The sequence below is a fragment of the Mytilus galloprovincialis genome, chromosome 6 (genome assembly GCF_965363235.1).
Source record: "Mytilus galloprovincialis chromosome 6, xbMytGall1.hap1.1, whole genome shotgun sequence".
NCBI lineage: Eukaryota > Metazoa > Mollusca > Bivalvia > Mytilida > Mytilidae > Mytilus > Mytilus galloprovincialis.
The window spans coordinates 8,058,447-8,202,625 of record NC_134843.1 but is presented as its reverse complement, the minus strand read 5'-3'; the positions used below and the strand labels follow the sequence as shown (position 1 = coordinate 8,202,625).

At 31.9% G+C, this 144,179-nt stretch overlaps 7 protein-coding genes across 13 annotated transcripts; 3 read left to right on the top strand and 4 right to left on the bottom strand.

Annotated features, from left to right (window-relative positions):
- Positions 1 to 7,873: 7,873 nt before the first annotated feature.
- On the bottom strand, positions 7,874 to 11,485 carry LOC143078854 (uncharacterized). Its single transcript, XM_076253860.1, has 4 exons — positions 11,223 to 11,485; positions 10,437 to 10,580; positions 10,057 to 10,238; positions 7,874 to 9,367 (listed from the first exon to the last, which is right to left on the bottom strand). The coding sequence occupies exons 1-3, from the start codon at positions 11,451 to 11,453 to the stop codon at positions 10,068 to 10,070; spliced, it is 546 nt and encodes a 181-aa protein (XP_076109975.1). The 5' UTR covers positions 11,454 to 11,485; the 3' UTR covers positions 7,874 to 9,367; positions 10,057 to 10,067.
- Positions 11,486 to 12,783: 1,298 nt separating this feature from the next.
- On the bottom strand, positions 12,784 to 15,984 carry LOC143078853 (uncharacterized). Of its 2 annotated transcripts, none has more exons than XM_076253857.1 (4): positions 15,027 to 15,984; positions 14,756 to 14,845; positions 14,488 to 14,560; positions 12,784 to 14,182 (listed from the first exon to the last, which is right to left on the bottom strand). In XM_076253857.1, the coding sequence occupies exons 1-4, from the start codon at positions 15,348 to 15,350 to the stop codon at positions 14,010 to 14,012; spliced, it is 660 nt and encodes a 219-aa protein (XP_076109972.1). In that variant the 5' UTR covers positions 15,351 to 15,984; the 3' UTR covers positions 12,784 to 14,009. The 2 variants fall into 2 exon arrangements, with proteins under 2 accessions (XP_076109972.1, XP_076109974.1); XM_076253859.1 differs by having other exon boundaries at positions 12,784 to 13,968.
- Positions 15,985 to 38,882: 22,898 nt separating this feature from the next.
- Positions 38,883 to 54,038, bottom strand: LOC143078851 (intraflagellar transport protein 46 homolog). Of its 6 annotated transcripts, none has more exons than XM_076253851.1 (14): positions 53,919 to 54,038; positions 51,541 to 51,646; positions 51,012 to 51,044; positions 50,305 to 50,328; positions 45,459 to 45,556; positions 44,768 to 44,997; positions 44,362 to 44,436; positions 43,612 to 43,705; positions 42,487 to 42,621; positions 41,596 to 41,708; positions 40,592 to 40,658; positions 39,984 to 40,044; positions 39,593 to 39,696; positions 38,883 to 39,071 (listed from the first exon to the last, which is right to left on the bottom strand). In XM_076253851.1, exons 1-14 carry the CDS (start codon positions 53,949 to 53,951, stop codon positions 38,970 to 38,972), a joined length of 1,275 nt encoding a protein of 424 aa, XP_076109966.1. In that variant the 5' UTR covers positions 53,952 to 54,038; the 3' UTR covers positions 38,883 to 38,969. The 6 variants fall into 6 exon arrangements, with proteins under 6 accessions (XP_076109966.1, XP_076109969.1, XP_076109967.1 ...); XM_076253854.1 differs by having other exon boundaries at positions 53,888 to 53,974; XM_076253852.1 differs by lacking the exon at positions 51,012 to 51,044.
- Positions 54,039 to 61,121: 7,083 nt separating this feature from the next.
- LOC143078850 (uncharacterized protein YfbL-like) lies at positions 61,122 to 73,880 on the bottom strand. Its single transcript, XM_076253850.1, has 8 exons — positions 73,744 to 73,880; positions 71,441 to 71,624; positions 66,228 to 66,336; positions 65,586 to 65,714; positions 64,873 to 65,045; positions 63,610 to 63,892; positions 62,218 to 62,364; positions 61,122 to 61,420 (listed from the first exon to the last, which is right to left on the bottom strand). The coding sequence occupies exons 3-8, from the start codon at positions 66,310 to 66,312 to the stop codon at positions 61,332 to 61,334; spliced, it is 906 nt and encodes a 301-aa protein (XP_076109965.1). The 5' UTR covers positions 66,313 to 66,336; positions 71,441 to 71,624; positions 73,744 to 73,880; the 3' UTR covers positions 61,122 to 61,331.
- Positions 73,881 to 76,685: 2,805 nt separating this feature from the next.
- Positions 76,686 to 96,198, top strand: LOC143078849 (uncharacterized protein YfbL-like). The gene is made up of 8 exons (XM_076253849.1): positions 76,686 to 76,809; positions 77,547 to 77,740; positions 80,387 to 80,492; positions 85,979 to 86,110; positions 87,151 to 87,356; positions 89,177 to 89,474; positions 91,308 to 91,457; positions 93,921 to 96,198. The coding sequence occupies exons 1-8, from the start codon at positions 76,701 to 76,703 to the stop codon at positions 94,007 to 94,009; spliced, it is 1,284 nt and encodes a 427-aa protein (XP_076109964.1). The 5' UTR covers positions 76,686 to 76,700; the 3' UTR covers positions 94,010 to 96,198.
- Positions 96,199 to 98,906: 2,708 nt separating this feature from the next.
- Positions 98,907 to 114,831, top strand: LOC143078847 (uncharacterized protein YfbL-like). The gene is made up of 8 exons (XM_076253847.1): positions 98,907 to 99,022; positions 103,855 to 104,048; positions 105,413 to 105,521; positions 107,342 to 107,473; positions 107,922 to 108,124; positions 108,659 to 108,953; positions 112,843 to 112,992; positions 113,720 to 114,831. The coding sequence occupies exons 1-8, from the start codon at positions 98,974 to 98,976 to the stop codon at positions 113,869 to 113,871; spliced, it is 1,284 nt and encodes a 427-aa protein (XP_076109962.1). The 5' UTR covers positions 98,907 to 98,973; the 3' UTR covers positions 113,872 to 114,831.
- Positions 114,832 to 124,006: 9,175 nt separating this feature from the next.
- LOC143078848 (uncharacterized protein YfbL-like) lies at positions 124,007 to 139,244 on the top strand. Its single transcript, XM_076253848.1, has 8 exons — positions 124,007 to 124,143; positions 125,663 to 125,856; positions 127,140 to 127,248; positions 128,396 to 128,527; positions 130,004 to 130,212; positions 135,510 to 135,822; positions 136,117 to 136,266; positions 138,479 to 139,244. The coding sequence occupies exons 1-8, from the start codon at positions 124,095 to 124,097 to the stop codon at positions 138,661 to 138,663; spliced, it is 1,341 nt and encodes a 446-aa protein (XP_076109963.1). The 5' UTR covers positions 124,007 to 124,094; the 3' UTR covers positions 138,664 to 139,244.
- Positions 139,245 to 144,179: the final 4,935 nt, after the last annotated feature.

Here is a 144,179-nt window from a genome sequence, read left to right as displayed (position 1 = left end):
ATTGAATTCTTTATTACTGACATGCAAGGGAGTCATGCATCATTTTTAAAAAATCCAGTGTCGATTACACTGCACTTCAGGTCGTATCCATACTTTGCATGATAATCATGGAATTGAACAATTCTCAATATGTGCTAGACCCTAGGACATGGATAATGTACTATGAAAATCTAGCGAATGACAAACATCACAATTCATATCTTAATAATTCATACAGAAGAACTATCCAGAGTGGTGGTTCCCTCACTAATTCAGCAGCTAGCTTCATGGAACCAATCACATTACCACAAAGTAAACCACATGCGCAATCACCCATTAAACTTGTAACACATGCACAGCAGCAGGTGGAAAATGCTAAGTCGGAAATTAGTCGAGCTGTGAAAAAGATAAAACGCAAACGTGGGAAGTTACAAAACAGTAATAGAAAAAGCCATAGAGGGGAGCAGAAGAAAACGAAAAAGACAAAGAAAGGAGGAAGGAAAAATAAAACAAACAGTAAGAAAGGAAGTGTACAGAGTGTGAAAAAAAGATTAAAGAATCAGCTAATTGAAAAGGATATTTTCCAGTAAAATTCAAAATGGCTAAAATAAATCCTGAAACATTTCATGAGCTGCAACCAAGTCAGTTGTCTTTATTCAATCTACCAGGTCATCAAACTGCAGTCACAAGAATCACATATGAACATATTCGACCAGCTGCAACTTTTACAAAGACATCGCCAATAGAGTTTCACATATCTGGTGGAACAGAGTATCTAGACTTAAGTAAATCAACAATGCATGTACGTCTAAGACTTAAAAGAGGAGATGGAACCATAGCAGATAGCAGTGACGTTAATTGCGGGCCTGTGAACTATGTTTTGCATGCATTATTTAATCAAATAGATGTTTTAATTCAAAATAAAATTGTCACATCTTCAACAGGATTTTACCCTTACAAAGCTTATATGCAAACTTTATTGAAATATGGGAAAGAAGCTAAAGAATCGCAGCTCTCAAGTCAATTATGGATAGACGATCATCAAGGAACATTGGATGATGCAGATTGTAACACAGGATCAAATCTTGGACTCTACAGAAGAACAGCATACATAAAAAATGGTAAAACTGTTGATCTTGAAGGAAACATTTTCCATCCCCTGTTTTCAATGAATCGTTACATATTAAATCAAGTAGGAGTTACTGTGAAATTCTACAGATCGAGACCAGAATTTTATCTAATGTCGGTTGATGAAGATGCTGATTATTACCTTGAGATTGAAGATATGTATCTATCAATAGCAAAGATCCACGTTCACCCCGGCATTGTATATGGCCACGATTCTATACTCAGGACAGTAAACGCTAAATATCCCATTGTGCAAAATGATGTTCGCACAATTTCACTTCCAGCTGGTCAAATAAGTTTTAACTTCAACAACATATTCCAGAATAATAGACCCAATAAGGTATTGATAGCCTTTACGGGGAGTCAAAACATAGCAGGTGACTACTCACTATGTCCGTGGACATTCAAACATTGCCACCTAAGTGAAATAAATCTTAAAGTTGAGGGAGTGCCAGTTTCCGGGAATCCTGTCAGAGTAAAATTTGACTCGTCAAGTGGAGAATCATCCATTGTTGCATTTCGCAATCTATTTGAGGTTGCTGGGAAAACTCTGCAAGACTGTGGTAATGGATTAAACAGAGACAGTTTTTCTGAAGGATATGCCTTGTATGCCTTTCAACTGGAACCAATTTTTGAAGGTTTAGATTATTTAACATTGAAAAGGAATGAACGTGTCAATTTGGAATGCACATTTGATTCTCCCCTCACTGAACCAACAACTATAATCATTTATAGTGAATTTAGTGGATATTTTGAAATAACTCAAACTCGAGACATCATAATTCAAGAATGAACACTATGCAATTGGAGTGTATGATTAATTGTGATGAACTAATGAAGGATAAAATTGTTGGTATATTTGCAGCAGATCAGATACCTAAGATAGTGAGAAATCGACCCATGGGATTTATTTGTAACACTGAAAATCATTTTGAGAATGGTGCACACTGGATCGCCTTTTTCATAAATGAGGAACGAAGAGGGATATTTTTCGACAGCTTCGCACACTCTCCCGATTATTATTCACGTCACTTCTTAAAATTCTTTGAACACAATGCGATATCTCTGGAAATAAATCAAAAACGATTACAGAGTGAGAATTCATCAGTATGCGGTCAATATTGCATTTTCATCTTATCACTCTTATGTAGAGAGTATGATCTAACTAACATTCACGATTTTTTCAGTGATAATCATCAAGCAAACGACATCTTTGTTTTCAATGTGATTGGTAAAACCTATTCACACTGCATATGAAAAAGTGTTTAAAATGATGAGACACATGGTAACAATCATCATTCGAGCAAGAGGTGATCATCATGAGTTTGGTGAAATTTCAAACACCCATGACTTCAATATGTGTCGGTCCAACGGGTTCAGGAAAAACTACATACATTAAAAGATTATTAGAGAACGCTCAGGAAATGTTTACAATACCACCTCAGAAGATATACTACTGTTACAGCATATGGCAAGATGTCTTCGATGAATTGAAAAAAACTGTCTCCAACATTTCATTTCAACTGGAACTGCCTGATGAAAGTGATTTTCTTGTTGATAAGGATATACACACATTATGGATCATTGATGATAAAATGGATGAAGTAGTGGACTGTAAACTGATGCAGAAGATTTATTGCGTTTTAAGTCATCACACCTTAACATCAATTATTTTTATACTACAAAATTTATATCAGAAGGGGAAGGTTATGCGATCAATCAGTTTGAATTCTCACGTCTTTTTTCTTTTCAAAAATGGTAGAGATTCACTGCAAATACAATCTTTAGCTCGACAAATGTTTCCAGGTCAAGTTCGCTTTTTCATGGACGTTTACCAACGTGCAATTAGCAGACCATACAATTGCTTGATAGTGGATATAGCACCAGGTTCAAACCCTGAATATCAGTTGCGCGCAAATCCTTTTCCGGGGGAGGACACGATTGTTTATCAACCAAAATGATTTTAAAAGAATCAAGTAGAAGCTTCCTTAAATTATTGGCGAACACTACACCTGAACAATCTGCTCAAATCATAAAAAGCACGGACCACAGACAATTACAACTATTAGTAGAAATAGTATTCAACTGTCTAAAAAGCGTCATACCATTGTCTGAGAGGGTTAAAAGGAATCTTTCAACTTTTGCAAAGTTCATTCGTGCTGTGGTAGTTAATAATATAACACCTCAGTTGAGGAGAAAACGTTTACTGAAGATAATTGTTATTATTCCAACATTGATATCATCTTTTTTCAAATACTATGACTCGGGAGTTAATACTATTACCCAAGGAGAAATATGAAAGATTGATGAATATGTCCAACCAATGTGAAATTGTTAATGTGAAAGAAAAAGAAAAGGAATATGATGGTAAAGATAGTGACAGTATAAAAACAGAAATAAACCTAGAAGAAGATGTAACCAAACAACATGGTAGTGGTCAGGTTTTGCAAAAAACAGAATTGAAAAATTTAAAAGAAACTGTAGATCGATCAAAATCAGACAATCAAGAGGAAAATAGGATGGATGTTGATGAATATGATGGTGCAGCAGAGGGTAAAGCTATCAAGATGTCTCCTGAAAAATTCTTAAGAAATGTGGAAAAATCGCAAAATCGCAAAAGATTAAAGAGTAAATGGTTATCATTTCATTTGTAATGAAGAAGTGGATTATTTAAAACTATTGGAGACTTCAATCAATCACTTGTATTTTTCTTTAAATTTGTCTATATTTATATATGTATATAATATATTGTCTATTTGTATATTTACACTGTGTACCTTTAAATTTAATTAATAAAATAAATATTTAGATAACATATGTTCGCCTATTAGTTCTAGTCCACGATCGCGTAGTATATATAAAACGTTGAAAGTGCTATTGATATCACAATTGTCATGGCTGATGATCATTTCTGCGAGGATTTATTGCGTCTTTATCCTGACAGTAACCCTCAATATCAACAGCAGTTGCGAGAGTTAAATGATCGATTGAGTGTTGATAATGACAACAGATCAAATCTTACGGTTAAGGTCTATTCATGTTATTATTGTAAACTTCTGTTTGATCACCCTTCCAAACTGAAGAGACACCAGAGAAACAGTTGTACATTTCCATGTCGACAATGTGATAGACATTTTGATTCAGCGGAAAATTTGTTTAAACATAGCAACATCGATCATACAACTTATCAGACTGGTTCAGGAAACACTGATTCAAATTCACATACTACAATCAAACATAAAAGTGTGGATAAGTCTGCTCTCTTGGGAATAGCACGAGCTCGTTTCATTTATCCGAATGAGGATAATGGGGAAAAGTATGATCTTCTAGCATTTTTATCTGGAATTAAGCATGAGGTAAAAACTCATTTACAAGAGATGTGTGATGAACTCGGTCATATTAAGTGGTATATGAATTGTCTTGTGCAAATGATCAAGCCGAATGGAGGTGAAGGTGGTAATGATTTAAAGAATAATGCACATTTTATCTCGAAGACATCGAATCTAGTTGATAGAGCAAATATAGATGATGAACATGATATTAATGTGACATATCAAAAAATATTCAAAAGTTTTGATGAGTATATACGAAATGGGAGCGGTTGGTCATTAGATCATATTAAACACATTGAGATTAATACAGCTAAATATAAACCTTTAGGCGGTGGATCGTATATACCCCTACCAAGAACTCTTGCTGCAACCAGAGCGTTACTCAACATAAGAAACTTAGATGAAAAATGTTTTGTATATGCTATTATAGCATCCATACATCCTACGTGTTCAGGTGACCCTTCTAAAGTGCATCACTACATCCCATATGAACATGAATTGAACATGGAAGGTATACAATTGCCCGTTGCACCATCATTTGTGAGTAAATTTGAAAGGCAGAATAACATTTCAGTAATGGTGTTAGGATTTGAAGAGGGTGAATTTTTCCCCCTCCATGTAACAGGTCTAAGAGAAGCTCATCATGAAGTTGACTTATTGTATTTGAAAAGTGGGAATAAAAGTCACTGGTGTTTGATTACAGATCTCAATAGACTTTTATATCGAACAAAATGCTTGGGACGCAGTCATAAGTATTGCAGATTCTGTTTATCAGGTTTCACCAGTGAACATACTTTAGAGAAACATATAAAATACTGCTCAAAATTTGAAGCTCAACATGTGACATATCCCACCAAGGGGGTAGACGATATACTAACATTTCAAGATCACGCCAAACAGTTACAAACATCATTTGTTATTTATGCTGACATGGAAACATTTTGCGAACCTATGGTTACTGAAGAGCCAGAAGATAATCGAACCAGCACAACGAAATTAACAAAGTTGATACCATGCGGGTACGGTTATCAAGTTGTTTGCATCGATGACAGATACACTCAACCACCTAAAATATATAGAGGTGAAAATGTTAGTGAACACTTCCTTCATAGTCTTCTTGACGAAAATAAACGTATAAAGGCTATTTTGAACAATCCTGAACCCTTGTGCATGACTGTTGAAGATGAGGAAGATTTTCAATCAAGTACACATTGCCACATTTGCATGGAAGAATTTACAGATTCCACTATCCGCGTTCGAGACCATGCACATGTTTCAGGTAAATTTCGTGGCGCTTCATGCAGAGATTGCAATCTTAATTTTAAAGAACACACATTCGTGCCAGTTATATTTCATAACCTGAAACAGTTTGATGCACATTTAATCTGTTCCTCGATAGGTATTTTCAAGAGTGAAGAAATTGGCTGCATAGCCACGAATGCAGAAAAGTACATCAGTTTCAACCTATCCAATCTGCGCTTTATCGATTCATACCAGTTTTTGAATTGTTCACTAGAGGAATTGGTATCGTCAATGTCTAAGGAGAATCCGAAAGAAACATTTAAACATTTTACAAAAGAATTTGATGATGATAAGCGGATTGCTCTTTTGTTGAAAAAAGGAACATATCCTTACGAATACATTGACAATGCAGCAAGGTTCAATGAAACTGAATTACCCTCTATAGACAAATTCTACAGCAATTTATCAGAGAAAACAATTAGTCAAACCGAGTATGAACATGCGCAACGGGTATGGAATCAAATGAATATTAAGAATATAGGCGAATATCACGATCTTTATCTAAAAACTGACGTTCTATTATTAGCTGATGTATTTGAAACTTTCAGGAAGAAGTGGATAACGAACTATTCCCTCGACCCTGCAAATTATTACACTCTTCCAGGGCTTTCCTGGCAATCTGCATTGAAAATGACTGGTGTGAGACTTGAGCTATTGACAGATCCTACAATGTGGCTCTTCTTTGAGCAGAGTATACGAGGAGGTTTAACAATGGTGAGCTGCAGACATGCAAAAGCAAACAATCCCTACTTGAGCAATTATGATCCAGCTTTACCAACTTCATACTTGATGTATGTAGATGCGAACAATTTATACGGTTTAAGCATGAGCATGCCATTAGCTGTGGGGAAATTCCAGTGGTTGTCAGAAGAGGAAATAAACGATTTCAATGTCTTAAATGTATCCAATAACGCTGACATCGGATATGTCATTGAATGCGATTTGGATTACCCAGATAACTTACACGATCTTCACAATGATTTTCCTCTTGCAGTTGAAAAAGGAGTGATAACAAATGAAATGCTTTCACCTCATTCACGTCATCTGTATGAGCAAGCAAATGATGATGGGAAAGAATACCAACCGAGCACCAAATTGCTAGCTACTTTGAAAGATAAAAAGCATTACATCTTGCACTATGTGAATCTAAAGTTATACCTCAAACTAGGTTTGGTTTTGAAGAAGATTCACAATATAGTTTCATTTGAACAGCGTCCATGGTTGAAACAGTATATTGACTTCAATACCGAAATGAGGAAAAAGGCTACTAGCAATTTCGAGCAAAAACTTTTTAAAAATGGCAACAATGCTATTTTCGGTAAATCAATGGAATCGTTGCGGAAACATATCAACTTCTCTCTCTGTCATAGGTGGGATAAGTTTCAAAAACTTACTGCAAAATCATCATTTAAAAGCTTTAAGATATTCAACGACCACTTGTGCGGCGTGCTACAAACCAAAACAAAAATTTTCTTCAACAAACCAATTTACCTAGGACAAATGATTCTCGATCTGTCAAAGGCGCACATGGTTGATTACTACTACAACCACATGAAAAAACTATACAAGGAGAATGTAACATTATGTTACACAGATACTGACAGTTTCATTATGCATGTGAGAACTGATGACATATATAGAGACATGTCGTTAAACAGTGAGCTATATGACTTTTCAAATTATCCAGCTGATCACCCTCTTTACACCAAAGACAGGAAATCGATTATTGGTTTATTCAAAGATGAATGCAAGTCCATTCAAATGGTGGAATATATCGGACTAAGAGCAAAAATGTATAGTTTTATCACCGCAGACGACAAGGAAACTGTAGTAGCAAAGGGTATTAAAACCCGAAATGTTAGATTCGAACAATATAAAAACACCTTGTTCAATTGTTCTCCACTACTCTCGCATATGTACACTTTGAGAAGTTTCAACCATCAGATTCACATGGTGAAGGTTGTGAAAAGTGGACTATCACCATATGATGACAAGAGACACTTGCTGGATGATAATGTGCATTCGCTAGCATATTTTCATAGAAAATTAAAAGAAAAACATTAATACAATTGTAAATTGAAAAAAAAATCCATATCCGTAATAAATTCAAGAAAAAGAAAACACACTGTACAATAATTATATAATATTTTATTTCATGTAAATAAATATATGATTTTATAATAAAATATATCAACATATTTAAGTTTTATCCGTTTGCTATCAACCTGGGGAAGTGAAATACATAGGGCAATGGGGAGTAGCATGGTAAAATGGCGACTTTAACTTAAAAACCCCAATGAAAATACATAACTTTAAAACCCAAATGGACCTTCAAACAAACTTCAAACATAATGACAATAGGACAATGGGGAATAACACCTTCAAACATTAAGGCAATAGGACAATGGGGAATAACACCTTCAAACATAGGACAATGTGAAATAACACCTTCGAACATTAGAACAATGGGGAATAGCACCTTCAAACATTAGAACAATGGGGAATAACACCTTCAAACATTATGTCAATGGGGAATAACACCTTCAAATGGGGAATAACACCTTCAAACACACCAGTGAAATACATTGGACAATGGGGAATAACACCTTCAAACACGATGAAAATATTACAAATAAATTTTAGATTAAAATATAAGAGACATATTCTTTGGTAAATTAAACACAATTATGAAAATGGGGAATTACACCTTCAAACGCACCAGTGAAATACATTGTGCAATGGGGAAAAAGACCTTCAAACACGATGAAAATATTACAAATAAATTTCTTAAATTTTAGATTAAAATATATGAGACATATTCTTTGGTAAATTAAACACGTGAAAATCGCATGTTTAATATTTTCCTTAGGGAATAACACCTTCAAATGGGGAATAACACCTTCAAACACACCAGTGAAATACATTGGACAATGGGGAATAACACCTTCAAACACGATGAAAATATTACAAATAAATTTTAGATTAAAATATAAGAGACATATTCTTTGGTAAATTAAACACAATTATGAAAATGGGGAATTACACCTTCAAACGCACCAGTGAAATACATTGTGCAATGGGGAAAAAGACCTTCAAACACGATGAAAATATTACAAATAAATTTCTTAAATTTTAGATTAAAATATATGAGACATATTCTTTGGTAAATTAAACACGTGAAAATCGCATGTTTAATATTTTCCTTAAAATATCGGAAAAGTTCTCCCTATTGAACGAAAGTCCGAGTGAATTTAAAACAGACCCTGGGACGTTCTTTAAATGAATGAATATCTCTTCAGATGTGAAATGGCTGCATTCCCTTATCATTTTATTTAATTGATATCTTTGATCAAAAATTTCCTCGGCAGCATTAAACACATCTAATTCGGCAAATCCAGGATTTAAAACAAATTGAAAGTCTGCATAATCCATAAAAATAATTAAAATTGGTGAGGGAATTTTACAAAAAAAATCTCTCATTTGAATATCACATTTTGTTGTTAATTTATTATAAATACATGCAACAGATAAAGTTCTTAATGAAGGTGGAGCTGACCGCTTTCGTTTTTCACTCAGTGTCTTTTTTTCTACTTCTTCTCCCATTGTCCTTTTTCTGTTCTGATTGGCTAAAAGAAATAAATAAGATACATAAACTCTAGTAAAATAGTTTTCACATCATAAATCTACAGATACATGCATGAAAACAAATGAACAAAGTGCGACACCTGTATTAAGAAATTGGATTTCATAATGGAGATTTCTAAAATAAATGAAAAGGATGAATTGAGTAGTGCAAATGTGGAAGAATATTCACTTAAAATGACAGATGAGCATGATTACAATTTTATCAATATGGATACAGCTGAAATCAGTGACCAGTTTCCACAACTGCACTGGCTTGGTGCAAAGATGAAAATTGTCGGATTGTTATTCTGTTCGATAACTCTAGCAGTTATATTAATAAATGGGCCATTAAACAGTGAAAATGATCCTCCATTCATATCTGATGATGTTAAACGAAACAGTAGCGGAAACGATTTATTTTGTAATAAAATGGACACTTTTGCTTTATCTGAAGATATTTTTGTAAATACATGTATATTGAATAGTGAACTGTTTGTATTATTGAGAAATGATCCTCTTAGAAATGAGATCGCTTTAAATCAAAGGCAATGGTTTTATCTTAAAGCGAGTATTTCACATATTGATAAATCAATCTTTGATTGGAAAAATGTTGCTAAGTTATAAATGATTTCTATCCTAACTATTGTATATAAGAACATATTAGAAACAGAATAAAAATTTGATCACTTACTGGTGTTATCTTCACTCGCCATCTTCAACTGCTTCAGAAAGTATGAATCCAGCTCCAGCTGTTTTCTTTTTCTTCTTTAGCCCCTTGAACGGGCCAGATTCTGCTGCAACAATCACCTTTCTGACGTCCGACTCTGACACTCCCGCCTCCTCATCGCTATCGCTGATAGCAATCACCTTTCTCTAAAATAAGAATATCATAATATAGAAAATCATCTTAAAATTTTAAAGTTATTTCAATGTTTTCAATTTTTTTTTTTTTTTTTTTTTTTTTTCTTTTTATGGTACATTTAATTGGATAATTACTTTAAATTCATAAACTTGAAAATTATAACTACTTATTTTGATTTACATAGAAAAAAAAAACAAAAGTTGTTTTACCTTTCTTTTCAAAGTAACTTTTTTTACTTCTTCTTCTTCTACTTCTTCTTCTTCTTCTTCTTCTTCTTCTTCTTCTTCTTCTTCTTCTTCTTCTTCTTCCTCTTCAACAACTATAACCTTCTTTTTCCTGCTAGGTTTTTGCAGCTAAAAAAATTAATATATAATAAAAACAATTGAACGTGTAAGAAATCATATAAATCAACGTTTGCTGTGGGAAAGAAATTCGTATTTATTAGCGGTTGAGAAATTTACCTAGAAACAAAAATGTTGAAATATCTGCAACTGAACGTTTATCAAAACATTTTTTACTTGCTATCAATAACTTTGAAAATTAATACTAACAGTGGTGAAATCAACCCAGAAACAAGTGAAATATCTGCAGCTGAACGCAAGCCGCTTGTAAATACTCTCTATCAATAACTTACTTTTAACTAAAACGTTTGTTGTATATTAAACCTATAAAGTATATATTTATGTTCAATTATTTGCTGTTGAAGGATAATTAGAACGTTTATCATATAGTTTTTACTCGCTTTCAATAACTTTGAAAATTATGTGTACTTACTAGCAGTAGTGAAATTTACGAAAAAACATATAAGGTGAAACATCTGCAGCTGGTGCTTTTATTAAACACTCGCAATATCTTACTTTAAAATAATTTTGTAGATCGCTCCTATTTCTTAGAGAATAAAATATATATCACGCTCAACTATTTGCTGCTGAACGATAATAATTTAGCTATATGTTCATGTAAATATTTACTGCTAAATATTAGAAATCACTAACCTGTTTTTTTATTTCTGCCTCAGCTTTTAAAAGAACTGGCTTCAGATTGCATAGCTCTTTAAACTCATCAGTCCCAAGAGTTATGCTTCTGCTACTTGTTAAACTGCCTATGTGGATATAAACATATCCCTTGTACGGTGTAACCGCAATGTTCTTCTTTCTTCCAAAATTCAACTCAGCCCGCTCTACTTCTCCACCAAATCCCCTCATGTACTCAACCTGGTTCATCATTTTTATCGCTTTATGATAGAATTGAGTGTACCGCGTTAATAAAGGAATAAAGCTTCCGTTTCATTAAATTATGAATAATAGTTTCCAACACTTATTTACTCCTAAAGGCTCACCAACCTTCCATTATCCATGTTACACCATTTTATTAATTCATATGTAATTTCAGTGTAGATCTGTCCCGATCGCGATTTTTCATGTCAGATTGATCTCCAATATTGCGGCAGTATTTGGATAATACACCTTCTGTTTACATTAAATCTTAGTTCATCAGTTTAAATATAAAGTGTTTATCACCTTTCAAATTTGAAAAGTGATCATTACTCAATAAATTTTGATTGTTTTTATTTAAGATCAATTATATATTATAGATTTGTTCGAACCGGATTTTGATGGTTATTTTTTACATCTCATTACTATTTTTTCTCTCTATATATAATTTTTCCTTCATTAAAACAAAACCTATTTTCTTTTCTTTTCTTTGGATCATATTTTCAATGGTAAATCGAGTTGGATTTTGACGATTATTTTTACATCTCATTACTATCTCCTTTTTTTTTTCTCTCTCTCTCTCGCTCTAATTTTTTTCATCGTTAAAACACCTTTTTTCTTTTCTTTGGATCATAGTTTCAATGGTGAATCCTATCTCCTTTTTCTCTCTCTCTATTTTTTCCTTCGTTAGAACATAAGCGACTTTTTTCTTTTCTTTGGATCATCTTTTCTTTGGATCATATTTTCAATGGTGGATCATATCTCCTTTTTCTCTCTCTCTCTATTTTTCCCCCTACATGCTACTTTTTTCTTTTCTTTTCTTTGGATCGTAGTTAATTGTTTTGCTCATGACTTTTTTGCAGCTAGCTAATTTTTCCCATGTGTAAATATTTCATTTGATAAGATTTGAGATTGAAGCTTGTGGATTACCATCTTTTATAATTAATAGTTGATAAAAATGTTTTAAGCAAAGTTTTTGTTTTGCAAATTTCTAGATATGCTCTTTTCTTTTCTTTGGATCATTGTAAATGGTGAATCTTGTTTTGTTCATGACTTTTTTTTCAGCTAGCTTCTTTTTTCCTGTGTAAATATTTCATTTTCTTGACAAGATTTGAGATTGAAGCTTGTGGTTTGACCTCTTTGAAGAGTTGTCTCATCAGCAATTAAACCATATTTCTTTTATAATTAATAAATTTAAAGTAGATAAAAATTAATTAAGCAAAGTTTTTGTTTGCAAATTTCTAGATGATATACAAATGGTGTCAACTGGTAATCATCCACATTGATTGGGGTAGCAATGCAGTGGGAAAAGTTTAAGAAAAGTCTAATTTATTAACACATATCAAATACAAATACTTTATTCCATGAAACAACATAGTAAGTTTCAAAACAAATCAAGTTTTCTGCACTATTTATATAACAATTGTAAATAATATAAACAAGAGAACTATCAAATGAAATTTGGTTATAAAAAACTTACATCATTTGTAATGCACCATTTTTTTCACATAAAACATGTTATAGAAAGCACCATGACAGCGGTTACAAATCAAGAATTTTTATATATTTATCTCTAGGTTTAACTTAATCATATAGCACTATAAAAAGTAATAAAAACAAAAGAAAAAAAGTTTAAGCAAACACAATATGATAAAATATGCGATAATATGTTGTAATTAAATTTGGATGCTGTAAATTCTCATATGAAAAAATTCCAAAGATGAAAATGATGATAAAGTAAACATAAAAACAAAAAGTTCTCCAAACATTATATACATATATATATTATTTACATATATACAATAATACCAATCATATTTGTTTTTTAATTTAATTTATTTCTATTACAAAACTAAACATATGTAAATGGAAAACTAAAAAGAATAATTTAATGAAAGGAATAGATTAATAATGAACTTTAATACCAGAGAAAGTAGATTATTTAATGAAAAGAATAGATTTATAATGAAATTTATGGTTTGAATGAGCATGAAACATATAAACTAAGGTGAATTTATAAAAACAAACTACATGTATACTACTATTTACAATATAATAAAATGAGAGTAGAGAAATGCGAGTATAATCAAAATCTTTTCTTTAATTAAAATAAAGTGTAACTAATCCAAATAAATCAAATGAAAGAAAATTGAAAAGTTTTGGTGATATAATTTTTCATAATATAAGTAGATTTGTAGAATACATCCTCATCAGTGATTATTAAAATTTAGATAACAGTGTATAAATAAGTTTATAAAATTTAGAAAAAAGATTATAAAATTTAGAAAAAAAAAATAAAAAAAATATAAAATTTAGAAAAAAAATTTAAAAAATTTCATAAAATTTAAAAGTTTAGAAAATTAATCATAGGTTAGTCTCTGTGGCCGAATAGATATCCTGTTTGATCTTCTCAATATTCTTGGTGGTTGTTGTTGTGCTGGGGCTACTCGTCTGTTATTTTCACGTGGTGGAAAAAAATAATTTATAATTTCTTGAAGCCTTTCATAAATTGCGATGAGGATATATTCTACAAATTAAAAAGTAGTAAATACAGAGATAGATATTAACTTAAACAGTTTTTTTTGGTGTATTAACAAAATCTGCAATTTCTATTTCGGATAGTGAATCTGCATCGACATTGAAGGAGAATTGGTGTTGGCGGAAATTGGTTTTTGCAGTTCTCTTCTTTTTGCAGATGCAAAATAACATCAGCGACAAGAGCATAACACATGCTAGAGATGCTGTAAAGATAAATTTGAATATGTCACTTACTTTAAAAATTATAAAATATATTGATATATATAAATAGATTAGACCATTGGTTTTTCTGTTTGAATTGTCTTTATAGCTTACTGTTTGGTGTGAGCTTTTGCTCTGTGTTGAAGGTCATACTTTGATCTATAATACATTGGCACTCATACCGCATCTTTTTCTTATTTATAAATAAGTGTTTTTATTAGAACATGTATATATTTTTATTTTATTTATTTATTTTATTTTTATATTGTTTGTCAATCAAATAAATAAATTAAATTTAGATACTTACCAAAAATCATTATAAGAATGATCTTAATATTATCTAGACCCTTGTCTTCCTCCTGTGCATGTGGTGTTGACTTCTGAAATAAAGAAATAAAATCATGTATTTCATGAAAATGTTGATATTAAAAAATCTTATCCTTCACATTTTAATTTGTTTTTAAGCACTATACTATAGAGAATACAAATTGACTCGTTCATGTACATGTATTTCCTAATAAAAATAGAAAACAAAACGGACGTTTTAATTAAAAAAATATCAGATAAATGCTTACCAGTTGTTTATCAGTGGTGCCGATTGACAATGTGGATCCTGGTGTTACTCTTGTTGCTGCTGTTGTTGTTGTAGAAGCTATGACTCCATTCTGTAAAAAAAAATATACATAATGTAAGAAATGTTTTACACAATAAAATTAATAAATAATATATAAGATCTGCTCATAGTTTAGGTTGTTTCTAGTCACTTTACATATAGAGACAATACTACGTGATTACTTTAAAGCTCTTATTATTCTGTTATTCTTTTCTAATTTCCTATATACTTACATCACAATGTATACCATTAACAATTGTTATTGTTTCTGGTGCTGCTAAAACATTGCTGCATTTAGAATTTCCTTGTTTGATCTCAATTGAATGCAGGTCTCTATTATTTGCAAGGTCCAATTGTCCGGCAACAAAAAATCTTTCGAATACGACTTTCTTTACATCTAGTCGGATTCTGGTGTTGTAGAGCCCTGCTCCAGTCCATCTGCAATGGAGAGTATCCCCCTCCACTGTGCATACATCTCTCAATTCATGCGAGCATGAAACAGCTGACATTGTGAAACAAATGATGATGAATATAAACATGGTGTTGATGGGTGACATTATGCAAATATTTTGAGGAATTAAATACCCGGATGAGAAATAAAAACAATAGTCTAATTAGGGAATAAATTAGGGGTAATTAATTCCGTGATATATGGTTGGGATAAGAGTGGTAGATGGATAAGGTTTAATTAATGTTTGAGTATGGATTGTTTTAATAAATAATAATAATAGTTTTTACAATATACGCTAGGGTTAGGGTTAATTAATATATTTTCAATTCTTATTCATTTTTTGTTACAAATGAAACTTAAAAGTTTTATAAAATTTCTTCTCTCAACGCGAAGTCATTTAATCTTCTATTTTTTCAGTTTTACTTTTAACTTCTTTATCCAAAATATTAACAATTTAAATTGTCTATATGTTAAATGCGATGGAAAATAAATCAAAACATTCTTTTATAAGTGAAAAAACAAAATTTTCATTTAATATTATACAACAGTTATATTATGTAATTTTCTTGACGTCTGCAAAATGCAACGTGTGAAAAAATCAAAACAGTCTTTTATATTTCTACAAATTTTAAAATCCAATATTTTGATATTATTCAACAAATATATTATACAATTTTGCTAGCGGGAACAAATTTTTGTCAACGTGGCAAAAATATTTGCTGCTGCCACACAATATATACTACTCCTATACCTCTAGCCAATGCAGAAAAAGTAAACGCATAACAATACGCACATTAAAATTCAGTTCAAGAGAAGTCCGAGTCTGATGTCAGAAGATTTAACCAAAGAAAATAAACAAAATGACAATAATACATAAATAACAACAGACTACTAGCAGTTAACTGACATGCCAGCTCCGGACCTCACTTAAACTGATCGAAAAATTATGTCTTCATTATGAATATCAGGCACAATCCTCCCCGTGATGGGTTTAGTATCATACCATCATAACATATATGAGAAGAACATAACCCGTGTCATGCCAACAACTGGTTTATCAAGAATAAATGTGTTTAGTTCCGATGCAAAGACTCTATAAGTGAATCAATATTAACGCCAAAATATGCAATCTTTATTGACCTGACAACAGTATCGTAACTATATCCCTTCTTAATAAGTCTATTTAAAGGTTTTGTTAGCTTCTGAGGTGAATACTGACATTTTTGTGCTTTATAAAGAATATTTCCATAAAATATTGGATGTGAAATACCTGAACGTATAAGAAGTCTGCATGTTGAGCTATATTTACGAATGATGTCCTTATACCGATGATAAAATTTAGTAAATGTTTTGACTAGTTTGTGATATCGAAAACCCTGGTGTAATAATTTTTCAGTAATACATACATTTCTCTCGTTAAAATCTAAAACATTGTTACATACACGAACGAATCGTACAAGTTGAGATATATAAACTCCGTAAGATGGTGACAAGGGAACGTCACCATCTAAAAATGGATAATTAACGATAGGAAATGAGAGATCATCTCTTTTATCATAAATTTTAGTATTAAGCTTTCCGTTTATGATATATATATCAAGATCGAGGAAAGGGCAGTGGTCATTGTTAGTATTAGCTTTATTTAAAGTAAGTTCAACAGGATAAATTTCTTTAGTATACATACTGAAGTCGTCATTATTGAGAGCTAAAATATCATCCAAATATCTAAAAGTATTATTAAATTTGTGTATCGGATGTTGTTTCGATGGGTCTTTGCTGATTTTTGTCATAAATTGTAACTCATAGCAATACAAAAATAGGTCCGCAATAAGTAGTGCACAGTTAGTCCCCATTGGAATTCCGATAACCTGACGATATACGGAATCTCCAAAGCGAACAAAAATGTTATCTAGTAAAAATTCAAGAGCAGATATAGTAACAAAGCATGTCCAATTGACATAGTTTTTTTGTTTATTGCTACTAAAAAATGACCTAAAAGAGTTTGAACATATATATTCACATTCTGACTTTTTAAATGCCCATTCAATTAGGTGTGTGAATTTTTTCTTAATGAGAATGTGAGGCAATGTGGTATATAGGGTAGAAAAATCAAAACTTTGAACAGATTCAAAATCACCAATATAAGCATGCAATTTATCCGACAGAGAGGACTTGCTTTGATCATGCATGATTCCACAACATTCATGACAAAATACACACTAGCCTACAACATCGAGAATGAAGTTTGTAAATCCAAATCATTCATTTACTAACCATGTACGACAAAGAGAACTTCTTATCTTTGTCTGATGACATCGACTTTGATGGTTTAGGAAAATGCTACACAGAGTCTGACACTGCTGAGTTTCAGATGCAGAGTTTGAACCTTTACTTGCCAAAAAGTCTATATATATCCAACGCAATCATAGGTTTGAACGTAGTTTTCAATTTAGACTCGCATATATATATCAGTTGTTCGACCTGTTAGTCAAATGCGTTTTGTTTAAATATACTTTTTTTCACTTTTTTGGTCTTTTGTAAAATGTTGTTTGTGCTGTTTTTAGACCCTTCTACAACGAAATTTGTTTTACATGCACACGTATAAAATTGCGGTTTTTATCCAAGGCAATCATAGGTTTGAACGTAGTTTTCAATTTAGAAGCTAGAGTTAGAGGAGGGGATAAGGTATCTGCCCAATGCTAGGCGGTGTTGTCGTAGAAGTTAGAAAATAAAGTACAGGTTCCAGCCCCGGCACCGGGGAGGAAGTTACGAGTCAAATCTACTCTAACATCGTTAGGTTGATTTTCCAGGCACTTTATATATACATGTATATATATATATTAATATGTCTTCTTTTCTCAGAGTGCTTAAAAAACATAATGAGACCAGATGTGGAATTATTGCCCATAAGCTTACTTTTAATTTCTTTCATTTTTTTGATAAGGTTGTTCCAGCTTTTCACTTTTTTCTAATGAAATTGTTGAACAATTGTTTTGGGTATCTTAGTTCCTAATATACTAATTATCCATAAATTTTCCGTTAGTTATACTGTTCCCAGGTTCAATGGTTCTAAATTATGAACCAAACTTCGAAATATGCTTGACAGTTCACAAATTAATACTCAGTATAAACTCTACGTGTTCAACAGGTGTAGAATGCATGTTTAAATGTATAAAAAAAAAATGTTTGTGTCTATTGGGGGACTTAAAGTCATATTATCCTCCAACTTATATTAAAAAAGTATAAAAATGTTTTAATAACAGAATGATTTATTTTTATTATAAAACACGTGCACATATACCGGTACTATCATTTAAAAAGAAAATCCTGTATGGAATAATAATCTTCAGGAAATTAACTATTATTGAATTATATTTTATCCGTTTTCTAATTCGACGACAGCTCCGTATGCATGCAGTGACACGTCATGTCACCCCTCATGATTAGAAAATCGACAAGTACGCAAGACGAAGGGAAATTTAAATCTTAATGGAAGAAAAGTAAACAAACGTAGAAAGAATGTACTTATCGATTCTAAAAAAGAAAAATAATAATACATAAAACCTTTCATCAACAGTTATAACAAAGTTTAATTAACAAATGGGGACGTATGGAGAATGAAAAAAGATTACCAAACAAACAAGCAAATAAACATCGCTGTGTCATCAACATCATGGTTATGTTTTGATTGTTTATCAAGGTCGCGATCGGTATTTTAAAACCATTATACATGTATAGATTGAAAAATTCTGACGGTACCAGTAACTATATATACCAAATCTGTCAGACGACTATACTTGTAAGAGTTATCGCCGATGTTTCAATTTTTTTTCGTGTCAGCCTGATATCTTGAAAAACAGATCGAGAGAAACTTTAAACAGCAAAATTATCATCAGCAATACAAATCTACAAACAAGTTAAAATGGCAGAAATCGTTGATCGACTTTTACCATCAGGCGTCAAATGGTATCCGCTATTGTTTGTGTCAACTTGGTTTAATTTTTATCGTGATTCGTCAAAATAAAATAAGCGTGATTTGTCGTTATAATTAGAAAAAATATACAAGGAGAAACAGTATTTTATATCATTAACCACTGTATTTGTAGTATTTTATAAAATGAATAAGTATTATATGTATTTTGATAGTCTCTCATAATTCTTTTAAGAATGGCACACACATATATCTAATTGTTTTAACTATGTTTACTGTATATTTAATTAAGGTCTTTCTTAAATGTTTTTTAAATGTTTTTCTAATGTTTTTTCTTTCTTTTTTTTCTTCCAAATGTTTTTGAAATGCCCGCCTCTTGTTTCTTTTGAAGTTATGAAGACCAAATATGGACCATCGATAGACCTCATCATGAAGTATTACCAGATAACATTGTTATGGATTTCATCATCCCCTTAAGAAGTTATATCCCTTTTATTGATTTTTTTTCAACATAGCCCCCCCCCCCCCCCCACTCGTTGTTTTTAAAGATATCATGACCTTGTTAGGAACATCGGTAGATCTCAACATGATGTATTACCATATGAGACTGAATAGGATTTCATCATCCCCTATGAGAGTTATATCCCCTTGAAGCAATTTTTTTTACTTGCATTTTCTCTAAAAGTATTAGAGATAGAATGTATTTGAAAACTGCAACATGTAAAGGAACAGATGGCAATGTTAACAAACATATACAATCATTTTGTTATTAACCCCTATAAGGAGTAAATTCCCTTGAAAAAATATACACAATTTTTGAAAAATTGTATTTGGAGAACCGGAAGTCGTAGAGACTTGGGATCTACACCAATAATATGAAGTTCATGTGACCTTCAATTTACATCCAAAGTCAAAGGTAAAAAAAAAATTACGCTGCAATTTCAAGCTTGCATATTAAGAAAACGATAAGAGATTACTGCATACATTCTGGTATAAAATGATGCTCTCGACGAGCTCTACATTTGATACATTAAGCTAAAAAAATGTCCGGCTGTCTGTTCAATAGTTACAACAACATAATTCTTAAAACTATAGTAGCATGTGTATATCTTTTAAAAGGTAACATATATCAACCTACTATAAACTGCAAAGATGATCAGTAATTCAAGACCAGGTCAATGTCAGGCCATGATGAAATTTAACCTTGACCTTTAAAGTGTACTATGACCTTGACCTAATCACATTTGAAAGGTCAAGTAGTCTTGAGTTGAATGGTGGTAGTCCCGTGTCTCTGCCACTTCCGGTTCTCAAGTTTATTATTGCATCTTATATTTGATGATTCATTGTGACCTTGATGAACCTCCAAATTGTCCCAAATGTTTTTCTACAATGTTGTCCAGTAACTGCAGATCATTTATCACTTACAATATTTGAGATATCTGCTGTCGTTTTAGAGATAATGCAGTTTGCAATTTTGCGAGCGGAGGCATGCATTTCTGAATCAACAACAGATTACCATCTAAAATATTTTAGAAATAGAAGAGGGTAACATAGTTATATGTTTGACCAAATCCTGAAAACATTGCTCGAAAAAAAATCCAATAAATCAATTAAAAATTCTCATGTTCTGCATTGACTTTGTAAGTTGTATGCATAAGTTCTATTTATATAATTGATATTGCGTCATTTTTGGCACTTTGCAAAATGGGGTCATAAGATACTTCATTGAAGGTCTTATGAGCTCTACTCAAAAATGATAATTTCAAATCCCTTTTTCATCCCAGTGGGTATGGTGTGGTCATTTAGTGCAAAACTTCAAACTTCTCAGATGGTCAGGTTGTCGCATATCAAATGAAATTCCAAAAAGCGTACATTTCAAATATCAAATTGACGTCCACAAAAAATAGATGGGGTGGGGTCACTGAGTGTAAAACATAAATTTACTTTTAAGATAAGGTTGTTGTATATCAAATTAAATACATTTGAAATATCAAATTCCTGTCCTGCAAAAATTAGTTGGATGGGGTTATTAAGTGCAAAAATCAAACTTTTAGAAAATGGCGTTGTCGCATATCAAATAAACGATAATCTTTAACAAACAATTGAGATACTAGTTTTATAATTGTATCTTGTTTTAAGCATGTTGTATGGTGATACTTTAATACACTATTGAATCCCAATCTACAATATGATACAGGTTATGTTATTCTCGTTTATTGTATGATGGTATGACGGTATGATACTAAACCTATAACAAGAGGGATTGTCATTGATTCTCATATGATGAAGACATAATCTTTCTACCAACTTGATTGAAATCTGGAGCTGGCATATCAGTAACTGTTAGTAGTTCTTTGTTAATTAATGTTAATCATTGTCATTTTGCTTAGTTTCTTCTGTTACCTACTCTTAAATCGGACTTCTTTTAAACTGAGTTTTACTGTGCATAATGCTGTGTGTTTGTTTATTCCACGATGCATTGATACAGGTTTAGGGGGGGGGGGGGGGGGGGGGGCTGAAAGCTCACAAAACATGTTTAACCCATTTATGCGCATTATGTTTTCTGGTCTGTTCATCCGTCAGTCTGTTCGTTCGTTCGTCCGTCTGTTCGTTCGTTTGTCCGTTCGTCCGTCTGCCCCGCTTCAGATTAAAGTTTTTGGTCGAGGTAGTTTTTGAGTAAGTTGAAGTCCAATCTACTTGAAACTTAGTGCACATGTTCCCTATGATATGATCTTTCTAATTTTAATGCCAAATTAGAGATTTTTCCCAATGTTCACAATCCACTGAACATAGAAAATACTATGATAGTGCAGATGGGGCATCCATGTACTGAGGACACATTCATGTTTCAATATAGCTTAAGCAGCTTAGGGACGTCAAGCACCAGCGGAACAAATAAAATGTTATGAAAACGAAGACGTTTAACATGGGAGTAATACAGTGGTTGTCACTATAGGATAAGAACTACTAACATGTACCTATAAGATTACCCACGGTCTTTAGTATGGTTCGTGTTACATTTCTTACTTGTGTTTTTTTTATGGTTTTTTATGCATTTTGGACGTTTTTCTACTGGTCAATGTTGAGTTTCGACTCACTGGTGGTATTTTGATTGCTCTCTTTTTGTCGTTTCTTCTTTTTATTTGTTTTTATATATGTTAGCTGCAATAAGTGAAATTAGGCATAAAGCTTAAATCCTACGCAATAAACTAACGCCTAGGCATTAAGTTACTGCCTGAAATTTTCAGGCATTAAGCTTATTTCCTGAAATCTGATGATGATTATTCATCCTATTGCCGAACATAATTTTAGGCAATAAGTAAAATCTGGAATTTATGCCTATTTGGTGATTTATTCTTGATATAAAGTCGTTTCTTAATTATATTTCTAGTATAACATGTATAATTATACATGTTTCATTTGACAGATCTTAGAAGTTTATTTACTAATTTTAGCAGTTATAAAACAGAATTAACTCATACTTTTTTCATGTTTTTGTGGTATTTAAAAATATTAAAAAGATTTAAAAAATGATTGTATCCAATTAAAAAAGGGGAGATTCTATAGAATAATTTAAATATTTATTTGAAAATTTGAACTCATCACTAGTCGAGCTGGTTTTAACTGGTCAAAAGTACACAAAATTAAGATATGATTTTTTGCTCACACCCTTTTCCATTTTTTTATTGGATGAGTAAATTTTCTTTATTAACAGTTCAATAACTTTTGACAACAAACTAAATTTTAACACAATTTTTCTATCAAGTTTTCATATTTAAAAATTATTATTTGATGCGTTTTAATATAAATAACATATTGTATTAGTGAGTTTATTTCCGGTCTCGTGTGGAGAGTTGTCTCATTGGCAATTAAACCACATCTTTTTTTTATATTTACGACGAAACTTGGCCCTGTAGTTTTGCATTGATAAAATTTGATTATTTTTCTCTTTGTCATTTGCAAACGTATGTTATTTGCAGTAATAAAATAAAATAGTTATGAAGTATTCGGCAGTATTTATATGAAAGATGCACGAGATTTAAAGTATAAAACCGTTACAATTTTATTTCAGCTCTCTCAACACATATAATGATGTTACCGATTACATATTTAACATGTTTTATTTTACCTCTTTACAATTATTTTGTCAATTCTAATATAAAACGTAGTTATAAAATTGAGAATGGAAATGGGGAATGTGCCAAAGAGACAACAACCCGACCATAGAAAAAAAAAACAGCAGAAGGTCACCAACAGGTCTTCGATGTAGCGAGAAATTCCCGCACCCGGAGGCGTCCTTCAGATGGCCCCTAAACAAATATATACTAGTTCAGTGATAATGAACGCCATACTAATTTCCAAATTGTACACGAGAAACTAAAATTAAAATAATACAAGACTAACAAAGGCCAGAGGCTCCTGACTTGGGACAGGCGCAAAAATGCGGCAGGGTTAAACATGTTTGTGAGATCTCAACCCTCCCCCTATACCTCTAGCCAATGTAGAAAAGTAAACGCATAACAATACGCCCATTAAAATTCAGTCCAAGAGATGTCCGAGTCTGATGTCAGAAGATGTAACCAAAGAAAATAAACAAAATGACAATAATACATAAATATCACAGACTACTAGCAGTTAACTGACATGCCAGCTTCAGACTTCAATTAAACTGACTATATTTATTTTTACTTATGTTTTGTTTCAAAGAGTTTAAAATTTATGTAGTACAACAATTAAAATATCAAAATTATTTATTACCTTTAATTTAAAACTAATAATTATTTTCTAATAATTAATCAGTTTTTAAATTAAAGTTGTTGATTAAATTTGAGACACTATTTCAATTTTTTAATTTGCTATTTTCTTTTACGCCAAACAGCTGTCAGGACATCCTAACTAAGAGAAACCTTTAATAGATAGCTTCGATGTGCATGCTGAGACATTTCGTAAGTTTGGACTATACCTTCAGGGCCGTAACTACATTGAGGCAAATGAAGCAAATGCCTCATGTTAGAAATAAAAAAAAAATGAAACAAAAGAGTGTCTTAATATCAAATTGTTTTCACGGAAAGTGTCTAACAAGAAGCAAGTTTTCTTTACTCTCTGGTGTCGCCCCTGCATGTTTTTCGTGATCCATGTTTCTATTTCACTTTTAGTTTTCAGAGTTGATGGTACTATTGTTTGAACTTCTGTGTCCCGGGTTTTTCTTTTGCTCATTTATTGTCCTACTTTATGACTATAGTCTGAGTGTTGATTTTCATTTGTAAACGTGCGGTTTTGCAATGTTGCATGATCACCGATGTCCATATATTGTGCGAGAAAATGTTTTAAGAATATACAAGACACAGAAAAAATGGTTGTTTCTGCATGGAGAATTGAATTTGATATCAAAGAATTCACAACTGGCTTCTTTTGGTTGATAAAACTAGATAGCTGACAATGGTTTAAATCAAAGTAAGGTCACCAATTTTCCGGTATCTAATAATTTGAAAAAAAGCAATAATGTATTGCCATATGACCATTTCCATTGATGGGTTAAACTTGCAGTAAGTCATGTTCAGACCCTTTTACAGAAAATAAAGGAATATGGAGTAAATGTGCACGAAACCTAATCGCACACAAAGTCAATCCATAAAAAACTAATGATCAATCATTTGGTCAACGTTGCTGGAGGGTCTTCAACAAGAAAAGAATCATTAATACCGTAAAACAGGTATAGATGGCCCTAGTGTCGACTTAAGCAGTACTAGTATTTAAAACATAATACTGCACTGTCACTATATTTCAATCTACATGTAGCCATAAAAATATCACCAACGTCTTAAGCACAATACAAGACTAAAACAGACAGACAGATCCGGTATTAATGATTATGAGAATTAAGAGTTTTGCTTTGTCCTACATATCGGTCTTTTAATGTTGTCCATAAAACCTTAAAGTTTTAAATTACAATAAATCTATGTTTTTGCTTTCAGACCAGAATATTGTCGAAAAAAAGCTAACAAATTAATTGCGTTTCAATGTCAGAAAGAGAGCGGGAAACGCTCAGAATGAACGATTTTGCGTTATTTTTCTCAGAGCTTCTGGGGGCCTTGAGCGGCCCCCAGTCCCCTCGCCAAATTTTTTTTGCCTCGCTCCGCTCGGCGATATATTTTGCCTCACTATTTGAAGAGGCTAGTTACGGCCCTGACCTTATCATTATTTCTGTTCTAAGAATATCTTAAAGGACCGATCTTAGAATAGTTTCGATAAACAGGCCTTAGTTCTCATAATGTTATTATGTAACAAATATATTTTTATTTATGTGACTGATAAATGTCTTTTATTTACTCGCATTTATATTTTAGGCATTAAGCTTAAATCCTAGGATTTAAGACTAATGCCTAACATCATTTGGATCCGCCTATGATCAAATTAGTGCATCATATAGTAATTACAATAATATCTCTAATCTATGTTTCATCTTAAAATTGAGAATGTTATGTTCGTTATAAATAAATTATAAAATGATGTTAACAAAACATATTACAAAAACGTGTGAGGATCAACATATTTTAAAGCATAATTAAGAAAAAAAACTGTCTTATCATTTTTCATTTGCAACGGGAAATGTTTTCCCCAGTGTCAGTTTTCCATTTGATTTGATCCTCGGGATACATTTAATTTCTCAATTTGATATTGTTACCCCGGGGTCACATATTGAGGTTGTAATATCACATGTCACTGTTAAAAAGCATTTGCTCCAAATAGATACGAAAAGATGTGGTATGAGTGCCAATGAGACAACTCTCCATTCAAGTCATAATTTGAAAGAGTAAACCATTATAGGTCAAAGTATATAATACAAGTACTTATGTTGTTGACTAGTGCAGGTTGACTTTCTATTCTGTTGTCGGTACCTGGTTCGATCACAGTTCAGGGGAGAAAATTTCAGGGTCTAAATTTTAGACTCTCTGTTGACACCATCTGCGTTTTTATGCATTTGTTCATTTTGTACATTAACATCGCCAACGATCCCCATATATAGTTCAAATCGTTTTTATGCCTACAATAAAGTGTTGATAATATCGTTTCAAACGTTGTGTAAATATCGCGACCTGTATTATCTAAATATTGTTTATATAGTCTTGATTATCCACAACGCAATTTTGATGAACTATATCACTGTATTATTTGAACATAAAAAACATCGTCCAACTTTCATATGCATGCATATATTTTGTCTCTTGTGGAGAGTTGTCTCATTGGCAATTATACCACATCTTCTTTTTTTATATATAGTTGCTTACATTCGCGCATTGAAATGTCTTACATCTTCCTAATTACTCTGCTTGTCTATAGATCAGTTGAACGTAATGTGTCTGTGTGTGGCTTCTTATCGGTTCACGTCGCATTGTTACCATTGTAGCATTGTTAGGATTGCAGAACATTGACACGAGCCATGACGTTGTCAGTTTATTTTCGATTTATGAGTTTGACTGTTTCTCTGGTATCTTTCGCCCCTCTTTTATTGATATCATCATCCCTGATTTAAAAAAAAGATATTTTATGGAGTAGACAAACAAACGTTTTTATACATCTAATTTCTAAAGGAATGGGATTGCCAGTTTAGTGACAATCAGGAATTTGCTTAAATTTTCCGAAATCAAACGTCTTGTTTTTAGACTGGTGGAATTCACAGTTAAAAATTTCCCATGGGTAAGGTTGTCTTGTAAGATAATCTTCTTTCTTGGTGATTTCATCTCGATTGGTGCTGCTGATCTTGTCTTGATCAGTGCTGGTGATTTGGTCTTTATCGGTGCTGGTGATTTGGGATGATTTGGTTTTTATCGGTGCTGGTGATTTGGTCTTTATCGGTGCTAATGATTTGGTCTTGATCAGTGCTGGTGATTTGGGATGATTTGGTTTTTATCGGTCCTGGTGATTTGGTCTTTATCGGTGTTGATGATTTGGTCTTGATCAGTGCTGGTGATTTGATCTTTATCGGTGCTGGTGAGTCTATGGGAATGGGATTGCCAGTTTATTGACAATCATGAATTTGCTTAAATTATCCAAAATCAAACGTTTTGTTTTTAGACTGGTGGAATTCACAGTTAAAAATCTCCCATGGGTAAGGTTGTCTTGTAAGATAATGTTCTTTCTTGGTGATTTCATCTCGATCGGTGCTGCTGATCTTGTCTGGATCAGTGCTGGTGATTTGGTCTTTATCGGTGCTGGTGATTTGGTTTTTATCGGTGCTGGTGATTTGGTTTTTATCGGTGCTGGTGATTTGGTCTTGATCGGTGCTGGTGATTTGGTCTTTATCGGTGCTGGTGATTTGGGATGATTTGGTTTTTATCGGTGCTGGTGATTTGGTCTTTATCGGGGCGGATGATTTGGTCTTGATCGGTGCTGGTGATTTGGTCTTTATCGGTGCTGGTGAGTCTTTATGGGAATGGGATTGCCAGTTTATTGACAATTATGAATTTGCTTAAATTTTTCAAAATCAAACGTCTTGTTTTCAGACTGGTGGTATTCACAGTGAAAAATTTTCAATGGGTAAGTTTGTCTTGTAAGATAACGTTCTTTCTTGGTGATTTCATCTCAATCGGTGCTGCTGATCTTGTCTTGATCAGTGCTGGTGATTTGGTCTTTATCGGTGCTGGTGATTTAGTCTTTATCGGTGGCGGTGATATAGTCTTTATCGGTGCTGATGATTTGGTTTTTATCGGTGCTGGTGATTTGGTTTTTATCGGTGCTGGTGATTTGGTCTTTATCGGTGCTGGTGATTTGGTCTTGATCGGTGCTGGTGATTTGGTTTTTATCGGTGCTGATGATTTGGTTTTTATCGGTGCTGGTGATTTGGTCTTTATCGATGCTGGTGATTTGGGCTTTATTGGTGCTGGTGATTTGGTTTTTATCGGTGCTGATGATTTGGTCTTGATCGGTGCTGGTGATTTGGTCTTGATCGGTGTTGGTGATTTGGTCTGGATCGATCTTTATGATTTGATCTTTATCTGTGCTGGTGATTTGGTTTTTATCGGTGCTGATGATTTGGTTTTTATCGGTGCTGACGATTTCATCTTGATCGGTGCTGGTGATTTGGTCTTGATCGGGGCTGGTGATTTGGTCTAGATCGGTGCTGGTGATTTGGTTTTTATCGGTGCTGGTGAGTCTTTATCGGTGCTGGTAACTTGTTCTTTATCGGTGCTGATGATTTGGGATGATTTGGTTTTTATCGGTGCTGGTGATTTGCTCTTTATCGGTGCTGGTGATTTGCTCTTTATCGGTGCTGATGATTTGGTATTGATCAGTGCTAGTGATTTGGTCTTTATCGGTGCTGGTGAGTCTTTATGGGAATGGGATTGCCAGTTTATTGACAATTATGAATTTGCTTTAATTTTCCAAAATCAAACGTCTTGTTTTCAGACTGGTGGAATTCACAGTTAAAAATTTCCAATGGGTATGTTTGTCTTGTAAGATAACGTTCTTTCTTGGTGATTTCATCTCAATCGGTGCTGCTAATCTTGTCTTGATCAGTGCTGGTGATTTGATCTTTATCGGTGCTGGTGATTTGGTCTTTATCGGTGCCGGTGATTTGGTCTTTATCGGTGCTGATGATTTGGTTTTTATCGGTGCTGGTGATTTGGGATGATTTGGGTTTTATCGGTGCTGGTGATTTGGGATGATTTGGGTTTTATCGGTGCTGGTGATTTGGTCTTTATCGGTGCTGGTGATTTGGTCTTTATTGGTGCTGATGATTTGGTCTTGATCGGTGCTGGTGATTTGGTTTTTATCGGTGCTGGTGATTTGGTCTTTATCGGTGCTGGTGATTTGGTTTTTATTGGTGCTGATGATTGGTCTTGATCGGTGCTGGTGATTTGGTCTTGATCGGTGCTTGTGATTTGGTCTGGATCGGTCTTTATGATTTGGTCTTTATCTGTGCTGGTGATTTGGTTTTTATTGGTGCTGATGATTTCATCTTGATCGGTGCTGGTGATTTGGTCTTGATCGGTGCTGGTGATTTGGTCTTGATCAGTGCTGGTGATTTGGTTTTTATCGGTGCTGATGATTTGGTCTTTATCGGTGCTGATGATTTGGTCTGGATCGGTGCTGGTGATTTGGTCTGGATCGGTCTTTATGATTTGGTCATTATCTGTGCTGGTGATTTGGTCTTGATCGGTGCTGGTGATATGGTTTTGATCGGTCTTTCTGATTTGGTCTTTATCGGTGCTGGTGATTTGGTCTTTATTGGTGCTGGTGATTTGGTCTTGATCGGTGCTGGTGATTTGGTCTTGATCGGTGCTGGTGATTTGGTCTTGATCGGTGCTAGTGATTTGGTCTTGATCGGTGCTGGTGATTTGGTCTGGATCGGTGCTAGTGATGTGGTCTTTATCGGTGCTGGTGATTTGGTCTTTATCGATGCTGATGATTTGGTTTTTATCGGTGCTGGTGATTTGGTCTGGATCGGTGCTGATGATTTGCTCTTGATAGGTGCTGGTGATCTGGTCTTGATCGTTGCTGGTGATATGGTCTGGATCGGTGCTGGTGGTTTTGTCTGAATGGGTGCTGGTGATTTTGTCTGAATCGGTCTTTAAGATTTGTTCTTTATCTGTGCTGGTGATTTGGTCTTGATCGGTGCTAGTGATTTTGTCTGGATCGGTGCTGGTGATTTTGTCTGGGTCAGTCTTTATGATTTGGTCTTTATCTGTGCTGGTGATTTGGTCTGGATCGGTGCTGGTGATTTGGTCTTGATCGGTCTTTATGATTTGATCTTTATCTGTGCTGGTGATTTGGTCTTGATCGGTGCTGGTGATATGGTTTTGATCGGTCTTTCTGATTTGGTCTTTATCGGTGCTGGTGATTTGGTCTTTATTGGTGCTGGTGATTTGGTCTTGATCGGTGCTGGTGATTTGGTCTTGATCGGTGCTGGTGATTTGGTCTTGATCGGTGCTAGTGATTTGGTCTTGATCGGTGCTGGTTATTTGGTCTGGATCGGTGCTAGTGATGTGGTCTTTATCGGTGCTGGTGATTTGGTCTTTATCGATGCTGATGATTTGGTTTTTATCGGTGCTGATGATTTGGTCTGGATCTGTGCTGGTGATTTGGTCTGGATCGGTGCTGGTGATTTGATTTGGATCGGTGCTGGTGATTTTGTCTCCATCGGTGCTGTCTGGTTGAGATGCTGGTGATTTGGTCTGGATCGGTGCTGGTGATTTGGTCTGGATCGGTGCTGATGATTTGCTCTTGATAGGTGCTGGTGATCTGGTCTTGATCGTTGCTGGTGATATGGTCTGGATCGGTGCTGGTGGTTTTGTCTGAATGGGTGCTGGTGATTTTGTCTGAATCGGTCTTTAAGATTTGTTCTTTATCTGTGCTGGTGATTTGGTCTTGATCGGTGCTAGTGATTTTGTCTGGATCGGTGCTGGTGATTTTGTCTGGGTCAGTCTTTATGATTTGGTCTTTATCTGTGCTGGTGATTTGGTCTGGATCGGTGCTGGTGATTTGGTCTTGATCGGTCTTTATGATTTGATCTTTATCTGTGCTGGTGATTTGGTCTGGATCGATGCTAGTGATTTGGTCATTATCGATACTGGAGATGGTTGGTAATTTGTAAACAAAGACAAGACAGATATTGCTTTTACTTTTTTTAATAAAGGAGAAAAAACAAAATTGGCTGAGATGCTTTAATTTTGTTTCTTTTTGGTTCAAAGGCGAGCAACTAAAAGTGCTTTCTAAGTTACTTCAGTATGCGTAACAAAAAAGTGATAATTTTTTTAACAAATTGAAAAGAAGAAAATAAACAAAAATGCTAATATATAACTAAATTCTGGAAAAAAATTAAACATTAAATAACTACAGATGGTATAGGGTGGATACGTGTGTGCTAATGCTGAAACGGCTGCAAAGCACGAAAAGTCAAAAGACAAAGACTGAGGCGGTGGGGCCCATTGATATCCATGGAAATGAGATGTGCCAATGTTATTTCAAAAGCATGCTACAAAAGTATCTTTGACCAACCATTAGCGGTTTGCCTTTTGCTGACCTAATCACACACTGTTATCATTTTTTGATGCCGTTGATGCTTCTTTCGCAAGTGGAACCATTACGCATGCTCACCTTCGTGACTTCGTCGTGTGAGACCAACATTTTTCGCTTACTAGTAAGTCGCCCAAATGATCCAATAGAAACGGGTGTACCGTTTCCGGTAGTGAATGTCAATATCATTCTGTTTTGTCTCGTTTGACCCCAGATTGTTTAATAGAAAAGTCTAATTGAAGCTTTTTCTATAGATCATTTATATTTATATTAACAGACATTTTCCAACACACCATTCCTAAGTAAGTTTTGCTTTGTTGGTTTATTGTGCGTGCAATGAAAGAGGTTGAACTTTCAAATACAAAAAGGCACATTCTTGTTTATACAACTTAAAAAAAAACTATGTGTTGTTGAAAAAAAAACATATCAAGTTGGTATGTACAGTCAAGAAAGCATAACTGCGAACAAGCAGACAAATAATTATACATTTTATTATGACATAATATTATATTACATCAATAATGTCGTGAAAATGTTATCTAATGTACATATAATCAGACACATAGACACTTTCATTACTAGGCAAAACAATGGTATGGGAGATTGATAGATAGATACAAATATCAAACTTACATTGCACTAGTTTATTGACTGATTATCGCCACTGTCAGCACACTTGCTATATCATGGCGTACATTTTTTTTTTCATAAATGAATGCAAACCTGACAAAATCGGAGCAAAACGTTCATTACCGAAGCGCAGATTCCATATTATAATTTATATGATTTGCTACTGACCCCCTACGGGTCCAAAGGCCTGATCTATGGAATTTTTACACACTCTATGACCCGTAGGTGGTACACTGGTGGTAAGTAACGAACCGTTTAACGAATTTATCGCACGAATTTTATGCTGCATTTTGTAGAAAAGTAAACAAATGAAACAACAATATTAAAAGATGCCGTCACCATTTCCAGTAAACGTGACGACATGAGCCCCAGGTATGTTTCTATATAAGGGTCACCACGTGTCGACGATATACCAATCGCGTCATAATTTACCCGCAGTACGATAAAAAAAAATATCTGAAAAAGTCTAATTTTTGGCAATGGGAAAAAAACAAAAAAATGTCTTTAGACCCAGTATTTTTATACCACAAATCGAAGAACACACATTGAGGATCTAGGAACTGTTGTCTGTCATTCAAACAATTGTTAAATGTGGTAACAATGGTTATTTAAAAAATAGTACAAAAAAATTACAGTTCTTTCCTGTTAACAAAGTTAATCAATTTAAAAAGTTTCTAATGGGAATAAGGAATAAGTTTCGGCACAATTTGTGGTTTACTAGTATACTCTGCAATAGTCTATCAAATGCCAATTATTGATTTTAGCATTTGCAATACAATTAAAAGGTTTAGATATAAACTAAAATATAGTTAGATATGTCGGTAACATAAAATAATCTTGAGTAACAGGGCAACGGTAACAGGACAGAGTTGGTAACAGAAAGGATTTTTTTCTCAAAAAAATGCTTTCTTTTATAGTTTAAGAAAAATACATCATTTCAGATTGGTAACAATTGGAAGATAACAGCAAACAATGTCATTTATCCTTTGAAACTGTATTTGCAAAATGAAAAATCTGTCTAGGTAATGGAAAATTATAAAATAAATTTCTTTCTGTTACTTCTTCTTCTCTTCTTTAGTTACAGAAAACCATCAACATTTTAATTTCTGACACATGCCTGATTGAGGTTGCTTTTTAAAGTTAATTTCAATTTTTCTTTATTTTTAAACTTTTTTTTCTTTTTTTTTTTAATTAAGATAAAAACAATAGGTACATTTAGTTTAAGTGAGAAAAGGTTTTAAGGAGTACTTCATGGGTAAGTGCATCCTTAAAGTTGTCTGTAGAAGTTTTGTTTGAATTTCAGGTGGTAATTTATTCCAATCTTTGATTGTTTGGCTGAAGAATGAGAATTTAAAACTGTTTATTGCATTGGAGCTGTCTGAATGTTAATTGATGAATAGATCTTGTTTTGGACTGGCTTTTTATGAGAATATCGGTGGTATTATATATATCTTTATTCTGACAAACCTTCGTCAAAACAACGGTATACAGAAGTTTCATGTAATAAATAGCACAATTATAAATTACAGAAAACATAATATGTACACTATTTACAAATATAAGTTGAACTTAGCCAGGAGAACACACACATGAATTAATATGCCTTATAAATGTACATAGCTTTTTTAAATATGATTGTTTTGGCATATTCATTACGTCCTTGAATTTAATTATATTTGGATAATCAATATACTTTTTACCGATATACTTTTGTCTTTCTATAGCCATGAACTTACACTTCATTACATAGTGGAATTCATCTCCAAGATCTTTTAAGTCACATAGTTCGCATATTCTTTTATCTCTCTGAATTTTTTTCCATCTTCCACTTTCTATAGGTAATCTGTGGTTAATGAGTCTAAATTGACATAAAGTATAAATATCTCGGGGTTCCAAAATGTCTAAATACTTTTCGAATCCGAAAAGTTCCTTAAAAAGGCGATAATTTAATGTTTTCGAGTTCGTTTGAATATCTGAGTATCATGTTTGTTTAATTGATCTTGGAGAGATGTTCTTACAATAGTCTTTAACCAAATTTCATTTATACAAGTTTGAGTTAGCCATACATAAGATAAACCAGTTTCATTAAAAATAGATTCTATACATTTCATCCAATAAAGTTTAACATTATTTCCATGATATAAACTAAACATTAATTTGTATGCAATTGTTGATAATTTACTGGGTTTGCTAAAAATCAGTTTTGCCCAGTATGAAATCAGGCGAACCTTGATATCTAAACTAATAGGATAACATCCTAATTCTCCATATATAACACAATTCGGGGTAGAAGATTTAAGATGGAGTAGAAGTTTACAAAATTTCAAATGAACCCTTTCTAATATATCATTATTTCCAAATCCCCAAATTTCAAAGCCGTAAAGTAAAACAGGTTTAACCAATTTGTCAAATAAATCTAATTGACAGCTTATGGATAACCCATGCTTTCTCCCCCTTTTTGATAACTTCATACATGGCTCTCGTCGCTTTTTCTGCGAGATGCTTCTTGTTTGCTTTAAATGAGCCATTTTTAGAAAAATAAATCCCAAGATAATTAAACTCATTTACAATATCTAAATCAGAACTACCAAAATTAAATTTAAGATTAGCAGGTTGTCTACCACTATGAAAAATCATGATTTTAGTCTTATCTACATTGACTTTCAATTTTTGCAATTTCGTTATTTATTATTTTGTGGAACATTTGTAATCTTGTTTTAAGCCTTCATTCTTGTAGGGTTTGCCAGTGCGGATTTTGAAGCATATTAGATACACTGCTGGTGTTGTGAAATCTGTTGCAAGTATATCGTGCAGCTCTTCTTAGCACTTGTTCCAGTCTGTATATATGTTCTGATGTGTGTGGGTCCCAAACTGTACAGCAGTATTCAAGTTTTGGTCATACTATTGTTTGATATGCTCTTTCCTTCACTAATCTTTAGACTGCGTCTGACGAATGATAAATATAAAGATACTATCTACTATACTAGAATTGCACAATGTTCTCTGCTGTTATCAAAGGCAAAAAGCCTATTTTTTCATTCAATTTATTTGATATGGTGATGATAACTTATATCAAATGAAATGGTTGGCATATAGTAGATTAACTTTTTGATTCATCAGTGAAATTTTCTTGAACATCCTTCCTGTTACTGATTATGGTTATGCTGTTACTTTTTATTAGGTAACATGACAGAACGTAACAGAAAGGAATTATACAGTACTTTTTGTTCATTAACTCGAATTGTGTAGAAGTTTACTTCCATCTAGATATCAATTTGATAAGATACTATAAAAACACATGTACTGTTATAGTGCTGACAATGAAATATTATCAGAAGGTACACAAAAAGGCTGTAACAGGAGAGAACAACAAAATTATTTTTCTGCAAATTCTGACTTTTGGGGAGTTCAGATTTTTCAAACTGACTGATATTCACCTAAACATATGAAGTCATACATTCAGTAAAATAATGCTCTTCACATTGCATTACAAGAAATAAATTTTTGATCTTTCAAACGTGTCCACAGGTGGAAAAAACAGCGGTAACAGGATGGAAATTACCCCTGGGTACAACATTTAAAAGGCCCTTAAAAATGCAAAATTTTCTTACATGCTTTATTATAACAAAATCAGACCAGTAACGGAGAAGTTTTTTATATAATCTATCAGATTTGTGAAAATTGGAAGGCTGTTTACTTAATATAGATATTCTTTGAATGATTTAATTTTCAGAAAATAACAGGGGACAACATGATTTGAGGGGGGGGGGGGGGGGCTTGACCATTTAAATCATAATATTTTATTAGACGAAATATTAAAAAGAATGTTTAATTGGGTGCAGTTGGTGCATTATATACTCTAGTTAATACTGAAACTTAAAATTTTCCAAAGAGATGCCTGAATAAAAAAATAATTGCTGGTGAAAGATGGGACATGGAAATTAGACTTTTTCAGATATTGCCTCATATATATAACATTCTTTTTAATATTTCGTCTAATAAAATATTATAAAGAAAGTAGTGTAAGAAATAGTTAAATTCATGTTTATGATTTGTGTCATTATTGTTTCATTATTGTAACAATTATATAAATCATTGTAATAAATTGCTTTGCTCTTCACGGGCCCTTTAATTGGAATAAAAATATGTTATGTTATCTTATCTTATCTTATATATAATATGTATATGAACATGGCATTAACATGTCCCTCAGTGCCATGAGGACCCTGACAGGATACAAAAATCACAATAACCGTTAACAGCACTCCTCATGTTGCCATTAAAATTTTAAATATACTCTGTTAATGGAGAGAGAAAAAGAGAAAAAAAACTTTAAAAGTATAGCATAGTCCGAATTATATACTTTCTTTTTATATATCTTTACTTAAAAGGATTTAAATTCACAAACTTTATTTTGCACCAAACATTGCTGTGCCATGCCTTTTTAAAATAGGATTGAAAATCGTAAATTTTTAAGTAAAATTCTATTTCGAATAACATGGCTGACCAACATTAATAAAAAAGAATTAAAAAAAATGCAATGAACAGTATACTTTTGACCGATATTTGGTTCTCCTTGAAAAATACTGGGTCATAACATATCTTAATTGCAGTCCCGAGTAATCTGAAGATATTTATTTAGAGTAAAATGATCAGAAATGCACACTTATGTATGTGTATAAATCCATACCGGTATCTTTTAATACGACTGCAAAAAAAAAAAAAAACCAGATGCTCCGCAGGGCACAGCTTTATACGACCGCAGAGGTCGAACCCTAACATTTAAGCTTGATACAGCTCTGAATTTAGATTATGATTAAATAGTTGACACAACATAGGTCTCTGACACAGAATGAATGTGGTCTTAGAACTTAAACTTAAAAAATTTAAATTGGACATTTACCTATTATGGTACAATATCCAAAATCTAAATACATGGTTAGATTCAGCATATCATAGAACCCCTATAATTCAATTTTTGATGAAATCAAATAATGTTCAATTTTAGACCCTTTAGACCTCAATGTGGACCAATATGATAACCTGGTCCAAAATAAAAAAATCTAAATACATGGTTATATTCAGTATATTGAAGAACCCCATATATTCAATTTTTCTTGAAATCAAACAAACTTTAATTTTTGACCCTTTCGACCTTAATTTTAATCACTTGCTTCCAGGAAGCAATTCGCCGACATATTTTCCATATAGAAAGTGACCCTAGCGTCACCCTCCACGTAAAAATCCAGTGATCGCAATACGCATGAATCTGTCAATGAAATAAACTTTTATCTGATTGTAAATATCAAACACAGGCTCAATATCCATGTTTCTTTGTTGATTGTTTACTACAAGGTGACAATCAATAAAACTTTGGCTTTACTAAATGATAAAATCATGCACAGAAGAAAAAGTTAATGATATACATGCATTGGTTCAAGAATTTAATAAACATTATATTTCACCAGTCACTCGTTTCATATGACTTAAATTCAGTTTTTTGGTTTGAACAATTGTTCAAAACACTATCATTAGAAAAACATTTGATATTTTATGATAAAAAGATGAGCAATTTTGCACAATTATTAAGTTTTTAGATCGGATCATGTAATCTTCATCAAAAACACAGCTAGTAAAATCAAGACATTGAAAATTCAGGTCATCTTCCTTGAAACTGTATCAAAGAATCAGTTCAAATATAAACAGGATCCTCATATGAATGTTTTCTATCCCTGCTATAACATGTCTTTCCAAAAATCCTTGTGACCTGTCGTTGTTACTTCTTATGTATAGGTTATCAGAAATGCAAAGAGAATTCCAAACTTTCAAGAACAAAATAAATCAAGTTTTATATGTGAGTTCAGATCTGACATGAAATTACTACTGTAATACAAGCTTTTACTGAATGTTCCAGTCAAGTTTTATATGTGAGTTCAGATCTGACATGACATTACTACTGTAATACAAGCTTTTACTGAATGTTCCAGTCAAGTTTTATATGTGAGTTCAGATCTGACATGACATTACTACTGTAATACAAGCTTTTACTGAATGTTCCAGTCAAGTTTTATATGTGAGTTCAGATCTGACATGACATTACTACTGTAATACAAGCTTTTACTGAATGTTTCAGTCAAGTTTTATATGTGAGTTCAGATCTGACATGACATTACTACTGTAATACAAGCTTTTACTGAATGTTCCAGTCAAGTTTTATATGTGAGTTCAGATCTGACATGACATTACTACTAAAATACAAGCTTTTACTGAATGTTCCAGTCAAGTTTTATATGTGAGTTCAGATCTGACATGACATTACTACTGTAATACAAGCTTTTACTGAATGTTCCAGTCAAGTTTTATATGTGAGTTCAGATCTGACATGACATTACTACTGTAATACAAGCTTTTACTGAATGTTCCAGTCAAGTTTTATATGTGAGTTCAGATCTGACATGACATTACTACTGTAATACAAGCTTTTACTGAATGTTCCAGTCAAGTTGTATATGTGAGTTCAGATCTGACATGACATTACTACTGTAATACAAGCTTTTACTGAATGTTTCAGTCAAGTTTTATATGTGAGTTCAGATCTGACATGACATTACTACTGTAATACAAGCTTTTACTGAATGTTCCAGTCAAGTTTTATATGTGAGTTCAGATCTGACATGACATTACTACTAAAATACAAGCTTTTACTGAATGTTCCAGTCAAGTTTTATATGTGAGTTCAGATCTGACATGACATTACTACTGTAATACAAGCTTTTACTGAATGTTCCAGTCAAGTTTTATATGTGAGTTCAGATCTGACATGACATTACTACTGTAATACAAGCTTTTACTGAATGTTCCAGTCAAGTTGTATATGTGAGTTCAGATCTGACATGACATTACTACTGTAATACAAGCTTTTACTGAATGTTCCAGTCAAGTTTTATATGTGAGTTCAGATCTGACATGACATTACTACTAAAATACAAGCTTTTACTGAATGTTCCAGTCAAGTTTTATATGTGAGTTCAGATCTGACATGAAATTACTACTGTAATACAAGCTTTTACTGAATGTTCCAGTCAAGTTTTATTCGGTACAATAAGATAATAATATACAAAAATAAATTACAAAACAGTTTGTTTATCACAGAATAAGTTGTTCCCCGCCCATGCCACCACCTCCACCATAATCATCATCTTTTAACGCATTATCCAATTTATTCTCATCAGCCAAAGCTCGAAAATGCTGAAAAAGAACAATTTATATATATTAAACTATGAATCTAAGTATTTCAACATTTTTTGTATTTGTCTTCAGCATTACACAATTTGTTTTCATCGGCCAAAATGCTGTAAAACAAGGATTCAATCATTACTATTATTCTGAATTTTCAGTATTTGTATTACAGCCAACAAATTCATGAGCAGGAAAGGCCTTAACTATTAAAATGGCAACTTTGTCCTTAAAATACCATTTTAATTAAGAACTGTAATAATGGCTATGGTCACATATAATAAAACTCACTTATTGACAATATTTTTCGGCATTTTCAGAAACAGCTGAACTAAAACCGTATAATCAAATTTTCTTTTTTTAAGATAAGTTCATATTTGTAAAAATTTACTGTGGACTTCACAGTAATCACTTACATGGATAAAATTACTACCTATTAAAACAAGTATATATCATTTTGCCTTCATATACAATATATAAACATACATTTTTCATTGTATTTACATTTGCGCTATCCTTGTTTTTAAACTTACCTGTGAATTTTTAAATTCAGAATACAGCGTAAATAAAACATGAAGAGCTTGAATCTTTGAATTGTGTTGAGATGAACCTTTGTATATTGGTATATCTAATATTGCTGAAATATGAAGAAAAATGTAACCAGTAATTTCAAACTTAGATCAATTTACAGGAGTTAAATCATATTTTAATAATAATATAATGATTGATAGTAATATCTTTAATCTCAATGCATATTTAATATCTCTTCTTAAGGAAAAAACCTTGCAAGTCAGGAAAATTTATATTAACTTAAAAAAGGCTTGGCTTTAAAAAATTGTATATGTAAGACTTTTAAAAGGTGAAAAGAATCCTTATTACATGATTGATTACAATAATTGTTAAACTCAAAACAATTGTACTCACAACAGACAATTTCCACATATTCTGACAAATCACAGTCTAAATCTGCAGTAGGTAAACCAACCTAAAATAAACAAATATTTATCTCAATTTCTAGTTATAGAAAAGTTGTGTGGATTTTTTTGCCAGACTATTCTATTTAAAACAAGAGTGAGTGTTATCTGTGAATACCCAAGAATACAAGCATAATTTTTATGAAAAATGCGTGTATTTTTTAAAACTGTATTTTAATTTTGTCATAACTGTTAATTTTCCATCCTTTTTATAGGGGACAGGGAACAGCAATAAATTCCAATAAAATATTTAAGCTAACTCTTTTTGGTTATTTAAAAAAAAATGAACTTGCTTGATACTACATATGTTTCATATAAAATTACACTGAATTTGGCATACTTTCATGCCATTAATATTTATCATAGATTAAAAAGATAACAATACATTAAATTCAATAGACCAGGTCTACATTTTTTTTATTATATGAGCAAATGTCTCACTGATGTTTATTCCACATCTTCTTTTATTCAAGTCCCTTCTTTACTTAAAATTCAGTTTAAAGAATCTTTAATTGTTTTCAAAGGGCAGTAACTAAGGAACTAAAAATATACACTCACTTCTTTAAGTAATTCTTCAAACTCAGGAGGCCATTCCTGCATAAGTAGGTCTATGTCAGGCATGTTCCTGGAAAAAAATCATCACATATATCATTTACAATCTATTGTAAGTAAAAATTAAATAACATGGAGCAAATTTACGTAGTTTTAGTTTAAACATATTTATTTATAGTGGATTGGGAAACAAGTTTTGCAACTTATATTAATCCCTTTCCACTTTGCGGGTGCGAGTGCTGCCTTGTAGCGGCATTAGCCTACTCTTTTTCGAAATCTACAACGGTGTCTTTAACGTGCAAGAGATATGGCTCTCTCTTAACACGGGTCAGCCATTTATCGTCCCCTTCCGACGGACTATCATCGTTTCCTCAAGACCATACTCGCAGATGGTGTCAAGGGAGAGCCGAAAATTGAGTTCCTGAAATTTTCATCCCAAACGGGAATCGAACCAGGAACCTTTGTGTTAGTAGTCCGATGCACTAACCACTACACCACTGCTCTCTCTACGTAGTTTTGAATTCAAATTTACTCTTCCTTTGGTTAAAAAAACTCAAAGGGTTTTATATGAACACAATAAGGTAACCTATTAAGCAATATATTTTTTAACATTTTCATCATTTAACATTTAACTTTGGACAAAATAGAGTAAAATTGAATGTTCTATAAATAATTGTATCAAACTAAAATTAAGGTGAAAAGTTCCCAAGAGAATGACAAATTGGGCGAATTATAAAAATATTATCCAATGTCTAACATGAGCTATTTGCATCTGGGTAAAACAAGTATATCTACTGTTTTTCTAGTAAACATTCTGTAAACCTAGAACTTGATGCATGCAATGATTACCAATACTGTTAACAAATCTTTTACCAAGGGGAAATAAGTCAATGTGATTCAGTACATGTATTAGATTATCTATAGATTTAGGTTTTGTTTCCCTATTAAATGCCTAGCTGAACCTTTAAAAACAGTATCGATTAAATCTACATAGACACTGACATACTTACTTTGAATAGTGAACATTAGGTGGTGGTTTTGTTCTATGTAAATCTCTTATACTTTCTATCCAATTGTCTATGGCTTTTGGATTCCTTTCTGCACTCTCAAGACTTTTAACAACCTATGTAAGGTATAAAAATCAACATGATAGACATACTAACATATTGCAGACTTCTCACTCATATCTCAATAGATTATTTTCAAATATGTCAGTTTTTTTAAAAATATACTAGAAATTTATAAATTTTTGCAAGGTTTTATTAGTGTGAATAATGCGACTGGGTGAGTATTGCAATAATAACTTGCATTCTGGCATTTGATAAATATGAAGATGTATGCAAATTTTCCTTAAATTGCATTAATAATTAATCTCACATTTTTGTCCATTCTTCAAAATTGGCAAACAAAAAATGCATGCAATAATTTCTAAATTTACAGCACTTGTATTGAATTTTTGTTTTCTTTGTTTTCAACTGCTGTTATTTCATGAAAACAACATAGAAATAAAGTGTGAAACACATATTTTTAAATTATATATATATACACTGTGTGAATCTATATTGATAAAATGCTAAGATCTGATATAACTAAAATAGAATCATCAATTTTACCCCCCAACAGCAATAGTAAATGCTAGTTTGGAATTTTGTATTGATATAGAAGTGACAACACTTCTCTGTTGCTCATTGAAGGAAATGTAGGACCAATGGAAAGTGTAATAATACCTGCTGCTATATTTACGGCTTTCAGTATCCTTCTTATATGGGACAAAACAAACATTAAAATCAAAACATTTTGAAGTTGGTTGGTTTCAATTGATTTTCATTTAGATAAATCTGTTTACTCTCTGTAAATATTTTTTCATAACAGAATTTGATGAATTGTAAGTAATTACAAACCACTTTTCTATCTGTGCTCTGTTTTGATATAGCTCTTAGTTGTAGATCTAACACTGTTGGGTCGGACTGTTTAGCACAGGGTTCATCTAAAACTGTCAGTCCTAATGTGTCTGGTTTACTGTCTGGACGAATGATCTGTTCAATAAAATGACAAAAACATACAAAAAATGGACACTATTATTACTTCAAAATTTAGCAATTTATACTTTATAAATAATTCATCATATTCATCATTATACATATAAAATATCTTTCATTCTCATTTACGGTAACATCTGGTTTTTAATCTCTCGTCATTTTTTCTCTCTCTAAATGCTTATAAAGCCTAAGCCAGGACCTGTATCTCATACTTGGCAAATAACACAAACTTATTCCAAGTCAATGTTTAAAATAATTTCAAACAGGAATGTAAAATGAATTATTCAGACAAGGAGTGGTGTAATTTAAATCATTGGGTCACAGACGATTGTTAAAAAGTTGGCAAACACAAAAGACTAAAACCTACAGTCACTGAATCTAACCCTTTATGATATATCATACAACCATGGACAGAAAATGTCTGTCTACACTACATTTATCATGAACATCTATACAAGTTACTTTTTCTCAATTTAAATATAAACTGTAGTTTTCTGTGTGATATATTAGACACTAAATGTAATAAATTGGCGTCTGGACCGATGTCAGGGTCTTCAATTCAGATCAGTGAAAGCCATGGCAAACAGTGAAGATACTGTATGAGATAAATCTCACACTAGACAATCATACCGTTATATTGAATTACATAATAATTCATTAGGCTTTTTCTAAGGCCTAAAAAAAAAAATGTGTTTCCGGTAACACCCTTTTCAAAATCAGGGGCGGTAGGTAGTTTTTTTTTTATTTTTACACACTGGAGAGCGATTTTAAAAATACAATAATATGCAATTCAGCAACTGAAAACACTGAAATTCCAGATATTTTCAAAGAATTTCACTGATGCCAAAAAAAATTTAAGAGTCGAGGGGCACAAACTAGGGTCGGTCAGGTTATCAGAAACACATATTTTTTTAAGGCCTAATTTGCTTTAAAATGTTACAGTTTCTTTTTCGTATTTTGTGTTTGAAATGAGCTAACACTACTTACTTTTACAAATGCATCAATATCACCAACTGCAGGTATAAAATCTGGTATAAATGGCTTCAGCTTATTTTCTAATTCAATAGACTGAGGTGTGTACCTGTAAATGATAGAAATATTGTAACTGTTAAATAGATTCAATAAAATAATAGTTCCAACCATTCATAAAACATAAACCAGTGCATTTTTACACAATACAACCTAGGTAATCCCTTGCAGAAAAGTTCAATTATGAATTAATAGTTAGATGTAGTAGAAATAAATCCTTGTTAGATACTCTGTGAAATCAAAGTGATTGTAAGCACTGGAGGGTAAAGATTGCATTACTTTATCAGTGGGAAGTAAAATTAAATATTGCATTGTCAATAAAGCATTGATAGTAGCTGATTCAACTACAATTCTGGATAATGGGAGATAACTCTGATTTTTAACAATGACTTTAACAAAGATTTAGAACAGGTATAACATTCCTGCACTTTGAAAAGTTTTGTAATATTCTGGACAGGTCTAACATGGTTTTGTGATTTTAATATCTGGGCATATCTTTACATTAATAAATATCTGTAAATCTTTATGGATAGGAGGTTAAGAATGTTTATGATCAATACACTATATTTCTCAAAAGAATTGATTAAACTTTGAAGATTTATGAATCAAGTCAGTACCAAAGGGTTTTGATTGCATTTCAAGCAATCTTTACCCAAGAATAAAAGATAATTAAGAGTCTCTTAAGAAATTTGAAGAAAACCAGTTTACCTTGTGATATATTGGAATAATTCTTTGATCTCAGGTGATACAGGTAAATTTTCATAGTCCCCTGGATCATAAGCTCTGAAAACAAAAGTGAGACTTAATAAAATGATAAATGATCTTAAAATGTGGTTTTATAAGCTAACAAAGCAGTCAACAATGTAGCCTTTTTATCAGTACTTTACTGAAACTCTAAAATCTGAGATCACAATTTCTAGTGAAGAAATAGATTGTAGATGAACGACTGAACTAAAAGCTGTACTGAACATTACACAGTTCCTGCTATGATATTGCTTTATAAATAACACAAGAAACATTGTACATTTTATTTTATATCTGAAACTAGTAAATGTTTAATACAAATAATTTACACTGCAGAATAATTATAAATTTTACAACCACTAAATCTCACCCTTCTAATGGTACATGTTCATCATCATCATCCTCATCATCGTCGTCATCATCTTCCTCAGTAGTTTCAGATCCTGTTTCCTCATCCTCTGAATTAAACTGTCCATCAGACTTCACCGGCATCATATTTCCACCCCTGGGAGGTTGGTCCAAAGACTGTAGTTGTTGTTGTTGCATTCTTTGTTGATGCTGCTGTTGGAACTGTTGAGCTTCTTGTTGCATGTGCTGTTGCTATAGAAATGAAGAACAAACAATTATGACAATTAATGAATTGAATTAGTGTCTTAAAAAAAGGATTATAAAATACAGGCTACATGGACATCATAAATGTTTGAATAGTCACAAGAGGTCATAAATTATCACAAATAATCGTAAAAATTAATGTAGTTAAAAAAAGGTATAACCAAATCTCTATGTTACTTACAGTTTTGTACTTTAACACATATTTTACCAAATAAAAATAAATTCAGTAAGGATACCTTTGTAAACAATGCAAGGACGAAGAGGTATAATATATTACAAATATCATTATGTCAATTCCGATAGTGCAAAAACATAACTGACCATTTGAGCTTTGATTACCAAATACTAAAACAGCATTAGCTAGCTTTACAAAGAAAGTTATAAATTACACAATTATTACAAAAAAAAAAATAAAAAAAAAAAAAAAATTACACAATATTCATATTTACCTGTGCTAACTGTTCATCATATTCTTCATCCTCTTCGGAGTTCTCTGCACTTATCATGCCTTCTGGTGGGGTGGATCCAGCACTTTTAATTTTGTCAACTAAATAAAAAAGAGCAAAGATCGACTAAATACATGTACATGTACCATTACACACAACATACCAACTATAAGTTCTATTTATCTCATTTTACAAACCCATTTGGTCCATTACATGATTAATTTTGACAAACTGTGCAAAAAGATGAAAGGTAAAGAGAAACGATGTTTGTAATGAACTAAAATATATATTTCCTGTTGCCAGAATCAGTCAAACAAGGGATAACACAAGTTCTGTTTTATTTCATTCTTACCTACATCAATCGTATGGATCATAATGAAAAACAAAATACAAACAAAATGGGAATTTTTTAATGTCTGATTTTTGTTTCATTAATTTTTTTTCTGTGACTTTGGCGGAACTTAACAAAATGAAAACTTAAGCATCATCAATATTTTTTTTAAATCTATAACCAAGATTCTTAACTTATATAAAGCAACAACAGGTACGCATATAATATGAAATCATTTTCTCAATCAGACATAAAAATGATAAAATACAATTATTTCCTTGCAATATCACAAATTTTGAGTATCATCATTTGTAAGTATCTAAAGACTAATAACCAGACTGGTGAAACTATCAAATATTTTTTAAAATCATCATTCTATTATATTTCAAATTTTGACACATTTAAAAAATATATTAAAATATATAACTAGGTTACTAGTTTCCACAATATATCTATACTAAAAATATACTTTTATATCGCATTAAGAAACAAATATTCATTAAATTGTGAATATACATGTAATGTGTTTAACATTGAAAGGGCTCACACTCCTTAACATAAACATCCCTCTTCAATTGTTCAAGTCAAAATTATATAAACAAAAACTTACTTTGAAGAAAACAAACATTGTATTCTATAAAAAATGTGTTATATTTACATTATAATTCCCTACAATGATGTTGATATTCAATAGGGTGAAAATTACTATTACTTTGTTATATAATTACTGAAGACTAAGGATCTATTTTTGTGGGTACCTATTCACATGGATACTCAATTCCTTGTTTTGGACAAATTCTGTATACAAGCATATAAAAAAATGGTGTTTTGTAACTCGAATAATTCAAGCCCTTTCCATGTCCGATTTTCTCCCACACGAGGGCTTGAACTCCTTATGATCATTGGCCTCGTCGCCTGCTCTCTGTGAGAGAGAGCCAATCAGCAGCGATCAGGATATGAGTCTGCGCAACTCTCTTGAAATTGTCTTACCAAACATCCGATAATAATTAATTAACATCAATTAACATCAGTTTCCATCATTTATCATCAATTAACATCCGGAACTCCTCCTTCTTTGGCTGCCTATTTAAATCAAAATTCCCATATTGCAAAGCGGTGTGAATTTTCCGGTTGACGGTGTTGATCGAGGAAGACGTTCAGGCGTTAATGTAGCCTTCGTAGATCAGCGGAATATAACGACTGAATTATTCGGGTTAGGTGTTTTGATGAACATTTTAATTCATTGTTCACCTAGTATGTGCCTAGTCATTGCACACAAACAAAAGCAATTAAAATAAAGAAGATGAAAATGTTTAATATACCTGAATGACTTCAAAATAAGTGTATATATATGTGAACTTTCTAGCAAAAGCAAATCATTCATATTTTCAAAATCTTCAATAACGATAAAAAATGTACTACTATTCAATTATTGTCTTCCCTTACACTATTTCTCTGATGTTTTTCTGTATACAGTGACCTTAACTATGAGACTTCTCATTAGTAATTTGGCCACCGCACACCACAAGTGCCAGGGGGAAACTGTGATGAAAGTATGTAAAATGTAATCAAAAGTGCATTGAAGGTAAGAAGTTATAAATGATTCTAAAAGAATAAAAGAATAAATTAAATATACCAAATCATTTAAAAATCCTTTAATAACTGTTGAGGAAAAGTTTAGTTAACAAATGGGTAGGAATAAAAAAATGATCATGGTTCTATCAAATCAATTATATTTCACATGCTCTGTGTTGAAATTCAATGATAGGTCAATCTAGGAAACTTCATCAACAAACTTAAAGTTGACTAGCGTGTGATCAACAAGCACTGAATGAAATATTATTTGTCGATAATAAATAATAGATTCCTAATAAATGTAAAAAAACATGCATACAAGTCTTAGTTTAGTTTATAATTATGCATGCAACGGATCTATAATTTCTCAAATGACTTGAAGCTGTTATTTAAGATAAATTATTTCTATTAGCAGCAAGACATAACTGGTTCCTCACAATGGAGAGTCCAGGAATAACAATTGTTAATACTAGTCTGGTTTGTACATGATGTTGTATCAATTTCATGTCATTTATGTTTCCAAAACTCTAATGATACGTATATATAAACTGCAGTCAAATTTCTGAAGGTTCCTATCATATTCTTGCAATTGTAAAACCAGATGCTCCGCAGGGCGCAGCTTTATACGACCGCAGAGGTTGAACCCTGAATGGTTGGGGCAGGTATGGACACAACATTCAAGCTGGATTCAGCTCTAAATTTGGATTGTGATTAAATAGTTGACACAGCATAGGTTTCTGACACATAATGAATGTGGTCTAATGAACTAAAAATTTTTTTTGCCTTTGAGCAATTCACTATGCTGTTGAATATTAATCCTCTCAAAAAAATGTTTGAAGAAATTTTCTTTTTATTTATGAAATCTGAAATGAAAAAAATTGAACCCCCCCTCCCCCCCCCCCCCCCAATTTTTTTTTCACATCCCCCTTTCCCTTATTCCAAAACTGATCTCAATTCAAATTTCTAATGGAGTTTGCAACAATAACTACTCATTTAAATAAATATTAAAATGTAAAAAAAGTGCTTGTTATCACTAAATGGTAAAGATTGTTTTAATTTATCAGTTGGTAGTAAAAGTGAATATACATTGTATATTGTATAAAGCAATGATTTAAGTTGATTCAACTACTATTCTGGACAAAGAAAGATAACTCCAATTGAAAATATGAAAATTTCTTGCTATTGCACAATATTGTGCAATTAGATATTTCTTGCTATTGCACAATACTGTGCAATTGAAAATATTTGCTATTGCACAATACTGTGCAATTGAACATTTCTTGCTATTGCGCAATACTGTGCAATTGAAAATTTCTTGCTATTGCACAATACTGTGCAATTGAAGATTTCTTGCTATTGCTGAATACTGTCCAATTGAAAATTTCTTGCTATTGCACAATACTTAATATAATAATTTTGGATCCTGATTTGGACCAACTTGAAAACTAGGCCCATAATCAAAAATCTAAGTACATGTTTAGATTCAGCATATCAAAGAAGCCCGCCCAAGAATTCAATTTTTGTTAAAATCAAACTTAGTTTAATTTTGGACCCTTTGGACTTTAATGTAGACCAATTTGAAAACGGGACCAAAAATTAAGAATCTACATACACAGTTAGATTTGGCATATCAAGGAACCCCAATTATTCAATTTTTGATGAAATCAAACAAAGTTTAATTTTGGACCCTTTGGGCCCCTTATTCCTAAACTGTTCGGACCAAAACTTCCAAAATTAATCCCAACCTTCCTTTTAGGGTCATAAACCTTGTGTTTAAATTTCATAGATTTCTATTTACTTATACTAAAGTTATTGTGCGAAAACCAAGAAAAATGCTTATTTGGGCCCCTTTTTGGCCCCTAATTCCTAAACTGTTCGGACCTCAACTCCCAAAATCAATCCCAACCTTTCTTTTGTGGTCATAAACCTTGTGTTTAAATTTCACAGATTTCTATTTACTTAAACTAAAGTTATAGTGCGAAAACCAAGAAAATGCTTATTTGGACCCTTTTTGGCCCCTAATTCCTAAAATGTTGGGACCAAAACTTCCAAAATCAATCCCAACCTTCCTTTTGTGGTAATAAACCTTGTGTTAAAATTTCATAGATTTCTATTCACATTTACTAAAGTTAGAGTGCGAAAACTAAAAGTATTCGGACGACGACGACGCAGACGACGACGCCAACATCATACCAATATACGATCAAAAAATTTTCAATTTTTGCGGTCGTATAAAAATTATATACATAAATATCTAGTAATTGGTTGATGTGTGTACATGGGAGAAAACTATCCTCATCTTATCAGTTAGGGCTGCATTTCATTTTTAATCAGCTCGAAACACCATATATGTTTAAAGGGGAATAATCCTTACATAAATTTATTGTCTCCCATATTACTTTCTCTTCCATGCATCCATCTCGTGCATGCAATAACTGTTCATTGTTCTATTGTGATGTATTTTATCTTATTAGTTCATTGTTATAACACAAATCATTGTAATCAATGTATGAAATTTAACCCTGCAAGGGTCCATAATTGGATAATTAAAGTATTCTTATTCTTATACCCTCTTTTGATCTGCTTAAAGAAAAAGGTTGGTTGATACAAAGTAAACTTATGTTTGCATTTTTTTATAAACATGATTTACATGAACTTATTTTGAAGTGAATTTTACATTGAAATTAATATATATTCCTGTGCAGACTTCATTGGTGTACAATATGTGTAAAGGATAAAGACAAAATACAATAACCACATACTTAAAAGAAAACAAACAGACTTATATTATAAAATGGACTCCTGACTTTCATTAATATTTTTTTCACATTTAAACATAAGACACAACAATACATAGTCAAAATACACCATAAGCCACAAGTGAATTACCAGTGAAAAAAATGATACTATATCTAATACTACCTGAGTTAGTAAATATATTACCTGGTCGTCCTAGGCGATCTATACCTGTACAAATGTATGTAGAGGAGTATTTTATATTTGAATTCTTACACATACACATGTACAATAGGATTGTTGCTATCAAATGTCATCTGAACTTTAATGAATAATGACAATCCATTCAAAGCAGTGATCATAATTAAGTTTCCACTGTCAGGAAAAATGCACTTTTAACAAAAATTGAGCTGTTTCAGAATTAGTTGACCTAATATTTGTAATTTATTTTACTATTTTAGTATTTTTTCAATGTCCAAGTTTACAAACTCTAAAGCAGAGAATTCATACTTTTAACTAATTCAATTTTTGTGAGAAAAAAAACCAACATACATGTAAATGTAGTCTGAATTAATTCAATATTTTGTGGATCTTTAAATCCTGTTACTGTCATGACTTTTTAAAATATAACTAAGATTAAGAGGACATAGTTATGTCAACATGGTCCACCACAACATAAAATAAGACAGACATGCTTTCTTGGTTATGGTATTGGGAAATTACACGGTCCCATTTATATTGTTTTTTCTCTCTCAAATGTTTAAGCAACCATATATAAGGGAATGCATATAATACTGGTGTACTGACATCTACTTTATTAATTTGTTTTTGGTAGAAATATTCAATACATATATTATACACTACACAAAATGACAGACACACAACACATGAATCATTGACATATGTGTACATACCAGGCATGCCAGGGATTCCTAGTAGTTTACCTCCTTTGATAGCATTAGAGAGAGAAAGTTCAAAATATTAAAAATATACAATAAGGATCCGATGCCTATGTCGAGGAAGACACTTCTTCTGTGTTAGAGGATAATAAAATGGCCTCCGACAAAGTCACTTCTGCTACAGGATATATTCAATGTATACTGTAAATTCAGAAGTTATCGTGAGGTCTTATTGTTGCGAAAAATGTGACAAAAGTTATAAACGCAATAATTTAAACCTGCATTTTGAACTATTTTATAATATGAATTAAACAGGATTTTTCTCAAAAAATCGTAAAAATTTAAAACGCATTTAAGTCTAAAATGACAAAATTGCAATACTAAATGCATGCAATAATTTCTGAATTTACAGAAGTTGGAAACCTTCAAATATCTAGTAGCAAACATTTGTAAACCTCTATGTGAAAATGATAAGAGAATGGATGTATGCTGTTTCATAGACATTATATGTCATTATCTATTAAATATTTATGAGAGTTCATACCAGAAGGGTGGTGTACTCTTGGAGTTGGTGAGTATGTGCTAGCAACTTCTTCACCGTCAGGAACCTCCAATGCCTCGTCGTATGGCTGATTCTGAAAATGTTTTGCCTGAAAATAAAGATATATAAATTCTAGTTTCGAACATTAAAATATTTGTGACAGCTGTGTGATTGGTCCAAACCGACAATCATTTTAATTTAATAGATTAGAAAACTTAAACATTATGTATGACCAACCAAGAGACATATCAAATAAGGCAGCAACATTACAAACTATTGAAATGTTTAACCAAGTATCCACTGGAACTTCTCTTATGTGTGGCCTGCAAAGTACATTGTAATTGGGTACAATAAAGTACCACCAAGAAGTCTGTCAGAACTCAGTGTCACATTTGTACTTCTTTTCTTGGCCATACTGTTTAAGTATGTAATATACCAAGCTGTGAATATTGTCCTCCTACAGCTGAAGCACTGTTTTACATTTGGATGATACAGGATTACAGGATTTTTAAATACATGTCTACACAATAACTGGATATACCCCCCTTTTTATCTACAATAGTTATTGGTACATGTATTTTAATAATGATAACACAGTGACAAGATGTACATGTATGTTCATTAACCAAGAATATCTGTCTTTTTCATTAGCTAGGGGTTCCAGTACCTACCTGACCTAAGGGTAAGGCTTCAATGTAGGCATGCATAGCATGGAGTACGTAAGTTTTAATTAGAAGTAGCATAGGGTTTGTATAAGGGTTAGCACTAGGTTAGTTTCGAACTTCCGTTTGAGACTTGTTTTTGAACATTAGGCCAAATAAAATAGTATATGTGGTTCCAGTTACATCTCGTCATCTGAAAAAAAGTTGGGGTAGGTAGGTAGGGATTTTTTTTTATTTTATGTTTTTTTTTTTTACATTGAGCCTATGGGAGTATCATTCTGACTTTAACAGTGCTTAATAAAATATGACAATAAAATCTTTAGGGTAGGCTAATTTCAAGACAAAAAAGTAGGGAAGGTAGGGTTACTGGAACCACACATATATTTTTATTTGGCCCTTATAGAAGTTTGTTATACCAAACCTTATGTTCATCCAACATGGTGATGTTGATAATTTCATCCTGATGTTATAGGCTCTAGCATAGTGATCCATCATTGCACTTTTGACATATATATGAAAAAGTCTTGTGTTCTTAAAGACTTTTTGGTAGTATTCTGTTTTTTCGTGAGATTTGCTTTCACCATTTGAATACTTTTACCCATTACTGAAAATGTTTCTTATCAAAATGTTCAAGGTTGTCAGGTAGTGGCGAACAAAACACAAATTTTGCAGTAAATTCCTTCTGGTAAACATGGTAAAGTTGAATAAACAGCCACACATATTTGAAGCATCATTTCTTGTTTAGGAAAAGAAAAGAGACTAGCTAGATTCAAGTTTTTATTTAAAATGCTATACATTTGAGCAATAGGTACAGATGTGAAAATAAAGTTTGCAATATCCTTAGATTTAGCAGGTGTCTCTGACAGCAGTACGTTGCAGAATTAAAAACAAAATAATAAAAAATTTCTTATAGATATAATAGAGTGTGAAAGTATTTTTATTCAAATCAAGCTAACAGAAAAGATCGTTTTGATTATAATAAACCAACAAAGTAATAAAATATAGGGAGAGCTGCCTTTGATTGTCCTAATTAAATCCTTTGATTGTTCTAATTAAATCCTTTGATCCTCTAATAATATCCCCCAGGAAAATGTAATTATGGCGTGTTTTTATTTAACTGAGTGTAGCCACAACATGTCACCAATTAAGAGCTCACTGGATATTCAATATTTAGTAAAGATAACCATAAAACAAGAAATGCTGAAGTGATTGTATGCTTTCTTCTTACAAATTTTTTTTTTTAAGATTTTCAAGCGGGGGAGAGGGGTCCAGAACCACCTAAATCTGTTAGTGAAAAGATATTACAGGGAGAAAAAACCCAGGGGTAACAGACTCTGCTCGAGCAGACACAGGGCGAAATGTATCTCAGAAATCATCATGAATTTGTCAAATGAATGAAAATTGAATGAACATGATGAATGTGAGACCTTGAATATACGAATTGCAATATCAAATATGGGAAAACGAGATGACGCTGTTGGAAATTCATTGAAATAAGTGGATATGGTTCGCTGCTGACAATATCATGATATGAGAATGATATAAATTTGATAAAGCGCAAGATGTTTACATTAGCAACATATGATTTCTTTCAATAAAAACATGTAATTATGTGCTGAAATCTATCAGAAGGTAGAGGAAATGTTATAAACATCTAAAGCATATATATTGCTTTAATATAATCTCACTAATATTTGGAAAATAGCTCAATTATTTTACGTTTTCACGCTCTTCGTCGTAGTCGTCCTCCATCGAGTTTGGAATGCAAGTGCATTATGGGATCGTCTGGTCTGGTCTAGCTAACTACCAAATGAGTAATCTAAATAAAAACCAAAATATGAACCTTTCAGAAAAGTTTCTTTTTAATTAGATTAATTAATTACGACTTGGATATCCTTAGTAGACAATAGACAATACTTTATTAATAAACCTCATAGGTGTATAAGAGGACATCAGATATACACTTATACACATTTTTATACTCAATACATTCACACTAAACATAATAATGCTACATACATGGTAAAATATAGCAAAATGTCAAATTACAAACTACCATAACATTCAACTCAAAAAAGACTAATAGAAATCACAAGTATATCAATCATTAGAGAAACAGATTCCACCACTGTAATTTAATTGTCTCGAGTGAAGAAATATTGTAATACACTTGTTGCAGAACTTTGTGGAATCTATATTTCTAAGACTCTTCCATCTTGCAATAGTATTTAAAAAAAAAAGACTTTTTTCTACAATTTACACAAGTATTCCCCATTCTAAACTAAAAGACAAATCGAAAGAGTTGGTAATATTTTGTTTAAAAAAAAACGGAATGCCATTATGGTCAACGTAGATACAAGTATCTTGTCTTTGTAAAGAATAACTCTGAATCAAATAAAAAATTCTCTGAAATTGATATTATCAAGATGCTTGATTTTTTTTATTACAAATATTTGGGACGTTTGGATCGTGTAGTGGAGTGACCAAGCCAACAATTTTTCAACTTTAATTTGACTACCCTACCTGCAGGCTAAATTGTGACTTTTTGGAAAGAGAAATGTTTATTATTTAATTTTTGCCTGGTCGTAGAGGCATAATCATGGTTTATTCCAACGTGGGAATTTTTTTTTACAGCAACGGAAAAAATACTGTTTTTCATGTCTGTTTAATCTGAGACTACTATAACACATAGCAGTCTCAGGTTTAATAAAATGATAAAAATATCAATAAAATATAAAAATAACATGTTTTATAATAAATAAACCATTATACAATAGAAAATGATTTAAAGAAAGGAAAAAATATATAGATTATTAAAACTGTATATATATAATCATGGTTTAATCGAGCTGGTTTAATCCCACCCATATGGAAAAATACTTCATTTAATATGGAAGGTGGGACTAAACCATGATTATATATAGGATTCATTCTTTAAAAACTGTATATATATAATCATGGTTTAATCCCACCCATATGGAAAAATACTTCATTTAACATAGAAGGTGGGACTAAACCATGATTATATATAGGATTCATTCTTTAAAAACTGTTTATATATAATCATGGTTTAATCCCACCCATACGGAAAAATACTTCATTTAACATAGAAGGTGGGACTAAACCATGATTATATATAGGATAGTTCTTTAAAAACTGTTTATATATAATTATGGTTTAATCCCACCCATACGGAAAAATACTTCATTTACCATAGAAGGTGGGACTAAACCATGATTATATATAGGATAATTCTTTAAAAACTGTTTATATATAATCATGGTTTAATCCCACCCATACGGAAAAATACTTCATTTACCATAGAAGGTGGGACTAAACCATGATTATATATAGGATAGTTCTTTAAAAACTGTTTATATATAATCATGGTTTATAGTCCACTGAATGTTATGTATACTGGATGCGAGGACGAAATATAGCGCATGACTAGAATACAATTTTCCTTTACTTTTTTTCTCTTTTTTTTTCTCTCTCTGTAGTCTTAACTATGTTATATATGTGGGAATAAACCATGATCTATAGTATCCTACTATAGTCCCACCGAATGTTAAGTGTGTAGGAATAAATCATGATCTAAAGTATCTTACTATAGTCCCACCGAATGATATATATGTGGGAATAAACCATGATCTATAATATCCTACTATAGTCCCACCGAATGTTAAGTATATGTGGGAATAAACCATGATCTATAGTATCCTACTATATATATAGTCCCACCGAATGTTAAGTATATGGGAATAAAGTCCAACCAATGTTATATATATGGTAACAGACCATGATCTATAATATCCTACAAAACCATGATCTATATCCTACTATAGTCCCACCATCTGTTATGTATACTGGGTGCGAGGACGGAATAAAGCGCATGACAAGAATACAATTTTCCTTTACTCTGATCATTTTTTTCTGTCTCTGTATACGTAGTCTTAATTATGTTATGGATAATAGTAAATCTGCACCATTTTTGTTCACATTAAAACAATAAGCATAAAGTGCATTTGCTTTATTCCGTCCTCGCATTTGTCCCACTGTATAAACAATACATGATAATAAACTATGATCAATTTTATCCCGCTATCGTCCCATTTTATGTAACATATGTCCCACCGAATGATATATATTTTTGGCAATAAACCATGATCTATAGTATCCTACTATAGTCCCATCGAATGTTAAGTATGTGGGAATAAACCATGATCTATAGTGTCCTACTATAGTCCCACCGAATGTTATGTATGTGGGAATACACCATGATGTATAGTATCCTACTATAGTTCCATCGAATGTTAAGTATGTGGGAATAAACCATGATCTGTAGTGTCCTACTATAGTCCCACCGAATGTTATATATGTGGGAATAAACCATGATTTATAATATTCTACAAAACCATGATCTATAGCATCCTACTATAGTCCCACCATCTGTTATGTATACTGGGTGCGAGGACGGAATAAAGCGCATGACAAGAATACAATTTTCCTTTACTCTGATCATTTTTTCTCTCTCTCTGTATACGTAGTCTTAATTATGTTATGGATAATAGCAAATCTGCACCCTTTTTCAATAAAACCGAAATGCTAGTGAGACCACAATTTTATATGCATGTGTGTTTATCCATCTTTACTATTGATTCTTTGTTTACATTAAAAAAAAAAATAAGCATAAAATGCATATGCTTTATTCCGTCCTTGCATTTATCCCACTGTATAAACAATACATGATAATAAACTATGATCAATTTTATCCGCTATCGTCCCATTTTATGTAATATATGTCCCAACGAATGATATATATATATATATGTGGGAATAATCCATGATCTATAGTATCCTACTATAGTCCCACCGAATGTTAAGTATGTGGGAAAAACCATGATGTATAGTATCTTTCTATAGTCCCACCGAATGATATGTATGTGGGAATAAACCACGATCTATAGTATCCTATCATATTCCCACCGAATTACGATCTATTGCATCCTACTATAGACACAATGAATTTTATGTTTAACGGATGCGAGGACGGAATAAAGCGCGTGACCAGAATACAATTTTCCTTTACTGTCATCATTTTTTTTTCTCTGTACTCAACTTTATTAGTAATAATAAAAATATGCAGCCTTTTTTAGATAAAACATAAACCTAGTGAGAGCACAATTTTATATTCATGTATTTTTATCCATCTCTTCTATTGATTACTTGTTCACATTATTACATGTATATGCTTTATTATGTTCTCGCATTTGTCCCACTTTATAAACAATACATGAGAATAAATTATGATCAATGTTATCCTGCCATCGTCCCATTTTATGTAATGTATACAAGGTATAAAATAATCCACGATTAAAAGGATTCTACTATGGTATGCATTAAGTGAAACATGAAGAAACAACCAGGATCTCACTTTTGTTCAACCAAATAAATCCAACTATAGTCTATGTAATATAAAATGGTACCAAAGATTGCTTATGAAATCGAACAATGTGAATTGATTGTGAAAACCAAAACGGACCTGAAGAAAATTCGATCTTAACTTTCACTACATATGCACCTTGCATTTTCAAGCCTTATTTTGTCTTAAATTAAAAAATCAAGATCATACAATTCAGAATGTAAAATTTTATATCAAGCTCCCCCAAAATCTCTATATAGGTAACATCTGACCTAACATTGACCTATATTGAGTTTTAAAGTCAAGGTCATGTAACTAATAATGTAATATTTTTTATTAAATACCCCTAAAATTTCTATATAGGTCAAACGTCTGACCTGATATTGACCTTGTTTTAAGTAAAAGGTCAAGGTCGTGCATATCAGAGTGTCACATTGATGATTTTATTAACAAAAAGTGAAGCATGACCTATACAGAGGTTACAAGTCAAGGTCATATAATAAAAAAAATAACTTTTATAATTTTTCACCCAAAAAAAAGTCATATGTCACATGTCTGACCCGATATTGACCTTATTTTAGGTAAAAGGTCAAGGTCATACAGTTCAGAGCGTCGCATTCTGAAGCAAACTGAAGCATAACCTATATACAGGTTAAAGGTCAAGGTCATACAATGATAAAATGCAATTTTAATAATTTTCCCCCAAAAAAGTTCCTTGCCCCTTTTTTTTTAATAATACCCCCAAAATAAAAACCCTTTTCAAGGTGTTGGATTGAAGTAAGTGTCATGCATCTGTAAAGTATGAATCCTATATATAATCATGGTTTAGTCCCACCTTCTATGTTAAATGAAGTATTTTTCCGTATGGGTGGGATTAAACCATGATTATATATAAACAGTTTTTAAAGAATGAATCCTATATACAATCATGGTTTAGTCCCACCTTCTATGTTAAATGAAGTATTTTTCCGTATGCAGGGATTAAACCATGATTATATATAAACAGTTTTTAAAGAATGAATCCTACCTGGGACTAAACCATGATTATGCCGTCAATTTATTTAACATGGAGTTCTAAAAAGTCTCCAAAAAATATTTAAACTGTTACTAAACAAGAAATTCATAATGAATTGAACTGTGACACTTCATTTCAGCTTAATATGAAAATAACGAAACGACCAAATGCACATTTTAAAGGGAATTTAGACTAGCAACAAAATAGAAGAACACTCGAATCTCAATTCATTTTTTTTACATCGCATGAACGTCTAAAGATATATTTCTGAATTTTATTGCATTTATAAAAAGAATCGAAGTCAATTTGGATTTTGCTTTGATGTATATTTCCTGCCAGTCACAAATATTTAACAAGGCAATTAGAACAAATGAGTTTATTGACGGAGTAAAGTTACAGCGTACATTCTAGCTCTATGAACTTTTTAGATTTTATGTGCTTTTGCCTTACATAAAGCACACATGAACACCTTAGAAAGAGTGGTTACATGGGTTTTTTTTAACAAAGGGCATGAACACTTTTAAAAACCTGACATCAGTCATCGTTTTCATCGTCGTCTTCTTCCAATATTGCTCGGTGAGTTAAATAATTTCTACAACCATCAGACCCTTCACATGAACAAATATTAGTGTACGCGGATTTCTGTAAGTTTCATACATGGTTGTTATTGCAAGCTGTTTTCCCTTGTCCGTATACGTACAAACAAGGTCTGGAAGGAAATCTACTGACATAGGTCCCTAAAGGAAACCCGAGAGCAAACCTTTTTGACCCTCCTACCAACCAGAGTCTTTGGAAAGTATGATCACTGGTTTAGCAATATGAGAGTTTATCCAAACTTCCGTTTGAAGCATTGCACGTGGGATGTGCTGTAAAAACGGGTTTTCACATTGGGAAATTTTCACAAGACTTGCATCCTTTGTGGCGGTAAACTCCACCCATAGCTTGTTTAGATCATCATGAAGATACCTGAACTTTCCCTTCGGATCATACAATGAGGCGATAAATGCACTTCCAATGTTAACGGCGATTCCTAATGTCCCGCTTGAAAACTTTTCGGATTTGGCACAATTTTTTTGGAATTTTTGTCCTCAATGCTCTTCAACTTTATACTTGTTTGGCTTTCTATCTATTTTGATATGAGCATCACTGATTTGTTCTTTGTAGAAGAAACGCGCGTGTGGCGTATCAAGTTATAAAAGCCACTAGTGTGTACTTTCCGCTATATAGATGATGTTCTCTCACTAAATAGTTCAAAATATGGTGATTATGTTGAACGCATCTATCCTATCGAACAAGAGATAAAAGATACAGCTAAGTCTGCTTCATATCTTGACTTTCCTCTAGAAATTGGTAATGAGGGTCGGTTGAAAACAAAACTTTACGGTAAAAGAGATGATTTTAGCTTCCCAATTGTGAACTTTCCATTTCTATGTAGCAACATTCCAACAGCGCTTGCGTTCGGGATATATATCTCCCAATTGATACGCTATTCCCAGGCTTGTATTTCCTTTCATGATTTCCTTGATAGAGGGTTGCTGCTCATGACAAGGAAGCTATTAAAGCAAGAGTTCCAAATGGTGAAGTTTAAATCATCCCTTCGTAATTTTTACGGACGCCATTACGAGTTGGTTGACCGTTATTGAATTACTGTTTCACAGATGATATCGGATATGTTTCTTATGTCTTTAAAACAACAATCCCCTTCCCTTTTCATGAATGTGGCCTACCAAATTATACTATTTACCTGGTAACACATATCCTGCTCCACATGTGGCACCCTTCGTGTTGCTCATGTTATCTTGTAATATCATGAGCAACACGGAGCTTACCCTTCCGGTGCACCTGAGATCACCCCCAGTTTTTTGTGGGGTTCGTGTTGCTTAGTCTTTAGTTTTATATGTTGTGTTTGATGTACTATCATCTATCTGTCTGTTTGTCTTTGTCTTATTTAGACATGGCGTTGTCAGTTTACTTTCGATCTATAAGTTTGACTGTCCCTCTTGTATCTTTTGCCCCTCTTTTAGACTGGTGTTTTTACATTAAGCTTGTCTTAATACTTGATGATCATTTTTGTTGAACCGAATTTTGTCCGATTATTTCAAATTTTTCAAAATGATAATAAAAAAATAAGTTAAAACTGATTTAGGAGCAATACATCATGTTGGGAGAAGATTGACGATTTCAATACAGAATGGTGTTGAAACGAAGGTTACAACTCCTTCAAGTAAAGTTGCCCTTATTGTTATCTTGGCCGCAAAAGCTTCATTGATTTTAACATATGAGCGCATCGATATATATATCAACATTCTAAAAAATAGTTTCCAAATGGGTTTGTCTCGAGCATACCGAATGTAGATTGCGCTATGAAATTCATATAATACATTGTAGAGATTTGTAACTGTAATGTGTTTTTACATTTGATGATCTTCACTGTTAATAGTAAGGACATATTTAACTGTGTAAATCGGATACAATGAATATACAATTTTGCTGAATTTTATACAGTGATTTTATTTTAAGCTTTTATTAGATTTTATACAGTCACAATGGAGTTATATATTTTTTTAAAATTTGATTTCCAAAACATATTGAAGATAATTTTGAAAGTGTAACGACGAGTTGAAGATAATTTTGAAACTGTTACATATGTCATATCCATTATTTGTCTGTTTCTGCCATATTCCATCTCTCTGCTTTAAAGACACTGTATTATATTCGTATATATCAAATACATGAGTGTGATCAGTAAAGTCTGTTGGTTACATCGACTTGCTTCATTTGTCCCTGAAATAATAGTTACAAAACGTTAAAACGAGGCATTGTACGTACAGAGAGTGCAAAAGAAAAACAAACCTGAGGGTATGGTAGGTGTCCTGTTGCAAGGCAAAATGTCTGTCTCTTTCAAAAATACTCTTATTTTCTAGATGCAATTTAAATTTTATCAAATTTCATGCCATACGGTCTCTATAACTATGATAAATCAATCAATCTACAGGAGAGAATAATGTTCAAACATGTTGCATAGCATGTTTATACAATAATCGCATGCCGCTGAGAATAGTGTGCTAGACACGCTTTTATTGCAATAATCTCCATCAAGTACACGCAAGACCGAACGTTTAGTTTCAACTAAATACCTAAAGAGTACGTATATTTTGAACAGGAACTGCTAACTGTACTTGAGTTCACCCCATGTGCCTTTTGCTCAGTTTTCAGTTTTCTTACATGATTTTTTGAGACGTGTTTATCTTTTCATGGCTTTCGAATTTTGTCTTAGCGTTGTCATTTTCTCTTCATCTTTTTAGATTTGAATTTTCCCTTGGTATCGTCCGCGTATTTAAATATATTTTTACATGCAGCTATGAATGCAAGACAAACATATTTCTTCTACTAACGAATTTGATTATCATTGCGTCAGTTTAAAGTAAAATAACAAAAATAACTCGGAGGTAAACTCTATACGTAAAGAAAGTCCTTACGCAAATGACAAAATCAAAAGCTCAAGCACATTAAATGAATGGATAACATATTCTTGACTTGGTACAAACATTTTCTTACGTTTGTATCATTATTTCACTTACCTTGATAAGGATCTGACAACTGGTTTATTGTCATAGTAAGAACGTCAGCAGTTTTACCAAGGAATTTAAGATTGTCGTCAGAAAGAATCATCGATGCATCGTCGCATGGCCTGTGATAGCACGCTGCCATTACACCTCGGTAATTATCTGAAGTTGACAATCATAGAATTTTCTTATCAACTCGTTCATGTTGATGATATTCACTACATTGATTTTCATGTTTATATCCTCTTAATGTTTTTTAATTGATTTTAGTGTCATACCTGAGCGAAAAAAAATGTGTTTGTAATATTAACGTGTTTACTTTCTCGTTGACGTCTCTAGTAAGTTTGTTAAAGATATTTCCCAGTTGACAAAAAAATTAGAAACTATTTTGTTACTTATTTTTCAGAACTAAATCCACGTATGATAAGCATTTTAGATCAGTTTTTATTCTGTAGTAAGTCACCACTTCGTTGTTGACATGTTTATCAATTATATGGTTAATTCTATAAATTAACTGTTTGCAAAAGTTTAAATACTAAGGATTTTCTTATCCCAGACAGACAAACTCAGACGTATTTGGCACAACTTTTTGAATTTTGGGTCATCAATGCTATTCGTCTTTGTTTGGCTTTCCTCACTATTTTAACCTGAGCGTCACTGATAAGTCTTATGTATACTAAACACGCGTCTGGCGTATTAAATTATGTCGTAATGTTCTATTGTATTGTTTATTTGTGTATTTGTTTGTCCTGACTGGTCTTCAATTTATGTGTATTGTAGTCCTGTCATGTTATATTGTCATTTTAGTGTTATATTTAACATTGTCATAAAATCGGGAGGTTTGGCTAGCCACAATTCTAGGTTCAACCCACTATTTTTCTTTAAATATTCTGTACCAAGTCGGGAGAATGGCAGTTGTTATCTTATAGTTCGTTTCTGTGTGTGTGCATTGTCGGTTTTTTTTGTTGCACTTTATTGTTACTGTTGTTTCTTTGTCTTTCTCTTATACTTGTTGTGTTTCCTTCAGTTTAGGTTTGTGACCCGGATTTGTTATCTCTCAATCGATTAATAACGTTCGAACAGCGGTATACTACTGTTGCTTTTTTTAGTCTTCTATAATATACTTATCTTTAAATATATTGTTATTTCAAACATAGAGTCAATACACCTTATCGCTATTTGTCCGCTATTACTGGACTTCACAAAAGTTCCCGTAAAATGTTGACCGTCATGATAGAAAATATCTGACGTTATAATGGAAAAGTGATTGTTGTATGAGGTCAAAGGTTCAAGCGGAACAGATTTTCCAAATACCGATAAGGTGTATTATATATCAATACCGTCCCCTCCCACAAAAAATCGAATATCCATGAATAAAAAAGCATAGAGTAAAACTAAACAACTTACAAGTATCTGTCAGATATATAGCTGGTACTTCGTAATCCCAGAAACTCGCATGATCACTTTTCATAAAATATCGATAATTCAACTGCTGTTTCTCTGGTAATTCGCTGTATTCCTCAAACGGCAGAGGGAAAGTTTCCAGTTCAAACTGTTCTCTGTTTGCCTCTTTCCACTTTGCTTTAAACATGTTTGCCAGTACCAAATCTGAAGTCGGATTTCTATAAACCATAGCTAAGAAGTCTCCTTTGTAATTGTCTTTCGATATACTGGAAAATGTTTCTGGAAACTAAATGATATAGTTCAAAGTTATAAACATTTCATCAGTGGCATTTTCATGATCTCAAATTCCAAATTAATACAAGACAATTCAAATGAAAAGGAAAAACAAGATTTAAGACACTTGTTCTTGACGGTTTACTTGATGGTATTTGACTACAAAACTCACAACTTACAAGAAGCCTATTAAGACACTTCATAATGTAAATGGATTGAAATGAGATACAAGATTTGAAAATATTTACAAGCATTTGAAGTAACACAATAATTAGATTAGTGTCATTATAAATTTCAAAGATAGCTATGTTTCATTTGCACGAAATACAACGATTCGTTTGATGTGTTTGAGCTCTTGATTTTGCCACTTGATTAGGATTTATATCTAGAAATTGACTATGCGGGTCGGTTGAAAACAAAACTTTACGACAAAAGAGATGATTTCAGCTTCCCAATAGTGAAGCATTGGGAAGCTGAAATCCTCACTTACGGACGCCTTCACGAGTTGGTTCACAGTTGTGGAATATCTGTTATATAGATGATGTCGGATATGTTCCTTATGTCGTAACTACAATCCCTTCCCCTTTCCACGAATGTGACCTACCGAATTATACGTTTTACCTTTATTTATGACATTGTTACCTATTGTGTCTGTTTGTTTTGTTCACGCATCATTATCGATGTTATTAAACTTGATGCGACTGTTGTACAAGTGAGAGGTTTAGCGCTATAAAACCAGGTTCAATCCACCATTTTCTACATTTGACAATGCCTGTACCAAGTCAGGAATATGACAGTTGTTGTCCATTCGTTTGATGTGTTTTGTCATTTGATTTTGTCATGTGATTAGGGACTTTCCGATTGAATTTTCCTCGGAATTCAGTATTTTTGTGATGTTACTTTTTATAACCATACATAATATAATCTTCGAAACTAGATGTGTTTCCAATGGTGTAAGTTAAGTTTGTTTGGTTTGAATTTTAGAATACTTACTAAACTTTTCATATTTGGTAGACTAGTCTGCGATTTGATGGAAACGTTATAATTCATTACTGAGTCCAAAATAAAAACACCATGCGATTCCAGTAATTCAGCTGCTTGTCCATAGTTCTTAAATAACCAAGGTTCTAGCCATGAGTCGAGTAATAATTCACTGCCTTTGCAATCTTAAAGAAAAATGAAGTTTTGAGTTTATGAAAGTTTCAACATTCGTAACTTTTTAGAATGCGATGCTACATAAAAAAAAAGTCTAGAGAAAAAAATATCAATAGATAAAATATTTATCATAAGGGATTTATAATTACGAAAAATATATCAAAGATACCTGGCATAAAATTTTGAACGTCAAACAGGCATTTCATTTACCTATAACTTGTCTGTGTTGATCAAATCAAGATTGTTTATGTAATTAGTAAAGCATGAGATATGTAGTTGATAAACTGGGGGCAAAAATTTTACTGTGGAATAACCAGTTTATAATCTGAAAAAAATAAATAGCTCCTTCGTGCTTTTTTCCAAATCAGGAGAACATCCTTGGTTGAAGTAAAATCCAATTTACAATAGAGTTTACAATTTACAATATAGTTTACAATTTACAATATAGTTTACAATTTACAACAGAGTTTTGCATTAAATTTGTATTATACCATGTATTCAGATATGTTAAATAAGAGAAAACAAGAGTAAACTAATAACATTAGTCATACTTTCTTCTTTCAGGTCAAAAGCAGCAAACATGATTGTATTTTTCCTTTTTGTCCCCTTCCTGTTTATTGTTGTTATTTGCCGGGCAACTTCCAACATGGTAACTACACCTGAGCCGTTGTCATCCACACCTTTCGGTAAAAAGAAGTAAATTTAGAGTCGTATAAGAAATCCTCATTGTTCGTTATTTCCTTAGTTGACAAAATTACAGACAAACACCCGATTGATATGTAGAATTCAAGATATTTTGTAGCAAGTCAGGAATATGGCAGTTGATATCAACTTGCTCGATGTGTTTGAGCCTTTGAATTTGCAAGTTGATTAAGGACATTCGGTTTTGAATTTTCCTCGGAGTTTGATCGTTTTGTTAATTTACATTATTTTCATATTGTAGTAGACGGAATAAGACATTTCTGTATACAATCTTCCATTGGATGATAGAGTTCAATATTTGATTCTGTTTTTGTGGATTTCCCTCCTTTTTGAATTTACCTTGGAGTTATATTGTTTTGTTTGTACCTTTTTAGTGGCACCACCTTTCTTCAGCTATCACTTAAATTCATATTACTTGACTGTCCCTCTGATATTTTACGCCTCTCTTTCACAAAAAGATATAAAAGTGGAAATGATGAAATATGACATACCTTTTGTAGTGTTAACTGTATCATAATGAGCACCAATGGCTATCATCTTGTCATAAGCCGTACCGAAATGGCTACCTTTCAGCATACCAATAACCGTTGTAAAATTTGACTGAAATAATATTTAATATTAGAGTTTTAGCATTCATTCGAAAGAAAAGGTATGGATGGACACATAAAACAAATAAAAAAACTTTAATGAAATATGCGCAAAACATCAAATAAACAGCAGTTAAAACTTTTAAAGTTATCAGGCTAATAATTTGGTACGGTAATCGCGCGTTGTCTTATTAGTTGAAAGGCTAAATGATATTCGAAGCTTAAGAACAATTAACATCAAGAAGGTCTACAACGTTGACCCGAAGTGCTCGAAGGCAAATACAACATTAAGACGCCCCTATCATCACCCTTTATAATTTAGCTATTGCCGATGTATTTCTAATGCAGAATCACACATAAATAATAACAATACCAGGCGAATAAGAGAACACCTGTACCAAGTCAGGAATATGACAGTTGTTATCCATCCGTTTGATATGTTCGAGGTTTTGATTTTTCCATTATGCTTACCCTTCCGAAGCACAGGATATCAACCCCAGTTTTGGTGGGGTTTGTGTTGTTGTTGTGCCCCTATTTTTGACATTTTTATCACACATTGGTATCAATATAATATAATTTAATGCAACTGTCTTACAAGTGGGAGGTTTAGCACTATAGAAACAGGTTAAATCCACCATTTTCTACATTTGAACATGCCTGTTCCAAGTCAGGAATAAGACAGTTGTTGTCCATTCGTTTGATGTGTTTTATCATTTGATAATGTCATTTGATTAGGGACTTTCCGTTTTGAATTTTCCTCGGAGTTCAGTATTTTTACAAAAAAATTTGTGCGAAGTCTTTAAACAACAAATTACCGATTGATATTTAGTTTTAGATACATGTCAAAATGACGCCCTTATTAGCCATACTACAACAATTGTTTTTCTAAATTCTTATTATCGAATTCCTTTCCATCTAGTTGATTAAGTACCGTCTGTCTATTTGTCCATTATATCCATCTTACTCTTTCTTTCCTGTAATTTTTAATTTTTTTCATTTTTACTTCAGTGGTTTTGTTTTACATAAATATATTGATGATAAGAAACAAGCTAAGAAGAATGGGTAAATATGTATCCTATTTTTTATATGACAGAGTAATGATCAACTTATTAACTTTAATGAAAAGGACAACACTCAATAATGAATAAAAGTAGTTGGCGCGTATACGTTAACCAGACAGTAAATGACACAAATAACTATACGACATATCGTCTCCAACCTGTATAAAAGTTGTGACTAAATTTACGATAATAACCAAAACATTAACGCCATTACCTGATAAAGTATTCGTTGCAAACGAAAACAACAATACATTGAATTTGACTTTTCAACACACCGCGTGACCGTTTTGAGGATATCAGTTTCAAATAAGAATATTTACTCAAATCAAAAAGAAGTCCTCAACCAAGGTAATCAGATTTCAGGAACCAAATTGGCGATGCAAAGGAGTATACATTCTATTTCGAACTGTTTAGCCAAACAACACTAAATACAGATATTTGGATTCAATTAAGATTTAAGTCAAATGAAATTTAAAATTTAAAAAAGAATGATGGATTGGTTTTTTATAACTAAACATTAAAGTCAAATGAAATTTCAAATTTAAAAAGAATGATGGATATGTTTTTCATAACTAGGGTTAGTTTCTGTTATAAAACTTATTTTAATTACATATATTTTTTTCAGATAATATTCTTTAACTTGTCATAATTTAGAAAAAAAAACCTTTTTTAAGTTGTTGGCTTCCTCGGACAACAATTCGCCGATATGTTTTCCGTTTGCAGAAACCTCAGCGTGAACTTTTTTGTAAAAATCCGGTGATCGCAATACGCAAGTGCAAAGGGGAAAACAAATGTGGAAGAGAGAGTCAACAAACGTAAACACCGCTCCGTCATCGATATAAACTATTTCTTATTGGACATGCTATATAAAGGCAACAGTAGTATACCGCTGTTCGAAATTCATAAATCGATTGAGAAAAAAAAATCCGGCTTACAAACTAAAACTGAGGGAAACACATCAAATATGAGAGGAGAGCTACGACACAACAGAAACAAAACATTAAATTGTATCACACACAGAAACGAACTATAATATAACAATGACCATTTTCATGACTTGGTACAGGACATTTAAAGAAAAATATGGTAGGTTGAACCTGGTTTTGTGGCATGCCAAACCTCCCGCTTTTATAGCAATGTTAAATATAACATTAAAATGACAACATTACATGACAGGACTACTATACAAATAAATGGGAGAACATATAGGACAGAGAAACAAACGAATAAAAGTTAACAAAAAGTACCAGATTTAAAATTTGATACACCAGACGAGCGTAAGACTAACCAGTGACGCTCAGATAAAAAAAAAGCTCGAAAACCAAAACAAGTACAAAATTGAAGAGCATAGAGGACCAAAAGTTCCAAAAAGTTGCGGCTAGGGTTTTCTGCATAGAATAAGAACATCCTTAATATTTAGAATAATTCATACTTTTGCAAACAGTAAATTTTTATAAAATGACTATATGATAGATATACATGATAAATCCGAAGTGATGACTAACTACGGAAGAAAAACGGATAATAAAACAACCTAAGCTAGCACATAAAAATTCACAGCCGAGTTAGCCAAAGCGATAAACGCACAATGTGATGCCTAAAAATTTCCGAAAAATAGGATAGAATTAAGATAGAATTAAAGATTAGGTTTGTAGTACTGATATAACATTTATTAATAACAATGAAAATTACCATACTAATTGATATCAAGTTGTGGTAGTAATATGATAATTAATTGTTTTATCTAGCTATGTCGGTATATTTTCTAAAACGAACTGTAACCAAATATTTCGTATACATTAAATTGACCCAAACAAAAATCTAATGAATGAACTGGGTGGTTAATTATCTTTACCATAACACACGAATACAACAGAAAAAAATAAGATTTACAACTACAAACGATAAGACATTTGACAAAATCCGATGAGAATAACAAATATAACATCAAAACTAAATACTAGTACATGAATTTTGGATAGAAAAGTACCGTGACACGTCTTATAGCAATGCGAATTCACACTCAGCAAAACAGTCACAATCGGGAATAAGTCACGTTCGGCAATTAAAAGATCAGACGACGTAATGACAAACCACAATCTAACATGTGGAAAAAAATGTCCTTAGTTAGTTTGGACAAAGACACATTGATGGATCAACAAATGCGTGATGGTGTCCGTAAAATTTTCATTTTTAATCTGTCCTCCTTATAACTTTGTTGGAGCAGTTTCTGCGTTTGGAGCACACTCCTGTATATGAAGTCCGTATAGCGTGAACATGCATGAGCATAACGTATAAATTGAGATATGTAAACATCATACGAAGGTACAGAGGAATGAGAAATGGGTAATTAATAATTGGGAAGTTGAAATCATCCCGTTTATCATAGATTTTCGTGTGAAGTCGTCCATCTGTGTCAATATTGAGGAAAAGATTAAGGTATGCAGCAGTCCTTCTAGTATTAGTAGTATCCTTAATTTCAAGTTCACTGGGATATATGAGATGTAAGTTTTGACTGAATTATTGGATATTTAATGATAGGACATCATCAATATATTGGAAAGTAAAATTAAAGAATTTGGCAAAGTGCTTTTTCTTTTTGTCCGTAAGGAGGTTCTGAATGAATTCTGCTTCATACGAGTACAAAAACAAATCGGCCAGTAAGGGTGCACAATTAGTACCCATTGGAATACCGACTGTCTGTTAAAATATAAATCCTCCAAACTCAATAGATATATTGTCGATTAAAAAGTCCAGCATTTTGAAAGTATCATCTTCAGTATATTTTTTGGTAGATTCAATGTGGTTCTTCACAAAATATGAATTGTTGTAACCCAAAACAAGAAATTTGTATCTACGATTCCCATATTTATAGAAAAAAAGCTCTGTTTAATGAGATGTGGAAGTCAATCTTTCTTTTTACCTTAGCCGTATTTGGCACAACTTTTGGGATTTTTTGGGTCCTCAATGCTCTTCAACTTTTTTACTTGTTTGGCTTTTTAACTGTTTTGATATGAGCGTCACTGATGAGTCTTAGAATGACGAAACGCGCGTCTGGCGGATTAGATTATAATACTGGTACCTTTGATAACTATTTTTCAACTTAGCATGGGGAATAGTAGTGTAAAGCGTACAAAAATAAAAAGTCTTTATGTTGCTGCAAAATTGCAAAGACTTTGATCGAAGATTAAGCAGTAGATCATTCGAATTTGTTGAGAATCCACGTCTGGTTAACACCACTGGTAGAATATATCTCATCACAATTTTTTTTAATAATACACGTGCTTACACAATATCCATGCATTTTTGTTGATTGTTTACAAAGTTGACAATCAGAAAACTTCTACAATAAATAAGCTGCCATATTTTCACATCAACACTGACCGAGTGAAAGGTAAACAATTTTACGATTATATGACATGGATGCGTAAAAAATGAAAAATATGTGCACAGAAGTTTATGATATATGCATGCATTGGTTCAAAAATAAGATTAGCATTGGTTTTCACCATTCACACGTTTTATATGACTTTAAACTCGCACAATGAAAGTCTCTAAAAAAAAAACCGACGATGATGTAGTTCATAAGCTAGGATGAACTCAACATAGATACGATGATTAAAAAAGTGTACGTTAGACGCGTAATCTACAAACAACTCATTAGTGACGCTCGTATAAAGAAAAAACGAAGAAAGGTCGAATAATGTACGATAATAAAGAACATGTCCCGAAATTGCGAAAGATTTGACTAAATAAAGGTAAAGTAATCTATTCTTATGAGATAAACACATAGAAACAGGGTATGCGATAGAAGACCTTTCGTGAGGGATGAAAATGTTATGCCCTACGTGACTTTATCCATATAGACATATAATGTTGCAGTACTCCCCTTAGTTTAGAAATAACGACATCTATCTTAAGCATTCACCATATTTTTGTTCGCACTGGATGCTGTATAAATAAAAAATTAAGGCTAACAACAACTTAAAGTCCATTTATTACATTAATTTCTACTATTCATATAAAATAGTTAAATTATTCAACCACACCACTAACCTTTGTAGATACAGAAGGTAAGCTAAATTCAAAGTACTCGGCAACCAATCCGAAGGACGAAAATTCACATAATCTCTGGCGGCCATTTTGTAACGGTTGTTTATAGCATGATGACGGGTATCAGAGAAATATTTTTTTATTGATGACTCGATATAATCCAAGTCTGCAGCTTCCACAGATATCCCTTCGAAAAAAGAAGAATCATTACATTTTTAGTAAAATGCCGTTTTTGCTGCGTTCCAAGGCCATTTCTCAATTAAAATTCGACAGAAATATTCAGAGTTGTTGAGAAGTAACGATGCATGTGTTGTTTTTCTTTTTTCTTGATTCTCGAAGGAATCAGTTGTTGATACACTTGTAGTTGGTGTGGTCTGTCCTAATGACCATATTTTCATGATATTCTATTCTTCTTTGATGACATATGTATTATTTACATTACCTAAAAAATCTCATCATAGGTAGTAGGATTGAATTTTTTATTTTGGCCAGACGCGCGTTTCGTCGACAAAAGACTACTCAGTGACGCTCGAAAAAAAAGTGATAAAAACAAAATAAAGTCCGAAGTTGAAGAGCATTGAGGACCAAAAATTCCTAATTTTTTTGCCTAATACAGCTAAAGCTAAGGTAATCTATTCCTGAGGTAGAAAAGCCTTAGTATTTCAAAAATTCAAAGTTTTGTTAACAGTTAATTTATAGTTATGAACATATCAATCACGTTCATTAAAAGAGGGGCAAAAGATACCAGGGGGACATTCCAACTCATTAACTCCATGGCTTAAAAAAGACAAAAAGACAACATAAAAGACAAAGCAAGACGACCCCCCCCCCCTTTAAAAAAAATAAAATAAAATGCGGATAATCTCAAGTGCTCCGAAAGGGTAAGTAGATCCTACTCCACATGTAGTACCCGTCTTTTTGCTTATTTAAGTACAAACCCGCAAATAAGTCTTATTCCGAAGGTCAAGTTCGTATAAAGGGAACGGGATTTTAGATATTACATATTGATCATATCCGTGATTATCTGTGAAACTAATATTCAATAACGGTCGACCAAACTAGTGATGGCGTCCATAAAACTTGAGAAGGTATGCTTTTAACTACACCATTTGGAACTCTTAGTGTAATAGCTCCCTTGTGAGCAGCAACCCTCTATCAAGGAAATCATGATAGGAAATACCACAAAGAACAGTAGCTTAAAAAAGGGACGAAAGATACCAGAGGGAGATTCAAACTCATAGATTGAAAATAAACTGACAACGCCATGGCAAAAAATAAAAAGTCAAACAGACAATCAATTGTACTTAAACACAACATAGAAAACTAAAGACTTAGCAATACGAATCGCACCAAAAACTAGGGGTGATCTCAGGTGCTCCGGAAGGGTAAGCAGATCCTGCGTCACGTGTGGCACCCGTCGTGTTGCTTATGTTATTAAAACTTCGGTAAATAGTCTAATTCGGTAGATAGCATTCGTGAAAAGGGAAGGGTATTGTAGTTACGACATAAGAAATATCCGATATCATCTGTCAAACGGCTGTTCCATAACGGTCAACCAACTCGTGATAGCGTCCGTAAAATTTACGAAGGGATGATTTCAACTTCACCATTTGGAACTCTTGGTTTAATAGCTTCCTTGTGAGTAGCAATCCTCTATAAAGGAAATCATGACATCCACATAACATTAGAGGTATCTAACAAATTCCCACAGGACACTATTGATGTCTACTCACAATACACTAGTGATATCTAACTATAGTGTAGCAGTGATAAATACCCACAGTAAAGTAGTGATGTTACTCACAAAACAGCAGAGCTGGTTCTCCTCAATGTAACAGTATTATCTACCCATATAACTATAAAACAACAGCATGTTTACCCATGGTACATCAGTAATGTCAAATCACATAAGGTAAGAAAATATCATGCTGTTGTGGTTGCGTTCAATTCATATCCAGATAGTCACTGACATATGCTTAGATTCTAATTTAGGAAATAGTTCTATGTGTTACCCGACGGAATAAACTGCAAAACAGTATTGTGTTCTTTTAGTATGGTTTGCAGTGCCATATAGAACATACCCTGATTTAGAAAATGGAAAACAATTTTAAAATAGATTTGGAGCTAAATATCAATTCAATTTTAAAGCCCCAGATAAAGGCCAAAACAATTCAGAAGACATGCCTGAGCGCTCAAATCACCTCTGAATTTAAAAACAAATATGAATAAATCTATTTTCTAATCGAAAATAAGTGTTTTCTTTTAATTCTTTTTACCCTTAAATTAAAACAATTTAAAATACTCACATGAACACAGACAGTATAGGATAACATGGCTTCCACCAAAAGAAACCATTTTAAATCAATGAAGGCTGTATAATTTGATGCAAAATACGACATGATATCATTATCAAAGGACATGTTATAAAACCACTTGTTAACACTTCAGAGTTCAAGAATATAATTAGTGAACGGAAAAGTAAGTACCATGGTACATTCTTAACCGATAATAATTTTTTTAATTAATTTCTTCGTTTAAATTTTTTAGGTCTCTAAGTGCATTTTGGAAAATGATATTCCTACGGCCGTTCCTTTTGATGTTTATATTTCATAAATCTTCCACTGCAAAGCTGGTAAATTTTTAAGGTGATTTCATAACCATAAATGTATTAAAACCTTTAGTAAATAAATTCTTTCACCGTTCAAGCAATTTGTTATTAAGTTTTTATTAAAAAGGTGTTTACGTTTATAAAGTCTGTAAATTAAGAATCGTTCCTCGTAAACTTATGAATACCATGAATAACGTGCATTTTTTTTAACAATGACGAAAAACAGTCAAAAACGATAACCTTCATTATCTGCAGAATGTATCATCATTGTATTTGAAACTTGCATCTCTTTGAAGTAACAATAGCGACACTATTAGACAGTATTGATTGATAAAAGGTTATTTGTCTAATTACTACCTTATTTGCATTTTTTTGATAAATTTTGTCAAAATAAGATCAATAATTATCATCGTTTTTCAAGACATTAATTCGATGTCATTTTCATCTGTATTATTATCCCAGACAACATTGGTTCGTTGGCACAACGTTAGCCCAACGTATCAACATGCATAGGCCCAACGTTGTTGTTAAACGTTGTCCAAATATATTGGTGCAAAGCGGCCCTATGTTGGCCCATCGTGATGGCTAAACATGAGCACAACGTTGTAATTATACAATATATTGGCTGGAATGATGGAAAAATACTTACCGATGCTGAACAAACTTTGGGCAAACGTAGTAATACAAACTGTTAAAAACGTTGGCAATCTGTTGGTTCAATCTGTAAACTTCTAATCATATGAAGGATACTAAATCCGTTCAGGGCAATGACTGCAATTCTTACATCAGTTCAAAATGGCGAAAGTATTACAATTATTTCGTTTTACAGATCCAGTATACCATGTTGTATCTTACACACTATCCGAAAATTTTGTATTTTGCCACATTCTCTCCATCTTCCTGAACATGCATGACATATTTGCCAATGGACGACAGGTGCCACATATGGAGCAGGAGCTGATTACCCTTCCGGAGCACCTGAGATCAGCCTAGTTTTTTTTGTAGGGTTCGTGTTGCTTGCTTATTCTTTAGTTTTCTATGTTGTGTCATGTGAACTATTGTTTGTCTGTTTGTCTTTTTCATTTGTAGCCATGGCGTTGTCAGTTTTTTTTTCGATTTTTGGAATTTTAGATCATCAATGCTCTTCAACTTTGTACTTTATAAATATTTTGATATGAGCGTCACTGATGAGTCTTATGTAGACGAAACGCGCTTCTGGCATACTAAAATATAATCCTGGTACCTGTGAAAACTATTTATTACATAGGCAGTGAAATAGGGATATGCTAAACAGGATAAAGGATTTAACATAAGACGGAGCTAAAAATATTGACAAAACAAAGTGTAGCATAAAACAAAAGGAACACTATTGTGCATAAAAACCATGTTGGAATAGAGAACTATTTTTAGAAAAATAGCTGTATAAAATAATGATGCCTTTATACAGAGCTTGGATATTGCAACTGAAGTGATATTATACAAATTGGATTAATGAATTATCATGAATAGACTTTATAATTTTCATTCTAGATCTGATTTAGCAATAAACCTATAGATACCAAAAAAGATTGTTTTAAACTTTGCTGGTTGTCTAACTAATAATAAATTATATTTAATCATACCTTTGTATTAATATTATTTAAGGAAAATAGGTAACACAGATATGTTAATTGAATTCATTCAAATATGGGTAAAATTTAGAAGTACATATCCTGGGGGAGATTGATTGGTTGTTGGTTACTGAAACGTCCATTGGCAAATATGTCATGCATGTTCAGGAAGATGGAGAGAAAGTGGCAAAATACAAAATTTTCGGATAGTGTGTAAGATATAACATGGTATACTGGATCTTTAAAACGAAATAATTGTAATCCTTTCGCCATTTTGAACTGATGTAAGAATTGCGGTTCTTGCCCTGAAGGGATTTTAGTATAATTCATATGAATAGAAAAGTTTACCAATGTTGTGTGGGATAATAATACAGATCAAAATGACATCGAATAAATGTCTTGAAAGACGATGATAATTATTGAGCTTATTTTGACAAAATTTATCAAAAATAATGCAAATAAGGTAGTAATTTTTAGTTCGTTTTATTTGTCAAATAGCTGAAGACAAATAACCTTTTATCAATCAATACTGTCAAATAGTGTCGCTATTGTCACTTCAAAGAGATACAAGTTTTAAATACATGAAGCAAATATTTGGTTTAATGCAGATAATGAAGGTTATCGTTTTTGACTGCTTTTCGTCAATGTTGAAAAAATGCACGTCAGGCATGGCATTCATAAGTTTGCGAGGAACGATTCTAAATTTACAGGCTTTATAAACGTAAACACCTTTTTAATAAAAACTTGAAAACAAATTGCTTGACGGTGAAAGAATTTATTTACTATAGTTTTTAATTCATTTATGGTTATGAAATTACAATCTTAAAAATTTACCAGCTTTGCAGTGACCGATTTAGGAAATATAAACATCAAAAGGAACGGCCGTAGGAATATCATTTTCCAAAATGCACCCAGAGATCTAAAAAATGTAAATGAAGAAATTAAGTAAAAAAATATTATCGGTTAAAAATGTATCATGGTACTTACTTTTCCGTTCACTAATTATATTCTTGAACTCTGAAGTGTTTACAAGTGGTTTTATAACATGTCCTTTGATAATGTTTTCATGTCGTATTTTGCATCAAATTGCCTTCAATGTTTTAAAATGGTTTCTTTTGATGGAAGACATGTGATCCTATACTGTCTGTGTTCATGTGAGTATTTTAAATTGTTTTAATTTAAGGGTAAAAAAAATTAAAAGAAAACACTTATTGTCGCGTAGAAAATAGATTTATGCATATTTGTTTTTAATTCAGAGCTAATTTGAGAAGCACAGGCATGTCTTCTGAATTGTTTTCGCCTTTATCTGAGACTTTAAAATTGACACGCACTTGAGTTTTCTTAAGATTTGAAAACACAGTTTACATTATAGCATTGATTATCTTGGAGTTGTATGTTTCAAAGCATTATTCCAAAATTACTGGTCTATATAAACTAGAGGCTCTAAAGAGCCTGTGTCGCTCACCTTGGTATATGTGAATATTAAACAAAAGAAACAGATGGATTCATGACAAAATTGTGTTTTGGTGATGGTGATGTGTGTTTACATCTTACTTTACTGAACATTCTTGCTGCTTACAATTATCTCTATCTATAATGAACTTGGCCCAATTAAAATTGTTAAAAAATGACTATAAAGGACATTAACTCCTTAGGGGGTCAATTGACCATTTCAATCATGTTGACTTATTTGTAAATCTTACTTTGCTGAACATTATTGCTTTTTACAGGTTATCTCTTTCTATAATAGTATTCAAGATAATAAAATTTAGTAAAATTTAAAACACTATATGAGACAACTTATTGGTATTGAATATTGAATAAAATTATCATCTGTTCCTCTATATTCTTACATTTAGCACATAACCATGACATAAATATTATATTACAGTGCATTGCGTAGAGTCTGCTGATACAGTGTATATGGAGACCTCGATCCGGAATTATTTTTCTAATACCAGGCACCACGATCCTGAATACAAAGAATATAAATATGCCGCAAAAGAGTATATTCATGGAGAATTCTTGAGACATGGACTAACTACTGAATACCATACATTTCAGGAACCATCTGTATCAAATACTGTAAGTTATAATATAAAGGTGCAATATCACCATTTATTTTCCCCTATAAGTCTTGTTAAATTTGCACTTTTTCAAAAAATTGTGCACAATTTATCTTTGTTTCAAATAAAGATATACTAGGCTTTAATAAAGTGTTATCCTTTCTAGTACTATAGAAAAAATATCATATAACATTGCATTGCATAGAAAATAGCTACACTGAAAGTTAACCAATCAAATTTCCCTTTCTTTTAACCTGTGTACTAGCTTTAGTAATCATGTAATCTCAAGTTTCCAAAATATTCTATAGAAACCCCAAATTTAAAAAATAATGGTAATTTGAAATACCCCAGATATATTTTTATGACTCAGAAATGTTTTACTGCTATAAAATGTAGGATCAATTCCTTAAACAACTGTCAAATGCAAGGGAATATTTTTTTCGACCTATTCTCGTATGCAACCGGATGAGACGTACTATGATTTGGTGGTATTACACCTAAAGATTTGAATAATGGAGGTTCGTGTCTATGTTGCAGAAAAAGGAAGTAACGTCTATATTATAGATTATCGTTTCTCTGCTATACATGTTTAAATGTGGTTATTCTCTACTCGAATAAATGGCATGCATTTAAGGATATATATCAATGATTCAACAAACAATAACAGGAGAGTATTTGTGTCCCCATATTCTTTACATCTGTAAAGTGCGATGGAGACGCTTAAACGCGATGGTCACGCTAAAGTGCGAACGTCTACGCTAAAGAACGATGGTTTGATACGCTAAAAAGCGATGGTCTGTGCTATTTAATGGATCACGCTTAAGTCCGATGCTTCAATATCAAAGTGCGTATTCCCGATAACAGTGGAAAGCAACAAGAATGATCAAGCGCATTACAGTAAAACAGCCGCTGTGTAAAAAACACTTTGAACGTTATATTTTACAGTAGTTCGGTAAAATAGATGAATAAATTCAAATAGTGTAAACTAATTGTTGCTTGTTGAACGTACAGTAGCAAATATCACATATGCATGACCATTTGATTATTGTTAATGAAACAATTTTAGCATTTCTACAATTTATGTTAAGGTTGCAAAATTACGTTTAATTTAAGAGGAAAAAGTTTGAATGGATCACTTGAACATTGTGAAATTATGTCTATTTTTGTACTTTCTTATTACAGCATTCCTGCATATATTTTTAACCATATGCTTCCTCATTTCTGTTAAAGATATGACTACACGTCAACTAGACAGAAACTTTACGACCTGAAGTAATGACGTGGAACCTTGGTCGTCGCCGCATAGCAAACTATATAGGGTCTATCAATGACAAGTGTAAAACACATTGCATGGACCCCCTTCCCGTTACACCAACATACTTTATAATGCTTCACAATCGCAATTCCGCGTATAATACTATCGTACTTTAGCGTTTGACACCATCCCACTTGAGAGTATCATCGCACTTTAGAGTACTACATATCTATTGAATCTATCCGTACTATTATTTACCAAACCGTCGTTAAGGTTGTTACTAAATTAAGGTATGTAAATGACTTTGAAAACATAATGATATGATATGGTAATAATCAGTTAAGGAATATGTTGCTCAAAACACAATAACATGCTTTATCAAACTTAGTCAATATACCAAAATCTTTTATACATATGGAAATAAATACACACTAGAATTTAAATCTCTTACACGCGTATATTCTTCAGCGCAATTAAAACTGTGAGTCTTTTGTGAACGAAAAGGTTATGGCTATAAGATAACTGTCGTTGAACATTGGAATGTGAAGGTCACATAAATACAATATGATAGCTAAATACTATATGCATATTTAGACGATAACTCTTAAATCTTTATATGTTTAAATTAAGTTAGATCATAAGATTTCTAAAAAAAAAAATTAAACAAAACATTTTCAAAAAGAGAGAATGTAATCTATCTAACATATTTAAGGCGACAAAATGCAAAAATATGTCTTATTAGTAAACAGTGATACAGATAAAATCCCAATTAATCAAACGACAAACAAATAATCACAAGATATACAAAGGTTGACACTCGTACAAGATCAGATAAAAATATGACGATGCAGTATAATTGCAAATTGGGACAACTCTTCACCAGAGACAAGATGACATACAAATTAACATCTTTATGTCACTGCGCGTCCTTTCACAATGAGCAAAGCCCATATCCCACATTGAACCATCAAAGGCCCCGCAATGTCAAATGTAGAACGATACATACAATTGACCTACTGACCTGATTTATCTACAAAACAATGGAGGAAAAACAAAGATGATCTTCAGTATTAACTGACAACCACTGAATTACAGGCTCCTAACTTTGACAGACATATGAAGAATGTGGAGGGTCTAAACATGTTTGAAAGAGCCAAACCCTTCCGTTGACCTAGAACAAAGCTGAAAGAGTAAAACATAAGAAAACTATAAAAATTAGTCGAAAAGGGGATTAATTCATTGGACCGATACAAAGCAAACAGAAAACTGACAAAACAAACAAATGTAGAGCAGTCGCATATAATCAATGTTTTACCCTCTATATCGCGTCAAGTAAGGAAAAGCTGTAAATTATTTAATATTTATATTTCTGAGTATGAATATTAATTAATTGAACGTACATTTTTCTAGAGTTTTCAGTCAGTAATTGGTATAGCAAAAGGCACTAACTTTGGAACAGCAAATGACCGGATCATTGGACTAGGTGCACATTACGATACAGTAAGAGAAACAAAAGGTAAAATTTGTTTAAGGTGGCCCGGCCCTCTTCCTCTATCTTGGATTTTGAAGTAGCAGATAACAAACAATTGATCAAGATCTTTAATTCAATGTTCACATTTGTAGACTAGCATGTACTTCATGGGTAAGACTTCTAATGCTAATACACAAAAGTATGTGTTTTATCATATTCAATGCTGTATTTGAAAAAAAAAAACAAAATGTTTGGAAATAACTCCGATAAAATAATTTTATAATAGAAAGTGTTGTGAATTTACCTATTTTAATGTGTAGCAAGAAAAAAAGTCCGGTCACCCCATATACTTTTTCTTATCTGAAAGAATGTTGAAAGAGCTATTTTCTCACGTTTTATCTTAATATTCGTTAGTGTAGTTTTCTGTTTAACACACAAAACTGGATTTTCCATGCATAATCGATACAAAATCAGATAATATTCCGCAACCTGTAGCGTGAAAAAAAGTTTTGTAATCCATACTTTTTATTATATTTTTGAAAAAAAGCACGATACACACTTCATTTATTTATTTTTTATAATGAATTTTCTTTATTGTAACAAATAGATTAGCACAACATGTATGAACAAAGGTATACAGAATGACATTTTCACACAAAGGAAGTATTAAATAATAAAACAACAATTGAATAAATATGATGGTGCAATAATAGGTTGAAAATAAATAAATATCTTATAACATTGAAATCTTATGTGTTCTTGCAATATACATAAGTGGTGTTTCAATCAAATTTTAACATTTATTATTTATTCTATGATAGGGGCCCAGGGACTCCAGTATTTGTTATATTCCTCTACAGAGAGGTTTTTAAATGAAATGTATTTTTCTAAGTTCAAGTGTTCCTTTAAATGGTTTTTTAAAGCATTTAGGTTTGGCAAAACTTCTTGTAGTTTTGTTCTGTAAATGTAGTATTTTGAAAGTAGAATAATCTTATTTTTAGCAAAATTCAATTTAACATTTTCGTAGATACCAAATAAAATAATCATAATATTCAAAGACAGTTCAATACTTGTCATTTCAAAAATCCAGATGTTAAGTGCATGCCAGAGACTGGCAACCATCGGACAGCTCCAAAATAAATGTTCTATGGTCTCTGGTCCTTCTTTACAAAATGTACATATGTTACTGTTATTTATTTTCATCTTGTAAAGTAGTGAATTAGTTTCCAAAATTCTATGGATAGTTCTATATTGGAACCAGCAAAGCTTAGTGCTTTTACTATATTTTGTACACGAAGTGTGTATTTTTTTCCAGTTAATACCAGTCATATTAAGATGGTTCTCCCATTTTTCCTTTGCAGCAAATGTAACATATTTTTCATTCAATACTTTGTACATTTCCCTTGAACCTTTTTTTGATTCAAAAAAGATACTTATGTTAAAAGGTAGTATTGCATGAATTTTTTTCTCATTTATTTCAATATTAATCGTGTTTAACCACTCATTAAGCGAGTGCGCTATTCCATAATAATGTAAAATATTTGGCCTAAATTGATATAATTGTTGGAAATTTTGAAATGACATAACTTTGCCCTGATCATCTAACAAATCTTGTACTGTCCAAATTCCCGCATTTGCCCAGTTTTTATAGTAGACTCTTGAACCACCAATTTTAAAATTTTCTACCTCCCATAAAGAATACGATAGAATTTCATCAATACATCTTGGTTTTCTAATTTGATTAAGGGTTTTCTAAGCATCAAAAACCTCTTGCCAAAATTTATTTGTTGACCTTTTAGCAGGCCCAATATAACTTATTTCAATAAAATTTATTTGCTCCACAATAGAGACTAATCTCACCCACTTTGAGTTCGAATTATACAGACGTCTTACCCATGTAAGTTTTAGTCCCTGTATAAAAGCTTTTAAATTTAGCATTTTTAAACCACTCTTATAATAATCTTGACATAAAAGATCTCGCTTGACCTTATCTGGTTTATTATCCCAGATAAAAGCATACATTTTATTTGTTAAATTACGTAACATATTCTCATCTGGACTAGGGATAGATAGAAACAGATGATTTAATTTAGCTATGACCAAAGTTTTTAAAATGGTAATCTTTCCAAAGGGGGTGAGATACTGTTTTGACCATTTTTTCAAAGTGTTGTCTATATTATCTAAAACTGGCCTATAATTTAAATTAATCATTCTATCTAGGTCGACTGAAAACGTAATTCCAAGCAACCTAAATGTACTGGAGCCCCATTTCAATCCCCACTTTACACAAATTTGATCCTGGCTGTGTTTTTTGCTACCTATCCAAATAACACTTGTTTTTTCTAATCAAAAAACCATCTAATATCAATGATGTATCATCCGCATATTGAGAAAGTACAAATTCTGTATCATCTATAGTAATACCCTTTATCTCCCTACTATTTCTTACCAAAATGCCTAATATTTCTGCACATAGCAAGAAAATATAAGGGGATAAAGGATCTCCCTGTCTACAGCCTCTCTCTATAGTGAAGAATTCTGACAGACAACAGTTTTGTGTCACCGCAGCTGTTATATTGTTATAGAAGGTTTTAACCCAGGATATAACGGATTCACCAAAATTAAAATATCTTAATGTATCATAAAGAAATGACCACGATATGGAATCGAATGCCTTCTCAAAATCAATCAGCAAGAGAATTCCTGGAATATTATTTTCTTCAGTAAAATGTAAAATATCATATATTAAACGACACTTTTCGCCTATATATCTACCTGGAACAAAACCAGTTTGATCCGAACTTATTAATTTTGACAAAACAGATTTTATTCTCTCTGCTATACAGCTTGATGCCAATTTATATGTAGAATTTAGTAGAGTAATAGGTCTTCAATTTTTAAGAAATTATTTTGGTTTACCATCTTTTGGAATACATGTAATCACTCCCTGCCTCTGGGTGACAGACATTAGGCACTTCCCATATCCAAAATTTAAAGATCTAAGGACAAATTTACCAATATCAATCCAAAAAAATTTGAAAATTTCTGCAGTGAAACCATCAGACCCCGGACTTTTGTTATTTTTTCATCCTCTTTAATGCTGCAGTTAATTCAGAAAAAAATAACATTTCCCTCCAATAACTGCTTTTCATCCTCGCTAAGCTTCGGTATCTCGTCATAACAAAAGTCCCGTGTTAAATCAACCTTTTTCAAACAATCTTGTTTTCTATAAAGTTTTTCATAAAACACCTTTGTCTGATTTAAGATTTCTTTTTGTTCTTCCACTATAACACCATTTTCTAAAGTAAGTTTTTGAATAGTCTTATTTATATAATTTCTAGTCTCTAAATTTAAAAAAAATTGGTAGGTTTTTCTCCTTCTTCAATCCACTGACTTCTTGACCTAACATATTGTCCCTGAACCTTCTTTTGTCTATAAATTTTAAGTTTTTTTCTGATCAATCTCTTCCAGATTTTCTACTGTTAGAGCATTTTCTTCTAATTGTTTTAATTTTGAAATAATTTCATTTTCAATTTTTATACCCGCCTTTTTTTTATAAGAGGCATATGAAATAGTTTTACCGCGTATTTCTGTGAGTAAAGTTTCTAAAAATAACTTCATTTATACACATTAACTACAAAAAAAAGCATACTCCCACAAGTGATTAGCTCGATATCTATTTTTTTAAACAGAGTATTTGACATTACTTATCAATCAACATGTTAGCTAACACGTTACATGTGCTAACTTATCCCTCTGAATATAAATACTTATCATATACATATTCCTTTTGATTCTTTTCACATACTAGTAGTTTTTGTTTTAGAAAGAGCTAAACGCTCTGTTAAAACTTGACTCGGCAAGTATTATAGGTACTTAAAGTCATTTATGTCAGCTGTTTTAGCTTTCTGTTAGCCGCTACGCACGGTTAGCATAATTCCAATAAACATATTTTATTTGTGTGAAAAAAATATATATAATAGATTGAACTTAATAGATTGCAATAGCAGAAATTATTCATTTGCTGCATATGTAAAACGATAAGTTGAATCTTTAAAACAAATTATTGAATTAAAGATTTTGTTGAATTTTCCCTCGAAGGACGTTTCTTACCAAAATATTGTAAGGTCTACCAAAAGGAAAAAATAATGTTTTACAGGGGCATTATGTTTTTGTTTAAAGGGGCATTAGCTACGAGATACTAAATTTAATAAAATATGATTTGCAATGTTCGATCATTAATGAAAACGAAATAGTGAAATAATATATTTATTTGGCATGTTCAGTTATTAAAAGCACAAGAAATAGAACATTGAAAGTATAACCTGCATAAAGCATTTGAATGACTGATTTGATCAACGAAAACTCGTTCATATACCGTGAAAAAACGAGGATTAAAAAATGTTTGTAATTGTTAAAAAAAACATCAAATTACACCGTTATAAACTGAATAACAATACGATATTCTATTTTCAGACATTTTTATCTGTGACGTCACTTTGTGTGGGATTGATACTTTCGTGTGACGCACATTTTATTATTCTTTTGCGCTATATTTGTGTACTGTCGTAAAATAATTAAGTTGTTCGTTGTAATTCTGTGGTTTGCATGTTGAAATGAACTATTACACTATGTATTAATGTATTTTTCTGCCCTGAGCATTTTTTTTTGTATTGTATTAAAATGTTATGTACCCAGTAAGGATTATGACAGTTTTATCAAATAGTCTCTATGTATATTGGCGTTTGATTTTGTAGCAGTTCAGTATTTCTGTTGTTTTGGGTTGGGTTTTGTTGGGGGAAGGGATCCTCTTATAATTGATGTGTTTCCCTCAGTTTTGGTTTGTGAAACTGAATTATTTTAGTTAAATCGATTAATGACTACTAAACAACGAGATACTACTTTTGTCTTGATTTAACCTATTATTATATTAAAGCAAGCGGACCTAAAAAAAATTAAATCGCAAGAGTTCACTTTATATTTATTTCTATATCTATTTTTAGATCGGGTTAAATGAACGTCAGCAGTCTTCGGAGGTCAACTTGGTATTTAATAAGATGGCGTTTTGACTTTAACACACATAAAATGCTGATACATGTTATGCATTGTAAATTGTTTATTTCCTTATTTCAGACTTTTTATTATTTGATATATGTGTTAGTTAGTATGTTATAAATCAAATGTGAACATGAATTTGACAGCTAATGTCCCTATAAGAAGGTTCTTCTAATAATATTTTGAATAAAAACTTTTCTTTGAACCTGTTAAAATTGCCTTGAAGGTGTGAAGTAAACTTTAGGGGGTCCTATCTCTTTGATTTCTTTTCTTTGAATAAAGATTAAATGCGATTGCAACAAACACAGGTTAAAATTGTCTAACAACGATGTTTAAAAGTAAGTCCTGTTCCAGTAAATGTTTTGGTAACGCAAATATTATGCTCTGGGAATACACGCATACAGCTGAAACGGCGACTTGACAAACCCCAAATATTCAAACAGTCAAAATTATGATAAACTATTTATATTCCACAGGAGTTGATGATAATGGAGCAGGAGTTGCAGCCATGTTAGAAGTTGTTAGACAATTGACTGATAGGAATAAAAATGGTGTCAAAAGGAAAAATACAATGATTTTTGTAGCATTTGATTTGGAAGAATATGGATGTATGTTTATTTTCTGTTCTCAGTCCATGTAAACATAAAACCCGTGTTATAAAGTTTTTTTTTTTTTATTTCAAACATTTATCTCCTTAATTCTTAAGCAGGACAATTTAACTCACACGAAAGACACAGATATCATTACCAACCTGACTAACTAGTTCCGCTAATGTTGAACGTTAAATTTCCTGTATAAATACCTTTCACAGTTAAAACTGTGTCAATTTAACGGAAAGTTAAAACATAGTTTTGTGCGGCATACTTTCAACATCGCTAGGCCCCGTTCTTCTAAGTGATCAAACTGTAGACACCAAAATTCTGTACTTCTCTTCCTTTGTCTATGGATCTTTGTCGAAATTCAAAATCAACGCTATCCAGGTGTTTTATATTGATACAATTCCTAAGTTATGTCTCTTTGAGATGAAACATAGATATAATATCTGGGAACCAGTTCGTAAACAAAACAAGACAAAACATCCATGAATATTACATTTTTCCCCGAAAGAGGCGTATTTACAAAGTGCAACATAGACTGACATTTATTTAGATAGTAATATTTGGAAAAAAACACCTTTTCTCAACACAATACATATTTTTTCAGAATGATAGCCCAAAAGAAATCATTGCAAATCTTCTTACTTTTCTTGTACAGTGCATTTTATACCCCCACCCTTGTTTTTAATTATCAGCGTTGAGTCCTTTACTAACCCTTGACGGTTGTGTGACAGCACATAATGGGAATGACCTGTACAAATTTGTTCGAAAAAGAACGACTCACTCTGACACTTAGTAAGACTAACAGAAACAAAATATCGATCTTCATACTAGGTCAAAGACCTTAATCAATAAATTATTAAATCCAAGGCTTAAGTTTACGAAGTTTAATCTCGGGAGGACTCGAAAAGAATTTTGTTATAATATAAAGGATTTCAGTAGGTAGACAGAAATAACGGTTATAGGTGTAGTTGAAACAAAACCAAGTACATGTATTTGCCCCAAAGCTTTATGTCATGACAGAATCAAATTGTTTTTCTTTTTTACCACAGCCTGCTTTGGAACGTCAGATTGCAAACTCCCTAATGTCCCACTGGGAAGCCGACATTTTCTTCAGGAATGGCTACCTCCATGGTTAAAATTAAATTATGGTAATCCCGTACCACCAGTGATACATGGTGTAATAATATTGGACACTATGATGAACTATAATACCTCAGCTGAATCTCAGACGATTCCACCACAAATAGAAAACGTGGTATGCTATACTAACCACTCATATAGGAAATAAAATCCCATTTTATTGCTCCAAACATTGGAAGATTGAGAAAAATAACATTACTGCCTTTTAAATTAGCATTCTTCTGTTTGTCCGTCCAATGAACAAACTGACACATGATCTTGAGACATGCAAGTTAATGTAAGACATTGTGTGCGTGTGCCACATCAGGTTGTCTAAATCATATATCTTTTGTGGTTAATTGTCAAGCATTAACAAGTAACATTTAAAGTGTTGGTTTCCATTTTTTACAGCGGATTATATATTTGGTTCGATATGACGGCTGTTTGTACTGAGGTCTTAATTTCAACGAAGGTATATAAAAAAGTGACACGGACAAATTTGTGTGACTGTCTTACATGTGAGAGGTTTAGCTAACTTTAAAACCAGGTTTAATACATTTTTTTCTACATAAGAAAATGACTGTACCAAGTCAGTCATAGTTATCCTATCAGGAAAAAGTGTGTCAGTGTAAGATTATAACGCTGACCGGCGGCCAGAGTTTACACAAACACCAAATCCGAATTGGATAACAATTTTACATCCCAGCTGTTCAAGTATAGATAAAAAAAAAACCTTTACGCTCCATAAAATCTAGTTTAGAACGCCGCACAATCATTGTAAATAAAGGCAACAGTAGTATACCGCTGTTCAAAACTCATAAATCCAGGGACAAAAAACAAAATCGGGGTAACAAACTAAAACCGAGGGAATAAATATTTAATATAAAAAAAAACTAATGAAATAACAGACGTAGTAGATACATAACGCATTAAATATAAGAGGAGAACAACGACATAACACCGAAACGTAACACACACAGAAACGGACCAAGCATCAGACAAAACACCACGAGAATAACAAATATAACATGAAAACCAAATACATGAATTAGGGATAGACAAGTACCGTGCCACGTCTGATCTCAATATCTCAAAAATAAGAGAAAACACAAACGACTCAACGTTAAAATGCAACACACACAGAAACGAACAATAATATAACAATGGCCATCTTCCTGACTTGGTACAGGACACTTTTAAAGGGGAATAAAAGTGGTGGGTTGAACCTGGTTTTGTGGCATGCCAAACCTCGCACTTTAATGGCAAAGTTAAATATAACATTGAAATGACAACATAATATTGTAATATACTTTATATATTATTGTTTATTATATACTCTTTATGAGCGGTATTTAGGTATGCAGATAATTGAGGGTAGATTTATTTTGTTATGTTTGTTGAAATTACCAATGAAAATAAACAAACCCTTCGATTGTCCATGATTTCCTCAGTAGAAAGCATGTATGTTGGGTTTTAACTAGACTCATCGATACTCGTCTCGTTTATCACTCAATTTATATATATGTCATGTGAATTCGATGTATAAAATTAACAGGTTGTGACTTTATCTGCTGAGAACATCATATTTGTCAATAAGGTGAGACAGATGTCTAGCAATAGGTAAGTCTTTGTAGATGCATAAATCATGATTGATACTATAGTTCTAAATTTAGATAACTAATATTGAAAACCTGACATCAATAAATTATTGTTACTAAATTTAAAGATAGAATAGAAGCTTTGAATTTTAACTGTAAGGTGATGTCTTACGCGCTGATATACCGACAACCAATTACAAACAATAAAACAACTCTCCACAAGAATTCAAATGACGTGGATATTAGTAATTATAGGTCACCGTGTGGCCTTCAACCATGAGAAAATCCATCTCATATTGTCAGCTGTAAAAGGGTCCATTGAAATAAAAATGTGAAATAATTTCTTTATTTTTTTCAGTTTGAGGAAGCATTTCCAGAAGCCTATGCCAGTGTAGCTTCTGACAACTTCCAAGGAGACTTTCTTAATTTGATATACCGACAACCAACTAACGATTCATACTTAGCTGCAGAATTTCTAAAGGCTTGGAGAGAGCTGGGGAAACCAAAATATGAAATCGAATCTTTTCCTCTTACGTTTACAAAGTTCAGCGAAATACCATCATCTGACGTCAAAAACGCCTTTATCGACTTCATGCGTAGTGATCATGGAAATTTCTGGGAAAGTGATTTACCAGCCATCTGGTTGACGGACTCAGGTAATGTGCTTTTGTAAAATTGATTTAAAACGTATTTTACAGCTACATTCATTTTTTTTTTGTATCACCTTCAATGTGTTGTGCTTGTTAGTTTAGTACCTTGTATCTGTTCTCAAAACGGACACCGTACACTATGAATATAACATGTATGAAATACAAAATATAAAATTCAGCAACTTTGTTTCTGTAAGATGGCAAACTAGCATTTGAGTAATTTTAGGAAAGTTTTAGGATGTCAATTTTGACTTATATTGAAAATATCTAACATTGAGAAGTTGTGTGTAGAGAATATTAGATTATTGCATGGCATTTTTCATATCGCATGTATTATTAGCCCTTGGTTCAATATAAGCCCAATAGCCGCATGGCTCGAGGGCTGATAAGCGACCGAGGGCTGATAATACATGTGATATGAAAAATGGCATGTTATGATCTTTTTATCATATGCTTCACAAATGGAGAAAAATAACAGATTAATATATTGATTCTTTTACGTGCGTCTCAAACAGAAGTTCAAAGAGTGAAAAGTTCAACATTTTTAAAGTAACTTAATAAATAATGCTTAAAACTTTTACAAATGCATTTATTTTATTGGTTTTTTTCTCTCTTTATACAATATACTTTTCAGTATCCAAATAATTGTTTTGTATTCTACGTTGTAATGTTTTTCACTAAAAACGTATCATTGAGGCGTATTCTCCGGAATTTGCCGAGTATCACCGGAATGCCATGCGATAACGTTACGGAAAGACATGTGATAAAAGTCAAAGCATGTGATAAACTTTTCATATCAATCTAATTAAAAACCGATCTCTCATCGCTCCCGTTTTCTGATATGTCGCGTGGGAGATCTGATATGCAAATGAGTTGACGACCTATCAATAAGCCAATAAAAAGGTTTATGAATCCTTTGGACTGACGATTTCTTCTTAAATAAAATGAGTTAACCCTTAACCTCACGATAAACTTTCGAAATCGTCAAAGACTCATTTTCATTGGTCGAAAAAGACACACCTGCGAGGTCACTCACATGTGACATCAAATCGGGTTTCGTTAGATCTCCCACGCGACATATCAGAAAACGGGAGCGATGAGAGATTGGTTTTTAATTAGATTGTTTTCATATCTGTTCGCGAAGCACCAATTCCAATTGAAATTTACGTAAATGCAATGCTATTATCATATTGTAAAAAAAATATGTTATTTAGTCTAAGTATATGATGATATCAGATTATTACATGGCATTTTTCATATCGCATGTATTATCAGCCCTAGGCTCTATATCAGCACAAGAGCCGCATGATATGGGTTGATATTGACCTAGGGCTGATAATACATGCAATATGAAAAATAACATGTTATGATCTTTTTATCATATGCTTCAACAATGGAGAAAAATAACAGATTCATAAATTGATCCTTTTACGTGGTTCCCAAATAGTTCAAAGAGTGAAAAGTTCACGAACGTCGGACACCAAATTCAGTACATTCGATATGAAATCAACAGAGAAGATACAGAGACACATACGGTCTGGGACATGTACACAACTTTGTAATGTTTTTCACTGAAAACGTAACATTGAGGTGTATTTTCCGGAATGTGCCGAGTATCACTGGAATGCCATGCGATAACGTTACGGAAAGGCATGTGATAACAGTCGAAGCATGTGATAAACTTTTCATATCAGTCCGCTCAGCACCAATTCGAAAAATATGGAATTTACGTTAATTTAATGCTATTATCATACAGTAAAAATCATATGTTATTAAGTCTAAGTATATGATAATTTAAAATATAAAATGTAAAAACTGCCATTTCATTCTTTTTTACAGCCGATTTTCGGGGTGATATGATACAATGCTATCATCAGGAATGTGATAACCTACAGGTTATGCTGACCGATGAGAATATCAATTTCCTTGGAAAAACTGCTGATGCTATCGTTACGACGATGCATAAACTTTCAGAACCATCGGGATCCGGTTTGTAAATTCTTCATTATTGAATTTCGTATTTATTCATGTTTTAACAACTTTAGGTTTCTAGACGACATTTACCTCAGTATGCTGCTTCTGATGTACTTAGTAGTAAGGTTTTTGACATTTATTGCGAACCCAATTGAACCTTTCCATAGATTCACCTGATAGTTACCTGTCCATTTAAACTTTTGGCAGTTATATTGTCCCATCTAACAAATACAACAGGTATTGTTCTCTGTATAGTTTATTCACTCAGACCTTTAAATTTCTTCTAAGAGAAATCTATCACTCATTGATTAATCTACCTGAGTAAAAAATTAACTGCTAAATTAGATGGAAATAACATGTTCACTATTTATAAAAAAACTGTATATGAGTTTGAATGTATTATATTTTCAATCTGTTGAATGTAAACACTGATTCAAACATTAATAAAAGTTGATTTCTGAAAAAAATCAACATTATTCCTATTTCGAAAAAAAAAAAAAATGATAAAAAAAAACCTAAAAATGTTGTTGTTTATATATTAAGGCCTTCTTAAAAGTATTCTATAACTAAATAAAAAATAAAAGATGCAAATTTTCATACGAACAATACTTTTTTTTTTAAACAAACTTTTTATGATTAAATTATTATTTATTTTGAACAGATTGAAAAAAAATATTTATTTTAATAAACATCAAATCACAGGTATTTTTGTTTTATGTGAAACATGTAATTTCCATCAATTTAGCAGATAAACTTTTCACTCTGGTAGATTAATCAATGAGTGATAGAATTCTCTTAGAAGAAATTTAAAGGTCTGAGTGAATATACTATACAGAGAACAATACCTGTTGTATTTGTTCAATGGAACAATAGAACTGCCAAAAGTTTAAATGGACAGGTAGTTATCAGGTGAATCTATGGAAAGGTTCAATTGGGTTCGCAATAAGTATATACTATAAACATGAGTCGGCAAGTCAGCTATATGGCGGAATTCCCCAATCTAAAAAGAATAGATAATAGAAGTATAAGTTCTCCAATATAAGGTCATGTCACCGTAAATTACTTTTAAGGACATGTTGATTACTTAATCGGATTATGAGGCAAACGTTTGCAGTTTGTTGTGTCATATTTCAACCGATGAAAGACTTACTTAGTATATATACAAATAAGGAGGTTAATCCCCTTTACACAAATCCGCTTATGGACATATCGTTTGTTTAGTCGGATTATAATGACATTAACGATAAAATGCCATACGTATATTTGACCAATGAAATGTTTTCTATATTAATATAACGATATAAGGATGTTAATTCCGTATAGAGAATTAACTTGTATGCCTCTGAAAGAATAGGTTGTCATTGACGAATTAAATATCGTTCCGAGGGTATCACCAGCGCTTCGGTATTGACATGAATATCAATTATATGGTCATTTTAATAAATTTCCTGTTGTCAAAACTTTAAAATTTTTCGAACAACTAAGGATTTTGTTATCCCGGGAATAGATTACCTTATTCGTATTTGGCACAACTTTTTGGAATTTTGGGTCCTCAGTGCATTTCAACTTTGTATTTGTTTGGCTTTACATCTATTTTGATCTGAGCGTAACTGATGAGTCGTATGTAGATGAAACGCGCGTCTGACGTATTAAGTGACAATCCTGGTACCTTTGATAAATATCTACATATTTTCCAGAATTATTATTTCTATACATTGTTGAATATGATTGATTTGGTCTTTTGAGCAAAAGGGACACCAATAATTGAAGCAATGAAAATTGTTCAATCATTTTATAATGATCTACTTATAAACACAACATTAGTAGGAAAATATGTGTGTTGAATAAAAAAGAAGATGTGGTATGTTTGCCAATAAGAAAACTCTCAACAAATGACCAAATGACACAGAAATTAACAACAATAGGTTACAGTACGGCCTTCAACAATAAGCAAAGCCCATACCGCATAGTCAGCTATAAAAGGTTCCCAAATGACAAATGTGAAACAAATCAAACAAATAAACTAACGGCCTAATATATGTACATAAATAAACGAAAAACAAATATATAACACATCAACAAACGACAACCAACTTGGATTCATAACGGGTTTTATTAATGAAGATTAAAAAAAGGGGCGTATGATAGCAAGGTTACATTTCAATATAATTAGGAGAACTTAAAATGACAACGACATAACAAAAAGAGAAAGACCACGAAAAGACATACAAATCTACAAAACACTACATAGGAAATTCCAAAATGAGGAAACAAAACCCTAAGGGTGAACGTATGTGCAGTAAGCAGTTGCTTTTTTAAAAAACTAGATCTTTTAGATTACTAGACATTATCAAAACAGAGAGTCTTACAGATTTGTGACAGAGTAAATATTTCGCTAGAGTCACTGCAACTATTTATAAGATGAAAGTGTTACAATTTAAACTGTCTTTTACTCATATCATGTAAATGTTATTTCAGGGACAAGTGATGCAAGTCGATGCAACCAACAGACTGTACTGACCATACTTACTTATATTATATATACGAAAATGATGCAGTTATTTTAGAACAGAGTGATGTCATGTAGTAGAAACAGAAAAAAACAAAAATGGCTATGTAACAGTTTCAACACTATCTTCAATATACTTCCGAAATCATAGTTTTATCAATATAAAACGTCATTTTTACTTTATAAGATATACAAAATGTTATAAAAAGTAAAATCACAAAAATACTGAACTTAGAGGAAGATCAATTGGGAAAGTCCATAATCACATGGCAAAATCAAATAACAAAACGCATCAAATAAAATGTTTATAATAAAATCACTGTATATAATTCAATAATTCGGTAAAAGTGTTAAATTATAAAATAAAATACAACCAACAGACTTAACTGACTATACATCTAAACAGAAACGGACATTTTTATATCAACTGTCATATTCCTGATTTGGTACAGGATATCTTTTTTAAAAGTGGTGGGTGAACCTGGTTTTATGGATAGCCAAACATCTTTTATAGCAATTTTAAAAGATATCGCCAAGACAACTACACTTCGTGACAGAATGTGTTTGAAAATATATTTTGAAATTTCAAAGACTTGAAAGGTTTTTGTTATTGAAAAATATTTTTTTCATATGTATTCAGTTACTATAATAGTAATGATTTTAACGAAATCTAGTCAAGATGCTATCATCTTTTCTGTTATTGCGTACGTATTTTTACAAGACACAACTTTTAATCTCTATTAACATTAATTGTCCGAAAACAAAAGATTTCTGATTAATTTTATCACTTGATTTACGTGTAAAGCTGTTCACTTTCTATATCCCACATGAACAAATTTATATAGGCCAAAGGTAAATCACGAATTCAAAACGGCGCGAATTAGGATTATGTTCATAAAACGCGAAACAAAGACGACACGAAAATTTCCCGGTTTACAGTACTATAATATTGGTGATTTTAACGAACTCTAGTCAAGGTGAGATCATTGAATATACAGTTGAATGTGTAATTCTGTTGTATTTATATCTTTTCTGAGCCATTCTGAAATGTTTAAATAAATACATTAAATACAGTGTCTGAGCAGAAAGTTGATGAACCAGTGGTCTTTGAGTATATATTCTGGGTACTGACGTTTTCTTAATAACGTGTTATAATATTATTTTATTTGTCTTTATGAATATCACTTTTACTGTTAAGTCTGTTTTTTAAAATCCATTTTACGTTACTTTGTACTTATACATCCCGTCATTCTCTTATTGTTCTATGATAATTCTCGAAATCGTGTCCTTCATTTTAGCTAGTGTGCTTTTGTCTATATGCTTTTCTGTGTTTCTCTGATACATATGACGTGGCTTTTACATATACATCCCGTTATCATGTTTTTGTAAAACTCTTTCGTATTTTTGTCTTTCATTTTTGCTTATGTGCTTTGTCTATATGCCTTTTTATTTTGCTTTGATACATATATGACGTGGCTTTATAATAAATATATCGCCATTGTGTTATTGTGCTATGGTAAAATTGTTTATTCTTGTCTTTCATTTTTGCTAATATGCTTTGTCTATATGCCTTTTTGTGCATCTTTGTTACATATTTGATTGTTTTAATAGTGATTAAGATTATAATACAATGTTGACTACAGTATCCGTTTAGACATATTTACCTATTATGTCTGTTTGTTTTTGTTCACAAGTCGTTGTCAATATAATAGAATTTGATGCATCTGTCATACAAGTGAGAGGTTTAGCTAGCTTTAAAACGAGGGTTAATACACTATACAAAAGAAAATGCCTGTACAAAGTCAGGAATATGACAGTTCTTATCCATACGTTTGATGTGTTTGAGCGTTTGATTTTGCCATTTGGTTAGGGACTTTCCTTTTTGAATTTTGCTCGGAGTTCAGTATATTTGTGATTTTCTTTTTTTTCTGTACTTAAACATCCCATAACTGTGTAATTGTTATATGAGAATTTTTGTCTTTCAATCTTTCTTATGTGCTTTGTCTATATGCCTTTTGTATTTCCTTTTTCCACATGACGTGGCTCTGTACTTAACCATCACGTCATTGTGTTATTGTTATAATAATTTTTGTATATTTTAGATTTCATTTTTGCTAATATGGTTTGTCTTTATGCCTTTTTTTTGTTTCTATGATACATATGATGTGGCTCTACATTCCTTTATTGAGTTATTATGCCAAAGTTTGTTTACATATTTGTTTTATATTAAAGTGATTAAGATAATAACATAATGTTGACTGCTGTAGCCCTACTTTTGACATTTTTTTTAATTTCTGTTTGTTTTGTTCACACATAGTTGTCAATAAAATGGAATATATCCGACTGTCATACAAGTGAGAGGTTTAGTTAGCTATAAAACAAGGTTTAATACACCATTTTCTACATACGAAAATGTCTGTACCAAGTCAGGAGAACATGACAGCTGTTATCCATTCGTTTCATGTTTTTGAGTTTTCGATTTTGCCCTTTGATTACGCACTTTCCGTTTTGAATTTTCCACGGAGTTCAGTATTTTTTGTGTTTTTACTTTTTGAGATACACATGATTTGTATTTTCCGTGATTAAAAAGAAAAGTAATAGAAAAGTTAGTATAAACAATTGTACAACATTCATGACGTGATCTTCTAATGAAGTGGTAAACAATAAACTGATAAAATAAAAAATTTGAAACATTCTGAGTGTTAAAATGGAAAGTAAAGTGGAAAAAATCTAGAAACCCAGTTTTTGGATAATTCAAGGACTTTAACAAATACATGTTTGAATTATATATTTTATAATTACATTCGGAATGATAGAATGAAATTCAAAACAGTGTGGCTGTGGCCATTGATTGACACATTAAATTCATTCATTGACTGGGACAATTTACGTGAACGTTTGTCTGTAACGACCACTGTTCACGACGTACCTACGATAGACATTTAAACTGTGGGGTCACCAAAGGTTTCTTAACGCCTTTAATTATAAAATAATTCGAAAAATTAATCAGGAATAACCTTTATGTTTTGATTTATATAATTGATATAAATCAAAACATCGTGTTATTTCTGATTAATTTTTCGAATTACTTTATTAAGGTGTTGCGAACCTTTGGTGACCCCATAGTTTAAATGTCTTTAAAAAGTACATAGTGAGCAGTGGTCGTTACATACAAACGTTCACCTAAATTGTCCCAGTCAATGGATGAATTTAATGTGTCAATCAATGGCCACAGCCACACTGTTTTGAATTTCATTCTAATGGAGTAAAGACATTCCTTGGTATCTAGGGTACTGTCACTTGTGTGGTAAGTTTTAATTACGGGCATTTTCCTACCATTCCATTTAACAAAAGAACATTCCTTGCTTCGTATTAGTGTACTTATAATAAATCTAGAACCTATAAGAAGGAACACAAATCCCTTTTTAATAGCATACAAAATACAAGGAACCAGTAATGCAGAGCTCTGATAAACCGGAATTAAACTGTATTCATTATATAAAAAAATGGAAAACAACACGTTTAATAATCTAAAGCGTCCGAAGCGCTGTTCTGGAACGTCCAAAGCCAAACATTGGAAATCCGAAGATGGATAAGTACCGAAAATCGTTGAAGAGCTATATATAAAAAAAATGCCTAAAATAAAAAGCCAAATTCATCTAAAGCAAACTGAGGGAGTTGAAACCTTAATTTTATAATAATTTCTAAATTTATAAACGGACAATTTAGTATATTTGCATAATAACATATAAATACGATCAAATTTCCAATCCTGGCGAATCCATGTTCAAACAGAGGTTAAGAATAGAGGTAAAACAGATAATTCTTAAAGGACTGAAAACTTTTGAACAGTTTGAATGCAAGGATTTAGTTTGAGATTATTCGATTAAGAGAACCAAACAAATGACAACAAAAACAACCAACGGCAACAATTGGACTATAGGCTATATCAAGGGCAGTAATATTAGCGCTCAATCATTTGTTATACCTGCAACAATGATGTAACAGAAGCAGCACTTAATTTTTTTTTAATAACTATAGATGTTTGATTCGTTGTAATAGATATATAATATGAATGTATCTTTTATATATTTCTGTAAATTCACATTGCGATAAGACGTGAAACGGTACTTGTCTATCCCAAATTCATGTATTTGGTTTTGATGTTATATTTGTTATTCTCGTGGGATTTTGTCTGATGCTTGGTCCGTTTCTGTGTGTGTTACATTGAAGTGCTGTGTCGTTGTTCTCCTCTTATATTTAATGCGTTTCCCTCAGTTTTAGTTTGTTACCCCGATTTTGTTTTTGTCCATGGATTTATGAGTTTGAACAGCGATATACTACTGTTGCCTTTATTTCTGACTAACATTCTCTTAAGCGTTATGAAGACATATATATTTTTTTCGTCTGAGCCCAGTTTTGTGAGAGCTTAAACTAGCTTTAAAACTAGGGGGTAATCCACCATTTACTACATAAGAAAATGTCTTTTTCAAGTCAGGAATATGACAGTTATCATTTGGTCCTCAATGCTCCTCAACTTCGTACTTTATTTGGTCTTTTTATCATTTTTGGATTCGAGCGTCACTGATGAGTCTTTTTTAGACATTCGATAGATTTGTTTGAGCTGTTGATTTTGCATTTATGATGAAGGACTTTCTGTTTCTTAATTCCCCTTGGAGTTCGGTATTTTTGTAATTTTACTTTTTGTTAAATTTGCATTTGAAGGAAGTAATGTTCAACCATCCGTCTGCACAAAACAACTCCACCATCTAGGTTTTATATTAAAAAAAACATTCTAGTTAGTCAAATTACATACATATTTTTATTTAACCAATACTCATGCTCAAATTGTGAGCTATACCAGCAAAAAAATTATTACTAAACATATCACATTAAAATATTGGAAAGATTCGATTGATTAAAGCACAATTTAACAAAAAAGTGATATCATTAAAGCTGACCTATTTCCGGAAAATCTCGTACCTTTCGATGCATTTAAATCACCGAAGGATATGCTAAAAAATGGCGTCTTTATATCTTATTTATTGTGTGCTTAATTCATTGTTCAGTTGTGAGTATTCGTATTATATGTATATCATATAACTTTCATGTATACCGGTATATACAGTATTATAGTTCGGTTGTCTTATAATTATAAAGTCAAGACTAATCACAGGACCAAAACAAAACAACTATTTCTTTATCTTTATTATTCTAATTTTCAAGTGGAAAATAACATGAATATATATTCGTTAATTTTTTTTGTACATGTATGTGCAAATGTTTTACAATTACACAATAATATGATCAGATTGTTCATTAATGATTAATGCAGTTTTGTATTTCCAATTAGAACGCTAAGCAGTACAAACATATATGACAAGAACAGATTGTCGAGAAGGCAATACTAGTAAATGAAATTCCATACATTTCAGCAAACACAATTACTGGATGTATAACTAACTATACATATAATTTCATTCTTTACAGTTTGATTAAGTAACGCTTTGTAGAACTAACCAATTTTTTTTTATATATACCAATTGGTAACAAATAGAAAACAGACACTAGTTTGTTTTACCTCCGGATATCTAACATTCCTATACAATCAATAAACCCCAAATTGACTGTATATTTGATAAAAGGTCTATTTAAAATTTCTATATAATTGTATTTCTATATTCTACGACGTATATCTGAACAGAAAGATATTTAAATAACTGTCCAACCTTGTACTTTATCTATATTTAGTAAGATATTTAAAGAACTTTCCAACCTTGTACTTTATCTATATTTAGTAAGATATTTAAAGAACTTTCCAGCTTCGTACTTTATCTAATCTCGTAAACCTTTTTGATTCGAACGTCACTGATGCGTTCAAAATTTTAATCCTGGTATCATTATGATAAGTTTATCTATTGGATATGGCTATCGTCTTATATTTTGTATCATATATTATCCATATTTATAAGTTTGGATTCAAATGAAAACTAACTTATGTATAGAAGATCCGTAGGTTCTATTTTGATGTTGTTTTATTATCAGTATTTTATGTTTGCCACTCTGTTGAATCAGAACTCATCGTGTTGCTCACTACAAGTAAAAATAACCAAAATAATAAGTCGTATTCGGCAGGACAAGACCAAAAATCAACCACCATAATAAGAATATATCTTTTGGTTTCTTTCCCAGAAATAGATTTCTTCACCTTGTATTTAACATAATTTTTCAGAATGTTTGAACCCTCGAAGCTTTCAACTTCGTACTTTGTTTTGACTTTTAAAGTTATTTAAGGTAGATCTTAAGTAAATGTTTTTTGAAACAGAATTTTCTGATAATTAGCCAAAATGAAGATTTTACTATGCTTTTTTTCAAAAATATAATAAAAAGTATGGGTCACCGTGCTATTTTTCAAGCTATGAGTCGTTGAAAATTGCCTAAATTTGGTTAGTTTGTTCATGAAAAAACACATAGGAGTGCATAAACAAAATTCTATGAGATAGAATTTTGAAATAAATTGTGAGAAGATAGGTTTCATAATATGTTTTAAGAAAATAAAAAGAAAACATGGTGTCACCGAACTTGTTTTCTTGACACAAGTAAAAGTTAAAAAAAATCCCTATTAGCCCAGTATAAATTTTGTACTAAAAGGGTTATCTCCCCTTAAAAGGGCTTATTTGAAAAAAATGATTTTAAAAACCAAAAAGTTTGATATTTGTTAAAATATTTAAAATAATACAATAAATTAACAAGTTTTCTTTATATAAAAAACAGTCTAATCATTGAATTGAAAATCTGTTTCCAAATTTGCTGATTTTGGCAGATAAGTAGACTGATTTTTTACTGAGATTGTACAATCCAAGATGGCGGTATACCATGAATCTACCTTAATTGAGCGTCAAATCTATATCCTATGACGACGTAACGCGTATTTGGCGTACAATATTTCAATTAGGGTATCTAAGGGTTTTACTGTAAAAATTCACTGTACTGCAAAACTCTCGAAACTTCAAATACTAGTATTGAATCATGATTTTATCCTTCTTGGCTGCCGTATAAGCCACCTATTTGAACAACTGATAGTAAGTCCCATATTTAGAACATTTGCGGCAAGTTCAAGAACGTATCAACAATGTTTTACTTGAGATATTGTAATTTAAAACAAAGTGTTTAATGATATGAAAGACACTTATTAAACATTTAATACTATAATTGAATAAAACCATAAATGTTGAAATAAGTTAAAAATTTCAGTATAAAAATGTACATTTAGTGTGTGTTCGTAGACTCTCCCTTTCGTGGTTTTGATCATTCTGCTTACAGGTTTAAAGAAAACAAAACTTTTGCTAAACATTGTGGTCAACATTTACCCAAGAAATATAAGAATTGAGTACTCATGCATGCTTACAATCCGTAATAATATTTAGTTCATTGCACTTAAATATCAAGTTAACCAAAATGAAACCAATGTTTGAAAGGAGACTTGTGAAATTTCTGTGAATAGTAAATAAAGACAACAGTAGTATACCGATGTTCAAACTCATAAATCCATGGACAAAAAACAAAATCGGGGTAACAAACTAAAACTGAGGGAAACGCATTAAATATAAGAGGAGAACAACGACACAGCACTACAATGTAACACACACAGAAACGGACCAAGCAACAGACAAAATCCGACGAGAATAAAATATTTAACATCAAAACCAAATACATGAATTTGGGACAGACAAGTACCGTTTCACGTCTTATCGCAATGTGAATTTACACTAAAAAATAAGAGAAAACAAACGACGCAACGTTAAAATGTAACACATACAGAAACGAACTATAATATAACAATGGCCATATTTCTTGACTTGGTACAGAACATTTTTAAAGAAAAAAATGGCGGGTTGAACCTGGTTTTGTGGCAAAATAAGTGGATAAATCATGCATTGCATATTTTAAATTTTACATGACTGTTTTTATTCTGTATTATTTGTAGAGTTCATAAATGCATTAGAACTGCCTAATGTTACTATAAAACATTCATTAAAAAAAATGTTTAGTCGAAGTTAGCTTTATCCTTCTATACTTAGTACAAATTCATTGCAATACATTATAATTCCATTTTTTTGTCAGGATATTGACTCTTCCTTTCGAGATTTTGATAATTCTGTTGAAGGTAGTACCTTACACCTTGAATAAAATTAATTCGGTTCATTTATTTTTTATAAGATTTTGACAAAGTATTTACTTTGACCCTTTCAAAAAATATCAAAATATCATAAAACTTGAACCAGACACATTATCTGAGAAAAAATGGTTGGATATGTAGCAGTTTGACAAACACTTATTTTGATCATTAAGAAGCTTCAAATTTTTTTCACATTACAACGTGATTAAAACGTTCAGCTGATTTTAACGAGTTATCTCCCTGTAGTGTTACTTACCAAATTCTTTCTTAATTTTGGGAACTCGTTTTAGAAATTCTTTTGTACTTTGAGCGTTGCATTGGCTTTGGCTAACACGGCTGTGTATTTTTGTAATGTATCCGTTTTTATTCTGTAGCTAGTCACCATTTCATTTTAATCTTCAATTGTACTTGTTTTGGCTTTCAAATTTTTTTCACCTGAGCGTCGCTATTTAGTCTTGTGTGGACGTGGTACCTTTTGTTGGCTATTATTCGTTTGTTCTACATTTTCTCCCATTTATTTGTATTGTAGTCCTGTCATGTAATGTTGTCATTTTAATGTTATAATTAACATTGCCATTAAAGCAGGACGTTTGGCATGCCACAAAACCAGGTATAACCCACCATTTTTATGCCCCACCTACGATAGTAGAGGGCATTATGTTTTCTGGTCTGTGCCTCCGTTCGTCCGTCCGTTCGTCCGTCCGCTTCAGGTTAAAGTTTTCGGTCAAGGTAGTTTTTGAAGAAGTTGAAGTCCAATCAACTTGAAACTTAGTACACATGTTCCCAATGATATTATCTTTCTAATTTTACTGCCAAATTATAGTTTTGACCCCAATTTCATGGTCCACTGAATATAGAAAATGATAGTGCGAAGTTCAGGTTAAAGTTTTTGGTCAAGGTAGTTTTTGATGAAGTTAAAGTTACATCAACTTGAAACTTAGTACACATGTTCCCTATGCTATGATCTGTCTAATTGTAATTCCAAATTAAAGTTTTGACCCCAATTTCACGGTCCACTGAACATAGAAAATGATAGTGCGAGTGGGGCATTCGTGTACTATGGACACATTCTTGTTTTCTTCTAAAAATGCCCTGTACAAAGTCAGGAAATTAGCCATTTTTTTATTATATTTTGTTTCTGTGTGTGTTACATTTTAATATTGTGTTTCTGTTGTGTCGTAGTTCTCTTATATTTGATACGTTTCCCTCAGTTTTAGTTTGTAACCCGGATTTGTTGTTTTTCTTTATCGATTAATGAATTTCGAACAGTCGTATACTATTGTTGCCTTTATTTACCACCTTAAATGTTTTTGAAAAAAAATCTTGTTGAACATTCAAATTTTTGGTCAACATTTACCCAGGAAATATATATAAGAACTGACTACTCCATACATACTTACTTTCGTTGCACTTATTTTGAGTCTTCCAGTGCAACGACTGATCTGAAATTCATTTCTTGGATTTAAGGGGCTTCAATTACTTCAGAAAAAGTCTCTCTCAATACTAATTTAACCAATGTGAAACCATTGTTTAAAAGGAGACTTGTCAAATGTCTGTGAATAGTAACAAATGGATAAATCATGTGTTGCTTTTTTTTTTATATTCCACATGTTTGTATTTATTCTGCATTATTTGTCGAGTGCATACACGCATTAGTCGAAGTGAGTTTTATCCTTCTATACTTCTGCATTTTATTGTAATACATTAGTTTTCCATTTTCTCAGGTTATTGTGTAGATTCAGCTAACACAGAGTATATGAAAGCCTCGATAAAGAATTATTTTTCTGATACCCGACACCACGATCCAAAATTCAGAGCGTATAAGTATGCTGCAAAAGAATATATCTACAACGAATTTCTCAAGTTTGGACTAAGAACTGAATACCATACATTTCAGGAGACATCTGTTTCTCCTACAGTAAGTTTATATATGTAAATATCTGTTTTGGTATATAACAAATTGATAAATTATATGTGCTGTGTTCAAATTAAAGCGAGCATGAAACCAAAAATGAAACTCTCATTAACAAGCACTGTAAGTTGTAATGTAAATTAGCCCATTATGTATAGCTCTGGTGCTGAGTTATCTATAACGATGCTATTGTCGTTCCTAGTCAAGACATTTCCCTGAAAAAGTTATAATGTCTTAAATCTAATGATGCTATAATCTTTCGACAGTATTCAGACAAATATATTTATTCAAAATCATTTCCAAAAATATATAGGCACTATTCGCTCACGAGTATAACTTATTTTAAAGCTTAAATGTTTTGGGCTTGTCCAGGATATACATAGGATATATCATTATTTCGAGCTAGCCTTACTGGTACTGTTACTAACATTTTAAGCAAAAAATAAACATTCATCTCTACAGCGGAACTGAGTTTGTAGTTTGATTTTTTTGTACATTTAAAAACGAAACGATATAAATTGTGTAAAAGGCTCTTCTTATATTCAAATACTTTATAACATATTCGTTGTTAGGAACATACTTTTGCTTTGCAACAATCAACCTACGAATCGTAGGACGAATTGTCAAAACTGTTTTTTGAACGTACAGAGAGCTCTCTTTCTCTACAAGAAGCATCGGATTTGATGTCATCATTCCACTTGGATGTGTGTGGAGGCGTAACCATATGTCACGCGCAGTCAAACGGACGACTCTCTTTATCATTGATTTTTATATATCAAAAAATCATTTCGACCAGTTAAAATTAAAACCACGGCATCAGAACAATTAAACGTTCAACATGGTAAAGAAGGAATCATACAAAATCATGAACCGTATCAAGATTTTAAATCAAAGTTTAATAAAAAACACCGAGAACTATTTCTCGATTAAACTTTTCTATCATGTATATGTGTTTCCAACTTAATCGTCAACGGCGCTTGAAATAAATTAATGAACAAAATATTTAAAAAAAAAAAAAAGACTCCAATCGGCGTCAATTGAAACCTTATTTTTGTTTATTTGCTTTTCAACATTAACCTGACTTCCTAGTCTCAAACTTTTGATATTAATCTTCGATTAACCTTTGAAGGCTGATCAGATACAAACATTGCGGTACAGAAATCAATATCATAGTTGTTATAGGTTACATTTTTAAATATCCAGCGAGTAGAAATAAATTAACCTGAGCACGAGATCATAATTTGCTTAAAAAAAAGCAAAATGAAATTTAAGATATAAATATGAAGCTTTGAAGAATTTTATCGAACAAGGTAAACAATGCAATTGGAAATTTGAAATTAAGTTTAATCATTGCAGCTGTTCTATTTCAGGATTATTTCCAAAATGTTATTGGTATACTAAGGGGTACACACTTTGGAACAGTACACGACCGGATTATAGGACTAGGTGCACACTACGACACGTTTATTACCACCAAAGGTAAATCGGAGGAAACATTACATTTGTTTAAATAGAAACGTTGATTTCATCTCGATATATATCATTAATAAAATAAGTAGATGTGGTATGATTGCAAGCTGCTGTTGTTTTCTTGATTTGATTTAGGGCTCAAGTCTAGAAGTATTGACAACCAGTACATGCTTCTGTTGTTTGTCATATTTTTCGAAAGATTTATCTTGAAAAATAGAATTCTGACAATACAAACAACGATTGAATTCAAGGTACTCTACAAAATCAGATATCAATATCCACTAATTTTCTAATGAAATAAATTTTAAAAAATGTAGTTAGATATAGTCATGTTAATATCTTTGCTATTTAATTTGCTTAATGTTTTCTTTTGTATCCAATTGCATATTGTTTGATCATATACATGCCTGAGTTGTTGAGACAAATAATTTCCTTATATAAGGTTGTATAAAAGTAATTTCGGTCATCGATTACTCAATGTAACCGCTCTGTGTACCAAGTCCAATGCCTGTACCAAGTAAGGAATATGACGTTTGTTATCCTTTTGTTTTATCTGATTGAGCTTTTGATTTTGCCATTTCATTAGGGACTTTCTTTTAGAATTTTCCTCGGAGTTCAGTATTTTTGTGATTTTACTTTTTTCATTCTTTTATTCAAAATCGTGCATTGCAACGAAGAAAGTCCCTGTGCCCGTCTTTCAGTCAATAAAAAGGGTTTTGTATGGTTTTTCTGCAACTCCATTTCGCGAAGAAATAGTGTACATATTAGTAAAATGTGTTCTTGCGCTGAATTAAGATTTATCTTTTTTAAGCAAAGTTTTTAATTGTTGAAAAAGGAGAAATCTTTGTTTAAACGGGAATCTTATTAAAAGGGCACTAATTAGGGCTTTTGAACACTTCACCAGTTTTAAAGGGGGTCTTGTACATATATATAATGATGTATGTAATGGGTTGGCCATTAAGTTTAACAAACGATTGGGCTCAAGCAAAAATCAGAGATAATGCTTTAAGCAAGAGTCAATCTAACAAATGGTAAAAAGCTGAAAATTCTAATTAAAATACAATTTTACAATGTGTTGAAGTAATGTAATAATGTATGAATGTCAAATGTAGATAATAGCCCAGTCCTTATAACGCGAAATAAAGTAGCAATTATAAAGGTGAAATTCCCAGTATATCACGGATAAAGTGTTTAAATATGTGAAGAACGGTTTTAAGGCATCAAATACAATGTAATAAATTTCACTCATTCTGTGGTTAGCCACGAATTGTTTCCAAGATAAAGCTTCTTAAATGTTCTCCAGTTCTGGGATGACCTTGCAATTCAGTACGATATTTTTAAAAATTTGTTACAAGGTCTTATATTAAGGTTAAAAGATGAATAATCCTCCAAGGCCAGGAACACAAAAACAGATTTATAAATTGAGGAACGGTGTATCAGAATAATGTATATTTAGACAGGACATTTGATTTTCTTATAGTTTTAACAAAATTACAAATTGATGAATTCATTTAATCATGTTGAAATTTCTCTTATATAGTTCAATGTTTGACTGTCAAACTGTGATTACAGTTAACAAGCTAGCGTCTTTGTATTTTGCAAAACAATTCTTCATTAACTCAAGATGTCTATGAACGAAGAATTTTGAATCTTTACAATATTTAAAGGATGAGTTTTCAAATTGCCTAATATGAACTCTAAGTAGGTGCATTGCATTTTTGTCATTCTAATAAAAAAGGAATAAAAAAGTAAATCTACAACGTTTCTATAAATTATTTTTTTTCAATATTAAATTCTGTACAATTTTTAATGAAAATCTGTTTTTTCAGGAGTTGACGATAATGGAGCAGGAGTTGCAGCCATGTTGGAAGTTGTAAGACAGCTAGGTTACATGAACAAGAATGGCATCACAAGGAAAAACACCATTGTATTTGCAGGATTTGACCTTGAAGAATATGGATGTAAGATTTTGTTTTATACTTTCCTATTTGTGACTACAAACACTTTCATCAGGGTCATACATAAACACGGTTAATCAAAGGGAATATTCGTGTTGTGTTAATTGTTCAATTTTATTTGATTAAATGTCAATTGAAATGAAGATTGGTCGTTGTTTTCTGTTTCTAGTATGACCTGCATGTAGTTTATGACCAGTATATACAAATACAACCAAATTATATATATGATATCGAAGCTATGTTGTTTTCATTTGTATCTTTGAGTTACTCTGTTGATGTACCTTACAAGAAAAATTCATTCGCTTAATTCTAATCCTCTATGATACCTTTATCGACGATGGTCTGATTAATTCGTGTTATGACATACCAAAGTGATTATAGAAAACCAGAAAAAGAGACAACAATAAAAGAAGTTTTCAGCAATTTATATTTGTTTTCTTTTGTTTTTAAGCATGCCAGTCGTGTAGTCTTCGAGATTTCGCTGCTTGGGCTGGAAGTCGAAATTTTGTAAAATCATGGCTCCCTGCATGGCTATCCATAAATTATGATAAAGGCTTGCCACCAGTAATGCAAGGAGTTATAATCATGGACACTATGATGGAATATAATACTTCAAGTAAATCTCAGAAAATTCCAGAAGGATACGAGTCTGCAGTAAGATATTATCTTATTATTTTCCCTGATTAAGTATGTTCGGGAAATTTAAAACAGCAAAATTTCTCTCAGTGAAAATATTTAGGAAGAAAAGACAAAATATTGTTATGTGGGCACTTTTTGGGGGATAAAATGAAATCTTACAATCTGCTAAAAATGAAAACAACATGTTATACATTGTATGCGTCCGGCACGCTTTTCTGGACTGACCTTCAGTGGGAACGCTTACAGCCAAATATATGAAAGCCAAGGATGTATAATGATGGAAATCGTTGAGGAACTATACACCAAAGAGGAGATCTTTAAACACAAACTTGTAATTCATTTTGACTAATCACCAGATTGAAATCGCTTCTAATCAAATTAGTAGAACGCATTTAAACTCAATAGCTAATTCTGTGATTATATGTGAAATGCATTTTTATATCACGATAGCGAAATGCTATGTACTAGCTCGCATCTTGTGAAATTTGATGTTCATTTTAAACATAGACTATAACTGTGGACTGTACATTTATGTCATGTTATTTTCAGTTTCAAGCATTATTTACCGATGCCTATAATAGTATTGCATCCGACAACTTTAGAGGAGACTTCTTGAATATGATTTATCGTAAATCAACTAACGACTCCTATCTAGCTGAAGCTTTTCATTTGGCATGGACAGAGTCAGGACGACCAGAATATCAAATTGAGTCCTTTCCTCTTCCTTTCGTGAGTGTTGATGGAGTAGACCAGAGTCAATTGGAAGTCTTAAGTAACTTTTTACGCAGTGATCACGCCAATTTCTGGGAAAATGGATTCCCTGCTATCTGGTTAACCGATTCAGGTGAGCTAAGTATTTGAGTAGATAGATATTATTCATGAAAACACGGTTTGCGGTTGCTATTTTTCATAACACATTACCAATGACAAAATAACATTTGTTTTATAAAAAGAAATTCAAATATCGTCTTTAAAAAAAAATATGATTGAACACAATCAGCAATCAGTTCCTTGATTATCAATATTGATAGCATCTTTTTATGTTATATTTCAAAATATTCAATTTAAACTTATATGCATATATTTTCGATTGTGTATTAAAAAAATGTAATATCACAAAAATCAGTCTTTGGAAGAAGCGAATCGATAAAAACTTTTCTTATATCACATAGCGATATTGTCTAATATCGACTGTAAATATGCAGACATTCCATGCGGAAAATGTTGTTTTCGGCAACGAAATATTAAGAAAATACGACCTTTTAAACTTATTGTTCAAATATAAACAACAATTATGTCTAAATATACATTCAGAAGTTAGTTAAAAGCAAAAGTTCATGTGCGTGTAAAATTTGAAGTGCTGTGTTTTTGTTATGTACACAAATAAACAGATGCTATAAATTCTAATATCAATGCGACACTTTTAAAATATCATACCTGTGTTTTTGTTATATCAATATTAGTATTTATATTAGACTGTTGTACCCATATTTTGACAATTTTTTCTAATATGTCTGTTTTGTTCACGCATCGTTGTAAATATAATGGAACTTGATGAGACTGTCATACAAGTGAGAGGTTTAGCGCTACAATACCAGGTTCAATCCACCATTTTCAAAATTTGAAAATGCCAATACCAAGTAAGAAATATGACAGTTGTTGTCCATTCGTTTGGTGTGTTTTATCATTTGATTTTGTCATTTGATGAGGGACTTTCCGTTTTGGATTTTCCTCGGAGTTCAGTATTTTTGTAAATTTACTTCTTAGTAGTATTGTATGTTTATGAGCAGTTTTTAGGCCATTGCTTAAATTCAAATTGTTTTTGGTAACATCTTTCAAATTTCTTAATTGGTTTTGGAAGCAAGTCTAATCAAAAATGGGATTTATAAACAATGTCGTAATAAAATAGCTAAGTATCAAAATAGTTGTCCACATATATAACATCTATCAGGTTTTTTTAATGAACGCATCGAAACAATATATATAAAGGCAACAGTAGTATACCGCTGTCCGGAAATCATAAATCGATATAAAAAAACAAATCTGGGTTACAAACTAAAACTGAGGGATAGTTCCCCAACGCACGCATGGAATGCTGACTTTATTGGTAACAATGGAACTAACTTGTGCCAGGGATAAATCATAATGTCCTCGTTTAGATTCACTCGACAAAATCATACTTTTTTTATCTCGCTTTTATATAAATTACACCGTTGGTTTTCCTATTTGAATGGTTGAACACTAATAAGTTTGTGGGTCCTATATAGCGTTGTGTTCGGTGTGAGCCATGGCTCCGTGTTTAAGGCTGTACTTTTATATATAATGATTTACTTTAAACAAATTATTACTTTGGTGGAAAGTTGTCTCATTCGAACTCATACACCATCTTCTTATATCTATAAATCTTTAAAATTTCCCCTTAAATAACTGCTTTCCAGTGCTCCAAAACCGTAATTTGTATGCTGAATCTTTATGTTAAGTAATGAAGTGGTCCACAAATTTTATAACGTCTGAAGCTGTCAAACTGTATTTTACACACCCTTAACACATAATTGTCAATATTTTGAGTAAGAACTGGTAGAATTTTATAATTTTGATCCACTAGCAGTACACTACACTGCATTTGTTTGGTATTTGTCCCACTACTAAAACACTACACTGTAAAAAATCTTTTTGAGATAGAGCAGGTGCGATTTTTTAAATTTGAATATATTTGTCTAAAAGAAATGCAACTTTTACGAAATAACTGTGCATGTTTTCGGGCCAAAGCAAGAAGTTTATTGGCAAGGCTTCTGAAAATTGAAGTACTGACGTACTGAACACCGGATGACCGCAAGTTCTTGTGGATGGTCACAAGCACTTGTCTCAGAAAATAACCATATATAACCTAAAAGTGAGGTTAATGTACCGAGATATATTTTTGCTGAGACAACTCGAGCGTAAATGATGAATAAATGACAGATAAAGGCACAAATGCATCTTCTGTTTGCCAAGATTTTCCATTTTCTTGGTATCTGAAGTTGTTTAATTTATAGTCTGAGGCTGCTCAATTGGTATCTCCAAAGTTCGGGACTTCAGCATTTGTACATTTTTAATTGTTTGGAATATTTATTTTACCATTTGAAAATTATGAATATTCATTGTCATGTGTAATTGGGAACCGTATTGGATTGGATTGTTTGAATGAATGTTTTTTTTTTTAGTTTAAGTAATGATATTTTTGGTTAATTTCGAATTTACCCATGTGAATAGACTATAGCAGTGTGACCTATATTAGAATCTAGTAGGTCGGTAGACTTGGTAGACTATTTACAGAATAGAATTAGTCAGTAAAACCATATAATCGAAACAGTGGACTAAGCAGATTGTTAACACTGTCATCTATTAATATGGTCAAACAACATTTTCAAAATGATTAGTTCATGTAAGCGTTAATTTTGTTACAGGTACAGCATTTTAATGATATTAGACCTCAAACCGGTCAGGAACTAAGTTTGTGAATTATGTTTGCAGTTTTCTTGACTTGCATTGTGACGCGTTATCGTATTCATTTTATATGAGAAAACTGTAGCAGTTATATTAGACAAATATCGCATTCATAAATTTTTGATATTAAAAACTACTATATAAGAAAAATATCGCGTTGATATTATAGGGTTATTGCATAAATATTGGGGAATATTGTCCCGAGTAGAATTTTATATTGCACGAGCTTGCGAGTGCAATATATGTTCTACGAGGGACAATATTCCCCAATATTCATGCAATAACCCTTTTATTGTATAGCAATATAATATTTCAAAGTAAAAATTGGTTTAAACTAAGATTTTGTCGTTGATGACGTCATGAATTTTTACGATTTATTGCACTAGTGCAATATTAGAATTTATTGCACGCTAACTTTTGGTTAACTTCTGTGGGAAATATTATATTGCTATACAATAAAATAACATATAGCAGTATCTTTGACTTATTGGTGATTTTGGCTTATCAAACAATTAAATGCATCTCATTTGCATTCTTCTGGATTTGCTACATGATATTTATTGAATGTGTAAATCTACAAATGATAAATTGTGCATTTATGTTTTATTTAATCAACAATTTTATTTTCTCGTATTAATACACCTTGCTTGTTATTATGTTACACAATTCATGGAAATTAAACAGCATACGTATGTCGTGTTAAATGTCACCCTATTTTAAGAAAAGAGTCATTGCTTTATACCGAGTAATCTTCCTTTCTTCATACAAATGTTAACATTCGTCTGAAATTTCCCACAATGCAACTCGTTTGAAATAAGAAACGTTTTTTTTTCGATTCGCTTCTTCCATACACTGAAAATACTGAACTCAGAGGAAAATCCAATCGGAAAGTCCATAATCACATAGCAAAATCAAATGACAAAATATCATTTAAAAAACTTATTTATTCCATAATACAGAGAATAAATTTAAAAGACTAAAGATTATTGTGTAATACTTTTCTATTTAAAATACGCGTTTGTTAGACATTCAGCTGTTTAGTTTTGTTATGTGATTATCAAAATGATTTCAAGTCCACAGAATACGTCATTCTCAACAAAATAATTATGTCACGTGATTCAGTTATTCAATTGTAACTGAAAATTGGAATATTTTTTAAAGATCATATGTAGTACATAGTTGAACTTAAAATTGAACCGAGCGTGTTTATAGATACAACACGTATGATGAACTTTGAACTTTTTTAGCCGATTTTCGTGGTGACATGATACAGTGCTACCACGCTGAATGTGATAATCTGGAAGTGATGCTGACAGATGAAAACATTAATTTCCTTGGTAAAACTGCAGATGCACTTGTAAAGACGATCCATAAACTGTCAGAACCTTCTGGGTCTGGTATGTATATTTAGCATAACAGCGTACCTGATGAAGGTTAGCTTAGTATATCCAAGTAGCACATGGTGGGCGCTCGACGATTGTATGTGATTTACAACTACGTAGTCTATACCTTTAATTGTGGAATATCTATTCCTGTGAAGTCACTGCTGTGTATTTGCATCCTTCAAATGATACATTTTGACTTTAAATTATTGTACGAGTCCTGCATTGTACAAATTCGTCAAGCCTTTCAACATGTTCAATTATGCGTCAGTTGTATTTTTTAGTCCTGACATATCACTTGTGAAATCACAGTGTTGTCATAAAATAAGCTTGTCAAAATTAACATTTTAGAATTAAAAATAGCAATTTTACGCTAAATTAAGGCAAAATTAGACATGAGCTTACGCCTAACCGAAAACGAGGTTATTCGCATTAGTATCTTTGCATTTAATCTACAAAAATTCGAAAGAACAATTTTTCATAACATAAGTCTTCTACAGGTCAATTAACACTGGACATTTTACACCTAACAGGAAAAGTTGACCTAAACTTGGTTTTGTTGTTTGGTTTTGGGTTTTTTTTGTCATATAGGACTTAAAGCTGTAATACAGCCAATGATCTCATTTTTGCATTTTATTTTGAGCATTGCTGGTGAAGGTAAATCATGTTAAGAGTTTCGCACGCACAAAATTAATGCTGCTCTCATATCAGAATACTCCATTTTTGTAATTCTTATTTATAGGTACAAAAGAAGACACCAATTCAGCAGCTCTGACTACAGGAGGCATTATTGGAATCATTATAGCGGTAATCGTTTTACAGCTACCCTTCATTGTGGCATATATACTATGGAGGAGAAATAGATCAGTTCCATATCAGCAGAATATAGATTAAAATCCCACAAACGGAAAAGGATAGCATATTGCACGTCAAATTATTTCCTTTTTATCGAAAATAAAAATAAAAAAATATTCATTTAAAGAGGTATGGGAGTCTAAATTAAAAAGATTGGATTCGTTCATATTTTGCCAACACGTAGTTTGTATTGTGATTTGTTCAAACATATAATAAAAATGATAGGTCACCAAGCATTTTCTGAAAGTACAAGTTGTGACTATTAAAAAGACAAACTTTGTATGGATTATACAGGAAAAAAATTCATTTTTCGATAAGAAGTTAAACTAAACGATAGAATTGTAAAATAAAATAGGAGATCATAGCTTTGAGAAAATGCTTTGATAGGGTCAACTTTCGTTTTTTGTCCAGCTAAAACAAAAATAGCAAAATTTTATGTAGATACCTTAAGAAGCACTATTTCAGAGTTACCTTTCCTTAAAATGCCTATTCAAAATTCAGGCAAAAAGTAATCTTCGCATGTGAAAATATTAATACTTTTTAGTTCAAATCTTGTAAATTAGTTCTTTTGAATGAAAATTCACATTAGGTATCTGCATTTTTGTAAATCAAATTTTGCTAATTTGATTGAAGATCTAGACCTTAGGTTCTCTGTTATTTACAATCCAAAATGGCGAAAGACACCCATACTACCTTAATATTATAAAACTGTTAAATAAGTTTTATCATTTATTTAAGGCTAATGAGATCACTTTTATATCTTATAATTATTTTTTATTTTTTTATATAATAAATAATTTCTGTTAAAAAAAAGAGAAAGGAGAAATGAAAGTTTACATTATCCTTAGTTATTTTTCCATTTAGAAATTGGATGTTAAATGTCAACAGTATCAATCGTAATGACAAAGTTTATTCTTCGGGGTAAATTAAACTATATGGTCTTCTCTTGTCAGTATATTTGTTTTCTGAAAGATATTAATAAAGGTATGTGTACTTGATTGTACATTTTTTTAATCAAAAACGGGATTGACATATCCTTATGGATGAAAAAAATGAATAGAAAAACGGATATTAAGGGTATGAAAAAAAATGTTATTCGTGAAGATTTCTAAACGGTAAAAAATATTACGATATTTGTTGATGGCAGCTAAAACTGTTTGCTGTTTTTAATAAAAAAAAAAAAAAAGAAACCTATTATAATATTATATGAAGGTATAAGAAAACAATTGGCAGAATTTATTGTGTCTGTTAAATTTGTTTACATATTTAAAAAAAATCGGACGATTTATAGCATTACATATTGTATAGAAACTTGTCTGTTGTTGATAATAAAATTGAGAATGGAAATGGGGAATGTGCCAAAGAGACAACAACCCGACCAAAGAACAGACAACAGCAGAAGGTCACCAACAGGTCTTCAATGCAACGAGAATGTCCCGCACCCGGAGGCGTCCTTCAGCTGGTCTAATAAAATTGAGAATGGAAATGGGGAATATGTCAAAGAGACAAAAACCCGACCATAGAAAAAACAACAGCAGAAGGTCACTAACAGGTCTTCAATGTAGCGAGACATTCCTGCACCTTGAGGCGTCCTTCAGCTGGCCCCTAAACAAATATATACTAGTTCAGTGATAATGAACGCCATACTAGTTTCCGAATTGTACACAAGAAACTAAAATTAAAAAAATACAAGACTAACAAAGGCCAGAAGCTCCTGACTTGGGACAGGCGCAAAAATGCAGCGGGGTTAAACATGTTTATGAGATCTCAACCCTCCCCCTATACCTCTAGCCAATGTAGAAAAGTAAATGCATAACAATACGCACATTTAAAACTCAATTCAAGAGAAGTCCGAGTTTGATGTCAAAAGATGTAACTAAAGAAAATAAACAAAATGACAATAATACATAAATAACAACAGACTACTATCAGTTAACTGACATGCCAGCTCCAGACTTCAATTAAACTGATTGAAAGATTATGATTTCATCATATGAATATCAGGCACAATCCTTCCCGTTGGGGGTTTAGTATCATACCATCATAACATATATGAGAAGAACATAACCCTATTTTGCTTTATAAATGTGGTTTTGTTATTCTGTTGTTTGTTGTCTCCTTGACAAATATCCTACACCTTCTTCTATTCGAAAAAGAAAAGCCTATATCAATAGTTGGATAACAGAGATCAGAATCCAGAGGACACACACAAACATGTTGACTGTCAAACTCTTTTAAAAATAGTGACTACGTCATTTGTAATGCTAACCTTACAGCATCAAGTAACAAAGACTTATTTTCCACTGTTTCGTAATTCGGATGTCTGCGACAACAATGAAGGGTCCGTGTGCTTGATTTCGAAACATAAGTCATCGAAAATTTGTCGGGTAATGATTCTCTCTGGATTTTTCATACATTTAACATTAGCATCTTTTTTCCTTTTAAAACCAATGAAACAATAACAAGGATTTAATAAATTTTCATGTATGGCTTTTCAAACTAAAAGTAATAAAATTATAAAAAGAAAGAGGGGTTACAGGGCAAAATTGTTAATGGCACTTCATGGAAAAAGCCACAAGATTCCGAATATCTGACAAAAACGCAAAACCAAGAGGAGCGAACATCCTTAAAAGACAATACTATGTAACGAAACAAATCTCAATAATAAGCGGGGATGAAGCGATATCAATCAGCATATTAATCAAATATTTTTCTTATTTTAATAAGGAAAGTCGGCAGTGTTAATTATAAAGAAAAGAACAGTGACAATTATTAGTAGGTGTCCATACAAAAAAGTTACTTTTATGAGATTTTAACCGCTATTGTGATGCAAACCAGCTGTAAATAAAGGCAACAGTAGTATACCAATGTAAAACAGCTGTAAAATTTATTAAACACATGCCTGTCATGAACAAATGTACAAATGTACATGTGTATGTAAAAAAAAATAGCAATGGCCGTCAATTTTCGTCAGTTATAAGGATATTGGTTGGGAAACAGTCTAATACTCAATTTATTCTCCTAGCAAAAAAGACAGTTTACTAATCTAGTATGTAGTTTTTGATTTTCCCAAAATGAAGAATATAGAATGGAAGAAATATATTTTGGTCAACGAAAATGGGAGATTATATTAGTCTACTAAAGTGTTTTTGTTAAGGATGACCGCTTGTCATGTTTTGCAAATTTTGTCAGATTTTTGGAATCCTCTAGTTTAACCATTTGAATGCCCGCTAAATCCAATTTTTGATTTTTATATATCTTTTACCTATACAATTACAACTCATCTATAAAAGTCTTATAAAATCTTTGTTTCTTTTAATAGTTTTTGAGAACTTAAACGTGTCAATGATGAAGCTATGAAAAATCAAGAGACAATATTTTCCCGCCAAAATGTCACTGGCTAATATCTCGAAAACAAGCACAAGGACCTATCCTTTTTTTCCGCTCTTTTGATTCCTTTAATTGACACCTATCAATGTATTCTAGTGTTATGAAAAGCTTGTTATTTTGAAACTGAGTAGCAAACTTCCTTAAGTAAAAGTAACAAAATTAATATACTTTAAATAATTAGAAAAAACACACACAAAATGCCATCAGGCTCTTTATTTTGGGAAAACATTGAATACAACACCTAAAGCAGACGAAAATAATTTGAATGACCTTCTTATATTAAATTTCAGTATTCAATCGTTTAGCTTTCTTTCTGGTCAGGTGACAGTGGTTTGATTTATGGGTTGATTTAAAATACATATATAAGTAAGCAATGAATATGGTTGTAAAATTTGATAGATTTTTTTTGTGCTTCTTTATTAAATATTTGTTTATTTTTGTTTTTATTGAGATTATGACACAGTGATGATACCATTAATTTGACAAGTTTACCTACTAGTATTATGTCTGTTTTGTTCAAGCAACGTTGGAAATAAAATGGAATTTGATGCGACTGTTATACAAATGAGAGGTTTAGTGCTATAAAACCAGGTTCAATCCACCATTTTCTACATTTGAAAATGCCTGTACCAAGTCAGGAATATGACAGTTGTCCATTCGTTTGATGTTTTGTAACATTTGATTTTCCCATTTGATTAGGGACTTTCCGTTTTTGAATTTTCCTCGGAGATAAGTATTTTTGTGATTTTACTTTTCAATTCGATATAACGTTTGTATTAGTCGTTAAGGGGAAATGTGTTATTTTAGATTTGCTGTTAAAATCAGGAATAGCCCTCAAGTAAAACTCTGTCAATTTGCGGGTTTTTGCCATACTTTTTGTTCTTTGAACAATTTTGTAAGAAGTTTTGGATTTTTAAAGTTTTGGCCTCAAGCATCATTGAAGTCACATGTATTGACGAAACGCGTATATGTTGCAGACAATTTGATACCGGTGAACTTATTGTGGCGGTTTGATATGTATCTTATTCCTTTTTGGAAGACAAATAAAAATATCGAAATTGTGTCGGAAAAGTATTTAAAAGTACACGAATTTTAATGGTTCAAACTATTACAGTTCAAATGACATCACAACCTGATTATTCGCGTAGTTACTTCTGAAACATGCGTACCCAAGCTGATTCAGTAAACAAAAATACCACACTCTGAAGAAAATTTAAAACGGAAAGTCCCTAATCAAATAAAATCTCAAACACAGCAATCGAATGTTTAACAACTGTAATATTCCTGACTTGGTACAGGCATTTCTTTATGTTAAAAATTGAGGATTAAACCTGATTTTATATCTAACTAATACATTGCATGACATTTTGATGCTTCTTTTTTAATCGGGGACTACTCATGATCTGAAACTTAAGAGAGGCTATACATATAATAAACTAAATGACTAACAACAAAATGCATTACGAAAAAAAGCAAAATGTAAATTAAAAAGGCGACGAGAAGAAAAAATGAAACAAAAATTAACAAGAAAACTATAATGCTTAAAATAATCATTTTCATAAAACTAATCAGTACAGTAGAATCCTTGAAATTAATTATCTTATATTGATTATAACGAATATATGGGATAAGAACAAAATCATGTTGACACGATGGATATTCATAATACCATTAAAATGTATTATAATAAATACGATAGCATGTTTTAACTTTTAAATGTTATTCCAAAAGGTCAAGATTAAAAGATTTACAACACCCTTTGTCAATGAGTGTATGTAGCCGAATGAAAGAAGAATATCAAAAATAATAGTAACGGTGACATTTTTTATTATTTGATTAATATCATATCAAATTGGTTTCATTTTCACTATCTTTGTACCTACATATAAAATGTTATAAATCAACTATTAAGCTCAACAATCTGGTCTAAGAAGACTGTAAACAAATATAAATGGATACTTATGTTTCCTGTAAATGTTAAACGTTCATTTGATATTGAAAGTAGCGATGTCGGTGAAGGACGAGATAGTACCAATCTGACCTATATCTATTTTTTTACATTTGGGACTATTTTCAGAAAATCTCGAACTTAACTAAAATTAACTGCATTTCCTCATGTTTAAGATACTATTTCGACTTTTATAACATGTTAATAAAATGTAAAAAAAAAACAAAAAAAAACTAGTAAATGAACATTTGTTTGAAACAATCATTTTGATCTTAACATCATCTGGATATTCTGAACAATGAATATTTCAGTCGTTCAGTCAATTGCATGACTTATCCACTTCAAAATTAGTGCTGTCTAGACAATTCGGTCGTATTTATCTGCTTTAGATTTTAGCAAAAATTATGACGCTGGTGGACGTTTTGTCCCCTATGGTATCACCAGCCAAGTAGTCAGCACTTTGGTGTTGACATGAATATCTATTATGTGATCATTTTTATAAATTTACTGTTTGCAAAAGTATGAATTATTTGAAATACTTCGGATTTTCTTATCCCAGGCATAGATAACCTTAGCTCTATTTGTCACATTTTTTTGGAATTTTGGGTCATCAATGCTCTCAACTTTGTACTTGTTTGTCTTTCTTTATATTTTGATCTTAGCGTCACTGATGAGTCTTATGTAGACGAAACGCACGTTTGTCGTATTACATAATAAGCCTGGTACTTTTGAGAAAGACATTGCAATTTAAAATCATTGTATATGCAATACATTTAAAAATTATTTTGTTTCCAATCTCTTCAATTTAAAATTAAACAAAACAAGTTAATGTTAAATTGGTATATGAAGTTAAAAAAAAAATCAAAAACGTTTTCTAGGGCTCAAAAAATGTATTCTATAAATATGTGTTAAGTCATTACGATACACATCATTTTGGTATATCAGTTAGACTGTTAATATTCGAATTCCACAAAATTGTATCAACGCTTTCGAATTTCACTCTTTCTTGATGAGAAAATTAAGCGGGCATTGACAATATTTCTTTCATGTTCTGGTGGGATGTGGCACATTTTGTTGGTTTTTGTCAAAACATTTACCGTTGCTATAAATGTTTAGAGAGAAGCGGTTTAAGGGGCACTAGCTACGAGATATGTAAATAAAGGCAACAGTAGTATACCGCTGTTCAAAACTCATAAATCCATGGACAAAAAACAAAATCGGGATAACAAACTAAAACCGAGGGAAACGCATTAAATATAAGAGGAGAACAACGACATAACACTAAAATGTAACACATATAGACAAAATCCCACGAGAATAACAAATATAACATATATATATAACATCATATGTAAAAATATAATATATTATTTGTTTTGCTCAATCATTAATGAAATGCAAATAGTGAAATAATAATGCGCTTTTAGCAGCCAGTTTGGTTCAATTTTGTCAAAATAAGATTAAAAAACATTGATTTTGAATTATTCACTAACAAGTGAATAGTTCGACCTCATTGAATCCGTATTCATGGGAACTTCAATATAATCCCCCAGTTTGAGATGGATAATACGTGAACTGTATGTGTAAAGTTATTTAAAGAAAAAGAATGACAACATTGAAAGTGAAACAAAGGTAAATCTTTTGATAGATTGATTCGATCCACAAAAAATCATTCTTATACAGGTAAATACGATGATAAACATTTTTTTTTCATCTATAATATGAAATTAAATATACCTAAAATAATTCAACAGCACGAGTTTGCTTAATCTATTTATATCTATATTTATGTTAACATCGCTTATATGGTAATCGGATGACATTACAGGTCAACTCGATAGTTAATTAGATGGCGTCTAGACTAAAATACACACTAAACAAAGCTAAATTTTCATGTTTATGCGCTGTTAATTGATTATTTTAGACTTTTAATAGTGTGAACAAATGTTTTACATTGTTATAAATTAAATATGATTATTTGAGTCAAATCGGTGAACATGAATTTGACAGCTAGTGCCCCATTAAAAACCATCAAATACCCTTATAAAAATGTATTTATTCCAATATGATATTTGTTCATTTGTTCACATCCGGTGGACGTCCGGTGTATAATGGACGTTGTTCCCCAAAATAAACTTCTAATTAACATTACATATTCAAATTGAAGTATTAAATTTTATTATCTACCGTCAATAAATGTGCGTCAAGTACTACCTTTACGGTTCTCTTTCATATCTCTTTAGCTGTCAAACAATCGGTTTTGATTATTCCAAATGAAGGTCAACCCAGAAAAGAGCTTTGGGAACATGCAAAATCTGAAATAACAAAAATACCGACCTCCAATGAAAAATTCAAAACGGAAAGTCCCTTATCATTTGCAAAAACAAGACCCCAAACATATCATACGGATGGAAAATAACTGTGCAATTTATAAAGTGTTGTTTACGTATTTTATCGACGCCAATTTTTTTTTTTTTTTAAATCATTTCTAGTTTGATTTATATTAAGAGGTCCATACCAAGTTTTCTTGTTTGTTTTTGTATAATTTTATCGAAATGAAATAAAAGACTGGTCCCGTTTGCATGAAACGACATAAGTTAAGAAATCCAATTATAGTATTAATTTATCATTGCACATGTAGAAAAATCAGTCCGTTCGGAACAAATCTTAACTTAAGTAGCTTTATGCATACGGGTCCAGATTATTAAATATGGGCTGAAACAACAAAGATAAACAACATCACAAACAAAAATATATAAAGGATAAATATGGCGAAAATGATAAGCGCGATTATAAAAAAAAATGACCTCGACCACCACTGAAGAGACAGTGATTGTTGAAATGCGCATCTGGTGCAGAGAAATTGGTACCGTTTATGTTATGACATGTTTAAGATAGTCCCGATGAAATAATCGTATACAATATTTCATGAAGCACATTTTGTACTGAGTGGCTTCTGTCGTCAATTTCATAGTGGACTATCGCAGATCTGATGGAGAACATTATGTAACGTTACTTTTGATGGGATGATGCATGCAGTCGACTTATAGGTTGACGTGTGTCGATTTTGACTGTTCCTCTGGTATCTTTCGTCCCTCTTTGACAATAAGCTAAGACACTCGCAGTCTTCGATTCCAAATGTCTCTACTGGAGGAGGTTTCCCACTCCCCGATGGTACCAACAGCCTAGTAGTCAACACTTCTGTCGTGACAAGAAAAATATTAGTATGGTGACTATTGTCATAATTATGAATTAACTGATGAATTTTCAATAAACTAAGGATTTTCTACATCAGGAATAGATTGATTTTGGATTTGAAAAACGTTCGTAATATATGCACCCTATGCTCTTCAATTTCGTACTTTCTTTTTTTTTTTTTTACCTTTTTACCTTTTTGGTTTGATCGTCACTGATGTGTTTTGTGAAGACGAATAAAGGCAACAGTAGTATACTGCTGTTCGAAACGCATATCTGACGTATAAAACTAAAACCCGGGTATTTATGATGATTTACAATCAACTACTGATAGTGAAGGTTTCCTCCCAGTCAACCCTTTTTAGCCAGAGTCTATTTTTGTTGACACATTATTGCAAACAGAAATTATTATTATTCGTACATTTTTCTGTAGTTATCATTCATTTTAGGTTTATTGCGTACTTGTTATATTACGTTATCAATAAAAAATGATCTAAACAACATTGTAGGAGGAAGAATATGTCTTCAAATATTTTTACATATGTCAGCATTTCTTAGTAGGAAGATTATGCTTTCAAATCTGTTCATGTCAGCACTTCTTTGTTTGTCAGGATTATCATTGATATGGTCATGATTATAAATTAACTTTTTAAAAATCTTTGAATGTTCGAAAAACTAAGGATTTTCCACCCCAGTAATAGATTACATTATCTCTATTTCATAAAACCGTTTGGTATTGGGGATATATCGATTGCAAATATCTCTTTTTATGGCTCGACTCTTAGTTTAAAATACAGTTTTGCCCCCGTCAAGTGGAAGTTTTCAGCTTTTCAATACGATGCTGTTATTCCTCTATTATATGGATATTAATATTTTGCATATACAAAAAAACTGTTTTCTTTCACATTCATCATTCCACTGATACTCACGTTTTCTTCCTCTTTTTTTATTGTATGTATAATGTTTCGTTTTATTTGTATTTATTCAACTCTTGTGATCATTCAATACCAAGTAATTTATCAAGTCAAGCTTAAAAAAAATCATCAAATATACAATTTCTAATAATTAAGAACGTCAAACGCGTGTTCCGTCTACAAGAGACTCATCAATGGCGCTCAAATCAAATTACATGTCTTTTTGACTTGGATAGTTCTATATATGTATTCTTCATTTTTTACAATGATTTATGTATTCTTATTTGGCTAAGTTTCATTTCCCCACCTTTTTATTGGGGGGAGGGGAGGGTATAATTCCAAAAGTATTGAAAGCCGGTTACCCATAGTACTTATATGTCAATAGTGGAAAATAGTCAATAGCAATCATACTACATTCTCTTATTATTTAGATTACATGCAAGGTGTTTTAACAACTACTGCGCTTGTATTGACTTATACCTATATACCTGGTTATATTTATGATACTTACCCAGATAAAAAAGATTCTTACAGGAACTTTTACAAAATGTTGTAGAACGGTAAAATGAAAAGGCTAGGCAAAAATTATATATATTTATACGTGTATATAATGTTATATTGTGTAGTTGCTGTCTCATTTAAATATATACCATTTCCCTTTTGTGCGCAATACATTTAAATCAAACCGCAATTTAATTCGGTTTTCTGAAAATCTGACATTGATATCTACAAGGACAAATAACGATTTGAAACCTATTTTTAAATGGTTTGGACACGCTTAGACACATTTATGTCTTGTTCTAAATACCTTTAGAATGGTGACTTCAGTATTTTTCTATTATGTAATTAGTTTCTTGTTAAGCTGTAAGTATTATCTATTTAATGTAAAAAGAGTCTTTTTCACAAAAATAATTGGTAAACTAAAATTTATTTATTTATTTTTTGCATTCAAATACATTTTTTGTTGATATCATTACGTTAAAGTTTAATGTGTGCATGATATATTACGTTATCAATAAAAAGTATTTAAACATAATTTTTGGAGAAGTAAAAGTATGCGTAAAATCAGTTTACATATGGGTCAACATATCATATGCTTTTAAATGTGAGAAACAAAATGATAGAAACCTGTCTGCCATGTTCTGTCTTATCATTGATTAAAAACCAATGTGTAGTCTTTGAAGGCTGAGTTTCACTGCCTTACTTATTTAGCTTTATAATAATGCCAGTAACCGTCTATAATTTATAGTTTGTGTACATATTAACTATATGTTGTTTCAATATAGAAGATTTCACGTTAACTACTACGAAAAAGCTAAAACGGGCATATTTTCTAAATATTTGGCAGACGCTAAAATAAGCGATTGTTAGTTGATATTTAAATAGAGCGTCACAAGCAATACAATATCTTTTTAAGGATTCATGATTACAATATCACGTTAAAAACAGATAATATGATTAAAAAAGAGATAATTGACCTCTTCAAATAACAATAGTTTTAACGTTCTCGTTGCCAACGAATAATCCCAGTAATAAACCCATATATTGATACATTGACACATAGATGTTATTAGGTTTTTTTTTAGTTTTTTTTTTAGTTTTTTTTAGTTTTTTTTTTTAATTTAAACTTATTTTATATACATATGTACTTGTATCGTTGTTTTTTTTATGCATAGTAAAGCGATTATAGTAAATGTTTATTTAGATAAGCGTTATATACGCACTGTAAATAATAATACTAAATTATATGTGTACCCTGGTTACAAATCTCTGACAAGAAACTGGAAGTAGAATACATTTTTAAATGGAATCTTTATAGAAATGGCGAGTTAAAGATACGGAAAGCGTAAAATATATGCAACAGCCAAAACAAAAAGCATATTAAACACGTCATTTTGGTTTCATTTAACAATAATAAGAAAATAACCGTAACTTCTATAAAATAAACTTGGAATGCATGCATCTGGATTTATCGTCTTCACGAACGTTGAAATCTAAACATTTGGATACTATTAATGCCTTCTGTTGACAGGATTAAGGTTAACTTTCCTTGGAAATACTTCCGCGAGAAATTTTTAGATTTGTTATGTACAAAAAAACAATGACAACTTTTAAACAACTTAAATCAAACATAATATATTGATTGTTGTTTTTCATATGTGAATTTTTTATCATGCAAAGTAAGTCAAAGACAGTAATACTTATTCAGTTATGACGAATTTTTGGCTAGTAGTTGTATTTCATTTTATACACCTGCTTGAATTTCAAGTAAAATTAAATACTACATGAGGCTGATGTGTATAGAATATTGAATAAAGTTTATCATATGTTCTTTTACATTCTTACAATTGCACATAACTCTGATATAAATATTTTATTACAGTGCATTGTGTAAAATCTGCTGATACACAGTATATGAAGACATCGATCCGGAATTATTTTTCTAATACCAGACATCACAATCCTGAATACAAAGACTATAAATATGCCGCCAAAGAATATATTTTTCAAGAATTCTTAAGATATGGACTGCGAACGCAATATCATACGTTTAATGAATCTTCTGTATCAAAATTTGTAAGTTATAATATGAAGGTTTGAGGACTGGAGTTACTATGCTGTAGAAAAAGCAGTAACGTCTGGATTATAGATTATCGTTTTTGTACTACATGTTTAGATATGGAAACTTTATCTTGCAAAAATCGCATACATGTAAGGTGCTATATCAATGATTCACCAAACAAAAACAAGATAGTGTTTGTGTTTAAATTTTCTTTATAACAATTGTAATTTTATCTGTACTTTGTTGACCCAAACGTCCTTAAGTTGTTTCTAAAATTATAGTATGAAAATGTGTCCTTGAAAACATTAAGATATGATATCAATCGGTTTAGGAATATATATACCTCAAAACAAAATAACATTGTATTAAAAACCAAGTCAATATACTAAAATGTATTATTTATATGGAAAGAATGCACAGCTACCAGTATTTAAATCTCTTACACATGCGTATTCTTCGGCAAAATCTGTGTGTCTTTTGTGACTGAGTAATTAAATAATTATCTTTGAAAATTTGAATGTAAAGGATTCATCAATACAATATAGTAATCGATTACTCTAAAATCTGTAAATCTTTAAGTTAAGTTAAGCTAATATCTTAAGCTCTCTTTAAACAAAATGATACAAAATTTTGAAAAGAGTGTAATCTGTCTAATATACGTCACATCTTGCAAAATTATGTATTTTGAATAAAATGAGATGGGGATTAAATGCAAATAAGTTTTCAATCAAACGACACAAAATATTGAAAGGTTCACACCAGGATTTATTTACAGCATATAAGAAAATATGAAGATATGTTATCATTGCCAATGACAGAACTCATCACCAGAGACAAGATACCAAAGATATTAACATCCTTATGTCAACGTACGGCCTTCGACAATGAAGAAAGCCAATACCGCATTGTCAGCTTCAACAGGCACCGCAATGACAAATGTGAAACAATTCATACGAAACACCTACATACCCGATTTGTCTACAAAACAATAAACGAAAACAAAGATGATATACATATCAAACGAAAACTAATGTTTTTAAGCATCGAACCCTCACCTCACCTAGAACAAAGGTGAAACAGTACAATAGAATAAAACAAAACTATAGAAATCATTAGAAAACGGCTTAATTCATCCAATCGATACTATCTAACAAACAAAAAATTAAATAACAAAATCAAAAAAGACATAAAGTATGGATCTGAGAGTATTCGAATTAACTCAATATTTTACTCTCAATATCGCGTTAAGTAAGGAAAAAGTTGTTTAAATTAAGTAATTAAACGTACATTTTTCAAGGATTATTTCCAATCTGTTATTGGTATATCAAGAGGCGTTAACTTTGGAACAGCAAAAGACCGAATCATTGGACTAGGTGCACATTATGATACAGTTAAAGAAACCAAAGGTAACAATTGTATAATAACAAAAACAGGCATACCTCCACAATTGATAAGCACGATACATGTTGGTTTGTTTGTAAATAAAGGTAACAGTAGTATACCGCTGTTCAAAAGTCATAAGTCGTTTGAGAGAAGAAAAAAATCCGGGTAACAAACTAAAATTGAAGGTAACACATCAACTATAAAAGGAAAATAAGGAAACAACAGAAACACTAAAGTGCAACAAAAAACAACCGACAATGCAACACACACAGAAACGAGCTACCAGATAAAACTGCCATTTTCACGACTTAGTACAGGACATAGCCATACCTCGCGCTTTTATGGCAATGTTAAATATACCACTAAAATGTCAACATTACATGACAGGAACAAATGCATATGCAAGAAAATTCAGGACAGAAAAATAAACAAATGACAAATCAAATAGCACATTTCTACATGATCATACAGTGTATGTTGTAACTCAACGATCCATATTGATAGCTAACACTTTACGTTTTGTTATCCCTATATTAATGAATCCGTATCAAAGACGTATTCATTATGAGTTCGTTCGCATATTCTTTGTTTTAGAAAGAGAAGGCTCGCTTTCTTCAATAAGATTTGACAAGCATATATTTACTCCAGGAATTTTAATGTTACTTCTGTTAACTTTCTGTTAACTTTAACTAACTGGTGCGGTTAAATAAATGCCAATGATCATATTTCGTTGATGTAAAAAAAAAAAAACAATACATACATAAAATTAAAACAGAATGCAGTAGCAGAAGTGATGCAATCGTACCTTTTTTAAAAGAGTTTTTTTTATTAAGAATGTCATTCTAATACAAATTTTGGATAAATACTCAAATTTAGTCAAAACCTGTTAAAATTGAAGTGTTTGAATTTTCTTAATGGTGTAAAATAATTTCAAGGGAAAGTGGCCTAACTTCTTTGGTCTTTTTTTAATAAAAAGTAAACGAGTTGAGATGTAATTAACATTCAAAATGTTTAACAACGTCAACGATATGTAAAAATAATTCCTGTTCAATTAAATAATTTGGTTACGCATATTTCGTGCGCTGGGTATAAACGCACACAGCTGAACCGACGGTTTGGCAAACGTTCAAATATTTAAATGACACAAGTAAAACTATTTATGTTCCACAGGAGTTGATGATAATGGAGCAGGAGTTGCAGCCATGTTGGAAGTTGTTAGACAACTAACTGATAGGAACAGAAATGGTGTTAAAAGGAAAAACACAATGATTTTTGTAGCATTTGATTTGGAAGAAGATGGCTGTATGTATATTTTCTTTGTTAAGTCCAATTGAACTTAAATCCATGTGATATAGGGTTTTCTAATTTTAAAGAGTTCTCTTCCTTATTCTTCAGCAGGATATTATAAATCACATATCAGTAACAAAGATTATTAACAACATGACTGTCTTTTGCCTCAAAGCACCTATCAAATGGAGATACGCAAGTCTAACATTTAGACTCCTTTCGTCTGGTTCTTCATTTTAAAGGATGTTTTAGTAAAAGTATTATAACAGTATTTTATTGGGAAAAACTATATGAATTTGAATCAATTCTTGCAAAATAAAAGCAAAGTTGTTTAAATTTACCTAGGCACATACTAAGATAATTTTTTTGTCAGAGTCCTCATCGGGAGAACGGCTTAATTTTATAGCTGACTATATAGTATGGGCTTTACTCCTTTTTGAAGGCTGTACAGTGACCTATAGTTGTTAATTTCGGTGTCATGTGGTCTCTTGTGAAGAGTTGTCTCATTGACAATTAGACCACATCTTCTTTTTTATTAGTTAGTACAGTTATCTGGATGTATAGATCACTCTATTAAATAACCACCTCTTCAGTGCTTATGTTTAACTCCTTCGTCAGGGTTTGGGCTCTGTTTCGATCTTTAACAAAGAGATAACAAAAATATTGATATTCACCTATATAAAATACGGAGATATGGCATTATCGCCTTTGAGATAACTGTCCATTAGTGACCAAATTCTATGGATGTTAGCAACTTTAGTTATCAAAGGTATTTGACACGCCAGACACGGGTTTCATCTATAGTAGACTCACAAGTGACGCTCAAATCAAAATTGTTGAAAACAAGAACAAGTTTAAAGTTGAACATTGAGGACCCCAAATTCCAAAAAGTTGTGCCAAATACGGCAAAGGTAATCTATGTCTGAACTTTAATAGTTCATCAAAAGGCATTCAACAGTGAACAAAAGCCATGTCATACTAAGCTATTAAAGGCCTGATTAGGATAAAAAGTTCAACAATTTAATCTAGAAAATGAGAAAAACCAAAGACTGATTTATGCTGAAACAATAAATGAAAAACAAAAATGACAGACAGATTCAAACAAAAACTACTGCAAAGCAGGCTCTTGGTTTTATACAGGTACTCTCAATTGTGGCGGAGTCCAACATGTTTATACCCCTTCAGTCCTCCCCTAACCCTTGACAGTGGTTTCACAGCACATAAAAAAAATGTAAAAATCTGTACAAAAGGACACGAATAACTCTAATCATTTAATATACATAAAAGGAACAAAGCACCGATCATATACTACTAGGTCAAAGACTTCAATCAATGAATAACTCATGTTTCCCATGCTAAAACACGAAAACGAATTATTTCATAATGTCAAGTAATTTAGTAGGAAGGCAGAAATATAAAAAGTTACATATACGCACTGCAATGTTTAAGGTAATTACTATAATCAAATTGCGTTTCTTTTTTTTATCGCAGATTGTGACCCATCGCCAAGTTGCAAACTTCCTACTATGCCATTGGCTGGAAGCCGACATTTTGTCCAGAAATGGCTACCTGCTTGGTTACGTATAAATTATGGCAATAATATACCACTAGGAATGCATGGTGTAATTATATTGGACACTATGATGGAATATAATACCTCGGCCAAATCTCAGATGATTCCATCAGAAATTATACCCCTGGTATACTATATATATCAATTTTCCTTTACACGAAATTATATCCCATTGCATAACACCTAAATTTTAAATTAGGTTGACCAAATAGACTTTTAATACAGGTATCGTTTTAAACCACAAAGGTGATTGAAAAATTTAACTTACCTGTGCATTGATTAAATCGTGTGTTTATTTTTGTTGCACTTCGGGGGTTTTGTTGTTGTGCTTCGGGGTTTCTGTTGTTGCACTTTGGGGTTTCTGTTGTTGTACTTCGGGGTTTCTGTTGTTGCACTTCGATGTTTCTGTTATTGCACTTCGGGGTTTCTGTTGTTGCACTTCGATGTTTCTGTTATTCCGTGGTTTCCCTCTTATGTTTGGCGTGTTTCCTCGGTTTTAGTTTGTAACCCTGCATTGATTTCTTTCATGATTTATGACTTTTGAACAGCGGCAAACTACAATTGCATTTATAAACTACATGATGGTATCACTGATATCAATAGATAAATGTTTCTTATTACAGATGTCCCTTTGAAAATATCATTATGGATCATTTCAGTATAATCCTTATGGAAAGAGCATTCCATTACATTTATTCCGTTAGAAACAAATAGTAATATTTTCAAATATTTTGAACAATGATGGGATGAAAGGAAATTGTCGAAAGTAAATGAATCATTAAGAAAAGAGGGAATGGGAAGCGAAAGAAGTCGGCGTTTTACGTTTCCGAAAATTGGTATTACTTTTCCGGAAAAAAGATGACGTTTCCGGAAAAAAAAGGTTTACGTTTCCGCAAATAAATATCTTACTTTTCCGCAAAAAAAGTAACTATTCCGGAAAAAAAAAGGTTTACCTGTTGATTGAAATAATAAAAAAATAAATATTTAGTAAGTTAAAGGTCATCATAACAAAGTCTACAGTAGTACATGTACATTCACCGTTTACAAGTTTTGTATTTTGTTCAAGAAGGAAGTCCATCTTTTCCTTTTTATATTTCTGAACAGGTGCTTTTAAAGTTAGAGTTACTAGTATCATCTTTAACTTTGCAAGATGTTGTTTGCAATCGACAAAGACAAAAATGTTTAGATTGGCTAGCGTAAAGCTGCTCGTTCAGGTGGACATGAAAAGACTCGGCAGCATTCGTTGTTCACTTTTCCAGCTCGGGGTCAGGAGGTGATGCCCAAATGGTTGGTGGATATCTCAAATTGCCATCTATATAAAATTCCAATACATAATCGGCAAACTTCATGCATTTATCGTCAGATGGAGCATCTGCTATAAATTCATTTAGCATTTTTCAATCATGTCAAGTGGCAAGTAAGCCAAAGTTTAACTAACCCTTACCAGAGTCAACTATTTATATCTAGTATATTATAGATATAAGATCAGAACCTTTTCTTTATTAAAAAAAATATATAAATTAATTATCTGATATCTATTCAAATATTTATAATTTTCCAAGTAAATTTCGGGAAAAGTAATAAATACAAATTGCGGAAACGTATACTTCAAATTTGCGGAAACGTAGTATTGGGAATATGAAAAATTAGCGGAAACGCAATACGCCCAACGAAGTAACATCCCCTGACTACCCTTATAAATTAAAGTTATGTATATTTGGTATTTTTTATTTTTGCGTTTTCAAAACCTCTTAATTTAAAGAGACGTTAACTCTAGCTTAGTTCTTTTGAACAGGTTGCATACAATGCAAGACCGTCTTATGATATAGGATGATGAAGGTAGCACTCCTCAGTTAGATGTGTAATTTCTAATTTGGTTTGTGTGGATTTTTCAAATATGAGAGCTAGTGGGCAATAAAATTCATTTTTGGATAGCTGAAGATTACGATCGCCTTCATAGTGGGTTCATAGGAAGATTAAATGATGTACATTATGTAATAATATCCTGTTTTCTGTATGACAGTCCTTATTTTCATATCCATACCAGGCATTGGTCCGGCAATTATTGTAATGTTTTTCCAAACTTTTTGTCGCACGAATTTGGGTGCTATAAACAGTTTCAGATAATTAAAAAAAGAAAAAAAAAAAAAACCTAAAGAATCATGTTTTTTGTATTTGATTGTAAAAAATAGTTAATTAGCTTTCAATTAAAACAGGTTGAATGATTGAAATAATTATATTAAATATACATGTTTTGAGGGGAGACAACACTGTAAACATCCTGTTTTTTAGGCAGTGAAAAATGAAAACTTATTTGCAGCCATTGTAGCTCTTTTCGGAGCAGGAGACCGTACCCTGAAACAAGATGTTTTTGAAAGGCCTGGTAAAAACCTATAAATTTCATACAGTTTTGATTATGAAAAATGTGCACGTATCATGTCTTTATGGATATGAACATGACCTGATTTTAGGTTTTTTATGTTCAAATTAGGCATTTTTTTACCCATGTTCTTGGATGGAATTTTTTTAATATGATAAAAGTACACTTTATATTTATTTAATTAGAAACTAGAGAACATTCTGATTCCAGTGATATCTAGTTTTATACAATTATCTTTATTAATCAGTACACCACTAAGGGTCACTTATGCATGGTCCCTCAAAATATGACGTCTTAGAAAAAAAACCGTTGATTGCACCCTTTGTGCTTCGATTTTACGACAACATGAGGCGAAAGACTCCAATTTTGTATTTGAGCAAATGGTAGATTAATGTTAACAGTTTCAGAAAAGGTATCTCTCAAAAGCATTGAAAAACTAGTTTAAACCAAATTTGTGGGGAATATGTGACATTTTCATACCCCTTTTTGCAATATTTCATGGTAAATGAATGCAGAATGTTGCCATGGATATTATATTTCGCCGTTTCAACTTTTGAAAATCAAATCTTTGGAAAATATTGATCACATACATATGCACATGTATAACACAAACAGTTAGAATAATGTATTAGAAAGCCAGGAATAAAAGATAATTAAAAATTTTGCGGTTCAATTTTAATTTTATTTCCTAACTGTGGAGTGCTTCCGAAATCCAGGCTGTTTCAATTCAGGAGCCTGTAATTAAGTGGTTTCCGTTGCATGGTTGCTTTGTAATATATTTGGTTTTTCGTTCATTATTTTGAACATACATTAGACCGTTAACTTTCTCCATAGTTTTGTTTTGCATTTGTCATTTCTGGATCTTTAATAGCTGACTTTCGTCTTGGCTTTACACGATGATGACATTTTGTAATTAATAGCTATGTCATTTGGTCTCTTGTGAAGAGTTGTCTCATTGGCTATCATACCGCTTTTCTTTTTTATACTTACTGATGGGCGGAAGCACATATAGGAGAGTGATATCCGTTGTGTGTAATGCAGTGCGTACTATATTTATAAAGTCCCTTCTATTATGAATTAATTTCGGAAATAGTTTGAAGGTTTTTCAACAAACATGTACATATGAGAAATATGACACCTTTGTGTGTCTTTATTATAACTAGAAATTAGAAAAGAAAATACCGAACTCCTAGAAAGATTCTAAAGCAAATGGCGAAATCAATAGCTCAAACGCATCAAACGAATGAATTAACAATTGTCATATTCCTGACTTGGCACAGGTGTTTTCATATAAATGATCATTACACAGCTGCTATGGTAAGCAAGAAAGAACAAATGTTCTCTGCTAGCATCCATATTTTCAACCAATTAGGACTGTTGTAAATGGCCATCTATACATATTGCATTACAAAACTTTGAAAACATGAATACGTCTATCGTAATGGATAACATGGATACGTCTATCGTAATGGATAACATTGTACTGTTAAAATGACTGAACCCTTATTGCTGTTTGTTCAGTATTGATATACTGACAATCGACTGCAGCTAAATATTACAACTTTGATTGCTTCCAACCTTTGATGTTGCTATATATCTATTCATATTAAAACTAAGCAGTCTAAATAAAATTGAACTTTCGTGTCAGTATCCTTTGGCAAAGAAAGAAAGAAAAGTATTTATGGATAGATAATAATAAAATAGACTGAAACTTCCAGCTTCAATGTTGGTATTATTCAGATTCAGTAGTAACATTAAATTTCGAGTATATTAATTGTATATTATTAGTTATCAAAGGTACCAGGATTATAATTTTGTACGCCAGACGCGCGTTTCGTCTACATAAGACTCATCAGTGACGCTCATATCAAAATATTTATAAAGCCAAACAAAAACAAAAATCCCAAAAGTTGTGCCAAATAAGGCTAATTGTATCTATGCCAGGGATATAACCTTGTATACATCTAAAAATAAGAAAAATTGGTATGATTCCCAATTAGATAACTAACTATCCACCAATGTTCAAATGGCGTGGTTATAATCAATTAAAGTTCATCGTTCGCCTTTCTACAATAAGAATATTCAAAACGGTATAATCAGCTATAAAAAGGCATCGACATGAAAAACGTCAAACAATTCAAACGAGAAAACTAACGGCCTAAAATGCAATTTACGAAACACAAATATTACTTGTTTTGTTGTATCCATTTCAATAACCGTTTTATAAGACTGGTACCTTTGATAACTATTAGCATGTCGAAATTTTCTATTGTTATGTTTAATTGTTTATTTCTCTGTCTGTAATGTTCTTGCATTTATTTGTAGTCCATTCATGTAGTCGTTTACAACTCTAGTATATTTTGTTAGCTATTATTCGTGTGTTTCTCCGTCCTATATGTTCTCCCATTTATTTGTATGCAATGTTGTCATTTAATGTTATATTAAACATTGCCATAAAAGCAGAAGGTTTGGCATGCCACAAAACCAGGTTCACCCCACCATTTTTTTCTTTCTTTAAATGCCCTGTACCAAGTCAGGAAAATGGCCATTGTTATATCATAGCTCGTTTCTGTGTGTGTTCATTTTAATGTTGTGTGTCTGTTGTGTCGTAGTTCTTCCTCAGTTTTAGTTTGTAACCCGGATTTTTGTTTTCTCGATCGATTTATGAATTTCGAACAGCGGTATACTACTGTTGTCTTTATTTATAGTGTTATATTTAACATTGCCATCAAAGCGCGAGGTTTAGCTAGCCCCAAAACCAGGTTCTACCCACCTTTTTTCTTAAAATGTCCTTTCCCGAGTCAGGAAAATGGCAGGTGTTATCTTATAGTTCGTTTCTGTGTGTTTTGCATTGTCGTTTGAGTTTTTTGTTGCACTTCAGTGTTTCTTTTATTTTGTTGTTTTCCTCTTATAGTTGATGTGTTTATCTCAGTTTTAATTTGTAACCCGGATTTGTTTTCTCTCAATCGATTTATGACTTTCGAACATACTACTGTTGCCTTTATGTATATTATGCAGTATCCATTAATCTAAATATTTTTCAGTTTAAAGAGGCATTTCCAAAAGCCTATGCAAGTATAGCTTCTGACAATTTCCAAGGAGACTTTCTTAATTTGATATACCGACAACAAACTAACGATTCATACTTAGCTGAAGAATTTCTTACGTCTTGGAAAGAGCTGGGGAAACCGCAATATGAAATTGAATCTCTTCCTCTGACGTTTATAAAGTTTAGCGAAATACCATCATCTGCCCAAAAAGATGTCCTGATTAACTTCATACGTAGTGATCATGGGAACTTTTGGGAAAGTGATCTAAATACGAAAGGGTTACCAGCCATCTGGTTGACGGACTCAGGTAATGTTTTATTGTAGAAATAATTTAAAATATATTTTGTTTAACTTTAATTTGTTATGCATGATACCTATTATATGTCCTCAGAATTGACTTGGTATACTATGTATATAACATGTATGAAATACAAAATTAAAAATAAGGACTCTGAGTATTTAAGATTGCTATTAGCGTTTGAGTCATGTTATGAAATTTTGAAGGTGTGGTAATTTTTATTTATATTGCAAATATTTAACGTTGAAAAGTTGTGTTGTGAACATGTGAAATGTAAAATATATCATTTCATTTGTTTTGTAGCCAATTTTCGAGGTGATATGATACAATGTTATCATCATGAATGTGATAATCTACAAGTTATGCTGACCGATGAGAATGTCAATTTCCTTGGAAAAACTGCTGATGCTATCGTTACGACGATGCATAAACTTTCAGAACCATCGGGATCTGGTTTGTAAATTTACTATACATTATTATTAAGTTTCGCGTTTACTCATGATCCGTGTATCACTTGGGACTTTCAGATTTAGAACTGCTTATCAGTAGGAATAAAGAATGTTTTATGTCGTATTTAGATAAACACAACCTATTTAGTTAAATTTGCCAGTTTACCATGAAAAATCTATACTATTTTTAATGTCATTTTAGCCATACATCAATGAACTTTATTTCAAATTAATTCGTTATTGTACAACAACCAAAAACCAATTGGGATCATAACAATACAGACATAAAACATACATTAGGAAAAATCAACCTTAATAAAAAAAAACATCTTAAAAAGTGATTGATCTTTCCAAAGTTACAAAGTAGGGAGCTACGAAATCGACAATGATTTTTTTTGGCAAAGATACATATAGTACATGAAAATTAAAAAACTAAGTTAGTAATACCCATCAAAATAGAAAACTGGATTGGAACAACTCTGATTTGACAATAAGTAGATAAAGTTTCATTGATGCAATTGTTATGACAAATATAAATTTGCGTTGCGCGACATATAATTTCGCAAATCAGTCGTCCTGATAGCATCATTTGAACAACTTTTTCTGTCTGTGATAAAGTTTCAGAATGAAAGTTGTTTATAATGCTTTGGAAATGAAAACACTTTTGCGTTGGCTTTGATACAATTTTCTGGAATCATCTTGATCTGGAACTCTCAAGCCCGGAAATTCGAAGGCAAATGATGTGCAAATACTTCGGAATATATGTTTGTTATTGTTAAAATACGAAATATGAATAACGCTTGAAAAAGAAACATTTTTTTTTTATCTTATTGACATCAACAAATCAAATGATTTAGATGTTTTCCAAAATGCATCAAAATCATTGATACTCGAAAAAGTTAAATCACAAAAATACCGAACTCCGAGGAAAATCAAAGTCGCTTATCAAATGGCAAAATCAAAATCTCAAACACATCAATCGAATGGATAGCAACTGTCCTATTCCTGGCATAATACAGGCATATACGGGTTATGACACGGGTTATGTTCTTCGCATATATATGTTATGATGGTATGATACTAAACCCCTAACGGGAAGGATTGTGCCTGATATTCATATGATGAAGACATAATCCTCAATCAGTTTAATTTAAGTCAGTTAACTGCTAGTTGTCTGTTGTTATTTATGTATTATTGTCATTTGTTTATTTTCTTTGGTTACATCTTCTGACATCAGACTCTGTCTTCTTTTGAACTGAATTTTAATGAGCGTATTGTTATGCATTTACTTTTCTACATTTGCTAGAGGTATAGGGGGAGGATTGAGATCTCATAAACATGTTTAACCCCGCAGCATTTTTGCGCCTGTCCTAAGTCAGGAGCCTCTGGCCTTTGTAAGTCTTGTATTATTTTTAATTTTAGTTTCTTGTGTACAATTTGGAGTTTAGTATGGCGTTCATTATCACTGAACTAGTATATATATTTGTTTAGGGGCCAGCTGAAGGACACCTCCGGGTGCGGGAATTTCTCGCTGCATTGAAGACCTGTTGGTGATTTTCTGCTGTTGTCTGTTCTATGGTCGGGTTGTTGTCTCTTTGACACATTCCCCATTTCCATTCTCAATTTTATGTTCTTATGTAGAAAGTGGTGGATTAATCCTGCTTTTATAGTTATCTAAACCTCGCACTTGTAAGCCATTCGTATACTATTTCATTATATTGACAACGATTAGTGAACAAAACAAACAGACGTAGTAGGTAAAAATAATGTCAAAATTGACCATAGAACAAGAACACAATTACGGGATGTCAAAGTATCGAGCTATGTCAAATGCATATCACGAAATATAAACTAAACAGTAAGAGTAATATTCCAAAAGATAAATAAAAGAATACTCTAACACGTTATTAAGATGATAAACAGTACCCAGAATCTATACTTCAAGACCACCGTGTGTTATTTGTGAAATTGATACGGAATATTTATCAATAAGGTCTTGGTATGTTCCGATGAACTTTTTTTGGAAATGGGCTAGACGTTTTTTGCATACCTTCCGATAAACTTTTTGCATACCTTCCGATAAACTTTTTTTTAATTAAAAGGACGAGACGTTCTTTGCAAGTTATTTCTCAATCTTACCATTGAAATGTATATAATAATTCGTTGAATTGTCCAATTCGTGTTGCTTTTATCAAATGTTCAAATATACTTTTTAGGACTAAAAGATGATTCTTCCCATAAAGGTATCAGTGCAGGCGGTATTTTTGGAATAATAATAGCAGTTATAGTACTACAGATTCCTTTAATTGTGGCATGCATAATATGGAGGAGAAATAAGTCAAATAATGAACAGAAGAGATCAAATGAATTTGAAAACCCGTCTTATGGAAACAATCAATAAGACAGATAGGGGAACGTGTGTCCGGACATAACTTTGTTTTGCTTAACAATGCTGTAAACGATTAAGCGTTCCAATGAACTAACATATATCAAACTCCCTAAATCTATATTTACAGAATGGCTAGGTGTGGTATAATTGATTTATCTTATAAAGTGTGTAATACCTTTTACCGAAGCCAAGTTTTTATTACCTTTATATGTGAGAGCAATACTGTGAATTAAATATTATTCGTGGGACACCAACTTTCGATGATTTCGTGGGTAAAGATTAACCAAGTATTTCAATATTCATCTTTTATAGGCATGTGTACAGACTTTCACAAAACCACGAATCAAAAATAAACGAAAAAAAAAGGATTTTTCCTCCATCTACGAAAACTGGTACCCACGAAAAAAAATTAATTCACAGTAATTTGTTTAATCTGTGATTTAAGTTTTTTTAAACGACAGCATATTATTGAGAGTCATGAAAGAAAGATAAAGGTTCTTTGCTTTTTGAAACACTTTCGACTTGCGTGTGTTATTGTGTGTGTGTGTTCAATATTGTGTCTTGGTATAATATAAAACAAACTATGCAAATTAGTTTTGACTTCTCATAAAAGATTATGTGCGTGTGTGTAATTAACTATTATGCATATTCTTGGGTCCTTTCAAATATGCATACTACGTGGAATATTTGGCATATGATTTCGGGATTTCATCATTAGACTAGAAAATGTTGTAAAGGAAAACAACAAGACAATTATTTCTTGGCTCATAGTTATTGTGCAATGCGCAACACTTGCAAGTAAACAATTAAAACAATATGTTACTAGAAATCGTGACAAACTTTTACCATGGTCAATCATTCAATTTTTTTATGCAAAACTTCAGCAAAAACCATAAAGACGTTACAGTATGGAAACAAAACTGGACAGCCTTTGTTCGGCCAAGCAGGCCCTCACAATTCGAAAAATAACAATCGGTTGGATTTAAGATATGATTAACACACATGTATGAAAGGCCGATCATGTCAAAAACCCGATAAAATAACGCGTTAACATTTAACGCGATAAAATCACATTTAACACGATAAATACAGTTTTAACGCGTTAAAAACGCGTTAAAACAAGATTGTAACGCGTAAAGAAATCAATATATTTAACGCGTTAAACTTTGCAATTATCAAGTTTGGGATTTAACCCGTAGGTGAAAAAAGACGTTTATCGCGATAAAATACCCGTCGCACTGGCCACATGTGTCATAATGAATCACATTTACGCGTTAAATTCAACACAATAACGTTGCTACGTTATATTACTTTAACGCGTAAAAACATCATTTAACGCGATAAAACATCGTTTTACTCGATAAAACATCGTTTAACGCGATAAAACATCGTTTAACGCGTTAACACACCGTTTTAAACGCGTTAAAACATCGTTTAACGCGTTAAAACATCGTTTAATGCGTTAAAACATTGGTTAACGCATTAAAACATCGTTCAACGCGTTAAAACATCGTTGGATGAAGTATCGGGGTGTCCTGGACATTACTGACGAGGAGGATAATGAAGATATTTCATTTCGTCTTCCTTTCATGATTAAACAATTCTCCTTAACAAACCAGATTTCAAAATAGCAAACTATTGTTAACTGAAAACCATACAAGTTCTAATGTCTTATATGAAGAAGGTATCTTGAACAACATGGACTCTGAATGCATCGCTTTACGCGATTTGATATCAAAAACAAGTGCTGCAAAAGAAAACATACCACCACAAACACAAGAAGATTACACCAAATGAAGACGATAACATTTTAGCACACTCGGGAATGAATTACAGCCTTCAACGTGTAGCCTTGGCCCACACAGAACAGCAAGGTATAAAGGGTCCCAAAAAAGACTAGTGTAAAACCATTCAAACAGGAAAGCCAACGGTCTAATCTATAAAAAAAAAATGAGAAACACTTATGAAGCACATCAACAAACGACAACCACGGTACCAGGTACCTGACTTAGGACAGGTGCAAACAAATGCAGCTAGTTGAAACGTTTTAATAGGCACCAACATTTATCCAACTTGAAACAATAGTGTAATATCACAACGTAGAAAGACACACTTTAAAATATCAACTGAAATGGCTTGACTCAATCAAATGACATATTAAAAAAACTAATGAAGATACACTGAATGAATAAATTTGATCTATGACTCAATGTAAATAAAAAATAAAACAATGGGGTTAGAGTCAAACAATATCAGAAAGACAATCATAACCTTGAACAAAATTCAAGACTGATAACGGACGGACCAAGAGACAGTCTATTTCCGCTTTACAGGTAGGGCAATAGTGATAGCGCCCATTTTAGGGGGGGGATAAATAATGAGTTCTCTGTACATGCCATATTACAGAACAACGCAGTATTTAGAGGTAAAAAAATGTCGAAAATGAATGATTGCGCGGCGGGAAAAAAAAACGACTTAGTAGTAAGAATAAAGAATAACATCCTCCTTCCCCAATGGCTCCTTTCTCAAATAGTCATCCTCTTACTTTTGGCACAGATTAATTACATTATTGGGCATGGTTTACAAAATGCTCGATGCATGATTTTAAGAGCCTCTTGTTTTAAACATGTTCACAATTCAGACACAATTGCTAGATGATAAATTCGTAATAGATACCAGGATTGAAATTTTGTATTTTGGCCAGACGAGCGTTTCGTCTACAAAAGACTCATCAATGACGCTCGAATGAAAAAAATAATAAAAAAAGCCTCGGTTATCTGACTGACAATCGTGTAACAATATCCGATTGTAATGTTTAACTGAGGTATGGTTAATAGATATAGTAAAGATATGTCATGTTTTCACCACAAAAAACTTCACTTGTAGAGACTTATGAAATATACGTCAAACTACCATAATTTATGGTAAACCCTACTGTTAGATACAGACATCAAAAGATGCAAAAAGACCAAGTAAAGTATCTGAAAAATCTGACATATAAACAAAATTTATTCAAGACGAAGCGTAAAGACAGGTTGACAAATGTAAATTTAGATGGCCTTTTAATTAACATGATCAGTCCATTTTTATATATATGAAAAGTAAGTTTAAACTAAATTAAACGTTTCTTTAAACACGTTACAGTAGCAATTGCAGTTAACGTGTTAAAGATTCATTTAACGCGTTTTTGAACGCGTTAAAAGTGCATTTAACGCGTTAAAATTGCATTAAACGCGTTAAAGAGACATTTAACGCGTTAAAGTTGCATTTAACGCGTTAAAAGTGCATTTAACGCGTTAAAGTTGCATTAAACGCGTCAAAATAACATTTTATGCGTTAAAGTTGCATTTTACGCGTTAAAGTTGCATTAAATAAAGGCAACAGTAGTATACCGCTGTTCAAAACTCATAAATCCATGGACAAAAAACAAAATCGGGGTAACAAACTAAAACCGAGGGAAACGCATTAAATATAATAGGAGAACAACGACATAACACTAAAATGTAACACACATAGACAAAATAAACACGTTAAAATCGCTTTTTACGCGTTAAAGTTGCATTTAACGCGTTAAAGTTGCATTTAACGCGTTAAAAGTGGATTTAACGCGTTAAAAGTGCATTTAACGCGTTTAAGTTGCATAAAACGCGTTAAAATAACATTTAACGCGTTTAAGTTGCTTTTAACGCGTTAAAGTTGCATTTTACGCGTTAAACTTGCATTTAACGCGTAAAAGTTGCATTCACCGCGTGACAAATGCGTGTCACGCGTTAAAGTCGCATTTATCTTATTTTTATCGCGGTAACCTTCTTTTAACGCGTTAAACCCTCTCTTAACACGTTTAACCTTCATTTAACGCGTTAATTCTTATTTTAACGCGATTAGTAATTAATGACGATGATATTAAAAATGTGGTGAAAATCAATAAACTTTATCGCGTTAATTGACAAAGTTATGACACATGTGGCCATTTCATTTAGTAAGTTTCGAGTAAAATCTGACGCCTTAAAACGTTGTTATGGCGAAAGAAGAAAGTATTTTCGGTCATTTTTTGTAGTTTTGTGCTTAACGCGTTAAATAATTAAATAACGCGTTAAAAAATATTTAAACGCGTTAAAACTGTATTTATCGCGTTAAATGTGATTTTATCGCGTTAAATGTTAACGCGTTACTTTATCGGGTTTTTGACATGAACGGCCTTTCATACACATGTTACTTCATAAAGCTTCTACTTCGATATTTGGCAAAGATTTTTTTTACATCTATATAATAGTTTAATCTGCAAAGAAAGGTCAAGCAATAACAAAAACCATAATAATAAAAACTGCATATGCACCCAAACACTTTCCTTGTTATGGTGGGGTTGCAAGTAAATCGATCTAAACTGTCACGTAACAGCGATTAACTAGTCTTTAGTATAATTGTTACGTATGCACTTTTTTCTAATATATACTTTTATCTCTCGGAAAGTTAAGAACCAATAAAACATAAAAGCTCATACAAAATGAACTACATACAAGACGGATATGAGACCAGGTCTTATAGTCTTTAACATTTCGACTATGATTATCGAACTCGACCGTAAACCAACCAATCAAAAAACTGAATTTGGTGTTTCTAGCAGAAATGTTGTAATCTGAGTACTGTGTGAAGTTTCCTGACGGAAGAAACAGGTACACCGGAAGGGTATGCATCTTCTGCAAGTTTACTTTATTGGTTTTTGGTTAAACATTTTTTTAAATATGTCGAGATCAGCAACATAAATATATATACAAAACAATAAAGGAAGTTTTATCAAAATACCTACATATTCAAACTTGATATAGGCATTCAAATGTTTAATGGTATTTCAAAGAATATCTGTACCTTCTCAACTATAACCGGAACCAAAGAAACCTCAAGTATACGTCAGCAAACGTCGCTAAACCAAATTATCAACATATCTACGAACAAAAATAGATTCAAATTGCAATTACAGATATTCTAAGCTAGATAAGACAAATGAATATATATGTATCTGTTAATTAAAATTAGTAAACAGATTTAGATGTTAAACTGTCATTATGACCTTAACAACAACAGAAGAGACTGGACCAAAAACTTTGAGTCTATTATGAGTCTAGGTAAATTTTTAGAAACTTTTCGTTTTGTAAACTCCGTATTTTTTTAGACATATCGCTTGCAGGCAATCCAGTACTGTTAAGTAGCTGTTTAGAGAATGAATTCAGTATGTTATTGTTTGTGATGAAGGTAATTTCAGAATAGCAATTCAAACGCATGAAATTTATATAGTGTTGTTTTCATTATAGCTGAATAAAGACTAAACATATCTTTATTGCCTGAAAGGATATTGTCTGAACAGTACTGAATCTACTGCTGTGGTTAAGTCTAACACTCGACTAAAAAACTTAAAAGGATAAGGTAATTCAGTGTGCTTAGAGTAGTTTACAACAAAAAGACCATTTCAATTCAAAATTGGTTTACTAGTTAAAACTATACTATATTGTCTATAGGAATCAGATGTTCAG

Coding starts and splice junctions, on each gene's coding strand:
- LOC143078854 (XM_076253860.1), bottom strand. CDS start 11,453: ATGATGAACCAGGTTGAGTACATGAGGGGATTTGGTGGAGAAGTAGAG. Junction 10,581..11,222: donor AGGCAGAAATAAAAAAACAG/GTTAGTGATTTC, acceptor TAATTTTTTTAG/CTGCAAAAACCTAGCAGGAA. Junction 10,239..10,436: donor AAGTTACTTTGAAAAGAAAG/GTAAAACAACTT, acceptor TTCTTATTTTAG/AGAAAGGTGATTGCTATCAG.
- LOC143078853 (XM_076253857.1), bottom strand. CDS start 15,350: ATGTCACCCATCAACACCATGTTTATATTCATCATCATTTGTTTCACA. Junction 14,846..15,026: donor TTAATGGTATACATTGTGAT/GTAAGTATATAG, acceptor TTTTTTTTACAG/AATGGAGTCATAGCTTCTAC. Junction 14,183..14,487: donor CATTCTTATAATGATTTTTG/GTAAGTATCTAA, acceptor TTATCTTTACAG/CATCTCTAGCATGTGTTATG.
- LOC143078851 (XM_076253851.1), bottom strand. CDS start 53,951: ATGGAGGACGACTACGACGAAGAGCGTGAAAAC. Junction 44,437..44,767: donor GAACATGTACCATTAGAAGG/GTGAGATTTAGT, acceptor TTTTGTTTTCAG/AGCTTATGATCCAGGGGACT. Junction 39,072..39,592: donor CTGAATTTAAAAATTCACAG/GTAAGTTTAAAA, acceptor GTTCTTTTTCAG/CATTTTCGAGCTTTGGCTGA.
- LOC143078850 (XM_076253850.1), bottom strand. CDS start 66,312: ATGCTGAAAGGTAGCCATTTCGGTACGGCTTATGACAAGATGATAGCC. Junction 62,365..63,609: donor TATATATCTGACAGATACTT/GTAAGTTGTTTA, acceptor TGTCAACTTCAG/ATAATTACCGAGGTGTAATG. Junction 61,421..62,217: donor GTTGTCAGATCCTTATCAAG/GTAAGTGAAATA, acceptor CTATTATTTCAG/GGACAAATGAAGCAAGTCGA.
- LOC143078849 (XM_076253849.1), top strand. CDS start 76,701: ATGTCCTTTGATAATGTTTTCATGTCGTATTTTGCATCAAATTGCCTT. Junction 80,493..85,978: donor TACAGTAAGAGAAACAAAAG/GTAAAATTTGTT, acceptor TATATTCCACAG/GAGTTGATGATAATGGAGCA. Junction 89,475..91,307: donor CATCTGGTTGACGGACTCAG/GTAATGTGCTTT, acceptor TCTTTTTTACAG/CCGATTTTCGGGGTGATATG.
- LOC143078847 (XM_076253847.1), top strand. CDS start 98,974: ATGGCGTCTTTATATCTTATTTATTGTGTGCTTAATTCATTGTTCAGT. Junction 108,125..108,658: donor CAGAAGGATACGAGTCTGCA/GTAAGATATTAT, acceptor TGTTATTTTCAG/TTTCAAGCATTATTTACCGA. Junction 108,954..112,842: donor TATCTGGTTAACCGATTCAG/GTGAGCTAAGTA, acceptor GAACTTTTTTAG/CCGATTTTCGTGGTGACATG.
- LOC143078848 (XM_076253848.1), top strand. CDS start 124,095: ATGGTGACTTCAGTATTTTTCTATTATGTAATTAGTTTCTTGTTAAGC. Junction 125,857..127,139: donor AATCTTCTGTATCAAAATTT/GTAAGTTATAAT, acceptor ACATTTTTCAAG/GATTATTTCCAATCTGTTAT. Junction 135,823..136,116: donor CATCTGGTTGACGGACTCAG/GTAATGTTTTAT, acceptor TTTGTTTTGTAG/CCAATTTTCGAGGTGATATG.